Below are 144,179 nucleotides of genomic sequence, written 5' to 3' on the forward strand. Positions count from 1 at the left end.
CACTTAAACTAAGTGAACACCTAGCAGTGTGGAATGCTGAGCCTTATAGTTCCACATGCCCCCATCTCTCAGCAGCCCCCACCCTTCCCAGGCTCAGAAGTAGTCCTTTGTTCTCCCAGGTTCTTGTGTAAATGCAAATTAGCACAGCTACAAGACCCAAACCTCAGATAACACTCTTGGCTTTGAATGTATTTTATTGCAGGAAGCCTGCTAATGCAAGGTGCTACAAACGACCCTCTTGCTGTATTCGAGCAGGGCCACCTGGAGTGAGAGCAGATGTTATGTCCAGGAAGCTTGTCTATACAAGCTAGTTGTCACATGGGCATTTGCTCTGTTTAGCTAACGTAATCCAATTTTGACATACTGTAAAGCCATTTCTGAAATATATCCTTTAGGGGAATTATAATAATATACACTTTATCCAGAGCACCCAAACTACGTAAAGTCATGAAATGGGCTTTTGGTGAATCGCCGTAACTTATGGCGATGGTCACAAATGCAATCGCATGATGCTAATATTAATATCGCCACATGTACTAAAGTGTGAGTTTATCTAAAATGGCGCTTAGGCGGCCATTCACAAAATGGCATCTTGCGATCTCATTTCCAAGATGGCGCCTTGCGGCCAGTTGCAAGATGGTGTCGCTGCGATTCAATTTTAAACTGATCTTGTCTCAGCCAATAATCCAGCTTCGACAGTGTGTATGGAAATAAATGAATATATTTGTCCATGTGCAGATTAGTGCGCTTATTACAGTGCGCCCGTCCCCTACCTTTGTCCCCTCATCGTCATCATCAGTGCAGACTGGTGCCAGCCTATACTTGGTGCAAATGATGCGCCAGGAATCAGGCAAATCTAACTTTACTGCCAACTCTGCATTGCGCACAATTGTGCCAAAAATGATTCTCTCACTGAATTCCACCTAGGTGGGAGCCATCCATACCTCCCAATCACTCCTACTTAGTCACAATCAGAGATAAGACTCAACATAGCCCATACTAACAAGTGCTCAGTTCCGTATTATGCGAAGTGCGACAACACGCAATATAGGCTACACAAACAGGTGTACGTGCAGCTCAGCAACATTCTCGTACTGTACAAGCACTCTTTCTTATTGGGGGCTGGCCGCAAATAATCGTCCCTGCGATGTGTAAAAATAAATGGATCACATTAGCAATCACTTTACTTTTAGTTTCCGGGGGCCGCTGCTCTACTGCGCATGTGCTGCCTGCTGACTGTGCACGTGTGAGCGGTGAGTACTTTATGTGGAGTGTAGGCTATAGGCCGGTGGCTCCTAAACATTCTTGAATCACGGCGCCTTAGAGTATCAGCATTTTTCCCCACTGCACCCCTAGGCCAAGAGTTTCAGCAACATTATTAAATGAGGTAGATTGTGCTTACCCGTCATCCTTACTGTAAGTTCCGTTATGTGGTGATGGGCAGAGCGGCACTTCTGTTTGCCCACGTATTTTATGATCTGCATGTACCAGCACTGGTTTTGTATGGAGTTATATATTTTCAGATATATCTGCTGTGGGCCCTCCATGTTCATTCGGAAAATTTGCCAAGCTCTGTAAACCGTACCTTTAGGGAATTCGGCCCCGATAGGTAAAGCCATCAGTAAATGGTGTTTGCCATTGTGGCCTCTGGGCTACATTTTGCAGTAGCTGTGTTTGTTAGAGGGGTGCCCTGCGCTGTCTCTATTCCTGGCGCCAGAGCTGATGGGCACTAGGACCCGGCACAGGTCTCTCCGGCGGTCTGATCTCCGACATGCGCTACTGCACAAGCTCGGCTTTACTGTGCGCCTTTCTCCAGTGGCATCCTGCATGTACCCTGAGACTCCCCGGCATTACAGAGCCATACAAGGCCCCCACAGTTCCCTGTTACACTGTGCCCTCAATGCTTACATAGAGGAGCATACCGCTACCTAGCTGAAGGATGTATGTGTCATTACCACCTGGCGCACTACAATGCCCAGTATACCCAATCGCACCAGGTTCCATCTAGCATCCAGTTAACCTGTAGCTGTTTAACCCTGTGTCTGTAGCCACATGTATCTCTACCCAGTTAATAAACCAACACCCTGGTGAAGGCACGTACTCAGCACGTTAGCCAAACTCTGCTAATAGTGCCAGGGTTCCAACCGTACTTGACAAACTTGAGGCTATCTGGGGTAGCTAGGTCAGCACTGTGGGGGGAGAGTGGTGTGGCAGAGGTGGGCGGGTCTGGGGCAAAAAGACGCATTCGCAGAACCACGATGACGCGATTCAACATCAATTGCTTCATCGGCCAACTGTACCGCCCACTTCAATCTGGAACTGGGCGGGAGACTTTACCAACTTTCTGGGTGGCAGGGAGTGGCACCTGATTTCTGGGAGCCTCCCTGCCAACCCAGAAATAAAATGATCACATAAGCAATCACTGTACTTCACTTATCAGAGACCGTGGACCTCATTCAGAGCCGGTCGCACAGAGCGTACGGTCGGTCTGAATGAGGGGAGGACGTCTTGAATTTTCAAGTCCTCCTTTGCGGTAGTAAGGCTATGGCATCGGGGCTTACGACGAGACCCTAGGGTAGGGTCTCCCTTGTCGTAAGCCCCAGAGAGCTTTCGGCTCTGTCTGAGCCGGAAGCTCTCCACTGACATCACTAGTGATGTTAGTGGGGCCGCCCCCAAATGGTAGGCGTCCAAATGGTGGGCTGCCACACCCCCCCGGCCCGCCTTCCAAACGGGGTGAGCTGTCAATCAACATCAACAGCTCGCCCCCTTTGGATCGAGACCCGCTATGACCGGCGCTGTCGATCGAGACCTTCCGTCGTACGCATGCGCATTCTCACAACATCGACCCGCTTGCGAGCGAACTTTGCTCGCGAGCGGGTCTGAATGACCCCCTTAGCGTCAGGCACCCCCCCGGGAGGGTTAGGGTTAGGCTAGGGGGAGGGAGGGTAAAGGTGCCCACACACATACCGACTTGCTCCCAATCAGCCAATGTACACGATTTCCCCTGAACTCTCCCTGAACTCTCCCCAGGCAGTCGTGGTCACGATTTGGAGTTAAAAATGTCCAATCTGACTTAAGATCTATCGTGCAGCCAGTGCATTGTATCCCAGATTGGCTAATCTGCCCTACAGCACGGCAGATCTGAAGATGCGATGTACGACGAGCGGGGACGCGCATCGGCATCATGATCAAGTGTAAAAACTCACGATTTGGCCAGTTTTTACATGATCTGTCGTCACGATTCGTCGAAATCGGCCAAATTGGATGAAAAGTCGGTATGTGTGTGGGCACCTTTAGGGTTAGGCAGCCCCGGGGGGGACTTAGGGTTAGGCACCCCCGGGGGGACTTAGGTTTAGGCAGCGGGGAAGGGGGTGGTTAGGGTTAGGCACTTAGAGGGGGGATTAGGGTTAGGCACTTGGGGGGGAAGTTAGGGTTAGGCACCCCTAAGGAGGGTTAGGGTTAGGGGGGTTAGTTTAGGTTAGTAGATACTCACCTATCCACGATTGGGATTTCCAGCGCTGTCGGACTTCCGCTGCTCGGAACTCTGCTGATGTCGGGCTGCCGTTGACGGGAATCGAACCACCCATGCGGCCGGCGGTATTCGGGAACGCCTCCGTTTGTGCAGCCACCCACCCTCCCCGCCTACAAAACGGGACAAACTGTTGATCAACATCGGCAGCCACCCCATCGTGTAGCGAGCCCCGGAGCAAGTGATTTCTCACTCGCTCCGGGGCTCGCGTACGCCGCGCATGCGCAATGGCCCACCATTGACCCGCTTGCGAGTGCTGTGCGCTCGCGAGTGGGTCTGAATCAGGCCCTTTGACCCTTAGGGCAAAATTTACTAAGCGGCGGTTTGACAGCGGTTTCTATTCTATTCAAAACCCCGGCGGTTTGGTGGAGGGTTCTATTCTGTTCTAAACCCCGGGGGTTTGGTGGCGGTTTTGCAGCGGTTTCTAAATGACAGCCCTGTTCTATTCTATTCTAAAATGTGTTTTGATGGCAGATTTGCAGTGGTTTTGGCCTTAATAAATCTGCAGATAGCAAAACCGCCACCAAACCACAGTCAAAACACATTTTAGAATAGAATAGAACAGGGCTGTCAGTGGCAAACGCAGGATTTTGAAAGGGGGGTTTCCACACATACTCACACCCCAGCACTCATCTAAAAAACACACATGCAGAGCCCAAAGGCGGTCCTCTGGCATCATTATTATTAAATATTATCCCCCTCCCCCATTCACAAATAGAGCAGTCCTGTGGCATAATTTATTAAATATTATCCTCCCCCCTCACAAATACAGCAGTCCTCTGTCATGCCCCCCCCCCCCCGCCATCCCCCCGCAAGTACGTACAGCATTGATCTGTCTACATTTATTCATTTGTTAAACATTATCCTCCCTCCCCACCACAAATACAGAAGTCCTCTGGCATCCACTCCCCCCCCCCTGCACCCCCAGCTACGTGATGAGGCTCCAGGACTCGTCAGCGCTGGCAGTACTGGACACGGTGTCCCGGCGGCAAGCGCTCTCATCCACTCACATTGCCGGTCATGGTGCTGCTATGGGAACTGACTGTGAGGAGCTTGCGTGCTGCTGCTCCCCCTACAGCCAGCCCAAGCAGTGTCGTCTTCTTTACAAAAAAAAATGTTTTCTGTTCCGCTGCTCGCCAGGCCGGCGGTGATGGAGCAACGGGCAGGTGGGGTTTCTAGGTACTCGGAAATCCCCCCTGCGTGCGCGGGTGGCTGTCATTTAGAAACTGCTGCAAAACTGCCAACACACCCCTGGAGTTTAGAACAGAATAGAACCCGCCACCAAACCGCCTGGATTTTAGAATAGAATCCGCCGTCAAACCGCCGCTTAGTAAATTTTGCCCTTAATCTTTAAAAGTCAGAACAATGGGCCTGATTCAGAGCCGGATGCAATTAGCGCTCGCTCGTCCAGAAAATAGGGGTGGCTATTCAAATGAACCGTTCGCTCTTTGCGGTCTGTTCACACCTCAAGGTCTGAACGAGCGAACAAAACTTGCGGTCATTTTTTGGATAAATACGCCCCTTGGCCGCTCGCATCCTACGTCATGTCCGCTATTTATTAGATTAATCGAGTACATCGACCAGGGTATGAGCTGCTCGCTATTCTTGTGGTTGGTTTTTGCTACCACAATCTTGCGAGCAGTTTCGGCTATAAAATAACCCAGTGACGTGGTCAATGACGCTGCTGTTTTAATTATGCACACCCATAAAACGCCCGTTTTGACCTTTAAGCACGCCTGCGTTCGGATCTCCACTCCCCGTTTTCAAGCACCTTCCCCTGTTACCACCCACATACGCCTCATTCTCTCACTCAAATTATCAGGCATTCGCTATTTTGCGAGCACATGAATTTCGACCGCACTGACTGGTTCGTGCATGCGTATAACGATCCGTACGCATGCGCAGTTGGGCAAACATCGCTCGGAGCGACCGAGCGGCCGCTTACGAGCGGCTCTGAATCAGGCCCAATGTCCAATTGTCTGGCATTTAGGATTATAGAGAAAGGAGTGTCACAGACATCATTTTAAAATTAGCTAATAATTCAAATAAACATACTAAAATTTACCTAATGCCTTACAAGTGTGGGACAGAATAGTAACTGACATCTGACAACCTACTGTAGCTAAAATGTTCCTTTACCCTGAAACTGTACTAAAATCAAATATCTATAACTGGTCCCAAATGATGATTAAGTAATATGACGATTAGTAATGCATGAATCTATATATATGTAAATGATCCCAGTGGGTTACCTTCCTGTAGACCCAGATGTGACATACAGTTTAATGCATTCTCTTAGAAATGTAATCAAATATAAAATATAAAATAGGAACGTATCTACTAAACGCCAGTGCTGCCTGGCTTGACACAAAATGTGCCGCTTCTAAACGTAGGCTTTGCAGTTGCGTTGGTGCTATTTGATCTAATCTGCACTAGATAGGGCCTCATTTACATTTAGCAGTCAGACTAATGGTGCATATACACTGGGCGATAAAGTGGGCGACTGAACGATAACGATATCGTTATCGTTCAGTCGTCCACTTTATCGTCCATTTTTAAGCCCAAAAAGATGAACGATGACGACGATGTGCGTTCCCGCGGGTCGTTCGTCATCATCGTTCATCGGGCTGACATGCAGGCCAACCTGATGATCTCGTCAGGTTGCTGCATGTCAGGGAATGGGGGAGAGAGCCCGGCGCTGAACGATATCGTTAATGATATCGTTCAGCGGCTGTGCTCAATGTCATGAACGACATTGAGCACAGCCTGCCGGGGACAACACTACACAATATCGCTCAGGGAGCATATCGTGTAGTGTGTACCCACCATTAGAGTTGGGGCGGAGCTGCATGTTAGCTCAGCTCTAAACAGCAGTGCTAAAAAAAAAAAAAAAAAGTTAAGGTACCCAGTATCTAAGATCTGCATGCAAGAGGAGGCAGCCATTACCCTACTTGCATTTATTATTTATTTATTGTATTTATTAACAGTTTCTTATATAGCGCAGCATATTCCGTTGAGCTTTACAATTGGAAACATTGATAGAACAAAACAGGGTAATAACAGACAGACATAGAGGTAAGAGGGCCCTGCTTGCAAGCTTACAATCTATAGGGAAATAGGCATTGATACACAAGGATAGGTGCTATATATTGCAATTTGGTCTGGCCAGAATGCAGAGTTTCTTGGTGGCTGCATGATCCAGTCACACAGGAATGTCGGTCAAATGTCAGGAGTATGTGAGAGAAATACAATATGTGAGGTTATGTGTGGACTGTGAAAGGGGATGTGATAAGACATGGAAGCTATGAAGGTTATGTGGTCGGTTCTGGAATCTGATAAGCTTGTCTGAAGAGGTGAGTTTTCAGGGAACGCTTGAAGGATTGAAGACTAGAGGTAAGTCTTATTGTGCGTGGTAAGGCATTCCATAGAGTGGGTGCAGCCCGAAGAAAGTCCTGTAAACGTGAATAGGAGCAAGTAATGCGTGGAGATGAGAGACGCAGATCTTGTGCTGATCGGAGAGGTCGGGTTGGGAGATATTTTGAGATGAGTGAAGAGATGTTTGTTGGTGTGGTTTGGTTAATGGCCTTATGTGTAAGTAACAGTATTTTGTATTGAATACGGTAGAAAACCGGCAACCAATGGAGGGACTGACAGAGCGGGGCAACAGACAATCAACGTTTGGCAAGGAAGATAAGCCTCGCAGCTGCATTCATAATGGATTGTAATGGCGATAGCCTGTTTTTGGGAAGACCAGTAAGAAGACTATTGCAATAGTCAATGCGGGAAATAATGAGTGCATGGATTAGAGTTTTTGCAGTATCTTGTGTGAGATATGGTAACATTTTGGATATGTTTTTTAGATGTGTGTAACATGAATTTTAGACAGATTGAATGTGGGGTACAAAGGACAGTTCAGAGTCAAAGATGACACCAAGGCAGTGAGCTTATGGGGTGGGGTGGATTGTCGAGTCATCAACAGTGATAAAGAGATCAGGTTGGTAACTGTTATTGGCCGGTGGAAATATAATTAATTCTTTTTTAGAAATATTACGTTTCAGGTGGCGAGATGACATCCAAGATGAAATGGCAGAGAGACATTCAGTGACACGGACCAGTACAGGTGGTGACATATCTGGGGAGGATAGGTAGATTTGAGTATTGTCTGCATACAGATGGTACTGAAATCCAAAAGAGCTGATTAGTTTGCCAAGTGAGGTGGTATATATTGAGAATAGCAGAGGACCCAAAAGAGAGCCTTGCGGTACTCCAACTGATAGAGGGAGCGAAGAGGAGACAGAATCCTAAAAACTAACAGAAAAAGAGCTATCAGATAGGTAGGAAGAGAACCAAGAAAGAGCTGTGTCCTTAAGACCTAGGGATTGTAATGTTTGTATGAGAAGAAAGTGGTCAACAGTGCCAAAAGCAGCAGCGAGATCTAGAAGAATTAGGAGTGAGTAACGGCCTTTAGCCTTGGCAGTGACCAGATCCTTTACTACCTTAGTCAGTGCTGTCTCTGTGGAGTGCTGGGAACGAAAGCCAGACTGAAGTGGGTCCAATAAGTTGTGGGTGTTAAGAAAGTGTGTGAGGCGAGTGTAGACAAGTCTCTCCAGGAGCTTTGAGGGGCATGGGAGCTGGGAGATAGGACGGTAATTTGAGAGAGTGTTAGGGTCAGAATTTTATTTTTCAGAATGGGAGTAATCACTGCATGCTTGAAAAGTGATGGAAAGTTGTCAGTAGAGAGAGAGATTATAGATTTTAGTTAGGGTTGGGATGAGCCCAGGAGACAGAGCTTTACTGATTTGTGAGGGTATAGGATCTAGAGGAGAGGTAATAGAGTAAGAAGATGAGAAGAGTGTAGATACTTCATCTTCGTTTGTGAGGTCAAATGAAGAGAATGTGTCAGAGGGTTCAGGTTGGGAATTGAGCAGGTCACTAGCTGAGGAAGAACATACCATTTCATTTCGGATATTATCAATCTTGTCCTTAAAATAGGAAGCAAGATCATGTGCACAGATAGTAGCAGGTGGGTTGGGTGAGGAAGGGGTAAGAAGCAGTTTAAATGTATTAAAAAGTCACTTGGGGTTAGAGGCTTGAGCAGAGATAAGAGATTGGAAATATGTTTGTTTGGCAGTGTCCATAGCAGTACGATAAGAGTTGTAGATATTATAATTATTATATGTGAGGAAGTCACATGGAGTACGAGACTTTCACCACTGACGTTCTACTTTACATGAGAGTTTTTGTAGATGCCTTGTTAAGTTAGAATGCCACGGTTGATGTCTGTCTACGTGGTGTGTGATGAGTAGCTGGAGCAACTTCATCGAGGGCTTGTTCTAGAATCTGATTTAGGTGTGATGCAGCAGTCTCAGGAGAAGTGAATGTAGAAATTGGTGAGAGTCGCTGTTGTAGAAAGATAGATAGTTGTTGAAAGTTAATAGCATTAATTTTTCTGCAGGTTTTAGGAGGTTTGGATGATTTCACTGACATTGAGGTTGATGTAATGGAGGAGAGTGTGCAGGTGATAAGGGTGTGATCTGAGAAAGGGAAAGGAGCATTAGTGAAATCAGAAACTGAGCATAGTCTGGTAAATATAAGATCAAGGCAGTGGCCCTCCTGATGAGTAGAGGAGTTAGTCCATTGGGAGAGGCCAAGAGAGGCGGTTAAAGAGAGTAGTTTGGAGGCATGAGGAGATTGTGGACTGTCAATGGGGATATTGAAATCACCCATAATGATGGTGGAGATGTCTGAGGATAGGAAGTGAGGGAGCCAGGCTGGAAAATGTTCCAGAAATTGTTGAGGTGGCCCAGGTGGGCGATAGATAGCAGCAAATCGCAGAGAGAAAGGGGTGAAAGTCCTGATAGAATGTACTTCAAATGATGTAAATGTGAGTGAAGGTACCTGTGGGAGAACTGTGTATGTGAAAGATTGGGAGAGTAATATTCCTACCCCACCTCCTTTACAATTACCAGGCCTGGAGGTGTGTGAGAAGTGTAGGTGACCATGTGAGAGTGCAGCAGGGGAGACAGTGTCTGATTGTGTGAGTCATGTTTCTGGTATTGCCACTTGCATAACATCCAATAAGCATCTGTCTGTCTGTCTGTCTTTTATGCACGGTCAGAGAATTATTAACTAGCTCATCCTCCACATTATTAATGAGCCCCTCCTCCTGATCATTGCCTCATTCAGAATCATCATAAAAACCCCTTCAACATCACCAATCTCTTTATAAGTATAGACTCTCTCATCCCCATCAGCAATTAACCCCCACATATTAAATTAATTTGATATGCTTTTATTACTGATTACCTCCCACAGTTTCATGCAAAAAACCCCTTAAATGTAAGCAATTGTCCTCACGCTGGGCTGTTGTGTGTCCTGGTGGGTTGGATGCTGGTGGGGGTGAGGGGGGGCATCTTGTGTATTACTTTTCTTAACTGTATCTAGGGGAATGGTGATTGCATAGTGAGGGTGTGGCCATGACATAATGAGGGTGTGGCCATGACATAGTGTGGTGTGGCCATGGCATAGCGGGGCATGGCTATGCCTCCCTGCAATCCTGGGTCACTATAGAGAACCTGAACCAGGTAATGACTAGCCGCCCGCTCTCTGTGCCCCTGCCCTCATAATTAACTTCTGGTCATTCTACATAATCCTCTCAAACTCCAAATTAATTTATATGAATTCTTCCCTCCACCCATAGGCATATTTATAATGAGTGCACAGTTGATATGGTCCCCTGGGTCCAGAGGGCACCCCACAACTCACCCTGCACCTATAGTATATTTGTCTGGAGCCAACAAGTGGATCCCTCCTCCCCAGCAACGCCATCTTCCCAGTGACATCTTCGGGAAAATGGAGCCACGTAATGAAAACAAAGACTGTGGCACTGTACAAGTATGTTTGCTCTCTTGTGTGCATGCGCCATCTTCCCGAATATCACTGGGAACATAGCACCACGGAGGAGGGATCCGCTTGCCAGCAGTAGATAAAATGCCTGGTTTGGGAAGGGGGGGGCACTGCTCAGATGAGGGAGAGGGGCGCTGCACATTGACCCCTCAGCGTTAGGAATCCCCTGCATCCACCCCCACTCACCTGTTGCATTTGTTATTACAATGAAAGGAACTGATCACCTCTCATGTCCTTTCTGTGCACTAAGCGCGGCTGTAGTGCAGACGAAGGGGAGGACTCACCGCAGTGTGTGACAGGTAACGCCCATTTTTATTCTTTGGGCTTTCTAACTTTATTGAAGACAAGCATTACCATGCAAATGAGTTCCACCATAGTTTAGTAAATATACAATTATGGGGATTGTAGTCGTCAGATACCTACTTACATTAGACTGAAGTTACATTCGTAGACTTGTAATTGATTAGACCCAAAGTTTTACTGGAATTTGTTTGTAGAAAGTTGGGAGCTCTGTGACTGTCACCCTGACGTAACTGGATCACCACCAGTCTTGTCTCTTAGTAGCAACACCAAAATAATGTGGAAGGAAATCGGATTCTTTTCCTCGCTTGTTGTCTCATTTTTTTTCCGAGTGAGCATTTAGGAGTTCGGCAGCCTTTCATGTATAGAGGCATTTAGCGGAATCTGCTCAATAGTCTTATTATATATCTTTAGGGACTTGCTAATTAATTTCTTTGCCTCATTTCATTTCAGCATTAGATTAAGCAGATCATACTCATTGAAAAATATATGTCTGCAGCTAGAAGAGACCGGTATGGGGAGAGTGTTACCGGAACACAGAATAACATTTATATTTATGTACTGTATGAATGCATTCACTATATATAGTAGCAAATGATTTGTGCTCACTACAATGCGTGCAAAGGGATGCACTGTGGCACAGCAATAGGCACTGCTGTCTCATAGCGATTGTGGTCATGAATCCAATCAGGGCCCTATGTGTGTGGAGTTTGCATGTTCTCCTCCTGTTAGTGTGTGGGATTCTGGTGATCAAGTTTCCTCTTGCACTCTAAAAATACACTGGTAGGCTTTGCATGCTAGATGACCTTTTGGCTGGCTCCTCTGGGGGGGGGCAGCCAGGTCGGCACCGCGGGGGGTGGGGGGGGACTTGGCTGAGAAGGGAGGTTCTGGAGGTGTGATGACATAACAATGGAGAGGACAGGGGCAAAGAGCCGATCACAGAGTAGAGAGGGGAGGGAAATAAAGAGGTGAGAAGTGAATGTAATCAATCTGACAGGAAAGGGGAGGTGACAGAAGATGATCACAGAGGGGGGGTAATCTGGGCAGCTTGAGGGAGCATGAAATGTAGAAACGATCTCAGATCTGTAACTTATTTAGGATATAGAGCAAACAAACCGAGATAAAACAAACAGGTGACCGTCATACTGTGCAGCACCCCATGTATTCCGCGACCCCCAAATGAACAGACCTGCTTCATGCTTTCATTTTTAGCATGAGCAGATTTTTAGCATGAGCAGATTTTTAGCATGAGCAGATTTTTAGCATGATTGACACAGATGCATGCATACATCAGTGGGATGCATGCATGTATCTTAGTGTAAAATTCTTGTTTAGTGTTAATTATATAAAAAAATGATGTGGGGTCCCCCCCTAAATCACAACCAGCCCCAGACTTTGCATAGTCTGTCCCAGTTGTGTAAACACAGGGGAAAAATTGCTTAGGTTTCCCTTGTACTTAGTGCAACCAGCACCAGGCTCTGAACCGATCCTGGTTCTGGAATTACAGGGGGAAAAAAGTGTAGGGTTCCCCTGTAATCTCCATAACCAGCACTGGACCCTTTCTCGCAGGGGTTGTAGAGCCACAGCCAGGGAAACCCTATCACCAGGTTCCTTGGCCAAAACATTACCCCTGACCACTAGTCAGCCCAGGGCGGGGATCCCTGGGGAGTTGGGGAGCCCCCCAATAAAAGGGTCCCCCTCTCCAGGGCACCCAAAGCCTAGGCTGATAGCCCGGGGCTTTCTCTGCCACCCATGGGCAGTGGGTGCTGGGTTGATAGTGTAAAATGTGCCAAAAATAGTAGTGTCAACATTGTCTATAACAGTAGAAATGCAGGTCCCAGCAAGCCTCCCCCACATGCTGGTACTTGGAGAACCACAAGTACCAGCATGTGGGGCATTAAGTCCCTGCTGGTACCCGTAGTTCACCTGTAAAGAAATGGTCAAAGACAAGACACACACACCGTGACAGTATACATTTAATACACACATCCACACTCACGCATACTCACCTACAATACCTGGACCGGGCCTCTTCTCCATGTAGACATCCTCGGTCTTCAGAAAATAAAAAAATGAAAAATACCGACCCACGTACTCAGTACCACCCTCGAAGGATGTGAATGATGATGATGAAGAATGATAGGCTCAGATTTGGCATTTCCCTTTGAAGTGCCAAGGCTGAGCATTCATTGACTGAGAGAGGTCAGCCTCCGCCTCTCTCAGCCAATGAACGATTCCCACCATTGAAGTCAATGATGAGAGCTGTAGGGTTACAAAAGGTACCGCATGCTGGTACATGTGGTTCTTACACTATCAACCCGGCACCCATTGCCCGTGAGTGCAGGGGATAGCCGCGGGCTATTAGCCTAGGCCTGGGATGCCCTGGAGAGGGGGACCCCTTTATTAGTGGGGTCCCCAACTCCCCAGAGATCCCTGGCCTGGGCTGACTAGCGGTCAGGGATAATGTATCGGCCAGGGAACCCGATGATAGGGTTTCCCTGGCTGCGGCATTACCTTCCCCCCCTCTAGAAAGGGTCCGCTGCTGGTTATGAAAATTACAGGGGAACCCTATGCTTTTCTTCCCCTGTAATTCCAGAACAAGGACTGGCTGAGAGCCTGGTGCTCGTTGTGCTAAGTACAGGGGAACCATATGCAATTTTTCCCCTGTATTTACACAACCAGGACTGGCTATGAAAAGTCTGGGGCTGGTTGTGCTTTTAGGGGGGGTCCCCACGTCATTTAAAAAAATAAATAAAATTAACATTTATCAAGCTTTTTACACGTAATTGCATGCATGCATCTCACTGATGTATGCATGCATCTGGGTCAAATAGAACTGCTCATGCTAAAATCAAAAGCATAAAGCTCTTCTATTCATTTGGGGATTTGCAGTTCGATTTTGAGTTAGTTTTACTTTCGGTTTCAAAATCGAATGTTAGTAAATGAAGGGATCCTGTATTTTTCTATGGGAAAAACATTGATGTTTTTCAGAAATTCGATTTTTAATTAAATACATTTTTCTGTTCGATTTGACAATTGATTTGGGCTATAGTAAATCCCTTCTAAGAAAATCGAACCAAAATCGAATGGTAAATCAACCAGAAAACAAAATCGAACCTTTGGAAATATATCCCCTGGACTATAGAAAGTAGCAGAGTTCCGAGAACTGCAGCCATGCTATCCTGAGCGGTGCGTATTGAGAAGGGAGCCCGTACCTGACGGATGTCTTGCACCAAGCATGGGGATGGTACAAGTGCTGATTTTAATGATAACGGTTATGGCGGTCAGTGCAAAATCCGTGATCAGCGCGAGTTTCTGCTTACACACACACGAATCCCCACATTATTTGAATCAGTTCTGGCATTAGCATATGTTAGTAAACCTGGCTTCCGTGGCTGCCTGCTATTACAGCCACTTTGTGTGCAACACAGAATCGTTTCTGCTTGTCCACTCAGTGAAGAATAGCATGATATAGGCGTACTTGCCGACCTTTTGGCTGCCTCCTCTGGGAAAAGGCAGCCAGGTCAGCAGGCGGGGCTCGGCGGGTGTGGGGCGGAGGAGGGCTGGGCTTTGCTAAGGAGGGTGTGATGACCAGGGGCGCCAAGAGGGGGGGGAGCGAATACAAATTATCTGGGCTTCCTGAGGGGCCCGGGTCCTACGCCGCCCCCCACCCCTCCCTAAAAGCAGCTCAGCACACAGCGTCTCCTATGCCTGTGGGGGGAGCGATCACACTGATCGCGCCCCCCCTGGCTTTGTGCCTGGCTGAGGAGGCTCAGAGCGCCCCCTCGCCAGCGTGCAGTGCCGCTTAGCGGCACTGGAAAGCTTTTTTTTTTACACCTCCCGAGATTAGGCCATGCCCCCTGTTACCCGGGCCCCCCGCGGCTCTTGGCGGGCCTGGTGATGACGTGATCATGACATCATAGCCCCGCTCTCACTATGCAATTTTGAGATTATTGGAATTGTAGAGGGGGGGGGGGTGTGAAGCCACGATGACGGGATTTACTGAAAATTGTGTCATTGCCACCTGATTTCCGGCCATTCTGGGAGGACAGGGAAGTATGTATATATGGTATATCTGAATTCTGCCTTAGCATAATCTAAAAACTACACGAACTTTCATCCCTCTAGTCATCATAACTAGTGTTCAGCTGTCAATATCTATTTTTTTTGTATCAAGTGAAATCTATGATCTTGATTGAGTAAAGCAAATGTAATTTACAGAATTGACCCTGGTCAATAACTAGAATTTGGAGAAGGACATTCTTAGAAGTATGGCATTGAATAGCAGAAAACAACTGGCAGGCCTCCGTAATCATCTCTGAGCCGCAGAGGATTTGATACACGGTGCTTTATTAGAGGACTGCAGAGCTCTTCCAATCAGCACCTGGCGCTTTTCATGTCTAGCCCATTCATTATCACTCGGATGTTATTACAGAGGCTGGCCAGCAGAGGTCCCCACTAATAACAAAAACTTTGCTGAGCAGATAAAAGGATTTGGGGCAGAGGAAGGTTGCCTTTTGAAGCAAATAGTGTAAGCTGGTCGGGATTTAAGGATATATACAGTACTTAGGAGTTAAAACCTGTAAAAAAAAAAGTTAATATTAAAGTACACTGTATTTATATTTTATTATATTATAATATTATATATTAATGTAAATATTGGATGTTACATTATTTGGAAGTATGGGTTATTCTAGCAAGACAGCCATGAAATAAGTTTCACTGTAGATGACACATTTTACAGCTGCAGCTATCCGGAGTGTCTGGTTTAGATCCAGCAGCCTAGTACAGTGGAGGCAGTTCTAGTGATCAGCTAGCTGAAGTCCCAGTGGTGTAGTACAGACGCCCGACCCACCGCTGTCAGTGATACACAGCACAATGGAGGCCTTATCAGCAGCTGCCTGGTCCTCCATGGCTTTCAAATTGATTGTTTTAAGTTGACACTCCTGTACAATGGAGTTGCGTTGGGATACATCTCTCTCAGAGAGATTGTGAATACACCCTGTCATCACAGCACACAATGCCCCCAAATCAATGCGGAGGCCTCTTTGAAATAGAGTTATACCCATCACAAAGGAAGTGGAAGTGTCAATGGTTGTTTCCATTTTGTGTATGAATCCATATGGGTGGAAATGAGGGAGAGACAAAGAGCAGAACGTTCGTCGGGCTGGAGTGACACTTGGATGGATTTGCTGGGTGTGAGTCCGACCCTCTCTCTGTCTCTGTTGCTTGATGAAATCAGAAGGAAAAAAAAAAATATTTAAAGGGATAATCCTTACTGGATGGCTGAGTAGATTTTACCTGATAACAGTTACGTCTATTTTGCTGTGTTTGCCAGCCGCTCTGGTACTCTACACTTTTCAGGCAGCCAGTAAAGGGTCACACTTTAATTCTACGTATTACCTGCCTAAGGTGCTACAAAACTTTGTTACTTGGTGAAGTACATTTATTGACGATGGAAAATAAACAGTAATTACTATTATTAATAAAAGTAGTAAATCAAATTAATATAAAGAATATATGCAAAATATGTGTGTCAAATATTGTTGGTAATATTGTGGTCTATTGGGCAGCCTTGGTGTAATTTTTTTCGTATAAGACATGAGCACAAAAAAATAAATAAATAAAGATGTGACATAGAGGAGATGTACAGTAACAAGCCTTGGAGAGAGATAAAATGGAGAAGTTGCCCAATGCAACCAATCAGCTTCTAAAGCCGGGTACACACTAGACGACATATCATCCACATCGGGCAGTGATTACCCACTACACACGTCGTCAGCAGCATCGCAGGTCCGACAGGCGATATCGTCAGCGGGGGCTATGCTGCCGAATGTTGCGCCGTCGCCGTCACTCCCGGCATCGGTAAGTGTGTATGCACTTTTCGATGCCGTTACCCGCCGTACAATAGATCGGCTGGGTGCACATTGTTAAATGTGTACCCAGCAGAACTGTCATTTATCTGACAAAGTTTATGAAATGACATCTAGCAGCTGATTTGATGCTTTGGGTAACTTCTCCATTTCATCTTTCTTCAAGGCTTTTCTTCTCTCTCTCCGAGGCTCTTCTTCTCTCTCTCTCCGAGGCTCTTCTTCTCTCTCTCCGAGGCATTTCTTATCTCTCTCCAAGGCTTTTCTTCTCTCTCTCCGAGGCTCTTCTTCTCTCTCTCCAATGCTCTTCTCTCTCTCTGAGGCTCTTCTCTCTCTCCAATGCCCTTTTTCTCTCTCTCTCCGAGGATCTTCTTCTCTCTCTCCGAGGCTCTTCTTCTCCTTCTCCGAGACTCTTTTTCTCTCTCTCTGAAGGTCTTCTTCTCTCTCTCTAAGGCACTTCTTCTCTCTCTCCAATGCCCTTCTTCTCTCTCTCCGAGGCTTTTCTTCTCTCTCTACGAGGCTCTTCTCTCTCTCCAATGCCCTTCTTCTCTATCTCCAAGGCTCTTCTCTCTCTCCGAGGCTCTTCTTCTCTCTCTCTGAAGCTCGATACATCTCTCCTATAGTCACAAAATGTGTAGTCAGAGGGGGGAATTCATTCGATATCCATAAAGTGCTGTAATGTTGGTTGGAACACCAGCACCATGTGGCCAATAACATGACCAATATTCAGGTGACACATTGCCATCCCCCTAGAGCAGAGATTCCCAAACTCCGACATTACAGTCCAGGTTTAAGGATATCCATGGTTGAGTCCAGGTGACTTAATTAATGCCTTAGTCAGTTTAATTTAACCATCTGGGCTCAAGCATGGATTTCCTTAAGACCTGGACTGTAATGGTGGAGTTTGGGAGTTTTCAGTCTCCAATGGAAAAAAAAATATTCAAATATCATTAAAATACAAAACTTGCAGCACTAATAACTGTTCAAGAAGGTCAGCATCTAAACAGTTAGGTCAGTTGATATAATATGTTATATTATAATATTACATAATTGAATCTCATTTTATTGTAATCAAATATAATAATATATTATATAATATAAATAACTATCAATTAAATGAAAAGAACTCTGGTAAAAACTTTACAAGCTGTGAACCATTTAGATCCAGCATAAGTATAGTTGAGTTGTTACACTTCAATATAGGAAATCACGGTATATAAAACATAGTGAATATTTCAGTGTAATACTAATAATTAAATAACATTAGTGTGTAATTGTTAGGATCTGGTGCTTGCCGTTAAAGCCTCATTGGATGTGTCAATATAACATAACATGCTTCAGCCAGCAACAGACTTGATCTGAGAAATAGCATAATAGGGCTCCTAAGGGCCCATAACTACTGTAGATGATGAATAAGGAATGATATTCTCCTTTATCCATCCATGATCAAGAGCAGAAATTTATTCTTTGCAAAAGACCAGACGCAAAGGGCACAACTGCAGTTAAAACTTTTTGTAAAGAGCCATCCCCCAATGGTTTGGAATAATTATGCAGCCATAATGAAATAACATAGAGATCTGTTAAAAAAAAATAAGAGAAAAAAAAATTAGTATTTTCTATTATCAGCAACATATAGATAGATAGATAGAAAGATATGAGATAGATAGATAGATAAATAGATAGATAGTTAGATATGAGATAGATATATATGAGATAGATAGATAGATAGATAGATAGATAGATAGATAGATAGATAGATAGATAGATAGATAGATAGATACTGTAGATAGATAGATAGACAGACAGACAGACAGACAGACAGACAGACAGACAGACAGACAGATAGATAGATAGATAGATAGATAGATAGGTATGACATAGATAGATAGATAGATAGATAGATAGATATGAGATAGATAGATAGATAGATAGATAGATAGATAGATAGATAGATACTGTAGATAGACAGACAGACAGATGATAGATAGATAGATAGATAGATAGATAGATAGATAGATAGATAGATAGATAGATAGATAGATACTGTAGATAGATAGATAGACAGACAGACAGACAGACAGACAGACAGACAGACAGACAGACAGACAGATAGATAGATAGATAGATAGATAGATAGATAGATAGGTATGACATAGATAGATAGATAGATAGATAGATATGAGATAGATAGATAGATAGATAGATAGATAGATAGATAGATAGATAGATAGATAGATAGATAGATACTGTAGATAGACAGACAGACAGATGATAGATAGATAGATAGATAGATAGATAGATAGATAGATAGATAGATAGATAGATAGATATGTAATGTCCCATTTTTATCAGGGACCAGGTTCCAATTCGATCAGAGGGGCAAGCAATGTGTTTCCCTATTAACAGACACAATGACAGACATATAAGGGTACAACACAATTTTATTGTATCTAAACAACATTTGGCAGGATACAACAATTCATCATATGGTAAGCAGTTTTCTAAATTGTACCAGTAGAAGCAATAAAGTATCTGCACATGCACGTCACTGCGAGGAGCAATTGAACAGTTTATGATGCACCAGCTGGAGTCACTACCAGTCTTTGGTTGGGATTGGTATGTATGACCGCCAGCACGCGAGAAGTCCGGCAGGGGTGAAGCTCCCGACAGGGGTTTTTGGTAAGTACTACTATCCTTGCCCCCCCCTAACCCTCCCTTAGGGGTGCCTAACCCTAACCTCCACCCCCTTTGTACCTAACCCTAACCCCCCTCTAAGTGCCTAAACCTAATCCCCCTGTCCCAGCAGCCTAACCCTAACCTCCCCCCAGGGGTGCCTAACCCTAACCCTTCCTTCTCTAGCCTAATCCTAATCCTCCCAGTGGTCGGCATTTTGACCGTCGGCTTCCTGACTGCATCCCCTTCAGTTAGCATGCATGTAGCACAAGCAATGAAGTATCTGCACATGCATGTCACTGTGAGGAGCAATTGAACAGTTTATAGATGCACCAGTTGGAGTCACTACCAGTCTTTGGTTAGCATGCGGTATAATGCAGTATATCATGAGTGTGAACAGTAAATGTGATACATATAGAGAAATCATCATTTAAACATCTACCAGCTAATGAACCAGCATCTTCATGCAACACAGTAAATGTTCAGAATAACTTGGCATAATGGATTAGACAAATTTAAACAAACATGAAGAGGCTTCCCCATGAATTACAGCATCAAGACCCAAATACAGGGGGTCACACTTCCCTTAACACACAAGAGACCAACCCCAGAACTCTAGATATACTACAGGGTGGCCACTCAAACATAGGACGGGGCACTAGTTACTCCCTAAAAGCTGCGCTGGGGTAGCACTGAATTATAGAGCGAGGGGACCCCACTAAACAGGCATTTTAAGGGTGGGGATGGCCTCACCACATGCAGCGGCTCTTCTGCCATTCCATGATCTCCAGCTCTGCCTGGGATGCTATGCACCGCACCAGGCTATGCTAAGTGGGACTAGGGTCCAGATACTCCACTGCTGCTCCCTCCTCCAGGGCAGCCATCGCCAGGCACACCTATATTATCCCTGGATCGGGCACTCTGTCTCTTCCAGTGCCCTGCTTGCCTCCAGGGGTCCTCGCAGGCTCTCTTCAGGGGCTATCCCTTCTTTAGCCTGCTACTGTCAGATGCTCTCTCCTGGGCTCCTTGGCGGGTCTTCCTCCTGCAGGTGTCTCCCAGGTCAGCAGCAGTGATGGGCACCCTCGCGGCGTGGGCCTCCTCCCTCCGGTCCTGCAGCAGGCCCCTCAATACAGGTCTGCTGGTGCACAGGCACTCCCTCGGGCAGCCGGCTTTCGATGGGGTCTTCCTCCGGGTCCTTCAGCATTCCCAAGGATTCCTGTAGCTGTCTCTTTCTACAGCCGGGCAGCACAGCAGCTCTCCCCGGGACAGGTATACAGTGATTTCTCTCTGGCATCGGTAAGTAGACAATCTCTGGGGTCCTCTCAGCTTCTATCCTCCAGCAGTGAGGTGATCAATGTGGTCAGATCTTCTGACCGGTAACTGGCAGGGGTAGGCACCTCTCCACACATACAGCAGCAGCCCATAATAACCAAGGTCCAGGCACTTTCTCCAGCTGGCGATCAGCAGTAACATCCAGGAAGTCAGGGTCCTGCAGGGGGGGTCTTGCGTTGGCATACCGCAGTAGGGATTCCCTTCGCTGAGGCATCTCTCTGTGTCCTCAGCCGCTTCCCCTTCTGCAGGATTTGAAACTCTATACAAGCTTCGTGGCAGCTACTGCTGCCCAGCTCCTTCCCATCAGGGCTCTCATCACCCTCCGGGGAACCATTTTTATAATCTCCCTACTAGAGATGAGCGGTTCAGATTCTGTGGAATCCGAACCACTACGAAGATAGGGGATCCGAGCCACCCGAACCCATGTTCGTGTGTTCCCCGCCTGACTCGGATCCGAACAGCGGCCTCCTGATGTCAGATTCTCGTGATAGAATCCGATGTCAGGGCTCCTCTAGTGTAGGGCAGACCACTGTGATAGCAGTCTGCCCTACACAGAAACAAACACACAGCCGCCAGAAGCAGGTGTGTGTTTGTAATAGCAGCCAATGAGAGTCAGGCAGACTCTCATTGGCTGCTGCGTCCCCGGAGGGAGCCGGCTGGAGCTGACTCCCCCCGCTGCTGGTGATGGGAGAGGTGTCACGAGTGACGAGAGAGGAGGGGACGGCTGTGGTCACAAGCAGGAGCGGGGATTCAGGTAAGTTTTTATTTTTTTTTCTGTGTAAGGCGGCGCTACTGGGGGCACAACTACAAGGGGCACAACTACTGGGGGCATAATCCAAGGGGCACAACTACTGGGGACATAATCCAAGGGGCACAACTACTGGGGGCAAAATACAAGGGGCACAACTACTGGGGGCATAATACAAGGGGCACAACTACTGGGGGTATACCTCAAGGGGCACTACCAATGGGGGTAAACTACTAAGGGCACTGCATAGGGAGCACTACTACTGAGGGCATTGTGTAAGGGACACTATTGCTATGGGCATTGTACAAGGGACACTTCTGCTGTGGGCATTGTATAAGGGCCATTACTACTGTGGGCTTTCGGTATAAGGGTCACTAATGTGGGCATTGTGTAAAAGGGTCATTACTGTGGGCATTGTGTAAAAGGGCACTACTGTGTGTGGTAACATAAATAAGAGACACTACTTTATGGTGTATTGTGAATCAGGGGCACCAAGGGCCTGATTCAGAGCCGCTCGTAAGCGGCCGCTCGTTCGTTCCGAGCGATGTTTGCACAACTGCGCATGCGTACGGATCGTAATACGCATGCGCGAACCAGTCAGTGCGGCCGAAAATCGTTTGTTCGCTAAATAGCGAATGCCTGCTATTTTGAGTGACTGGAGGAGGCGTATGTGGGTGGTAACAGCAGGGGAAGGTGCTTGAAAACGGGGAGTGGAGATCAGAACGCAGGCGTGCTTAAAGGTCAAAACGGGCGTTTTAAGAGTGTGCATAATTAATACCGCAGCGTCATTGACCACGTCACTGGGTTATTTTATAGTCAGAACTGCTCGCATGATTGTGGTAGGAAATACCAACCACAAGAATAGCGAGCAGTTCATACGCTGGTTGATGTACTCGATTAATGTAAAATATAGCGGACAGGACGTCGGATGCAAGCGGCCAGGGGCGTAGTTTCCCAAAAAACGACCCGCAAGTTTTGTTCGCTCGTTCAGACATAGAGGCGTGAACAGACCGGAAAGAGCGAACGGTTCATTTGAATAGCCACCCCTTTTTTCTGAACGAGCAAGCGGAAATAGCGTCCGGCTCTGAATCAGGCCCTATGTGCGGTGTAATGTGAATAAGATTGTGCACTGTGACTCCTTGGGCCGTAGCCCACAAGTACTGTGACTCTGCTGGCCGTACCCCACTGGGTGGGTGCACTACTTTTCATTTCTGCCACTGCTGTGTGGCAATGTGTCATAGATGTGCTTTATACTGTGGTGTCTGTGCCGCTGCTTTGTCGCTTAGTAACCAGTCAGCTCACTGCAACCTTTGGCCAATAATGGTGAAAACTATAATTTAAACTGTAAGGTGGTCTAAATTGACTGTAAATGACTGGAAATTAATGTTATTGAGGTTAATAATACTCTAGGAAGAAAAAAAAGCCCAATTTATGTGATTTTCCAAATCCAAATCCAAAGCCAGTCACCGCAGTTTGGCAAATCCAAATCCAAACACGAATTAGAACCAAATCCAAATCCGGCAAAAATGGTCCGGCGCACATCCCTACTCAGAGTCCCTACACTACTCTGCCTGCCTTCCTAGGTCTGTCCCGACTCCTCTGAGTGAACAGGGGGCCCCGGAAGCATACTGCCCCTGGGCTCCTCTTCCCCTGGGTTGCACATGCCCAGAAGGGACCAAGGAGAGTGGGGTCAGCCAAAGTTCAGTACCCTGTCATTCCTATCCAGGAGGCTATCTAATGCTGGCCACACACATAGCGATATTTTACCCGATCTGGCCGATTCCGACACATTGGAACGACAGATCGTGTAAAATATGGCCAAATCCTGAGTAAATCGTAAGTCCCCACTCACGATGCGATGCGATGCGATGCGCGTCCGCATGCAGTGGGGCAGATCTGACAATCTAGGAGGCGATACACTGTGACAGTCTGACTGAAGGAGAGATCGTGTGAAGATTGGACACCAAATTGTGTGCAGATTGTGTGCAAAGCTGCCGGGGAGAGTTTCAAGGGAAATCGTACATAAATCGTACACATCGGCTGATTGTGGGCAGATCGGTATGTGTGTGGCCAACTTAACACTGCTTTAAAAAAACAAAAAAACAATTGGTGCTAAGGGGCAAAGGAGTTCCTAATAATAAATGGGAGACCCCAAACTTTGGGGTATCACAGATAGATAGATAGATAGATAGATAGATAGATAGATAGATAGATAGATAGATAGATAGATATGAAATAGATAAATATAAATGAGATGATAGATAGATAGATAGATAGATAGATAGATAGATAGATAGATAGATAGATAGATAGATAGATAGATATGAAATAGATAAATATAAATGAGATGATAGATAGATAGATAGATAGATAGATAGATAGATAGATAGATAGATAGATAGATAGATAGATAGATATGAGATAGATAGATAGATAGATAGATATGAGATAGATAGATAGATAGATAGATATGAAATAGATAAATATAAATGAGATAGATAGAGAGATAGAGAGATAGATAGATATGAGATCGATAGATAGATAGATAGATAGATAGATAGATAGATAGATAGATAGATAGATAGATATGAGATCGATAGATAGATAAATATGGGATAAATATGCATATAGATAGATAGATAGATAGATAGATAGATAGATAGATAGTTAGATAGATAGATATGAGATAGATAGATAGATAGATAGATAGATATGAAATAGATAAACATAAATGAGATAGAGAGATAGATAGATAGATAGATAGATAGAGATGAGATCGATAGATATATAGATAGATAGATAGATAGATAGATAGATAGATATGAGATCGATAGATAGATAGATAAATATGGGATAACTATACATATAGATAGATAAATATGAGATAGATAGATAGATAGATAGATAGATAGATAGATAGATAGATATGGGATATATAGATAGATAGATATGGGTTAGATAGATGAGATAGATAGATTATTATTAGTATCCTTTATTTAGATGACACCACAAGGCTTCTGCAGTGCCAATTAAAGTACATAAAAAATGAGCAAACAAGAGAAACAATTATTAACAGCACAAACAATGCAGGACAAGGACATGGTTTATAAACATTGCAGCATAACACTTAATTAAGCTGCTGGGTGTCAGCAAGACAGCAACCTGGGCCGGTTCTATAATTACGCATGGTACGCAGCCTATTAGGGCGCCCTGGCTACGACCATGCAAATTTATCATTTAATGCAACAAGTAAGCCAGCAGCTGAGGGGTGCCGCGGGCAGACTGTGTCACTGTGACACAGCTGCACCGCACTTGTAACGGGCCCCTTTGCTTGTAAGGAGCGACGTGATATCATGCCGTCAGGTCGCAGCGCATATACAGTGCTGGGTCCTGGACGCTGTGGTGGGGGAGATGCCCGGGACAGGAGCCACAGCCCACACATGGGGAAGGATCAATGGCGCCAGGGCCATCTTCATGTTGCCAGTGCTGTGGGCTGAAGCGGCAGCCAGCACAACCACCCACCTGGACTACCCATCGCTGTTGGTAACCAAGTCCCTCCTGGCCCTGGGCTGGCCTGCCTGCTGGTAAGTTGTTAACACACACAGTCAGTCTGTCAGTGACAGACAGACTGACAGTGTGTTGCAGTAACAGGAGCTGGGATTATAATGCTGATGGTATTGTATTATATTTAATATTGTGGCTCCTACTGTTTGAATCTCTTACTCTCGCACAGACCAGGAGCCTTCTCTATAGAGAAAACATACTGAAGACTTGCTTGTTATTAACGCGTTTCATGAACGCACCTCTTCTTTCATAACATTCAATGGTTATATTTTCTGCATTCTGTTACTTTGTGTCATATATTCTCATTTTGTAAATGTAAATTGCTTTGAACAATAGTAAGGGCTAAAAGGTCATTTCTGTAAACTCATCATCGACCTCCTACTTATCACACATCATTCTACTTTTGCAAATCCTATGCTCCACTCCTACTCTCTGCTTAAATCTGTGTTGAAGAGTCTTACAAGACTCCATTAACACTGTTCCCTATACTGGTTCCCGATTTCCCTCAAAACCCAATTCAATTTTGTCTCCCTCAACTGAAGAGCTCACAACATCACCAAACCTTTTTACTGTGCAACTCAAACCTCATCTTGAAATAGACTACCTAACCTACTGTAATGCCTACCTCTGGCCTTCTCCTCATCTTCTCTCTGATAACCATCTTTACTCCCATCTACAAGATCCTCCATTGCTACGCCTCTAGGGATGTAACTACTGGTTGGCCATGATGGCACTTGCCAGAGGTGTTACTTGAGGAGGGGCACTGCCTGGCTCAGCCATCCACAAATTTTAAACCCATGGGTTCAGCAGGGGAAAACATTCTTCAAATTACCCTAGCCTTGCCTTTTTGCTCAGAGCTCCTGACCCTGGGCTCTGTCATAGAACCTTCATGATGCTGTAGACCTGAAGTTTAGCATGTGCATTGTTATGACATATTCTCAACACAGCAGCTTAGAGGTTTTAGTTAGAGTAGCAGGGGCAAAAATAGGGTATCTAGAAGGGGTTTTTCCAAATTGTTGGATTTAAAGTGAGTGTTGTCATCCCCAAGAGGGCATAATGAGATGTAGTTATGAGACTCACGACTTCTATATCCCGATGGGGGAAGCCTGATAAGGGACTTAAAATAGTCCGACTATCTTAATTCTGACGCCAGAATACAGAAAGACACCTGCCTGAACGAGGTAAGTCAGATGCACCCTTAGCGATAGCCGTGCGGGGAGGGCTAGGTCACATAGCAGAGTTAGTGTTAGGTTTTGGGGGCGGAGGTTAGGGTTAGGCACCCCTAGGGGAGAGGGCTGGGGTTAGGCACCACTGGGGGTGGGTTAGGGTTAGGAACTAAGGGGGGGGTTGGGTTTAGGCACCACTGGGGGGGGTTAGGGTTAGGAACTAAGGGGGGAGGGTTAGGTTTAGGCACGAAGGGGGAAGACAGGTTTAGTCACTAATGGGGAGAGTTAGGGTGCGGGATGGGGAGGGTTAGGCTACAAGAAGGGAGGGTTAGGGGGAGAAGGGTAAGTATACTTACCCAACCCAGGTTGGGATACCAACCATCAGGATGCCGCTGTGTGACAGAAGGCATCCCGACAGCCGGGATTACATACCGATTCCGGGCATAATTGGCACTAAACAAGCTATAGTCTGATACAAAGGGCCGGAAAAGCAATGCCTCAGGCATATGCAGGGCCACCGATCATGGCAACCTCTTAGATATGGCGGAATGGACTATTCATCTGAGCTTAATGGGTTTTTTTATGGTTCCCTTTTCACAATCCAAGCTCCTTGCTCTGCAGAGTATTGAACTTGGTAGCCTGGCGGAGCTGCAGGAGAACCTAGCACCAGTCCTGAACATATTTGTACATAGTGGTCTCCTTATACATCGGATGGATAGTGTATGAAATACAGTATTAATCATTTAAAATATAAATGGTTTATACTACAGTATTCTCTAAACCGGGCATGTGTGGCAGCGCCACATGTCGTGGCTAAAGTTCTAGCAAAATCATATTTTAAACTAACGTTTTTGTGGACATGGTTCCAGCTGTTGGCCGAGGAGGGGTTTCCGGGCAACTGGGAACTCCCCCCTGCATTTGCCTAAGATTAATCAAATAGACAAAAAGGAGTAGAACAGAAAGAATAATGGACTGAACAGCCGTACCTGGATTTAAACTGCGTGGACTAAACACTGGCCTGTTTTAGCAATAAACTATTAATACGTAAAATGTAAGGGCAATAAACTATTAATACGTAAAATGTAAGGGCAATAAACTATTAATACGTAAAATGTAAGGGCTACAAGGGGCAGTTGGGAATTATCCGCCAAAACTTTTGTTCAACTATGTTTATAATAATATCTGCATTACATAAAAATATGACTTTAACTGAATAAAACAGCAATTTGACCTTCTACAATATAAATATACATAGCAGCTGATAAACAAAATGAAATGTTTAAATGTTTTATATCATAACTTTGTTTCTCATTTTGAAACAATATAGTTGATAAATTTCATTAGATTTAGTAAATAAATCTGTCCAGCCGAGAGAGCTAATATTGAAGGTGCGTATTTAAAATCGATAGTAAAATCCCGGTTGTTTATGGGGTCATGGGTAGGTTGTGACTACAAATATGCAAGCAAATAATATATTAAAATGACATTATTATCATAAACGCGCCGCACTGAATATGATTGCACTGTATTGAAATGTGGAATGTATGTTAGATGTATTTTGTTTACCGCCTAAGACAGAACCTGCAGACAGCGGGATCAGCAATCCAATTCCGCGTCCTATGGCGGCTTTTATGATGGGTGCATAAAGCTGATGTGTTTGTATTGTATTTTCGTCATGTACAAATGACCTTTCCGCCGTTGTTAAATTATGATAATGGTCTATGGCTTCTGAATGCTATTGTTTCGTCTCTTTGTAGCTCTCCGTATTTTAACTGTTCCTTAACTCAAAACCGGCTGCTCGCTCACGTGTAACACTATCACTTATGCGTTTGTTGCCGATAATGGTCAATAGCAAAATGGTTCCTATTAGCTTAATTTGTTGTCTAAACGAAATTCTCAGAAGGTGAACGGTTGTTTATACAGCTGGAGCAGTCTTTGGTGAAACATATCATTGACCTCGCTCAACAGTTAGACCAGATAACTGTCATATTGCCATCAATTTTGCCCCCGTTGCCCCAGCTGCAGACCTGTAAATTGGCCAGGATTGAATCCCATGATTGAAAGCTTCCAATCCTTCGGGATTGGCCATAAATGGGAATTCGGGATTGGCCCTAAATGCTTTTTTTAAAATGCCTGGTGCTGATGCGCTGTGTCTCTGTCCCGGCCGGCTCCACTGAGCATGCGCGGGATCTCGCAAGTATCGCGAGATCCCCGCGTGCAACCTGGAGCTGGCAGCAGCCGCAGCAGGGACTGCTGTGGGTATAGGCTAGCGCCCGGCTGTAGCTCTCTTTTACCGCCCAGACCCCCGATCATACATCAGGGAGAAGCGGTATCAGCGCACATAACGTGCGCTGATACCGCTACTGGGCTTCATACATTTCAATCAATGCCCTTTAGCTCGGTAAGTATCACCTCCAGAGAGATCTTTTTTTAATAATTTGTATCAAATATCAGCATTAGGAATCAAATTGCTGCTGGACAAAGCAGCGTTAGAACTCAGAATGGTCATGCCCAATATGTCTCCATAACATCTGGGTCCTTAGCCGAGCTCAACACATACGGTACATGCATACATACAGACATATACACACACACACACATGCTACATACAGTGGCAGAACTACTGCAGGTGGTACCACAGCTACAGGGCCCAGAAATTAGTGGATGCCTTTAACTGCCACTCTCTGTACAATGGAGGTAGTTCTGCCACTGCCTGTGCTCCTTGTGCCCATGTTTAGTGGGGATGTCATGAAAGTGGGAGTGGGCATATAAGCCAATTTCACCAATGTGCAGTCAGAGGTGGAACGTTGAATCTCTTAGACCAGACATGTAGTGGGCGCATGTCCAGATACCAATGGTTATGGTTGCCCTGCAGACAGGAAAGCATTGGGGCGGGGCGGCATTCCACTTTCAGACGGATGCACAGGCAGACTCTTGCACTAACATTAGCTGGCGTGGCAGTACAGAAAAGTGGTCGCGGATACATCCGATGCAGAATCAGCGTCAGAGTGTTCCGCCTTTGGTTTTAAAGGACTAATATAACAAGAGGAATATTATATAATAATTAAATAATTACGTGTGCCGACCCTCGTGTTTTTGTTTTGGATCCAGAATCATCTTAGTGTTTCGTTTTTAGACCTGCATTTAAAAAAAAAATAAAGAAAAACAGCTAAAATTATGTAATTTTGTAATTTTGACCTGTTAGCATGCAATCCAAAACCCGAGTTCAGTTTTTAAATCCAAATTCCGAACCTCCGGAAGATCCAAACCAGAGTTCGACTCTGTACCCCAAAGGGATTCCAAACTCGGACCAGGTTCAACTCGGAACCCCTAAATTTGGATCTTGTCAGTTCTCTGAGAACCGGACCCGCATATCTCTAATAATAATAATAATAATTTTTATAATATATTACTGCATTCTTGCCGACATTCTGGCTGTCCCTTACAGAAGGGAGCAGCCAGATCTGCATAGACATTGTGAAGCATGGACGGGCCAAAATGACGTGATTCAGCGTGAATCGCGTCATTGTCCCCCTCCCCCACTGCAGTTTCTCTTATAACAGCGGGGAGGCAGGGGGATGGGAGGGGGGTTCGGCGGCTGCCGGGGGGCTTCCCTGCCTTTCCAGGGGGGGCAAGGAGCGGCACCTGATTTTCGGGAGGCTCCAGCCGAATCGGGAGGGTAGACAAGTATGATTACTGTTATACTGACACATACAACGTGAACTATATAAAATCTATGGCTTAATTATCAAACAAATCATTAAAAAAAAAAACCTTTAGTAATCACCTTAGTAGATTTGCTAAATCCTTGTGGAACCTAAGGGCCTGATTCAGAGCCGCTCGTAAGCGGGCGCTCGTTCGCTCTGACCGATGTTCGCACAACTGCGCATGCATATGGGTCGTAATGCGCATGCGCAAACCAGTCATTGTGGTCAGAAATCGTGCGCTCGCAAAACAGCGAGGGGATGCTAATTTGATTGACAGAATGTACCATTTGTGGGTGGTAACAGGGGAAGGTGCTTGAAAACGGGGGAGTGGAGATCCGAACACCGGCGTGCCAAACGGTCAAAACGGGCGTTTAATGGGAGTGCATAATTAGTAAAGGAGCGTCATCGACCACGTCACTTGGTTGTCTTTTAGCCTGAACTGCTCGCAGTGATAGCGGTAAGAAAAACCAACCACAAGCACTGCGAGCAGTTCATACGCCTTTCGATGTACCCGATTAATCTAATAAATACCGGAGATGACGTGTGATGCGAACGGCAAAGGGGCGTCTTTACAAAATAGCGAGCGCATTTTTCGTTCGCTCGCTCAGATATAGAGGCGTCAACAAACCGCAAAGAGCGAGCGCTCAATTTAAATAGCCGGCCCCTTTTTTGGAACGACCGTCCGCAAATAGCGTCCGGCTCTGAATCAGGCCCTAGGTCCATGCAAGATGATTGGGTTGAGCGTTGGGACACTGGAGTACCCATTTTTGTGAGGGTCTCTCAGTATATTTCCTAAAATGCTACCAAAAGCTGTGTTTTGTATTGTGAATAATGTCTTCATTTGTTAAGAAAAAGACGAAAAAAAAAGAAAAAGACGAAAAAAAAAGAAAAAAAACGAAAAAAAAAAAAAAATCCCCAGGAAAAGACTAATCTGGGAAACTGCGCTGAAATCTCCCCATTCTCATTCACAATTATTGAGCTCCCTGTCAGGTATAACATAGATGTCTCCAGCTTGCAGCACGCCGAACAATGCTCGGCCAATTAAATGATTCTATCTTGTGTTTTTTGCGAAGCTCGTTGAAGCACACAATGCTAGCGAGTACATTATGCTCTACATTTTTATTTGCGGTGCCCATTTATGGAGCCGCCTGCGTTTAACGGCTCAGCCCCATCGATGGTTAACGTTATTAAAAAGATGATGCATTATGTTAATGCTCTAATAAGCTGCCTCTCTCCTGGCTCATTGTGTCCCAGTTAAAGGGAAAACGTACACGGTAATCATTTTCTCTACTGTTATAGGGTTATTGAGGGCAAGAGAAATATCTATATTTGTGTATGGAACGCCGACCATTATGGGTTTCAGATATAATGAAGAGTTCTCACGTTGCACGATCTGCACAATGTAGAATTTTTTTTTTAAAATGGAGAGATTGGAAATGTTCCTGGAATAATCTAGACACAATGAGGGTGAAACTTTGTGAGTGACAAGCACACAATCAGATCTAGGGGGGGGGGGAGAAAAATGAAAATCCGCCATAAAAGGATTTCAGAGCTGCAACCACACAGCCAGAGGAACTGTGATAGTCTGGATAGTACTGATGTATTGGTTGATATGTTGGGAGTAAATTTAGTTTACTAAAGTGAGAGTTTTTAGAAGTGAGTTTTAGAAGAGATGTTGCCCATAGCAACCAATCAGATCCTACTTAACATTTAACTAGCACCTTCTAGAAGATAACAGCTAGAATCTGATCGGTTGCTCTGGGCAACATCTCTTATAAAACTTAGGCCCTGATTCAGAGCCGGACGCTCTGACCAGAGCGCTCGCTCTGAATCAGGGCCCTCCTCCATAAATATGGAGCGTCCTCCTGGACACTCGTATAGCTGTGGGTCACCACCCACAGCACATACGAGCGTGCAGGATGATGGTCGCGATGGACTTGACCATCGCGACCATCGCCACTGCGAGCAGAAGCCTGCGGTTGAGTTTCTCAACCGCAAGGCCAGGAGTGATTTTGGCTACACCTGGGTGGTAAGGCTACTTTATGTTGCTTTTCCATGGTAAGACTACTTTCTGCTGCTCCTGGTTGGTTAGACCACTTTCTGCTGCTCCTGGTTGGTTAGACCATTTTCTGCTGCTCTTTGTTGATAAGACTACTTTCTACTGCCCCTTGGTTTCTAAAACCAGTTTCTGCTCCTCATTGGTGGTAAGAATTCTTTCTATTGCTTCTTAGTGATAAAAGCATTTTTGTGCTGCCCCTGGGTGGTAAGACTGCTTTCTGCTGCCCCTGGGTGGTTAGACTGCTTTCTGCTGCCCCTGGGTGGTTACACTGCTTTTTTCTGCCCCTGGGTGGTAAGACTGCTTCCTGCTGCCCCTGGGTGGTAAGACTGCTTTCTGCTGCTCTTGGGTGGTTAGACTGCTTTCTGCTGCCCCTGGGTGGTAAGACTGCTTTCTGCTGTCCCTGGGTGGTAAGACTGCTTTCTGCTGCTCCTGGGTGGTAAGACTGCTTTCTGCTGCCCCTTGGTGGTAAGACTGCTTTCTGCTGCTCCTGGGTGGTAAGACTGCTTTCTGCTGCTCCTGGGTGGTAAGACTGCTTTCTGCTGCCCCTTGGTGGTAAGTGCTTTCTGCTGCCCCTGGGTGGTAAGACTGCTTTCTGCTGCCCCTGGGTGGTAAGTGCTTTCTGCTGCCCCTGGGTGGTAAGACTGCTTTCTGTTGCCCCTGGGTGGTAAGACTGCTTTCTGTTGCTCCTGGGTGGTAAGACTGCTTTCTGCTGCCCCTGGGTGGTAAGACTGCTTTCTGTTGCTCCTGGGTGGTAAGACTGCTTTCTGCTGCCCCTGGGTGGTAAGACTGCTTTCTGCTGCTCCTGGGTGGTTAGACTGCTTTCTGCTGCCCCTGGGTGGTAAGACTGCTTTCTGCTGCTCCTGGGTGGTAAGACTGCTTTCTGCTGCTCCTGGGTGGTAAGACTGCTTTCTGTTGCTCCTGGGTGGTAAGACTTCTTTTTGCTGCCTCTGGGTGGTAAGACTGCTTTCTGCTCCTGGGTGGTAAGACTGCTTTCTGCTGCTCCTGGGTGGTAAGACTGCTTTCTGCTGCCCCTTGGTGGTAAGTGCTTTCTGCTGCCCCTGGGTGGTAAGACTGCTTTCTGCTGCCCCTGGGTGGTAAGTGCTTTCTGCTGCTCCAGGGTGGTAAGACTGCTTTCTGCTGCTCCTGGGTGGTAAGACTGCTTTCTGCTGCCCCTGGGTGGTAAGACTGCTTTCTGCTGCTCCTGGGTGGTAAGACTGCTTTCTGTTGCTCCTGGGTGGTAAGACTGCTTTTTGCTGCCTCTGGGTGGTAAGACTGCTTTCTGCTGCTCCTGGGTGGTAAGACTGCTTTCTGCTGCCCCTTGGTGGTAAGTGCTTTCTGCTGCCCCTGGGTGGTAAGACTGCTTTCTGCTGCCCCTGGGTGGTAAGTGCTTTCTGTTGCTCCTGGGTGGTAAGACTGCTTTCTGCTGCCCCTGGGTGGTAAGACTGCTTTCTGTTGCTCCTGGGTGGTAAGACTGCTTTCTGCTGCTCCTGCGTGGTAAGACTGCTTTCTGCTGCCCCTGGGTGGTAAGACTGCTTTCTGCTGCTCCTGGGTGGTAAGACTGCTTTCTGCTGCTCCTGGGTGGTAAGACTGCTTTCTGTTGCTCCTGGGTGGTAAGACTGCTTTTTGCTGCCTCTGGGTGGTAAGACTGCTTTCTGCTCCTGGGTGGTAAGACTGCTTTCTGCTGCTCCTGGGTGGTAAGACTGCTTTCTGCTGCCCCTTGGTGGTAAGTGCTTTCTGCTGCCCCTGGGTGGTAAGACTGCTTTCTGCTGCCCCTGGGTGGTAAGTGCTTTCTGCTGCCCCTGGGTGGTAAGACTGCTTTCTGCTGCCCCTGGGTGGTAAGACTGCTTTCTGTTGCTCCTGGGTGGTAAGACTGCTTTCTGCTGCCCCTGGGTGGTAAGACTGCTTTCTGTTGCTCCTGGGTGGTAAGACTGCTTTCTGCTGCCCCTGGGTGGTAAGACTGCTTTCTGCTGCTCCTGGGTGGTAAGACTGCTTTCTGCTGCCCCTGGGTGGTAAGACTGCTTTCTGCTGCTCCTGGGTGGTAAGACTGCTTTCTGCTGCTCCTGGGTGGTAAGACTGCTTTCTGTTGCTCCTGGGTGGTAAGACTGCTTTTTGCTGCCTCTGGGTGGTAAGACTGCTTTCTGCTCCTGGGTGGTAAGACTGCTTTCTGCTGCTCCTGGGTGGTAAGACTGCTTTCTGCTGCCCCTTAGTGGTAAGTGCTTTCTGCTGCCCCTGGGTGGTAAGACTGCTTTCTGCTGCCCCTGGGTGGTAAGTGCTTTCTGCTGCTCCTGGGTGGTAAGACTGCTTTCTGCTGCTCCTGGGTGGTAAGACTGCTTTCTGCTGCCCCTGGGTGGTAAGACTGCTTTCTGCTGCTCCTGGGTGGTAAGACTGCTTTCTGCTGCTCCTGGGTGGTAAGACTGCTTTCTGTTGCTCCTGGGTGGTAAGACTGCTTTTTGCTGCCTCTGGGTGGTAAGACTGCTTTCTGCTCCTGGGTGGTAAGACTGCTTTCTGCTGCTCCTGGGTGGTAAGACTGCTTTCTGCTGCCCCTTGGTGGTAAGTGCTTTCTGCTGCCCCTGGGTGGTAAGACTGCTTTCTGCTGCCCCTGGGTGGTAAGTGCTTTCTGCTGCCCCTGGGTGGTAAGACTGCTTTCTGCTGCCCCTGGGTGGTAAGACTGCTTTCTGCTGCCCCTGGGTGGTAAGTGCTTTCTGCTGCTCCTGGGTGGTAAGACTGCTTTCTGCTGCCCCTTAGTGGTAAGTGCTTTCTGCTGCCCCTGGGTGGTAAGACTGCTTTCTGCTGCCCCTGGGTGGTAAGTGCTTTCTGCTGCTCCTGGGTGGTAAGACTGCTTTCTGCTGCTCCTGGGTGGTAAGACTGCTTTCTGCTGCCCCTGGGTGGTAAGACTGCTTTCTGCTGCTCCTGGGTGGTAAGACTGCTTTCTGCTGCTCCTGGGTGGTAAGACTGCTTTCTGTTGCTCCTGGGTGGTAAGACTGCTTTTTGCTGCCTCTGGGTGGTAAGACTGCTTTCTGCTCCTGGGTGGTAAGACTGCTTTCTGCTGCTCCTGGGTGGTAAGACTGCTTTCTGCTGCCCCTTGGTGGTAAGTGCTTTCTGCTGCCCCTGGGTGGTAAGACTGCTTTCTGCTGCCCCTGGGTGGTAAGTGCTTTCTGCTGCCCCTGGGTGGTAAGACTGCTTTCTGCTGCCCCTGGGTGGTAAGACTGCTTTCTGTTGCTCCTGGGTGGTAAGACTGCTTTCTGCTGCCCCTGGGTGGTAAGACTGCTTTCTGTTGCTCCTGGGTGGTAAGACTGCTTTCTGCTGCCCCTGGGTGGTAAGACTGCTTTCTGCTGCTCCTGGGTGGTAAGACTGCTTTCTGCTGCCCCTGGGTGGTAAGACTGCTTTCTGCTGCTCCTGGGTGGTAAGACTGCTTTCTGCTGCTCCTGGGTGGTAAGACTGCTTTCTGTTGCTCCTGGGTGGTAAGACTGCTTTTTGCTGCCTCTGGGTGGTAAGACTGCTTTCTGCTCCTGGGTGGTAAGACTGCTTTCTGCTGCTCCTGGGTGGTAAGACTGCTTTCTGCTGCCCCTTAGTGGTAAGTGCTTTCTGCTGCCCCTGGGTGGTAAGACTGCTTTCTGCTGCCCCTGGGTGGTAAGTGCTTTCTGCTGCTCCTGGGTGGTAAGACTGCTTTCTGCTGCTCCTGGGTGGTAAGACTGCTTTCTGCTGCCCCTGGGTGGTAAGACTGCTTTCTGCTGCTCCTGGGTGGTAAGACTGCTTTCTGCTGCCCCTGGGTGGTAAGACTGCTTTCTGCTGCTCCTGGGTGGTAAGACTGCTTTCTGCTGCCCCTGGGTGGTAAGACTGCTTTCTGCTGCTCCTGGGTGGTAAGACTGCTTTCTGCTGCTCCTGGGTGGTAAGACTGCTTTCTGTTGCTCCTGGGTGGTAAGACTGCTTTTTGCTGCCTCTGGGTGGTAAGACTGCTTTCTGCTCCTGGGTGGTAAGACTGCTTTCTGCTGCTCCTGGGTGGTAAGACTGCTTTCTGCTGCCCCTTGGTGGTAAGTGCTTTCTGCTGCCCCTGGGTGGTAAGACTGCTTTCTGCTGCCCCTGGGTGGTAAGTGCTTTCTGCTGCTCCTGGGTGGTAAGACTGCTTTCTGCTGCTTCTGGGTGGTAAGACTGCTTTCTGCTGCCCCTGGGTGGTAAGACTGCTTTCTGCTGCTCCTGGGTGGTAAGACTGCTTTCTGCTGCTCCTGGGTGGTAAGACTGCTTTCTGTTGCTCCTGGGTGGTAAGACTGCTTTTTGCTGCCTCTGGGTGGTAAGACTGCTTTCTGCTCCTGGGTGGTAAGACTGCTTTCTGCTGCTCCTGGGTGGTAAGACTGCTTTCTGCTGCCCCTTGGTGGTAAGTGCTTTCTGCTGCCCCTGGGTGGTAAGACTGCTTTCTGCTGCCCCTGGGTGGTAAGTGCTTTCTGCTGCCCCTGGGTGGTAAGACTGCTCTCTGCTGCCCCTGGGTGGTAAGACTGCTCTCTGCTGCCCCTGGGTGATAAGACTGCTCTCTGCTGCCCCTGGGTGGTAAGACTGCTCTCTGCTGCCCCTGGGTGGTAAGACTGCTTTCTGCTGCTTCTTGCTCATATATTCTGACCCACTCACAGTTGAATCCATCTATTCTTTCACAATATAGCACAAATTCCCAACTCAATTCTGAGCAATGGTGCACATTCTCTGTAATAAACTCTACTCCAACTGTATACAAATCCCAAGAAATATTTATTCCATGTACTGTATGAGCGCCAAAAACATTCACAGTGTGCCGAGATTGGAGAGTGCTGTGAGTAAAGTGAGTCTTGAAATTCCATTTGCATAGACATTTGTTTGAGAATGTGAAATAATAATGTGAGTTTCATAAGTGAATCTACATTACTTAGACACTGGCCTACAGAGAAATGTTAGAGAGGAAATAAGTGACTTACAATAAGGCTTATATTCCTGTATAAGGATTTTATTAATCCACTACATCAATGTTTGCTGCAGGGATTTCTAAATCATATTATCAAGTCAAATCGACCATGTTTTCCAGATCATCTTATAAATTCCCATCTCTATCACTTTACAGAATGTGGAGATTCACGTCATATTTTATTGGCATAGTGAACTTTTTTTTAATTGATTATTATTATTCATTTATTTATTAACAGTTACTTATGTAGTGCCAGCACATTCCATTGCACTTTACAATTGCAGGGCCGAAACTAGGATTTTTGTCACCCGGGGCAAGGCCATAATTTGCCCCCTCACCCCTCCCCCCCAAAAAATTACAACATAGAAGACGAAAAGGGTGTGTGGTTTTGTGACACAGTAATGCCCCTTATAACAAATTATGCGACAGTAATGCCCCTTACAACACATTATGCCACACAGTAATGCCCCTTACAACACATTATTCAACAGTAATGTCCCTTATAACACAATATGCCACACATTAATGACCCTCATAACACATTATGCCGCAGTAATGCCCCTTACAACACATTATGCCACACAGTAATGTCCATTAGAACACATTATGCCACAGTAATGTCCCTATACATTAAGCCACAGTAATGCCCCTTATACATTTATGCCACAGTAATGTCACATATACATTTATGCCACAGTAATGTCACATATACATTTATGCCACAGTAAGGCCCCCTTTACATTATGCCACAGTAAGGCCCCTCCCACATTATGCCACAGTAAGGCCCCTCCCACATTATGCCACAGTAAGGCCTCTTTTACATTATGCCACAGTAAGGCCTCTTTTACATTATGCCACAGTAAGGCCTCTTTTACATTATGGATAAATAAATATACATACTGCGCTCAGCTTAACCTTAATCTAGGCTAGGAAGATGGTCTCGTGTGGACTGATATATAAACCGTGAGAATCAGTATGATTATGAAACAACGAGGGGTTTTAATGCAAAAAACGGGGGGGCATATACAATTCATATGTATACATCACAAAATGTACAAAAACAAATAAATTAATAGGGAAGGTGATAATATATATCACTATTTATAACAAAGACAAATAGATGGGTAGATAAGTGATAAACATTAATCAAATACAATGATCAATAAAGATGGGCATGCATAGGAGATCATGAATGAGATATACTGCTGTTTGTACAGATGGTTCAATGTCAGAGCTCAGAATGTGTCCAAAGTCATGTAGTTGGACAGATCGGTCTTTAGGAATGGGGTTGTAGCGGCGTCCCGCTTGTAATATGGTATAGTCTAATGTAGCGCTAGATGAGGTGCCCGGGTGAAACTTCCTGAGGAAGGGAGTACGGAGAGATCGGCAGCCAGGGGGTTAACTCTGACCAACTGCCGCTGACTCCCGTGCAGGTGCCGGCGGTGCACCTGTTCCCAGGCGTCCGCCGGAGCCGCAGTCCGGAACAGCTGCTGCCGTGGTGTGAGAGATGCTATAGTCAGACTCTGTGCAGCCAGTGACCATACGTCCCTCTCACATCAGAGACTTACCTCCCTTGGTACCACCGCTGACCGCTCCTTCCTCTTGCCGGCTGTGTTGGTCTGCAGTGCTTGTCTGCCCTTCGTTCTGCCTGGTCTCCTGGTCTGGTCATGTATCGGGCCCTTCTCCTCTGTGTGTTTCTCCTCCGCTTCTGGGTATGGTCACGTGGGGGTTATCTGAGCTGCGGCCACAGAAGTAGCAGTATTTCTCATGAAGATCTCTGAATGTAGAATCATTGTAATGATCTTATGGTGGATTAGTTGGGATTAGTGGGAAGGACAACTAATCCACCATAAGATAATTACAATTATTCTACAATCAGAGATCTTCATGAGAAATACTGCTACTTCTGTGGCCGCAGCTCAGATAACCCCCACGTGACCATACCCAGAAGCGGAGGAGAAACACACAGAGGAGAAGGGCCCGATACATGACCAGACCAGGAGACCAGGCAGAACGAAGGGCAGACAAGCACTGCAGACCAACACAGCCGGCAAGAGGAAGGAGCGGTCAGCGGCGGTACTAAGGGAGGTAAGTCTCTGATGTGAGAGGGACGTATGGTCACTGGCCACACAGAGTCTGACTATAGCATCTCCCACACCACGGCAAAAGCTGTTCTGGACTGCGGCTCCGGCGGACGCCTGGGAACAGGTGCACCACCGGCACCTGCACGGGAGTCAGCGGTAGTCGGTCAGAGTTAACCCCCTGGCTGCCGATCTCTCCGTACTCCCTTCCTCAGGAAGTTTCACCCGGGCACCTCATCTAGCGCTACATTAGACTATACCATATTACAAGCGGGACGCCGCTACAACCCCATTCCTAAAGACCGATCTGTCCAACTACATGACTTTGGACACATTCTGAGCTCTGACATTGAACCATCTGTACAAACAGCAGTATATCTCATTCATGATCTCCTATGCATGCCCATCTTTATTGATCATTGTATTTGATTAATGTTTATCACTTATCTACCCATCTATTTGTCTTTGTTATAAATAGTGATATATATTATCACCTTCCCTATTAATTTATTTGTTTTTGTACATTTTGTGATGTATACATATGAATTGTATATGCCCCCCCGTTTTTTGCATTAAAACCCCTCGTTGTTTCATAATCATACTGATTCTCACGGTTTATATATCAGTCCACACGAGACCATCTTCCTAGCCTAGATTAAGGTTAAGCTGAGCGCAGTACGTATATTTATTTATCCATTTGCCTATTTACAGTGTCAGCTGTACCACTTACTGCAGCTCGCCAACCATACCCATTCTCAGTGCGCAGATATCCTACCTCCTCCTCTTTTACATTATGCCACAGTAATGCTCCTTACACATTATGTCACAGTAAGGCCCCTTACACATTATGTCACAGTAATGCTCCTTACACATTATGTCACAGTAAGGCCCCTTACACATTATGTCACAGTAAGGCCCCTTACACATTATGTCACAGTAATGCTCCTTACACATTATGCCACAGTAATGCCCCTTACACATTATATCACAGTAATGCCCCTTACACATTATGCCACAGTAATGTTCCTTACACAATATGACACAGTAATGCCCCTTACACATTATGTCACAGTAAGGCCCCTTACACATTATGTCACAGTAATGCCCCTTATACATTATGTCACAGTAATGCCCCTTACACATTATGCCACAGTAAGGCCTCCTTTACATTAAGCCACAGTAAGGCCCCATCTCCCTTCTCGTACCTGTCAGGGCTGTGCAGTGGGTGAGCTTGGGGTGGCGCAGGACGGGGCTTCCACATGCTGGGGAACTGTCATTACATTACAAGTACTGCCGTCATTGTAATGTGGCGCCGCTCGCGAACCAATTGGAGCTCACGGACCAGCAGCCTCTGCTGATTGGCTGCTGGTCTGCAAGCACTGACTGGCTTGTGACTGGCACCACATTAGACTGACAGTGTCTCTGTGCCTCTCAAGGCCAGGGTGCGGCTCCAAACCCTCCCGGCAGCCTATCCCCGGCACCCCCTCAAGGTCACATGCCCTCTTAGCCCCCCTAGTTGCGGCCCTGACAATTGGGAACAAAACAATAATAAAACAAGACTGGGTAATAACAGACAGAGCTCAGAGGGCCCTGCTCGCAAGCTTACACTCTATAGGGAAATAGGCATTGATACACAAAGATAAGTGCCACCTATTGCATATTGGTCCAGCCAGATTGCAGAGGATCTTGGTGGACTGTATGATCCAGTCACACAGCCTGGGGTCAGTGGGATGTGTGAGTGTGGAAAGACTAAATAGGTATAGTTAACTGCGGACTGTTTAGAAGGGATGTAATTGTGTAGAATAGCTTATGGAGGTTACATGAGGTCCTGGAAGTTTGGTGACTAGAGGAAAGTTTTATTGTGTGATATTGTGCCAATATTGGTTCAATCCATGTGACTTAGGTGATGACGCTATTTTAAATGTATTCATTTTGTTCACTATTTATAAATTGATGAATATTATTGTCAGTGAATGAGCACCCACATTTGTGTAACATAAAAATAGGGTACACCAATCACAGTGTCTCCAACCATTTTAAAGAACATCACAACTCTGACCCCACCACCCTAGAATTTATGGCACTTGAACAACCCAAGGTTAACTGGAGAGGGGGGATCACATTCATGTACTAGATAGAGCGGAAATTAAATGGATCTTTTTGCTCAAAACCATGACACCATCTGGTCTGAACATAGATTTCAATCAGGGTGCTTTAACATAATTTACTCGAATACTTGTAAATAAGGTACCCAGGGCCTGATTCAGAGCCGCTCGTAAGCGGCCGCTCGTTCGATCCGAGCGATGTTCGCACATCTGCGCATGCGTATGGGTTTTAGTACGCATGCGCGAACCAGTCAGTGCGGCTGAAAATCGTGTGCTCGCAAAATAGCGAATGCCTGTTAATTTGAGTGACAGGATGAGGCGTTTGTGGGTGGTAACAGGGGAAGGTGCTTGAAAACGGGGAATGGAGATCCGAACGCAGGCGTGCCAAAAGGTCAAAACGGGCGTTTTAAGGGTGGTGCATAATTAACAAAGCAGCGTCATCAACCACGTCACTTGGTTGTCTTTTAGCCAGAACTGCTCGCATGATTGCGGAAGGAAAATGCAACCACATGAATAGCAAGCAGTTCGTTCGCCTTTCGATGTACTCGATTAATCTAATAAATAGCGGAGATGACGTATGATGCGAGCGGCCAGGGGGCGTTTTTTACAAAAAAACGTCCGCATGTTTTGTTCGCTCGTTCAGACATAGAGGCGTCAACAGACCGCAAAGAGCGAACGGTCAATTTAAATAGCCAGCCCCTTTTTCTGGACGAGCGAGCGCAAATAGCGTCCGGCTCTGAATCAGGCCCCCAGTTCTGTATGCTCATTACCACTCCATGGAATAATACGTTAGGTGACTTACCTTCTTATGCACACATCCATTTTACATAATGCCACCTAGTGGATTATGACCTCTATAGGTGTACCAGAGTTTGCATATTCTCATTATATCCAATCAGGAAAACTACCAGGTGACACACCCACCCGTTTGATTGGTCCATTTCCACATAAAACACCAGAACCTCTAGTATCACCACATCCTTGAAAAAGGCCTCATAGCAGGCTGAAACGCGTTGGAAAGATCTGACACATCCACCGATTACTTTCCCAGTATACTCCACTACCAACCTCCAGCAGTCTCCTCTGCAAATTGACCAAGTGGAGCCGCTGCACACTCAGCTGAGCCTGGGGACCGCGGGATCTCGCAAGGTCACAGGGCCTGGAAGTCTTGCGGTAGAGCAGTGAGGACCGGCATCCCAGCAACGCACGGACGGTGCGTTGTACTACACAGGGATGCAGGACACCAGGAGTGAGGATGACCAGGCGACAGACGGGGTTCACCACGAGGTGAATGGAAAGGATGCAGAGGGTGAGTCCAGTGCACCTGGGGGTTACGGGACGCCTCCCCACCAGACATGAACCACACACCTCACGTAGCAGTACGTATCACTGACTGAGCATTACAGAAACTATTGACCACCCAACTGCTCATCCATCTCTTTACCCCACGTGTACACAGACTATTTGTTGCCTCAACTTTTTTAGTGTGCCTCAGAGCACAAGAGAAAGGGGCATTGTGACTCCGTCATGTAAAGTAAAATAAAGTGCATGCTATTTACCGTATCCATTCCGCCCATTTATTCCACAACCGATATAGGGCATATCATATCAGGTGCCTAAGCAATTTATTTTTCAAAGCCACATCTATCAAGGGTGTGCCCTTCACTCATTTACGCGTATATCCACACAAGGGAGGTTGCGCCGATGGTCCTGCACACACATATATATATTATATATCAACACGTGAGCATTGGACCACTCACACCATTAGGCTGCCCCAATCCCCCCCTATTTTTCCGCATAACATTGCTTAGAGTGCTTGCCTGACTATCATAGCCCACATTTATAATATTATGTAATATATGACATTGACATAATTAATAGAGATGTGCGCGGACCACCATGTTTTGGTTTTGGCTCTAATTCATCATTAATTGTTTTGGTTCGGTTTTGGTCGGGTTTTGGATTCCTTAAAAATTGATAAAAAAAAGTAGAAACAGCTAAAACAATGTTATTTGGACCTGTTTACATGCAATGCAAAACCCAAGTTTGGTTTCAAATTCTGAGTTCCGAACTGACACCAGACCTGAGCCGGACTGGGACTCGGAATTACTATTAAGTTCTGGTGTGTTCGTATTTCTAGGAAAACCGGCAACACATCTATAATTATTAAAACATAGAAGTTGATGTACCACGCCATGGGCCTAATATATCAACGAGTTTTATGACTCAAAATGAGTGATGAAAAATGACAGTTGGCAGCTGATTGGCTGGGGCACCATTTATCATACACAGCGAGTATTATAACTCGTTTTGTGTAATAAAACTTGTTGATAAATGAGGCCCCATGACACCAATGGCTTGTGTTGTATGACTCTTTATTATGCCAGATTTACATTGACCTAGATTCCCCATCATTTATACAGTATATACATTTCCTCAATAAAGAAACATTTTGCCAGTTAAATCGCATTGCTTAGTTTAAACACTATTTTTTGTCTCAAATTTTAAAATTATAGTAACGTCAAACCGGATTCTATGTAACCTTGTTTACCCTTTCCCAAAAATGACAAAAACAACAATAAAAACAAATTCTTAAAAATATTTAAAAATATTATCTCAAAACATATATCAATATATAAAATGTTTGTAGCTCTTAATAGAATGGGTGGTAGGATAAGTGGATAGATGGTTATTGGCAGTGTACTCAAATTAATCTGTCCATGCCTTACCCTATGTTGCTAACCTTTCTCCTCCTGGATGCGGTCCAGCTACTGCTCGGCTGGTCTATCTGTGTTCTCCGTTCTCTAGCTTTTTGCTGGAACGGTGACAGGGTACCAATGTGCTGCCGGAGTTGCTGGTAAGTTCAGTGGATCCTGCCGCATTAGCGTGTCCCTTCGCGGCAGCGCGTCCCACCACATCAGTTGTATATGACATCACCGGCCAGCCAATGTACAGAGGAGAAGTGGTGTAGCTACACCTCCATCCTTTGCCCGCTGTTGACCAACGCATTTCACACTACAAGTGCTTTTTCAAGGATGGGGCTCTGGTGTCAATGGTCTTTATTTATAATACAAAAACTTTATTGTCCATTTTGAATTAAAAACTTTATTCTTATTTTTTCACAGGAAGTTGTCTTCAAATGAGCAGCTAGCTCATGGTAAAAAAATAAATAACGGAAAATGTGAAAATGTTCCTTGTTTTTTTTTTTTTTTCTTTTGGGATTGCTATTCTATGTATTATTATTATAGAGTAATGCATTTTCATGGTAATAAGATATATAAATATATAAATACATGTGAAAGATATATAAACTATTTCTATATATAACATATATAAAGGTATATATAAAAAAGATAAAAGCCGTAGAATAAAAATTTCAAAGACATATTCGTAAAAGGGATATCGATTCTTTAAAAAGGAAGTCAGTTCGATATCAATGTTTAATGCATGTGGCTTTAGGGTTTTTTATGAGGTATATCCACTTTGTTTCTTTTTGTTTTAATATGGTTGTTAGGTCTCCTCCGCTCCATGGATTTTTTTACATATTGAATACCTGTGAATTTGAGTCCAGTTGGGTCTTTTTGGTGATATTTATGAAAGTCAGCAGACACACTATGGGTTTCTAATCGCTTTTGTATATTATAAATGTGTTCTGCTATACATGCTTTAATCTTTCTTTTGGTTTGCCCTATATATTGTGTTCCATATGGGCATTCTAGTAAGTATATTGCTCCTTCAGTTTCACAGCTAATATTTTCTCTAATTTTGTACTCTTTTTTTTGTTTGGTTTGACTGGAAGCTCTCTGTTGGTTTTGTACTGTATTTTTGATTTTTGCATCCTTTACAGTTTTGGAAAAAGCCTTTCTTATTTTGTTCTTTTTCTTGCTCTTTTAGGTAACTTTTGGTCAGCTCTTGTTTGAGATTTTTTGCTCTTTGATATATTATTCTCGGTTTTAAAGGTATAATTGGTTTGATTTCGTTGTCTAGGTGAAGTATGTGCTATTGTTTGGCCATAATTTTTTTGATTTCTTTATACTGTAATTACTGGTATATTGTGTAAAAAATGTGATTTGTGGTTCTTCTTTTTCTTTTGGTAGTTAATAAGGTGTTTTCTTTCTATTGCTGTGACTTTTTAAATTTGTAGCTTTAATAATGGTTCCTTATATCCTTTTCTTTCAAACTGTTTATTCATTGCTCCACATTGTTCTTGAAATATAGTTGGTTCTGTACAGTTTCTTTTTATACTTCAGAATTGACATCCTGGTATGTTCCTAATCCAATTAGCATGGTGATTACTATTTACAGGTAACATGTTGTTTCCACTCACGTGCTTGATATGTGTTCTGGTGTTGAATTTTTCTTCTTTGATGTCAATTTCCAGGTCTAAAAAGAACACAGTTTCTTTACTATATGTGGTGGTGAACTCTAGGTTAACGGATTTATTATTGAGGTGCTGAATAAATTATTTTAATTGATCTTCTGGACCATCCCATATAAAGAACACATTGTCGATGTATCTTTTCCAATTTACAAGGTGTTTTTGTAATTATTATGATTCCAGATTTGTAAATCCTCCCACCATGCCACAAATATAATGGCATAACTGTGTGCAAAATATGTACCCATCGCGGTACCCTTTTTCTTTAGAAAGAAGTTATTGTCATACCAAAAATAATTATGTCGTAATATGAATTCCCCCCCTTCCTTAAAGCACAACCAGCCCCAGGCTTGTCAGAGCTGGTCCTGGTTTTGGATATACAGGGAACAAAAAGTGTAGGAGTCCCCTGTATTATCCATAACCAGCACCAAGCTCATTCTAGCAGGGGAGTAATGCCACAACCAGGGGAACCCTTTCACTGGGTCCACTGGCCAAAGCACTGTGGAGCTACTGTACAGTTCAGTACAGTATGTACAGTAGTGCCCTCAATATTGTCTACTGCAGTATATATATATATATATATATATACCTTTATGTATATGTATAAATTACAGAACTCACACATCACCAAGTGATTTTTTTGTAGTGAAGATTTTTTTTAAAAAATGTCCCTTACCAGGTCTCAAACCTGGGATGCCCACTCTTGCAAGGAACTTACCCAAATCTCTAGCCCATACATGCCAGCCATGTCAAAAGCTGCACCTGTTGCATACAGCCTAGTGGGTTGCACTGTGTCACTCCCGACCGGCTCCACTTGGCATGCGCGGTACTATGACACTCCATATGCCACAGCAGAGTGCGACTCGCAGGGCGCTATGTGGCGTACTGTATGGAGCACCACACACCTCTTTCTTGAGCACACAGTGCATCAGCAGTACAGTGGTATAAAGTAGCATAGAAATGCCAGGTGGTGGGAAACTGTGGACAATGTATTGAACTTCAATTGTTCGGTCTATATGCAGGGAGTGCGTCTTTTTGGTCAACAAAGATACCTGTATAAATTATAGAACTCACACACCACCAAGTGATTTATTTTTAATCCTGTAGTGATGATGAAAAAAAAATGTCCTTTACTAGGTCTCAAACCTGAGATGCCCACTCTGGGTAAGTCGCTCACTCAAACATTTAGCCTACAGACGCCAGCTGTGTTGAAAGCCACACCTGTCATGCACAGCTGATGCACTGTGTGTGACTCCTGACTGGCTCCACTGGGCATGCGCAGTACTATGAGACTCCATACGCCACAGCATAGCGCGACTGGCAGGGCGCTACATGGCATATGGAGTGGCTCCACTGGGCATGCGCTGGAGATCCCATGTGCAACTCCCAGAGCTGGCAGCCACCACAACGCCAACGTGCCAATAGTGCTGCAAGTGTGCAGCTTAAAACCCACAGTCAGTTTGTAATACAGAGACCTCTCTTTCACTTAGACCCCACTACTAGTTTCTAAGTCATGAAATCACTATAGTATTAACGATACTGGATTTCAACCTCTATACGCTTCTGCCTATACCTTCTAAATCCTGCCTATACCTTCTAAATCCTGCCTATACCTTCTAGAATTGTCGCTATTTGCGTACGCAGTCATACAGTAAATAAATGCCTTCAGACCTTGAAATGTGTTTCCAACGCACAAAGGTTATTATTCAACATAAAAACAGTAGGTTACACGCTGTGATCTAAAGACAATTTAGCACAAAGAAATCATACAGACCCAAGATACAGTTATTACATACGCACGCGCTCTGGGACCAGTTACCATCATCAACAAGAAACCTCCGTCAACAGCATCAGCAAGAAGACTCCAGATTGGGGTCTGAACGCACATATATACCCTTACAGGGATAAGCAATACAATAGGCAAGTTTGGCATGATTCCATTGGTTCTCCGTCTCTGTGCTTCTGTTACAGAACATTTAACAGGTCGATTCAAATGGACACAGGTCAGCCTCCAACAGCCTTTTGTCTCCTTTTTCCCGCCACATGCAAATCTAAGCTGCTAATATTACATAGTACATTTTAGTGTTTTAACTCTCTACAGTCCATAAGTTGAGAATGCATGTTGCGATCTTCTCACCGATGATACTGGAAATCTGTTGAGACAGAGTAGATCAGTACAACACCAAACACGGTTTGCTTATTATGTACTAAACCTTAGATATCAAATAGTCTTTATTTCACAACATTAGTAATAAATGAATAAACCTTGAATATTACACTTTGAAGCTGTGGAACCTTTTATGTGAGTGTGCAGTGTGTAAGTATTAGCGGTTTGGGAAAAGACGCTAGTTAGACGTAGGGAAGATGCATATGCATGAAGCTATTAAACAGCGTCCATACGCGGGGTATTATGCATTCACTAATGTGCATATTTTTAATGTGTGTATGGGCTATGGTGAAATATGCGATCGCATGATGCTAATAATAGCATCGCCGTATGTACTTAAGTGTGAGTTTCTCTAAAATGGCGCTGGGCGGCCAGTCGAAAATGGCGTTGTGCAGATCTCATTTTCTAAGATGGTGTCTTGTGGCCATTCACAAGATGGCATCGTTCCAATCTAATTTTAAACTGATTCTGTCTCAGCCAATTATCCAGCTCCGACAGTATCTAGTCTGGGACAGCGCCGACATTGCCAACAGTGACGCAATTGTGCGGCTTAAAATGCACAGTCAGTTTGTAATACAAATACCCCTCTTTCAAACAGAGCCCACTACCAGTTTCTAAGTCATGAAATCACTATAGTATATAAGTCTGGGATGCACTGTGTGTGACTCCCGACCGGCTCTACTGGGCATGCGCAGTAATACAGTATGAGACTCCATACGCCAATCATCGGGCAGTGATAAAGAAAATGCATTGGCAATCTGATGCATGCACTGTGTAGTTTAGGAAAAGTGACACCTGGTGGACAAAAAGTTGTATTACACGTTATGACTTTTTTCCAGTGCTACGCTACGTTCCCTTACGAAACATTCTGTGTGGCACTACTCAAGTCGTACTGTGTGCTGTGAGATGCATGTTGCACTACATGGCGTATGGAGCAACAAACTAGCTGGGCACATCTGTATCTAAGACTAGGTCCACAACAGCATTGAAATCTCCCAGGCATACCACAGGTGTATCAGGTGTTTTCACAATAAAGCCAGCAGGCCGTCTTAAAACATCAAATGGAAAAGGAGGAGGAATATAAACAGCCAAAATAGCAATAGAAAAAAATATTACAGTCAAGAAAAACATAATGACTGTAAGTGTAAATTTGTAATAACTGTAACACAAATGGAACCTTTTTATTAATCAAAATGGAGACCCCTCTGGATGATGAAGTGTACATAGAGTGGTAAGCCCAGCCTACCCAGGGGCATTTAAGCATCAAAGATATACTCCCCACTAAATGTGTTTCCGTTAAACAAAAATATCAGAATTATATTGTTTAAGTAGCTTAGAAACCAATGACCTATTTAGGTGATCATTTACACCTCTAACATTCCATGTTAGAATTATTTACGTTAAAAATAACAAAAACTAATATTACAGAGAAAAAGGAGAGACCAGTGCAGCACACAAAAAAAAGAGAAGAAAACATCAAAAAACAGACACAATATCTACAATTCAATCCCAACCATCCTCGTCCACCCTGTACAACCCCCTTCCTGAGGTATGCTTATCCCCTTAACTAACACACACGAAAAAACCCAACACAAAATAAAAGGAAATTTAGAAAAAACAGCCACCAATGCAAGGGGGCTCTCCATATATCCTTAATGCCCATAGATCTAACACTATATAAGCTGAAATATTGTTTGAAATTAGATGCCTGAAGCAACTCCCTCCACAAGAACCTTGTATCTAATCTTAAATTAATGAGAGGCATCAGAAACTAGCTGTCTACTGCCAGATTTCCGAAGATCCAACCATGCCACAGCCTCCTTCCGTGTCGTAAAAATTTTTTGTTTCACCATCCGCTATTACATGTAATTTACAAGGGAACAGCTTGGCATTATGAAGATTCGAGTCACGGAATCGGCGTTTGATAGGAAGAAATTTAGCTCTGTCCTTTTGTACATCTGCAGCAAAATCCAGAAATACTGAAATAGTGATTCCATTTCGTACCAGGGGAACTTTAACTCGAGCCATTCTCAATATTGCATCTTGATCCTTATAATGGAGAAGCTTTGCAATAAATGTGCGAGGAGCTGCACCAGAATGAAGTGGTCTGGTGGGTCTTCGGAGGGCTAACTCCACTGCAAAAGTAGTAGTAATAGAGTCGCGACCAGTGGTGGCTCCAGAGGTGGGGCTGCAGCAGGAGTGAAGTTAAGAGCCATGTGGGGAAGGCATTGTCCAGACTCAATCCACACTGATAGATGTGCCGGAGACTCACGATTAACAGAGGAAGTGAGCTCACGGCCTGAGCAGGAGGAAACACGTTCAGCGGGAACATGGATTAACAGCCCGAACATATTCTGGACTATAGTCAAACTTGTACTGTATACAGAGGACAGGGTTTGCATAGTCATGTTCTTAATTGGTAATAATTAGTAATAATAGGGTAATGATTGGGGTATGTATTGTATGTTTGTGTGGACTGTCCTATACACCTTGAAAAAGATCTAAAGGACGACATCGAAACACGTTGGTGATGGGATATATATGGACTTTCTTACTGCTATGTATTGAAACTACTGTACCTATGGATGGTGGGAATCCGGGCTCCATTTTATCACAGAACAGGTCGTTTATTTCTCTATAGAGTGATGCTGCCTCTTGAGAAAGTGTCTATACCGAAACAGCTGTCGAGGCTTGGCACAACATGTATAAAATTCCAGACTCTTAGTTTTGAATGTCTGAAGATAAGTATGCTGATCTGTTATCCTGACGCGGTATATTCAATATACCGATGGACGAGAAGCCATCTATTGGAATCCCACCGTCTAAATCCCGACACTGACTAAAGACAGACGTCTAAATCCAGACGTCTATCTTTATCCTGATGAGGGAATCCCAACAGGACGGCTTCCCGAATGAAGGGAAGCAGGCCGAGGGGGGGAGGGTTAGGTTTAGGCATCCCCGGGAGAACAGGGTTAGGCACCCTCCGAGGAGGGTTAGACTAGGGGAAGGGGGGATAGGTTTAGGCACCACTGGGGGGAGGGTAGGGTTAGACCCCCCCGGGAGGGTTAGGTTTAGGGTGCGGTGGGGGAGGGTTAGGTTTAGACATACCCGGGATGACTTCGTCAGGGGGGGCAAAGTCATCCAGTGATGAAACGCATTGGCCGTGGCCTGTGACATGGATGTTGTTGACGTCATCCGGTATCTTCAGAGCCGACGGTGGTCTGTGAGACTGTTGTCTACAGTGTGGCAGTTTTACATTACTAGAAGCCGGAGGTCCGTCCTTGGTGAAGATTGCTGTTTTAAACTTAAATGTATGTGAGCATTGAATCAAGTAAAGTTACTGTTTACTATTTTAATCACGAGTGTGCTCTCCTTTTGTTTACCTATACTATATATATTTATATATATATATATATATATATATATACACATGTATATGGAATACATACAATTGACCGGCGGTCGGAATGCCAGCAGTCAGAAGACCGACATTGGCATCCCGATGCTCAGGATCCCAAAAGGGGCCAGTAAGTAGCCCAACCCTCCCACTCTGCCCCCCTAGCCCTCCCCCAATGGTGCCTAACCCAAACTTCCCTCTGGTGGTGCCTAACCCTAACCTCCCTCTGGTGGTGCCTAGCCCTAACCTCCCTCTGGTGGTGCCTAACCCTAACCTCTCACTGGTGGTGCCTAACCCTAACCTCCCACTGGTGGTGCCTAACCCTAACCTCCCTCTGGTGGTGCCTAACCCTAACCTCCTGCTGGTGGTGCCTAACCCTAGACTCCCTCTGGTGGTGCCTAACCCTAACCTCCCGTTGGTGGTGCCTAACCCTAACCTCCCTCTGGTGGTCCTAACCCTAACCTCCCGCTGGTGGTGCCTAACCCTAACCTCCCTCTGGTGGTGCCTAACCCTAACCTCCCGCTGGTGGTGCCTAACCCTAACCTTCCTCTGGTGGTCCTAACCCTAACCTCCCGCTGGTGGTGCCTAAACCTAACCCCCCCTTTCCACTCCCTAAACCTAACCCACCTCGGTCAGTGCCTAACCACCAGCATCCTGACTACCCCCAATATATATATATATATATATATATATATATAAATATATTAGAATAGACACATACAGTAATAACAGTACTTGGAAGATATTTATCAGGATGTGACAACCGCCTTCTTAATTAATCTGGGAGGCTGGATGACAATAATTCACTGACAAATATCTTAATATGTGTCTAGAATCAACACCGCAGCATCTGCTTGTACACGGCTTATCGTCATACAGGAACATCTCGTATTCTATCTGATATTGTGCTCTAGCAGCAGGACATATGTTAGAGAGACTGTCATAGCTGCATTTGATATGTAGTATCGTCCATTCTCTAGTTTCACTGTGCAACTCCTGAGCCCCGGGCGTGAGATAAGGGGATGCTGTGAGCGACAGGTCCTTGAACAATCTAGTGTGCATCCAGGCATATCATACAGGAGGGAGATGAAAGACAGCATTGTGTGTGTGTGTTTATAGACCTGCAGGCAGCACTACGCCATGCATACACACAAGTACATCGTTACTCAGTCTCCAAGTTATACAGCAGGAGGCAAATTGAGCCTAGGAATTGGAAGATGCATACAGGTGACAACTCAGAATGAAAATAACTGTCATAGCAAGTTAAAAGGTAAATACCGACTCATGCACATCATTGAGTCCTCGGCGTACCTGGTGCCCGCTGCTGAAAACAAAGTGCGATTTAAAAACGGGCAGAAAGATGCAATGCGCTGTAATGTATGTGCAAATCAATTTTCCGTTCCTTTCACGGTGGATTTAATGGTTTACGTGGAATACATCCAACAAAACAAAATGTAACTAAGAGAGCTTCTAATTGAATTTCCAAACCGCCAATCCAATGGTAATCAGTATAGTAAAGATTAGGCAAGGCAAAATTATTTCACCATTCCGTTCGAGGAGGCGCGAGGTTTGTAGAATCAGAGAGGAGTCAGCCTAGCTTATTAGTTAATGAACAAAGTTGCTTACTGTTTGGATCAATGGACCATATAAAACCCAAGTTATCAGTGGAAAACCGCAAAGTTTATGACAGGCTTGTGGAATGAGAGACGCACGCCCCAAACTATCGTGTTCGGCAGTGAGCACATTCCGCGAGGAACACAGGCTGCACTGACAACCAGAGAAATGAAAGAAGATTAAATCATCTATTACATATAAGCAATAAAGTCAATGGAACTTTAATTTACTACACGTCTGATCAGTATGTCTTCTCTCGTTGCTTGTGTGTTATTTATGCCAAGCTTGACAGAGTCACGAATGTCACACAATTATATACCAGGCTTGCCAACATTCTGGCTGCCCCCTCCGGGAGATTTTCGGCATTGTAAAGCAGGGGACGGGGCCACGATGAAGCGTCACTGCCCCCCCTACTGCGGGGGTTTTATTGTAACTGCAGGGGGGGTACTGGACAGGTAGGCTTGCCTGCCTTTCCGGGGAGCAGGGAGCAGCGCACTATTTTCGGGAGGCAGTGGCGTAACTAGGGTATTTGGAGCCCAGGGCAAATTTGAAAAGGGAGCACGCCTTCGGCGCGCGTGGCAAAAATGGGCATGGTCACTTAAAAATGGGGCGTGTCAACATGACACACCCCTTTATTTTCAAACTGAACATTCCTATCCATATGCACCTTAACCCCAGTAGTACCCCTTATACAGTACCCCCAGTATGCAGTTGTGGTCCCTCTCATGCAGGCCCATAGTAGTGCCCCTTATACAGTATCCCCAGTAGTGGTCCCTCTTACACAGCCCCCAATTAGTTCCCCTTACTCAGTACCCCCAGTTGTGGCCCCCCAAATGCAGTGCCCCACGTAGTGTTCCCCCTTATGCAGTGCCCCCAGTAGCAGTCCCCACAATGCAGTGCGCCCAGTAGTGGTATCCCCTTATGCAGTGCCCTTTTATATAGTGCCCCCAGCAGTAGTCCCCCCCATGCAGTTTTCCCAGTAGTGGTCCCCTTATGCAGGCACCCTGTAGTGATCCCCCCTATCTAGTGCCCCCTGTAGTGGTCCCCGCAGTGCCCCTAGCAGTAAGCCCCTTATATAGTGCCCCCAGCAGTAGTGTCCCCCCCTCCCATGCAGTGCCCCCAGTAGTGGTCCCCCTGATGCAGGCACCCTGTAGTGATCCCCCCTATCTAGTGCCCCCTGTAGTGGTCCCCGCAGTGCCCCTAGCAGTAAGCCCCTTATATAGTGCCCCCAGCAGTAGTGTCCCCCCCTCCCATGCAGTGCCCCCAGTAGTGGTCCCCCTGATGCAGGCACCCTGTAGAGATCCCCCCTATCTAGTGCCCCCTGTAGTGGTCCCCGCAGTGCCCCTAGCAGTAAGCCCCTTATATAGTGCCCCCAGCAGTAGTGTCCCCCTCTCCCATGCAGTGCCCCAGTAGTGGTCCCCCTGATGCAGGCTCCCAGTAGTGACCCCCCCCTATCCAGTGGTCCCTGTAGTGGCCCTTCCTATTATTGTCCCCAATAGTGGTCCCCCGAGTGCAGTGCCTCTAGTAATAGGCCCCTTTTAGAATGCCCCCAGTGGTAGTCCCCCCCCAAGTAGTAGTCCCCAGTAGAGTAGCCCCCCCAGTAGAGGTCCTCCCAATGGCACCCCCAGTAGTAGCCACACCTCCCCCAGTAGAGGTGCCCCCAGAAGTAGCCAACCCCTCCCCCGTTTATTAAAAATAAATAAATATATATATAAATATACTTACCTGATTCCACGCTGCTCCTGCTCCTGTCCGCGATGCCGCTCCCGCCCTCCAGTCCGCCCGGGCTGGCGCGCTCAGAATTATGGGATTGACGTCATGACGTCAGTCCCATTACCCACTGCAGGAGCCGGACGGAAGTCCGGCTCTTGCAGTGGGTGCTGCAGCATTCAATGAGAGTCTATCTGACTCTCATTGGCTGCTGTTTAACACACGCATCGCCGCCAGCGCTGGCGGCGATGCGTGTGTTATGCACAGCCTGAGCCCGCCTCCTGGCGCTATTGGGCAAGCGCTCAGGGGGAGGGAACGGGCTCAGGCGTGCAGCACAGGACCGGCGCTGGAAGCCTAGCGCCGGTCCTGTACAAATGTGTAGCGCTGACCGACGGCGCCCAGGGCACGAACCCCGCTCGCCCTGCCCTAGTTACGCCACTGTCGGGAGGCTCCCGGGTGAATAGGTAGGGTGGGTAAGTATGTTACAGACATCATCGCCATATGACCCAGTTCCTCATGTCATGTACAGCAAAACAAAGAATATATGATCAACATACAGTATGCCTTTAAGCAAAAGGGTGACAGGGGCAGCCAGAGTGTATTAAAGTAAGGTCAGTGGGCGGGTCAGTGGCGTAACTAGGGCAGGGCCGCTGGGGCTCGTGCCCTGGCATCATGGGGGCACCGACGGCCACGGTACAGGCCTGCCCTAGTCAGCCAGTGTAGTGCAGACTGCAGTGAGTGCGGTCCACACTACACAGTTACACACACATCGCCGCCGGTGCTGCGGCGATGTGTGTGTTTCAGCAGCCAATGAGAGTCAGACAGACTCTCATTGGCTGCTGCGCCCACTGCCAGAGCTGGGCTGGAGCTTACTCCTGAGCTCTGCATTTCAGCTCCAGCAGTGGGTGATGGGAGAGACGTCATGACGTCTCTCCCATAGTACTGAGCAGGAGGATGGAGGAGCAGACAGCGGCGAGCACGGCAGGATCGGGGATTCAGGTAAGTCAGTGTTTTCTGTTTTGTGTGTGTATGTCTGTGTGTGTTATGTAATGGGCACTACTGACACTGTATCACTTCTGGGGGCACTGATTAGGGGGGGCCACTATAGGGGGCAGTGCATAGGGGGATCACTACTGGTGGCCTGCATAAGGGGGATCACTGCTGGGGGCACTGTATAAGGGACACTAATGGGAACTTGCATAAGGGTTCCCATTGGGGTACTGTATAGGGGGCACTACTGGGGGCACTGCACAGGGGCACTGTATAAGCGACACTGCATTAAGGTGAATATGGAAAGGAATGTTCCCAGAGTGGCGAGAAAGGGGTGTGTCATGTCAACACGCCCCATTTTTCAGTGACCACACCCCTTGTGGCAAGTGACCACGTCCATTTTTAAGCACGCGCACATAGAGGGTGGGGGCTCCATTTTTCAACTTGCCCTGAGCACCAAATACCTTAGTTACGCCACTGGGGCAGGTTTGGGCCCAGGAGACAGTCCATTAAAAACAGAATCAGACTGGGTGGCAGTGCGCCGATCAAAACTCAAGGGGCTGTAGGGCCTTATAATGTGTTTCCAACATGCTTTGGAAGAACGGTTGATGTGATGTTTTCCATTTGAAATTTGTTCCAAACATACCTGAGCCCATCTGGATACTGGTTGCTGATCAGTGGCGGCTTCAGAGAGGGGGGGCTGCAGCCCAGTCCAAGATTCAAACAGGGGAGTCACACCAACTGCCAGTGAGTCCCAGCCAGTGATGTTGGCAGCGTGTGAAATGACAGTTGGTGTGACTCCCCTGTTTGAATCTTGGACTGGGCTGCAACCTCGCCTCTGGAGCCGCCACTGGAGCTGTTGGCACTCTTTAAATCCACCACTACCCGGCAGATGGCTGCAGCGATAATGTGACATGCCAATTAAATCTGGTGCCGCATTGCCATCAGGAATCAGAGGGGAAGCAGAAGAGATTTCAAAGAAAGAGGTACATCCGCATAACGTGATGCGAATATTAATTGCTGACTCGGTACAAGAAGATTTACGGCAGACCAGATCCGCCCTGCTTGGGGTGTTGGATAAAAATATACCTCTTTTGCAGTGTATAGTGCTGAATAGGTTGAAACGATATAATACAGTACCCTAAAAGAAAACTATATTGTATTTAGCAAATCTATACCCACACAATACAACCTTCCCAATGCCCAACATATATAGCCACATGCACTCCATACTAGGGGTGAGCGGGTTCGGATTTCTGAAATCAGAACCCCCCCGAGCCCCCCCGATCCGAGGCCGATCCGAGTCAGGCTCGACTTTTCCCGCCTGACTCGGATCTGAAATCGAGGCAAAACGTCATCATCCCGCCTTCCGGGTCTCGCGGGTTTTGGATCCTATATAAGGTACCCGCGCCGGCGCCATTTTCTCACTCGGCTGTGGACAGTGAAGAGGGAGGGTGGGAATTAGGGCTGGCTGGGCTGTGTAGTGTAGTGTAGTGTAGTGCAGAGTAGTGTTGTGCTGTGCTGTGCTGCGCTGTGCTGCTGTTGTCCACTACTTCAAAGTCCATAGGGGCTGGCTGTGTTGTGCTGTGCTGCTGTTGTTAATAGGGGCTGTGTCCACTACTTCAAAGTCCATAGGGGCTGGCTGGACTGTGTTGTGCAGTCAGTTCTCCATAGGGGCTGTGTCCACTCCAAAGTCCTGTGCAGTGTCCCAGTCCTAAAGGGGTGCTGTAGTGTTGTCCAGGGGGTGCTCTGTCTATCAGGGGTGCTCCCCCCAAGTGCTAAAAAAATAATATTTTTTGTGTGTTTGTGAATTGTGTGCGCAGTAGCCGCATGTGCATCAACAAAGTAGTGCCAAGCGTGCGCCTGTGTCATAAGTAAAGGCCAGGCTGGCTTGACCGTCAAAGGGTGCTGTAACCCCCAAAGTACACTCCAGTCCAAACCAAAAAAAAAATTATTTTCTGTGTTTGTGAATTGTGTGCGCAGTAGCCGCACGTGCATCAACAAAGTAGTGCCAAGCGTGCGCCTGTGTCATAAGTAAAGGGCCGGCAGGCTTGACCGTTAAAGGGTGCTGTAACCCCCAAAGTACACTCCAGTCCAAACCAAAAAAATATATATTTTCTGTGTTTGTGAATTGTGTGCGCAGTAGCCGCACGTGCATCAACAAAGTAGTGCCAAGCGTGCGCCTGTGTCATAAGTAAAGGGCCGGCTGGCTTGACCGTTAAAGGGTGCTGTAACCCCCAAAGTACACTCCAGTCCAAACCAAAAAAATATATATTTTCTGTGTTTGTGAATTGTGTGCGCAGTAGCCGTACGTGCATCAACAAAGTAGTGCCAAACGTGCGCCTGTGTCATAAGTAAAGGGCCGGCTGGCTTGACCATTAAAGGGTGCTGTAACCCCCAAAGTACACTCCAGTCCAAACCAAAAAAAAAATTATTTTCTGTGTTTGTGAATTGTGTGCGCAGTAGCCGCACGTGTATCAACAAAGTAGTGCCAAGCGTGCGCCTGTGTCATAAGTAAAGGGCCGGCTGGCTTGACCATTAAAGGGTGCTGTAACCCCCAAAGTACACTCCAGTCCAAACCAAAAAAAATTTTTTTTCTGTGTTTGTGAATTGTGTGCGCAGTAGCCGCACGTGCATCAACAAAGTAGTGCCAAGCGTGCGCCTGTGTCATAAGTAAAGGGCCGGCTGGCTTGACCGCTAAAGGGTGCTGTAACCCCCAAAGTACACTCCAAACCAAAAAAATATATATTTTCTGTGTTTGTGAATTGTGTGCGCTGTAGCCGCACGTGCATCAACAAAGTAGTGCCAAGCGTGCGCCTGTGTCATAAGTAAAGGGCCGGCTGGCTTGACCATTAAAGGGTGCTGTAGCCCCCAAAGTACACTCCAGTCCAAACCAAAAAATTTTTTTTTCTGTGTTTATGAATTGTGTGCGCAGTAGCCGCACGTGCATCAACAAAGTAGTGCCAAGCGTGCGCCTGTGTCATAAGTAAAGGGCTGGCTGGCTTGACCATTAAAGGGTGCTGTTACCCCCAAAGTACACTCCAGTCCAAACCAAAAAAAAAAATTATTTTCTGTGTTTGTGACTTGTGTGCACTGTGGCTGCACGTGCATCAACAAAGGAGCAGCGCCAAGCGTGCGCCTGTGTCCCATAAGTAAAGAGCCAGCTGGCTCATTTCTTAAAGGGTGGTGTAACCCACAAAGTGCATTACTCTCCAGCAAAAATAAAAAAATATTTTCTGTGTTTGTGTGCGCTTTAGCCGCACGTATATATCAATATAACATAAATGGAGGACCAAACTTTCTCCGATAAAAATAAAATAGGGAAAGATCAAGAACCACTTCCTCCTAGTGCTGTTGCTGCTGCTGGGAGTTGTTCATCATCCCAGAGAGGAAGTAGGAACATCACTACTTTTACTAAACAATTGACCCTCCAACAGTCCCTAGCGATGAGGATGAAGTACGACAGCAGTCATCCTGAAGCAAAACGTATAACTGAGGCCTTGACTGCTATGTTGGTGTTAGACGTGCGTCCGGTATCCGCCATTAGTGCAGTGGGATTTAGACAATTGATGGAGGTAGTGTGTCCCCGGTTCCAAATCCCATCTAGATTCCACCTGCATCCTTAAAGCAGCAGCGACAAGCGTGCGTCTGTCTGTTAAAGGGTGGTGACACCCTCAAAGTGTGCTACACAAACAATAAAAATATTGTTCTTTTTTCTGTCTTTGTGAATTGTGTGGGCTGTAGCCGCACTTGCATCCTCAAAGCAGCAGCGACAAGCGTGCGTCTGTCTGTTAAAGGGTGGTGTAACTCTCAAAGTGCTCCAAAAAATAAAAAACTATTTTTTTAATGTGTTTGTGACTTGTGTGCGATGTAGCCGCACCTGCATCCTCAAAGCAGCAGCGACAAGCGTGCGTCTGTCTGTTAAAGGGTGGTGACACCCTCAAAGTGTGCTACACAAACAATAAAAATATTCTTCTTTTTTCTGTCTTTGTGAATTGTGTGGGCTGTAGCCGCACTTGCATCCTCAAAGCAGCAGCGACAAGCGTGCGTCTGTCTGTTAAAGGGTGGTGACACCCTCAAAGTGTGCTACACAAACAATAAAAATATTCCTCTTTTTTCTGTCTTTGTGAATTGTGTGGGCTGTAGCCGCACTTGCATCCTCAAAGCAGCAGCGACAAGCGTGCGTCTGTCTGTTAAAGGGTGGTGTAACCCTCAAAGTGCTCCAAAAAATAAAAAACTATTTTTTTAATGTGTTTGTGACTTGTGTGCGATGTAGCCGCACGTGCATCAACATAGTAGCAGCGACAAGCGTGCACCTGTGTCATAAGTCAAGGGCTGGTTTGGACATCTGGTCCAGACTGAAGGACGTGCCAACAATTTCTGACAAGTCTACTGTCACTGCATATGATACTGTCCTCAATGCAGCAGTGACAAGCATGCGTCTGTCTGTTAAAGGGTGGTGACACCCTCAAAGTGTGCTACACAAACAATAAAAATATTCTTCTTCTTTTTTCTGTCTTTGTGAATTGTGTGGGCTGTAGCCGCACTTGCATCCTCAAAGCAGCAGCGACAAGCGTGCGTCTGTCTGTTAAAGGGTGGTGACACCCTCAAAGTGTGCTACACAAACAATAAAAATATTCTTCTTTTTTCTATCTTTGTGAATTGTGTGGGCTGTAGCCGCACTTGCATCCTCAAAGCAGCAGCGACAAGCGTGCATCTGTCTGTTAAAGGGTGGTGACACCCTCAAAGTGTGCTACACAAACAATAAAAATATTCTTCTTTTTTCTATCTTTGTGAATTGTGTGGGCTGTAGCCGCACTTGCATCCTCAAAGCAGCAGCGACAAGCGGGCGTCTGTCTGTTAAAGGATTACATCGGTGACAGCATCCAAGTAGGCATGTCAGACAGTCCGTACCTTTACTGGCAGGAAAAAGAAGCAATTTGGAGGACCCTGTACAAACTGGCTCTATTTTACCTGAGTTGCCCCCCCTCCAGTGTGTACTCCGAAAGAGTGTTTAGTGCAGCCGGGAACCTTGTCAGCGAAAGGCGTAGGAGGTTGCTTCCACAAAATGTGGAGAAGATGATGTTCATAAAATGAATTATCAACTCTTCCAGGGAGACCAGCCTCCAGAACGTACAGAGGGACCTGTGGTTGTGGATTCCAGCGGGGACGAATTAATACTCTGTGAGGATGAGGATGTACACAACACTGAAGAGGGTGAGGAATCGGTGGATGAGGAGGATGAGGACGACATCTTGCCTCCGTAGAGCCAGTTTGTGCAGGGACAGATTAATTGCCAGCTTGTTTTGTGGGGGCCCAAACGAACCAATCATTTCAGCCACAGTCGTGTGGCAGACCCTGGCGCTGAAATGTTTGGTTTGTTAAAGTGTGCATGTCCTGTTTATACAACATAAAGGTGGGTGGGAGGGCCCAAGGACAATTCCATCTTGCACCTCTTTTTTTTCTTTGAATTATGTATAGTTTGGGGCCTAGTTTTTCAAACTGCCATCCTGTCTGCCACTGCAGTGCCACTCCTAGATGGACCACGTGTTTGTGCCGCCCATTCGTATCTCTTAGCATAGTCATCCAGCTACCTCGGTGCAATCTTTTGGACATAAAAACACTATTGTGAGGTGTGAGGTGTTCAGAATAGACTGGAAATGAGTGGAAATTAAGGTTATTGAGGTTAATAATAGCATAGGAGCAGAAAAACCCACAAATTCTGTGATTTTAGCTGTTTTTATGCTTTTTTTCAAAAAAATACAGATCCAAAACACAAAACCCAGAACCCAAAACACGGAAGGGTGGTTTTGGCAAAACCAATCCAGATCCAAAACACGAAGAAAGATCCAGATCCAAAACCAAAACACAAAACACGAAAAGTGGCCGGTGCACACCCCTACTCCATACACAGTTCTGGGCCCCACATACTCCACCATCTACACCACCTCCATCTACAGCCAAATGCCCAATGTAACTTATAGCCAATCACATGTATTCTCATGCCAACCACATCTAACCATGTGTCCTGTATAGCAGTCTAATTGCTGCCACGGTTCATTGCACACAATTTGCAGCCCCATGACCAGCATAAAAGCCTAATGCCAACCACATACAGGCTCGTGCACAACTAGCAATCTTAGGCCGTCAGTCAAAGCCCTGTATTCATCTCAGTAGCCTCAGGTCCACAAGTCTCGTGCCAGCAATAGTTCTGTGCCCACTATTACAGTCCTGGGCCCTGCGTGCCAGCCTCATGCCAAGAGTTTCAATGCCTCCTCAAATAGCCATGAGCGCTGTTTAACTGCTCTGTCTAATTGCCCATCACAGGCACTTTTGTACCCAGATATACAGCCTCACATCATATGCCAACCATGCACAGCCTCAGTACCCCCAAACATTTGAGCCCTGTGACAGAATCTGCCACCCCGTTACATTTCCCAGCTAGCGACTTTCTGTTCCTCTGGTGTTTTTTTCACTGTATGACCATGGAAAGACCACAAAGTAATACTAAGGTGTTTCTCTACGATGAAGTCACATGGCGTTTAAGCAATTATTAATTTGTCATTACTCTCAAATTTGCTGAGAGATCGGGAGAAGGGGGTGTGGTATAAAAGTTCGATAATGTAAAGGTCGACAGTCAGTAGGTCAACAGCAGATGGTCGACAGTAACAAAAGGTCAACAGGTACTAAAGGTCGACAGTGCAGAAGCTCAACGGGGCTAAAATATCGACATTCAAATGGTCGACACACAAAAATTTGGTCGACACCTTTTTTTTGTCAAAGATGCATCTACTAACATATCGTAGAATCTTCCTTTTTCGACATCTTTCTTCTCCGTTATGATTCTACACATAGGGCCCCGTTTAAGAACGTACCTTGATACCAGCGGCATATTCTGTTTAGTATCGCAGTGATATTAATGAATATGCCACTGGTATTCAACATTACTTACCTCTCTGGCACAGTCCATCATTGTTCCCCTCCTGGGGGTTGCTGTGACACTTTACATACGGCGGGACCCGGAAGGCTGCTGCAATGGGGACAGCCTTGCTCTCTGCAACTATAGTCAGTGTGGGTGGGATGTGCTGAGCATCGCATCCGCTATGCCTCTTATCGGGTACATACCGCAGTCGATTACCGCGGTATGTACCTAAAAATGTGAATAAGGTTGCAAAGGGCGGCTCTCCCGATAAGAGGTGGTGCTTTTTCCGATGCCCTCGGATAGAGAGACTTCCGGGTTTAGCACACAGAAGTCCCTCTAGAGTCTTTTTGCGCAGGCACAGAAGGACACCCGCATCACGGGGGAGATGGGAGGGATCTGATCAGATCCCTCTCAGGAGACATCCCGATAAGAAGCTCATAGGCTTCTATTGGGTAACACCTCCTGAAGAATACATCACATTCTATGATCTTAGGGCCTGATTCAGAGCCGGACGTTTGCGATTTGCGCTCGCTCGTTCAGAAAAAGGGGCCGGATATTTAAATAGAGCGCTCGCTCTTTGCAGTCTGTTGACGCCTCTGTGTCTGAACGAGCGTATGAAACATGTGCTCGCTATTTTTTTAAAAACGCCCCCTGGCCGCTCGCATCCTACGTCATCTCCCCTATTTATTTGATTAATTGAGTACATCGAAAGGCGTATGAACTGCTCGCAGTGCTTGTGGTTGCATTTTCCTACCGCAATCATGCGAGCAGTTCAGGCTAAAAGACAACCAAGTGACGTGGCCGATGACGCTGCTTTGTTAATTATGCACACCCTTAAAACGCCCGTTTTGACCATTTGGCACGCCTGCGTTCGGATCACCACTCCCCGTTTTCAAGCACCTTCCCCTGTTACCACCCACAAATGCCTCATCCTGTCACTCAAATTAGCAGGCACTCGCTATTTTGCGAGCGCACAATTTCCGACCGCAATGACTGGTTCGCGCATGCGTATTACAACCCATACGCATGCGCAGTTGTGCGAACATCGCTCGGAGCGAACGAGCGGCTCTGAATCAGGCCCTTAGTACATATGGGGAATGTGGTAAAACACCCAAAAACTGTGTTTTCTGGGGTTGTACCGCATTTTTCACTTTAGTACATCCTGCCCACAGTGACAAACAGCAGTAATCTTAGATTACTGCTGTTTATTAAATACTGACAGGAGAACATAACCCCTTTAGCGAGCGTCTCGCTGGTAAATGGGGCCTTCAATCTTTATTTCATTACTTCACTCACATTCCCCATTTGCTTTACTATGTACAGGAGAATAACCAGCATATAGCACTGACCTAGAGTTAACATTTTTCACTATTGCATTCAAGTTACTGTATCCTTTTGGGGATCCGGTCTCTAGATAGACAACAGATGTTAGACAGTCAATAGATCGACAGGGACAAAAGGTAGACAGGGACAAAAGGTAGACATTTAAGAAGGTCGACATGTACAAATGGTCGACAGGGTCAAAAGGTTGACGTGAAAAAGGTAGACACAAAAATGGTCGACACATTTTTTTAGATTTTTTTTCTTAGGGTTAGGTTTAGGGTTAGGCACATACCAGGGGGTTAGAGTTAGACACTTACCCCAACGGTTAGGGTTAGGCACATACCCTGATGGTCAGGGTTAGGCACCAGGAGGGAGGGTTAGGGTTAGGCACTAGAAGGGAGGGTTAGGGTTAGGCACCAAGGGGAGGGTTAGGGTTAGGGTGAAGATTAGGGTTAGAAAAAAACAACATGTGTCGACCATTTTTATGTCTACCTGTTTCATGTCGATCTTTTGACCCTGTTGACCATTTGTACATTTCGACCTTCTTACATGTCGACATTTAGCGTGTTGACATTTTGTCCCTGTCGACCTTTTGTCCCTGTCAACCTATTGTCCCTGTCATCCTATTGCCTAACATTTGGTGTCTATCTAGACATTGTCTACCTTTTTACTGCAGATCTTTCAATCCACACCTATCCTTTTGACTGTTTTCCCCTCCATAACTATGTTATCTCTCAAACACATCTCGGTCATTTGCTACTCTAAAGATAACCTCTTAAAAATACTCTATTCCGCCATAACCAAGCATAGTACGCTGCTGATTTGACAAATTCCAATTATCTTATAACGCCAATTATCCGAGCATGATCCAAGGGAACCAAAAATATTAATTTGCTGATATATAAGCACACAAAAAAATTAAACTGTATAAAAAAATGACAGAAAAAAACCCCAACATACACATAGTTTAATACAGGTCCATTTATCTTCATAAAAATTGATTATCTGAACTACAGTACTGTAATCTCGGTCCCAATTAGTTTGGATAATCAGTGTTCTACTGTAAGTATAGTTACAGTACTTATTTCATCTGCTACACTAATGCCTATCAATCCATTAGCTTTACAACTGTTAATATTTATTTAACTCTTTCATTATTTTATTGTATCCATTTTCATTATGTGGTGTTTTTTAATTTTTGTATGTATCTCTCCTTTTATTATGATTCTTTTTTTTTTTTTTAAATGTTTCATTTACAATATTTGTTTTTACGATCATATAATTCTCATTTCATTTACTTATATACCAATCTCACCTTAACTATTGAATCGAATTTTAAGCCAATATTTAATTGAGCTACTTAATCACAAACTCCAATTTTTAACCTCCACAACCACTGGCCCCTGAAGTCTAAACTCTCCTTGCCCTGTAGGTTGTGATCACGGGCGTCCAGCGCTCCACAGCGGCTAATTAAACATGACCATCTCATTGGACAGAGCCAACAACTCTACACGGCCCGAGATTAGTACTACTGTATAATGCATATTATCTGCACTACATCTACGTGAGGATCAAGTGAGTACATTAGCAGATTTAATGTAACGTTTCATTGCACAGTACATTTAACGTAACTATCAATTCTCTCACCTAATTACATTACACTGTTCTTAGCATGATGTCTTTACTGTCTGTTTAGCTAATTGGCTGAATTATTATGCTAGAAAACAGCCATAAATAAAATATGACAGAGACACAGTAGTCTACAAAAGATGAATGCACATAAAACACTTCTGAATATTGTCATTAATAAGCTCTTCTCAATACAACGAGTTGCTAATATTCTGTTATTTAATGCAAAACGGTGACGCAATCTACAAAACAGGTTATACCACATAATGCAATATATTTCATTTTTCAAAAAGATGCAATTTTACTAACGTAGAACAGCACATAATGCGGATTTCTTAGCTTGTATTAGGTAGAGACATTACAACAAGTGGAACGTTTAGGAGTCCTGTCTATACTTTATGTAAGCCAAGAAAATATGTAAGTGCTTTATATGACATGACTCATCTCAAACGGAGTCATTGATCTCATACTGGTCAGTGCTGAGTTATTTACATCATAATGGTCAGTGATTAGTCATTTATCTCATACTGGTCAGTGCCGATTCATTTATCTCATACTGGTCAGTACTGAGTCATTTATCTCATGCTGGTCAGTACTGAGTTATTTACATCATAATGGTCAGTGCGGAGTCTTTGATCTCATACTGGTCAGTGCTGAGTTATTTACATCATACTGGTCGGTGCTGAGTCATTTATCTCATACTGGTCAGTGCTGAGTCATTGATCTCATACTGGTCAGTGCTGAGTCATTGATCTCATACTGGTCAGTGCGGAGTCTTTGATCTCATACTGGTCAGTAATGAGTCATTTATCTCATACTGGTCAGTGCTGAGTTATTTACATCATAATGGTCAGTGCGGAGTCATTTATCTCATACTGGTCAGTGCTGAGTCATTTATCTCATGCTGGTCAGTACTGAGTCATTTATCTCATGCTGGTCAGTGCTAAGTCATTTTTTCATACTGGTCAGTGCTGAGTCATTTTTCTTATACTGGTCAGTGCTGAGTCATTTATCTCATATTGGTCAGTGATTAGTCATTTATCTCATACTGGTCAGTGATTAGTCATTTATCTCATACTGGTCAGTGCCGATTCATTTATCTCATACTGGTCAGTACTGAGTCATTTATCTCATGCTGGTCAGTGCCGATTCATTTATCTCATACTGGTCAGTGCCGATTCATTTATCTCATGCTGGTCAGTACTGAGTCATTTATCTCATGCTGGTCAGTACTGAGTCATTTATCTCATGCTGGTCAGTACTGAGTCATTTATCTCATGCTGGTCAGTGCTAAGTCATTTTTTCATACTGGTCAGTGCTGAGTCATTTTTCTTATACTGGTCAGTGCTGATTAATTTTTCTTATACTGGTCAGTGCGGAGTCATTTTTTCATACTGGTCAGTGCTGAGTCATTTATCTCATACTGGTCAGTGCGGAGTCATTGATCTCATACTGGTCAGTGCTGAGTCATTTATCTCATACTGGTTGATGCTGAGTCATTGATCTCATAAAGGTCAGTACTGAGTCATTTTTCTCATACTGGTCAGTACTTTGTCATTTATATCATACTGGTCAGTTCTGAGTCGTTTATCTCATACTGGTCAGTGCTGAGTCATTTATCTCATACTGGTCAGTGCTGAGTCATTTATCTCATACTGGTCAGTGCGGAGTCATTTATCTCATACTGGTCAGTGCTGAGTCGTTTATCTCATACTGGTCGGTGCTGAGTCGTTTATCTCATACTGGTCAGTGCTGAGTCATTTATCTCATATTGGTCAGTGCTGCGTCATTTATCTCATATTGGTCAGTGCTGAGTCATTGATCTCATACTGGTCAGTGCTGAGTCATTTATCTCATACTGGTCAGTGCTGAGTCATTGATCTCATACTGGTCAGTGCTGAGTCATTCATCTCATACTGGTTGGTGCTGAGTCTTTTATCTCATACTGGTCGGTGCTGAGTCATTGATCTCATACTGGTCAGTGCTGAGTCATTCATCTCATACTGGTCGGTGCTGAGTCATTTATCTCATACTGGTCGGTGCTGAGTCGTTTATCTCATACTGGTCAGTGCTGCGTCATTTATCTCATATTGTCAGTGCTGAGTCATTTATCTCATACTGGTCAGTGCTGAGTCTTTGATCTCATACTGGTCAGTGCTGAGTCATTTATCTCATACTGGTTGGTGCTGAGTCGTTTATCTCATACTGGTCGGTGCTGAGTCATTTATCTCATACTGGTCGGTGCTGAGTCGTTTATCTCATACTGGTCGGTGCTGAGTCATTTATCTCATACTGGTCAGTGCGGAGTCATTGATCTCATACTGGTCAGTGCTGAGTCATTTATCTCATACTGGTTGATGCTGAGTCATTGATCTCATAAAGGTCAGTACTGAGTCATTTTTCTCATACTGGTCAGTACTTTGTCATTTATATCATACTGGTCAGTTCTGAGTCGTTTATCTCATACTGGTCAGTGCTGAGTCATTTATCTCATACTGGTCAGTGCTGAGTCATTTATCTCATACTGGTCAGTGCGGAGTCATTTATCTCATACTGGTCAGTGCTGAGTCGTTTATCTCATACTGGTCGGTGCTGAGTCGTTTATCTCATACTGGTCAGTGCTGAGTCATTTATCTCATATTGGTCAGTGCTGCGTCATTTATCTCATATTGGTCAGTGCTGAGTCATTGATCTCATACTGGTCAGTGCTGAGTCATTTATCTCATACTGGTCAGTGCTGAGTCATTGATCTCATACTGGTCAGTGCTGAGTCATTCATCTCATACTGGTTGGTGCTGAGTCTTTTATCTCATACTGGTCGGTGCTGAGTCATTGATCTCATACTGGTCAGTGCTGAGTCATTCATCTCATACTGGTCGGTGCTGAGTCATTTATCTCATACTGGTCGGTGCTGAGTCGTTTATCTCATACTGGTCAGTGCTGCGTCATTTATCTCATATTGTCAGTGCTGAGTCATTTATCTCATACTGGTCAGTGCTGAGTCTTTGATCTCATACTGGTCAGTGCTGAGTCATTTATCTCATACTGGTTGGTGCTGAGTCGTTTATCTCATACTGGTCGGTGCTGAGTCATTTATCTCATACTGGTCGGTGCTGAGTCGTTTATCTCATACTGGTCAGTGCTGAGTCATTTATCTCATACTGGTCAGTGCTGAGTCGTTTATCTCATACTGGTCAGTGCTGAGTCATTTATCTCATACTGGTCAGTGCTGAGTCGTTTATCTCATATTGGTCAGTGCTGAATCGTTTATCTCATATTGGTCAGTGCTGAGTCGTTTATCTCATACTGGTCGGTGCTGAGTAATTTATCTCATATTGGTCGGTGCTGAGTCGTCTATCTCATATTGGTCAGTGCTGAGTCGTCTATCTCATATTGGTCAGTGCTGAGTCGTTTATCTCATACTGGTTGGTGCTGAGTCGTTTATCTCATACTGGTTGGTGCTGAGTCGTTTATCTCATACTGGTCGGTGCTGAGACTTTTATCTCATACTGGTCGGTGCTGAGTCATTTATCTCATATTGGTCGGTGCTAAGTCGTTTATCTCATACTGGTTGGTGCTGCGTCATTTATCTCATACTGGTCAGTGTTGAGTCACTTATATCATACTGGTCAGTACTGAGTCGTCACTTATATCATACTGGTCAGTACTGAGTCATTGATCTCATACTAATCAGTGCCGAGTAATTTTTCTCATATTGGTCAGTGCTGCGTCATTTATCTCATACTGGTCAGTGCAGAGTCCTTTATTTCATACTGGTCAGTGCTGAGTCATTTATATCATATCTCAAATGACTGGCCTTTACCTGCCAGGGACCCAGGTATTGGGGGTTTCTATAAATATTGTTGTACTGGGCTCCATAGTTTCTGTTCCCGACCCTGCAGGGATAAGCAACTTAAGTGGCATATCATCAATAGGTGGTGCACATGGGGGACCCGGGCTGCACTTAGAACAGGTCCCTCTGTGTGCCGAGCAGCGGGCTACTCCCCTATAGTTGTTGTCAGCTTCCAAATTGAATGCACAAATACAGGTGGGTAACGTAGGAAACTGACGGCTCCCTTGATAATCTGCACTAACAATGAAACCAAATGACAGTAATATTCCTCTGACAATGCAAAACTTTGCAAATAATTTAAAAAGCCTGATAGATAATTCACTGGCACCACATGAGGTAAAACTCATGGCACCTTGTCTATAGTGGTATCTCGGATTCCCTTATGAATGTCTTACCTAAAGCTGTGCCTGGCATGTAGGTCATAATACCCAGCTCAAGCATTAAAGAAATGTCTTTGCATTCATTTTCCCTTTAGGGCTTGTTCCATACTTGCCTACTCTCCCTCAGAACCTGTGGGAGGCTCCCTGATTTTTCGGGTAACCCCCCCGCATCCCCGTAAGAGTAGGAACTTTTCCCGCATTCCGTATACTTCCTAGTGAAGTGGGCAGAATATTCCCGGGGATCAGCGATCCACTAGCAGGGGACAGTGGGCCTGATTCAGACCCGCTTGCGAGCGCTGAGTGCTCGCAAGCGGGTCGATGGTGCCCTAGTGCGCATGCGCACAACGGAGGGAGCTCCGTCTTGCGCATGCGCGAGACCCGCATAGCGACGGCCAGCCGTCACTATGGGTCTCGCACCAAAGGGGGCGTGCTGTCGATGGTGAGTGACGGCACGCCCACCAAATTGCTGCACAGATGGAGGCGTTCCCATGGGAACACCTACCATCTGGGGCCGGCCCCACTGACATCACTAGTGATGTCAGTGGGAGTGCTTTTGGCTCTGATAGAGCCAAAAGCACTCCTGGGCTTGCGGCAGCGAGACCCTACCACAGGGTCTCGTCGCAAGCCCGATGGTCACGATGGTCTTGACCATCGCGACCATCTTTTTGGCCGCTTGCATAAGCTGTGGGTGGTAACCCACAGCTATGCGAGTGGCCAGGTGGCCGCTCCAATTTTAGGTAGGAGGGCCCTGATTCAGAGCGAGCGCTCTTGTCAGAGCGTCCGGCTCTGAATCAGGCCCAGAGCTTAATGTCACAATTGTTTAAGCGGCAAATCATTTGGCCCCACCACCTATTTAAATTTGCAATTTTGCGGCAATTTACAGTGAGGGGATGAAGTTTAATAATGTGGAAAGTCTGGCCCTGCCCCCTTCACCGTCCACCTGCTTCTCCTCCCTGTAGGTAAGTATGGCTTGTTCACTATAAAGTAAAAAATTTGAAAACTTCGGAGGGAATATATAAGCTCCACTCCTGATCCAGCCAGGGTATGCCCAAAATCCGCCTAACCATAACCCCATTTTGCTGAAGCTATTTCTCCAGTGACGCAGAGCACAACCCTTTTGGGTGCAAGAAAATCAGGACTAGCTTACCAAAAACAGGACTATTGGAATGTATGTGAAAGCAATATTATTAAAGCTTAATATGTATCGAGCATGCACATGAATGACATACAGCCCACTGTCCCCCACTTGACTGAGCTATTTAAAGGGTTGTACACCTTTGCACAACAGCTATTTACCTAATGTGTACCATTAGTGGGATGGGGTCCCCCTTGGAGATCCCCAACATTAGCAGACCATACCACCACTAGTGTATAGATTAGGTGGGAGTGTCCTGATCCTAGAGGACTATGCTGCTCTCCTGGCATCGAGATGTTTGTCCCAACTTCTGGGAATGTTGGGTGGTACGTTCCATTCACCACCAGAATATCTAGTGGTGTCTCCAGGTAAAGGGTGGTTGGGGCAGCCTTGTACTTCTGAAACATTAAACATGATCCTGGATGCGTGATCATGCCCATCATAATGTGGGCACGCTTCTTATACTGTGGTCATTCCTCTTTTTCGGAGGGGTCTAGGGGTGTCCCTATTAGGCTGTGAGGTTTGTCAGACTGCAGTCACTCACTGTCAACTCTGACATCTGGAACCGAAGACATCTGGGTAGGAGATTCATCCTGACTGCATTTCCTGATGGGACTGGAGAAGTTGGTGTTCCAGGATTTGCATTCACCACACACTCCTTAGAGAGGGGGATGTACTAAGCCTTGGCGAGAGATAAAGTGGATTGAGATATAAACTCCCACACATGATATAGCTCTCTACGCTTCACACTCTCACATTTGAAAGACCTAGATCTGTCAGCCCAATAGTAGGTGACATGAGGGGCACCACCACAAAAAGGGCAGATGGGCGGCATTGTTCCTTTGGTCTCCATTTAAGAATAATACCAAATACTGGTGTACTTACAACTATGCCTCTAGTATTTAACATAGCTTAACTGCCAGACACGGTCCCTTGGTGTCCCCCTCCTTGGTGATGTCCTTAAAAAGCTGCTGGCAGTTTATCAGACTGTGCATGTGCATTATGCTACGACCTGGCGGGGAACCAGCAAAGCCTGGAAGGATTCACTGAAGATGAAAAGGGTTTTCCAGGTCCCCATTTTGCCCAGTATCTATAGATGGCCTAAGCGGCACAGTCATAGCCAGCAGTACGTTATACTTACCGCTGTTTGCTGAATACAGGGCCTGATTCAGCTTGGATCGCAGTTGCTAAAACGCACACAATCGACCTATTGTTTCGAACTGCGCATGCAGACCCATCGCAGAGTGATTGACAGAAAGTGCCGTTTGTGGGTGGTTGGGCGAACACAGGCGTGCCAGTGCGTTTCAACGGCGTTGCAGGGGCATGCATAAATGAGCCACTGCGATGCCTGAGGCCTCATAGCGTGTGCTGAAGTTAGCAATTCATAAGTGAGGTGTGACCTACCTTTCCTGTGCGTATGGGTCAGATGGTACTTGATTCTACCGATATTTTCGCAGTCTTGCTAACCATTACGGATGTGCGTCTAAGGTAAAGTGGGCATATTTACGTAGTGCTGCAGCGGCATTTCGATCATAATAAATTAGCTTACAATCACTCTGAACTACGTGCGGATGTTAAATTGCGATCTGTAGTGAATCAGGCCTACAGAACGTAACAACTTCTTGCAGCTGTGGTAAGGAAGGTATGACCCTTATATTTACAATGTATGGGTTCTCCCTATTCTACCCCAAAAATGTATCTGAATCCAACCTCTGTTCATGGCTGAGAGCTGGCGAGCACTAGGACTAGGCTCTTTTCTGGAAGCCTGACTTCCAACATGTGCTACTGTGCACGCATACCTTTGCCACACGTCTTTCCCCATTGGCGGCCAAGCTTCTACGGACACGCCCCTGAGACTATCCACTCCCCAGAGCCATAGAGGTCGCTACAGTGTGCCCCAATACCCTGTGCCACCACCATGTATCATAGGGAGCATACTGCTACCCACCACCAGGGCTTACGCACTAATACTAGCCGGTGCACTACAGTGCCCAGCATACCCTATATACTCCAGGCTGTACCTGGCACCATATCTGCAACCTGTACCTGTGATAAACCCTGTATCTAATGCCACATGTTTCTACTTGGTTAATAAACCTTCCACTTGGTTTAGTTACTTGTTGTGTGGGCTAACCACCACTCGCACATCAACTGCGCATCCAGCACAGCACCCTGCAAATAGGGTCTGAGCCCCAGGTCACTGGTGCTATCACTCTGCTAATAGGGTCTTAGACCCAGATCACTGTTGCTATCCCTATAGGCTCTGAGCCCCAGGTTACTGATACGGTCTAAATCCTGCCACTACCTGCCCAACACGGGACTTAAGATAGGCATTGAAATACCATCGCCTGTCTTAATCCCGACGCCGGAAGACTGACCCCGCTATCCCGATCGGCGTGTGCCGGGTAAGTATAACACTTAGCCTGAGAATGGGGGGGTTATGTTTAGGGACCCCCGACGGGACTTAGAGTTAGGCACCCCCCTGGGGAAGGTTAGGGTTAGGCACCACCGGGGGGAGGTTAGGATTCGGCATCCCCTGGGAGGGTCAGGTTTAGGGTGCGGGGTGGGAGGTTAGGGTTAGGCACCCCTAAGGGATGGTTAGGGTTAGGGTAGGGGGGGAGGGTTAGGATACTTACCACCGGGCATCAGGATCTCCTACTGTCGGCCTTCCACTGTTGGAACTTGAACCGGCGGCTGTTGAGCCGTCTGTATTTCAATCCCATTCCACTGATATTATCAATCTGCTAATAACAAAATCAGGCACTATCATATAATTGTGTAAGTGACCCTTAGTTTTGTTCCTATAAATACATACTAGTTTTTACATACAAATGTAACTTGTTTTTCGTTTTGTGGTACATTTTCAGCATTCTCTCTTCTAAACTTTGTAGATCCAGAATGCAGAATACTGTACCGTCCCCAACGCTATTGCAAACCTGTTTACAGCTGTATTTTTTTACTATCTGTATCTTCTGCCACTGTGGCTGTGTGCAATGATATAATACAGCATATTAAAGCTTAGGCGTTTCAAAGCTGCTGCATTGAGGCTGGAATGATGTCTGAAATCCTGGCTGGAAAGAACTTTACTGAGGAACAATGCAGAGAAATTCTATACCCACCAGCAACGTGATTTTATAAGGTTCCTCTAAGTCATCGCTGCAGAGGAGGAATCTATAGAAACTGCAGTGACTTCCTGGTGAGCAGAGTATTCTATTCATCTCACCCACCCTATACAGTAACATGATCCACACATCACTTCCATACAGTATTCCCATGACGTTGTGACCCTGAGATGTGCTCTTGGTCAGCGTGCCCATACGGAAATTAGCCAGACGGCAGTGCGTTAGGGACCTATGTGATTACCTGACACTTAATGTAATTGCAGTAATACAGTCTGAGTAAAAGTTTAGCTGCAGTGCAAGGTTAGTAAGTTACTAATACACATACTGTATCATTATTCATATATATAAAAAAAGAAAAACCCATCAGCTCTAATATCACATTACTCTGTCTCTTGGATATACTGTAAATGCTTTTAGGTCTAATATACATTAGTTGATCTCCAAAGTGTTCGGATTGTCCAGACTGACGTAAGACGGGGGAAGTGTGATTTCTGCTCAGATCGTCGTTAGTAAATGAATTTGCGTTTCCAAGAGTTAAATAACCAATTTTTCCAATTTTTTTTTTTTCAAAGTAACACAAAGAAAAAAATAAAGTTATTTTTCAAATGAAAAATATTATTTAAGAGGTGTTGGAAAAGGTAGACACTTTCAATAGATTAATATTTAAAGTTCTATATTTTATAACGTTATTATAAGTTTTCCTATTTTAAAAAAAAAAAATCCCAAAAAAGTTTATTGCATTTGGAAACCGTTATTAAAAAAATGGTCTTACAAGTTAACCGTATAGAAAAGGAGACGTTCCCAATAGTAATCAATCAAGTGCTGTCAATGATAGTTAGGAAATGATTGGTTGATAGTTTATGATTGATTATCACTCTACAATTTATCACCCATTTCCCTTCATTGGCTATAAGGCACGTGGTGTAGATTTTAGACAGACTAAGGGCATGATTCAGAGCCGGACGCTCTTTGAGAGGGCGTCCCTGTTTTTTTAAAGACGGCCTCCTGGCCGCTCGCTAAGCTGTGGGTGACCTAGGCCAGGTGATGGTCGCAATGGTCACGACCATCGGGGCTTGCGACGAGACCCTTGTGGTAGGGTCTCGTTCCCGCAAGCCCCAGTGGGCTTTCTGCTCTAATAGAGCCGGAAGCTCACCCACTGACATCACTCGTGAGTGGGGCCGCCCCCAAACGGCAAGAATTCCTTTGGGAACGCCTCAGTTTGGCCAGCCACACCCCCTGCCCGCCTCCAAAATGGGGCAATCTGTCAATCGCAATCGACAGCTGCCCCGCTTTGGTGCGAGACCTGTAGTGATGGAGCGCCCATCGCTGGCCGGGTCTCGCGCATGCGCATGCCGGCATGCGCATACGCAGTGGGGGACCATTGACCCGTTTGCGAGCGCTGTGTGCTCATGAGGGGGTCTGAATCAGGCCCTAAATCCCAAAGGCTAAAGTTAGCCATGGGGGGGTGGTGGTTTAGATTTAGGCACCCCCGGGGAAACTTAGGGTTAGGCACCCCCCAGGGAGGATTAGGCTAGGGTACGGGAGGATTACGGTTAGGCACCACTACGGGGAGGTTAGGGTTAGGCATCCCCCCAAGAGGTTTAGGATGTGGGAAGGGGGGGTTAGGTTTCAGCACTCCCAGGGGGACTTAGCGTTAGGCACCACCCCGGGGGTTTTAGGATTAAACACCACCAAGGGAGGGTTAGGATACTTACCAACCCCAGTCCGGCTTCCACAGTTGGGATTTGAACAGCCGCCAGTATTTCAATCTCATTCCATAAGGCCGAGGCGGGCTGGGCCGGGGGACAGGGTGACAGATGCCCCCCGGGCCGGTCCCATTTTCAGCACTTTGGGCCGGCCGGCCGCGCCAGCGACATGCATAATAAAGTTGCATTGGGAAGACTGTGTCAGTCAGTATGACACAGCTGCCCGTGCAGCACTGCGGCGTCCAGCCCCGCCCCTTACAAGTAAAGGGAACGGCCCCCTGTCAGCCCAGACCCTACTGCCTGGCTCCCGAGTCCCGCATTCCGAGCCGAATCAACCAATAACCCCTACCTTCCCCTCCGCTATGGCTCCGCCCCCAATCTCTCTGCCTGAGGACAGCGCGGCCATAGCTTAAAGCCTGTTACAGAATAGCCAGACAGGTGCCTGCTGTGAGTACCGCAGCGCATCCAGTAGTCCCCGGGTTTCTGCCTCTAATCCCCACCTCAAAGACATTAGTAAATGTCTTTGAAAGACATGGCATTTCAGGAGTCTCTGAAGGTGAGTTCTTGTCCTTTTTTTCCCTCTCCATTCCTAATACCCAGTGTCACCCAGCTCCTTCTGCAGCCCCTACCTATTCCTCTTGTTCCCAGCTCCCCTCCACCTCCTCCTGTATGTGGCTCCCCACCTCCTTTAATACCTGGTGGCACCCAGACCCTTCTCCTGTCTCTGCCTACTCCTCTTGTCCCCAGCTACTCTCCACCTCCTCAGCATGTGGCTCCTCGCTCCCTCTAATACCGAGTGGCACCCAGCCCCTTCTCCTGTCCCTACCTACTTCTTTTATCCCCAGCTCACCTATACCATCTCCTTTATGGGGCTCCCCTTCCCCTCTCATACCCAGTGGCACCCAGCCCCTTCTCCTGTCCCTACCTACTTCTTTTATCCCCATCTCACCTATACCATCTCCTTTATGGGGCTCCCCTTCCCCTCTAATACCCAGTGGCACCCTGCCCCTTCTCCTGTCCCTACCCACTTCTTTTATCCCCAGCTCACCTCTACCATCTCCTTTATGGGGCTCCCCTTCCCATCTAATACTCAGTGGCACCCAGCCCCTTCTCCTGTCCCTACCTACTTCTTTTATCCCCAGCTCACCTCTACCATCTCCTTTATGGGGCTCCCCTTCCCCTCTAATACCCAGTGGCACCCAGCCCCTTCTCCTGTCCCTACCCACTTCTTTTATCCCCAGCTCACCTCTATCATCTCCTTTATGGGGCTCCCCTTCCCCTCTAATACCCAGTGGCACCCAGCCCCATCTCCTGTCCCTACCTACTTCTTTTATCCCCAGCTCACCTCTACCATCTTCTTTATGGGGCTCCCCTTCCCCTCTAATACCCAGTGGCACCCAGCCCCTTCTCCTGTCCCTACCTACTTCTTTTATCCCTAGCTCACCCATATCATCTCCTTTATGGGGCTCTCCTTCCCCTCTAATACCCAGTGGCACCCAGCCCCTTCTCCTGTCCCTACCTACTTCTTTTATCCCCAGCTCACCTCTACCATCTCCTTTATGGGGCTCCCCTTCCCCTCTAATACCCAGTGGCACCCTGCCCCTTCTCCTGTCCCTACCTACTTCTTTTATCCCCAGCTCACCGATACCATCTCCTTTATGGGGCTCCCCTTCCCCTCTAATACCCAGTGGCATCCAGCCCCTTCTCCTGTCCCTACCTACTTCTTTTATCCCCAGCTCACCTCTACCATCTCCTTTATGGGGCTCCCCTTCCCCTCTAATACCCAGTGGCACCCAGCCCTTTCTCCTGTCCCTACCCACTTCTTTTATCCCCAGCTCACCTCTACCATCTCTTTTATGGTGCTTCCCTTCCCATCTAATACCCAGTGGCACCCAGCCTCTTCTCCTGTCCCTACCTACTTCTTTTATCCCCAGCTCACCTAAACCATCTCCTTTATGGGGCTCCCCTTCCCCTCTAATACCCAGTGGCACTCAGCCCCTTCTCCTGTCCCTACCTACTTCTTTTATCCCCAGCTCACCTCTACCATCTCCTTTATGGGGCTCCTCTTCCCCTCTAATACCCAGTGGCACCCTGCCCCTTCTCCTGTCCCTACCTACTTCTTTTATCCCCAGCTCACCTATACCATCTCCTTTATGGGGCTCCCCTTCCCCTCTAATGCCCAGTGGTACCCAGCCCCTTCTCCTGTCCCTACCCACTTCTTTTATCCCCAGCTCACCTCTACCATCTCCTTTATGGGGCTCCCATTCCCCTCTAATACCCAGTGGCACCCAGCCCCTTCTCCTGTCCCTACCTTCTTCTTTTATCCCCAGCTCACCTATACCATCTCCTTTATGGGGCTCTCCTTCCCCTCTAATACTCAGTGGCACCCAGCCCCTTCTCCTGTCCCTACCCACTTCTTTTATCCCCAGCTCACCTCTACCATCTCCTTTATGGGGCTCCCCTTCCCATCTAATACTCAGTGGCACCCAGCCTCTTCTCCTGTGCCTACCTACTTCTTTTATCCCCAGCTCACCTAAACCATCTCCTTTATGGGGCTCCCCTTCCCCTCTAATACCCAGTGGCACCCTGCCCCTTCTCCTGTCCCTACCTACTTCTTTTATCCCCAGCTCACCTATACCATCTCCTTTATGGGGCTCTCCTTCCCCTCTAATACCCAGTGGCACCCAGCCCCTTCTCCTGTCCCTACCTACTTCTTTTATCCCCAGCTCACCTCTACCATCTCCTTTATGGGGCTCCCCTTCCCCTCTAATACCCAGTGGCACCCTGCCCCTTCTCCTGTCCCTACCTACTTCTTTTATCCCCAGCTCACCGATACCATCTCCTTTATGGGGCTCCCCTTCCCCTCTAATACCCAGTGGCATCCAGCCCCTTCTCCTGTCCCTACCTACTTCTTTTATCCCCAGCTCACCTCTACCATCTCCTTTATGGGGCTCCCCTTCCCCTCTAATACCCAGTGGCACCCAGCCCTTTCTCCTGTCCCTACCCACTTCTTTTATCCCCAGCTCACCTCTACCATCTCTTTTATGGTGCTTCCCTTCCCATCTAATACCCAGTGGCACCCAGCCTCTTCTCCTGTCCCTACCTACTTCTTTTATCCCCAGCTCACCTAAACCATCTCCTTTATGGGGCTCCCCTTCCCCTCTAATACCCAGTGGCACTCAGCCCCTTCTCCTGTCCCTACCTACTTCTTTTATCCCCAGCTCACCTCTACCATCTCCTTTATGGGGCTCCTCTTCCCCTCTAATACCCAGTGGCACCCTGCCCCTTCTCCTGTCCCTACCTACTTCTTTTATCCCCAGCTCACCTATACCATCTCCTTTATGGGGCTCCCCTTCCCCTCTAATGCCCAGTGGTACCCAGCCCCTTCTCCTGTCCCTACCCACTTCTTTTATCCCCAGCTCACCTCTACCATCTCCTTTATGGGGCTCCCATTCCCCTCTAATACCCAGTGGCACCCAGCCCCTTCTCCTGTCCCTACCTTCTTCTTTTATCCCCAGCTCACCTATACCATCTCCTTTATGGGGCTCCCCTTCCCCTCTAATACCCAGTGGCACCCTGCCCCTTCTCCTGTCCCTACCTACTTCTTTTATCCCCAGCTCACCGATACCATCTCCTTTATGGGGCTCCCCTTCCCCTCTAATACCCAGTGGCATCCAGCCCCTTCTCCTGTCCCTACCTACTTCTTTTATCCCCAGCTCACCTCTACCATCTCCTTTATGGGGCTCCCCTTCCCCTCTAATACCCAGTGGCACCCAGCCCTTTCTCCTGTCCCTACCCACTTCTTTTATCCCCAGCTCACCTCTACCATCTCTTTTATGGTGCTTCCCTTCCCATCTAATACCCAGTGGCACCCAGCCTCTTCTCCTGTCCCTACCTACTTCTTTTATCCCCAGCTCACCTAAACCATCTCCTTTATGGGGCTCCCCTTCCCCTCTAATACCCAGTGGCACTCAGCCCCTTCTCCTGTCCCTACCTACTTCTTTTATCCCCAGCTCACCTCTACCATCTCCTTTATGGGGCTCCTCTTCCCCTCTAATACCCAGTGGCACCCTGCCCCTTCTCCTGTCCCTACCTACTTCTTTTATCCCCAGCTCACCTATACCATCTCCTTTATGGGGCTCCCCTTCCCCTCTAATGCCCAGTGGTACCCAGCCCCTTCTCCTGTCCCTACCCACTTCTTTTATCCCCAGCTCACCTCTACCATCTCCTTTATGGGGCTCCCATTCCCCTCTAATACCCAGTGGCACCCAGCCCCTTCTCCTGTCCCTACCTTCTTCTTTTATCCCCAGCTCACCTATACCATCTCCTTTATGGGGCTCTCCTTCCCCTCTAATACTCAGTGGCACCCAGCCCCTTCTCCTGTCCCTACCCACTTCTTTTATCCCCAGCTCACCTCTACCATCTCCTTTATGGGGCTCCCCTTCCCATCTAATACTCAGTGGCACCCAGCCTCTTCTCCTGTGCCTACCTACTTCTTTTATCCCCAGCTCACCTAAACCATCTCCTTTATGGGGCTCCCCTTCCCCTCTAATACCCAGTGGCACCCTGCCCCTTCTCCTGTCCCTACCTACTTCTTTTATCCCCAGCTCACCTATACCATCTCCTTTATGGGGCTCTCCTTCCCCTCTAATACCCAGTGGCACCCAGCCCCTTCTCCTGTCCCTACCTACTTCTTTTATCCCCAGCTCACCTCTACCATCTCCTTTATGGGGCTCCCCTTCCCCTCTAATACCCAGTGGCACCCTGCCCCTTCTCCTGTCCCTACCTACTTCTTTTATCCCCAGCTCACCGATACCATCTCCTTTATGGGGCTCCCCTTCCCCTCTAATACCCAGTGGCATCCAGCCCCTTCTCCTGTCCCTACCTACTTCTTTTATCCCCAGCTCACCTCTACCATCTCCTTTATGGGGCTCCCCTTCCCCTCTAATACCCAGTGGCACCCAGCCCTTTCTCCTGTCCCTACCCACTTCTTTTATCCCCAGCTCACCTCTACCATCTCTTTTATGGTGCTTCCCTTCCCATCTAATACCCAGTGGCACCCAGCCTCTTCTCCTGTCCCTACCTACTTCTTTTATCCCCAGCTCACCTAAACCATCTCCTTTATGGGGCTCCCCTTCCCCTCTAATACCCAGTGGCACTCAGCCCCTTCTCCTGTCCCTACCTACTTCTTTTATCCCCAGCTCACCTCTACCATCTCCTTTATGGGGCTCCTCTTCCCCTCTAATACCCAGTGGCACCCTGCCCCTTCTCCTGTCCCTACCTACTTCTTTTATCCCCAGCTCACCTATACCATCTCCTTTATGGGGCTCCCCTTCCCCTCTAATGCCCAGTGGTACCCAGCCCCTTCTCCTGTCCCTACCCACTTCTTTTATCCCCAGCTCACCTCTACCATCTCCTTTATGGGGCTCCCATTCCCCTCTAATACCCAGTGGCACCCAGCCCCTTCTCCTGTCCCTACCTTCTTCTTTTATCCCCAGCTCACCTATACCATCTCCTTTATGGGGCTCTCCTTCCCCTCTAATACTCAGTGGCACCCAGCCCCTTCTCCTGTCCCTACCCACTTCTTTTATCCCCAGCTCACCTCTACCATCTCCTTTATGGGGCTCCCCTTCCCATCTAATACTCAGTGGCACCCAGCCTCTTCTCCTGTGCCTACCTACTTCTTTTATCCCCAGCTCACCTAAACCATCTCCTTTATGGGGCTCCCCTTCCCCTCTAATACCCAGTGGCACCCTGCCCCTTCTCCTGTCCCTACCTACTTCTTTTATCCCCAGCTCACCTATACCATCTCCTTTATGGGGCTCCCCTTCCCCTCTAATACCCAGTGGCACCCAGCCCCTTCTCCTGTCCCTACCCACTTCTTTTATCCCCAGCTCACCTATACCATCTCCTTTATGGGGCTCCCCTTCCCCTCTAATACCCAGTGGCACCCAGCCCCTTTTCCTGTCCCTGCCTATCCTTCCTGCTCCCATCTCCCTTCCCTGATTCCTCCTGTCACCGGCTCCGCCCACCTACTACACATGTTCCCGGCTCACCACCATCTGCTCTGGTCCCTGACTTCCCACCTGCTACATTTGTCACTGGCTCCCCACCTACTACTCCTGTGCCCGGCATCCTACCTCCTACACCTGTCCCCTCATCCAGCTCCCACAGAATAAAAGGACAGAAGAATGCACACCTAGACGCAGAGAATTCCTTGAGCATATTTTTGGTATATTTTTAAATTGTATTTATTGGATTGTCGTTTTTCATAACATTATGCATCACCACTATGTCAGAACAGTCTAATGCAGAAGATTTCACAGAAATCTCCTGCAGAATGCTAACTACCGCAGCAGACTGCAGTCACCATTATTGTCAATGGGTACTGCAGTCTGACCTCTAGGTATAAAACTGATGCTATTGGGTAGAGCTTATTTCCCCTTCACGCTAGGGACCTGGAAGTGATGTGAGTGAGGGCGGAAGTGCAGTTCCATTCCCATAAAGGCCGCCTGAAGAAGAAACTTGTCCCCTCGCGGGTTCGCTACGCTCGCCGTGATTTGGGCTCGCCACAAGGTTATATTCCCCCTCTATGCCCACTTGGATGGTAGGGAATGACGTTGGACAGTAGCTGATGACGTCAGGGTCCTCTCTGTGAAGGGAAAGTAGACACTACCATGCTATTGAGGGTATCAGTTGGGCATTCTAGGGGTATGTGGGGATGTGTGGTGGCATATGGGGAGGTCTGAGGATTATATTGGGAGCGCTAAAACATAAATTATGATGGGACCAAGAAATGGTCAGGTAGGACCCTCTTTTATTTTTTTAAGTGGAGGGTCCCTGGAAGCCACATATTTTGTCGCTCAGCGCGATCACTGGGCCAGTGATTTTTTTTTTGCGTGTGTGAAACAAAGCATCAATAACAGAAAAAAACTCATATATAAGCCCTGTCTTCACCCATAATGAGCATTCCCCCTTGTCACGTCACCCCCTAGCATGTGAGCCAATGCAGGGTAGGACTGTGGCCCTCATTCAGAGCCGCTCGTTAGCGGCAGTACGCTCGTTCCGAGCGATGTTTGCACATCTGCGCATGCGTACGCTTTTTAGTACGCATGCGCGAACCAGTCAGTGCGGCCGAAAATCCTTTGTACGCTATATAGCGAGTGCCTGCTATTTTGAGTGACAGAATGAGGCGTATGTGGGTGGTAACAGGGGAAGGTGTTTGAAAATGGGGAGTGGAGATCCGAACGCAGGCGTGCTTAAAGGTCAAAACGGGCGTTTTATGGGTGTGTATATTTAAAACAGCAGCGTCATTGACCACGTCACTGGGTTATTTTATAGCCAGAACTGCACGCAAATTTGTGGTAGCAAACACCAACCACAAGAATAGCGAGCAGTTCATACGCTGGTCGATGTACTCGATTAATCTAATAAATAGCGGACATGACGTAGGATGCGAGCGGCCAGGGGGCGTTTTTAAGAAATAAACGAGCGTATGTTTTGCTCGCTCGTTCAGACTTAGAGGTGTGAACAGACTGCAATGTGCGTACGGATCATTTGAATAGCCACCCCTTGTTTTTAAACGAACGACCGCAAATAGCGAACGGCTCTGAATGAGGGCCTGTGATTTCACTATTATACGTAAAGCAGAAAACCTCTCTGACCTGTAATAGGTTCAAAAAGAAACATTTGGCCGGAGGGGCACCGCATAACTGCTTTAGAGGGTCGGATGGCAGGGTGTTATCTATACTTGCCAGGGCCGCTAGCATGCATTTGCCCCCCAGGCTAAAAGTTGCCAGCCAGCCGCTGCCATAAGGCACAATGAACCCTATGGCTACATGCATTTTCATATTGTAAAACACAACACATGAGCAAGCCCTGAAAAGTATCAGTGTGTTTTCATCAACAAGTAGATCTTACTAACTGCATTGGGGCTCATTTACATTTGGATGTAAGTCAGTTAGCCTCTCAGATGTAGCAGTACACGTCCAATTTACTGCATACCTGCTGACTTTCAGCTCCCTCCTTCTGGGAGGGAGCTGTCAGGCTTCCACGATGGGGATGGGCATGTCATGGCAGAAAGGAGGCGTGATGCAGTGAGGATGCAGCATTGGGGGCGGAGCATGGGACAATCCCGGCGTCGTGGCTCCGGCTCCTCTTTACAATGCTGAGGTTAACGGCATTGTGAAACAGCGGGAATTACGCTGCGGTGATTTCTAGTGTAACCGTGGGGAGGAAGGGCTTGCCTGCCTTTCTGGGGGGCCGGGAGCGGGACCCGATTATCGGGAGGCAAGTATGCTTTACCGCCGCGCTCATAGGTGTTGCTTCCACAATCTCCCTGAAATGCTTTTTTCAAAAGTAGGCTGATTTGCTTTGCAGAGCTTAGTACATCTGCCCTTTGGGTGTACAGTATTTATATCATAGTCTGCACTGCATTTTCTAATTAAAAGATAATAATAATAGTTATAATAAATGCACAGTGCAATCCAAAGTACCACTGAGTGGTGTGTCAGGTGTTGCCAGCCTGGCACACAGCAAGGTGAACTACCAGTCTTCTGTCTCGGAAGTTGCCTAACACCAGCGCCCCCCTATCACATGACATCATAATGTCACACACAGGGGGTGGGACCAACAGCACTGGAAAGTACAGCTCTGCCTACAGCGTCCTGAGGACGCCTTGAGCGGCTGTACGGTCTTGCAGGGTGCCAGTATGGAGCATCAAAAGGATGACAGTGATCCCGGTATCAGGGTGATTTTAGAGTTAGGCAGTGATTAGGGTTAGATTTAGGGTCAGGCAAACTTACCTCCATAACGGAAACCTGCATGGTCGACATACCGACTGTTGACATCCACATGTTAACATTACATCACTGACGACATTGTGAATGTCACCATTTTGCACGTCGAACTCCCATCCATGTCGACAATCTGAACGTGTCAACATACTGAACGTCAACAAATTTGACCACACTTGACTGAACATGGGGCAAATGATGATTTTAATCAACATGGAACACTATAGTAATTACTGTGAGGGAACACAATATATAAATTATTAAAGTAATAAATATATTAATTTAAGGGGGAAATTTATTTAATTATTAATTTTTATTTTTATACATTAGTTTAATTTATTACAGTATGGGAATCAGAGATTTTTTTCACAGGTGAAAAAGGCAAGGCAAGATGGCTGACATTGGCAGCGGCTTAGGCCATCTTGCCTGTCACAGCCACCTCAAAGTAATGGAAACTCTGCATTATGGAGAAACTGACTTTTAGTAAGTTCAGCCCCAAATCTGATTTAAAACTAAAAAGACAAAATACAGTACATTTAAAAAGTGTTTTGTTCACTAAGGGGCACCATTGATTATTTATTGGGTTTTAGCTGGGCCGTAACTAGGGTAGTGCCACCTGTGCCATGGCACAGGGCACTGCAGGGCAGGGGGCGCTGTTTGGGCCTGTCACTTTTCCTGTTGATTATCATTCTCACTTGTAGCTTCCTCTTCTTTTATCCCCAGCATCTCCTGGCCTCCGTTATCTCTTCCCTGGCATTTACCCATGAGGCCAGGAAGAGGCCTCATGGGAAATGAGGCCATGGCCCCTTTTCGGGTGTACTATCTTATGTCCCTATTTGAAAAATGGGGAAGGGGGGGACGCCAATGCTCTTTCTGGCAGAGGGCATCAAAAAGTCCAGTTACGGCTCTGGGTTTTAGACACGATAATCAGAATCTATCACCGACGCTATCCGCTGCTATTGAAATGTATTAAAAATCACATCCAGGGACAGAAGCTCCAACAGGAGCCGTCCCCTGTGATGTGCAAAGTAATCGCATAGCGAGACCTTGTGTGGCCTAATGCACATGCCCGGTCATGACAGAGCGCATGCGCAAATGGCTATTACCGAGGAGGGATCCACGAAAATCCCTCTACTGGTAAATGATGTAAGTAGACCATTGGCTCACAATGTAGTAGCATCCAGAGTGACCTTTGGGGTCTGCTATTGCCATTGGAAATAGGGGAACCGCAGCAGAAATCTATTTCCAAAACACCACAATGCTAATCTTAATAAAAATGTTAAAAAAAAAATTCAGAATCTTTTTTTTACCCAGCAGTAACATTTTTGGACATTTGTAATGTTACCCCAAAATGCTGAGTTAGGCTAATGTAAAATGTGCTGGTCCTACAGCTTCTTCCCTCGCTCATGGGGCCCTGCTGTGAATCTATCATTTAAATATCAAATCTCTTTTTGGGCATCCAGTTCCTCATAAAAGAATATACATCGTGTTCTTGATTTTTTTATTCAGAATTATAAGATGTCGTCACTATACTGCATCTGGGCTTTTCACTATTTAATGTGAATTTGATTAGAAACATAGTTGCTCCCTCTGGGGGATGCAAGATGGGGGGGGGTTCCGGGTGGAAGGTGCGGGGAAAGGGGTGCAGTTAATTGCAAATTCGCAGCCTCCCCACCCACTGTACAATGTTGAGACTTTTGGCATTGTTCAGCGAATAGTGGGTCCACCATGCACCAAAGCGGTGCAATCCCACTTTTTGGGGACTGTCCCACCCGCAGTCCACAGTGTCCCATGGGGTGGGGATGAGGGAGTTGGGGGGGAGCACTCTCAGCATTTTCACAGTGCGGAGAGAGCCTGGGGGCAGCCCAAAATCCCCTGGGAGTTCTGGGCTCGCCCCCAGAGTGATGGAAATAGGGGCGTGCCAAGATGCCGCGCACCTTGAGGAAGTGGGTGGGATTTGGGTGATTGGTCTACTCCGTTAAGAATGAGGGGAACTCCTCACCAAAATTCATATGTCTCACGGACACTCAGGGAGACCAGGCAAGTATGGCTAGGCCAAGGCCAGAGCACCTTTTACAGCTATTGTATTTTACCAGCTGCTCAACATTGTTTACACCATCTTAGAAGTGGGCAGAGATACTGTAGAATAAACATGGATCCAATCAGTTCATAGGAATACTCACAGCTGCACAAAGTATTTAGGGGCAGCGAGATGCGGCGCTGAAAACTTCAATTCAAAATTGCTTTGTCGTGGGGACAGATTAGCCGAAAAGCAGCTGTCCCCGCAATCCCCAACACAGCTACTAAAGTAGCAATGTTACTTACCCCTGCCGATCCTGCCCAGTGCGCATGCCTGACCTGAATTCACGCTTGCTCAGGGCCACAAGTCTGGAAGTGCAGAGGCAGCAGAGGTATCCGCTCGGATCCCTCCTCACAACCCCGGACCTCAGGGGCGGCTTAAGAGAGGAGGGGGCCCATGTGCACTCCTTGTGCGGGGCCCCCTCCTCTCTCCCCGGAGGCCGGCAGCTGACTGACTTGGCTGGCCACTCACCGGAGCATTAGTAGACTTTGGGCACTAGAGTGTGCCCTGCTGCGCATGCGCAGAAAGCCGGGAAAATGGCTGTGGCGGCCATTTTCCGGCGTTCTGTGAATGCACAGTAAACTCTGGGCACTAGAGTGTGCCCGGAGTCTATTACGCATGCGCAGAACACGGGAAAAATGGCCGCGGTGGCCATTTTCCGGTGTTCTGAGCAGCGCTGACACCCGCCGCGGGACCATGGACAGGTACGTTTAAAATAATATGGGTGCAGGGTGTGCGGTGCGGGGCCCCCCTGGACTCATTATAGATACGCCACTGCCTGACCTCCTTCCTAGGAATGAGCAAGGCTCCAGAAGTCAATGTGAAGATGGATTTGCTTCCCATAGTTTGCTGAATAGTAGGTTTCCCCATTGGGCCCATAATAATGAAGAAGCCTGGTACTTAAACCATGCGGATGATGAATAGGTCCCTTAATGAAATGTATGTGCACAACCTTTTCACTTGTGCAATGCTGGGAGGACGGGGCTGCATGTGACAGGGGCAGTGAAAAAGATGTGAGGAGGGGAATGGAGGCAGCAGGAAGCCACAGACTGAGAGTTATATAGTGGGAGGAGCAAGGTCCCCCAGCAGCACAGAGTATATCAGGAGATGAGTGATGTGTCAGTGAGGACAGGGCTGCATGTTACAAGGGCAGTATAGTGATATGGGGTGGGATACATCAAACGTCCCATTTGGTGTTTAGTAATGCCATATGCATGATCATTTAAGCCACAGGTTCTCAAACTCGGTCCTCAGGACCCCAAACAGTGCATGTTTTCCAGGTCTGCTCACAGAGTCACAAGTGAAATAATTATCTCCACCTGTGGAACATTTAAAATGTGTCAGTGAGTAATTCATATACCTGTGCTCCTGCTGGGTGACCTGGAAAACGTGACCTGTGTCGGGTCCTGTGGACAGAGTTTGAGAACCTCTGATTTAAGCACAGGACAACTCTTCCAGTAAGAGCTTTCCTTTGCGGTGCCGGGACTTCTGGATTTACGACCCGGGAGTCCCTCTGCGCATACGCAGTCATCGGCCAGCACATGCGCGAGCTGCGGGGAACCCTGGGAGGGATCCTATTGGATCACTCTCGGGGAAGTTTCCCGATAAGAAGCCCATAGGCTTCTATTAGGCAATTGGGACTCCATTTCCTTGGGCTTGGTGTACATGGAAAATGCGGTCAAAACCCAATAACAGCATTTAAAGCGTAACTGCTATTTGTGACATTGAGCGGAATGTACTGAAGGGGAAAATGCGGTAACACCCCCAAAAATGCAGTTTTACCACATTGTCCATATGGAAATAACGCCATATTTAGGTAGCATTACCCAATAGAAGCCTATGGGCTTCTTTTCAACACGCTCCACCCTGAGAAGGAACCAATCGGATTCCTCCCATCACCCCCCGCGGCCCTTTGCTTTGGCAATGTTGACATCTGTAACCGCGGTGGATGGTCTCCCAGAACACTCTTGGTCAGTCACTCGCGTATTGCCCTCTTTGAAGTGCTTCCACCACCGAAACACTGCAGCACGGCAAATTGTTTCTCCACCGTATGCTTGCCGTAACATTTCATCAGTTTCATTTCCTCTTTTTTCAAGTTTAACAAGAAATTCAATCACACGTCTCTGACGTCATCTGACAGACACGTCTTCCTCATCCGCCATGATGAAACGTACGAAGATCTTCCACTAAGGAAGTCCAACCGCAGGTCCAGACACATCGATGTATGAGCTTCACAATAACCAGCATAGCGCTGCCATGTCTCCCTATGGGGCAGAACAACAGGGACAGTCTCATTACTTTTCAATCAACCCATGTACTAAGTACCAGAATGCTTTGTCCCGATTGGTAACGCCATCTTCACGTGGCGTTAGCCAATAGAATCCTAGGGGCTTCTTTTTGGGACACCTCTCCTGAGAGGGATTAAATCAGATCCCTCCCATCACTCCCCGGCGGTCCGCGTCATTCTGCACAGAACTTCTGGGTGTTTCCATCATCCAATAGGACAGTTAAGGCTGATCAGGGGCATGTAGAAAAAAAACACATAAAGGCTCTCCTTGAGCACAGGTGATATCACATGAAGACTCATGGGTGCTTTTACTTTTGTACCCTCGTGGGATAGAGAAATTATTTGTTTGTGGTACAAAGTTATTTCAGCAAGATAAATGGAGACGCTGACGCAGGATGATTATGATCAGAGACGGACATTATCCTATACTTCACAGTTGCAAATTGCAGGAAAATACATTTCCAGCCAACATAATAGAAACATTTCAACTCACAATAGTGACAAATGTAATGAAGACAATTCTGCTGTCTCCTCATTCATTTGAGACATAAATGAGAATAAGCCAGGCAGTGTTTAAGAAGAAAAATGGAAATGTTTAAATGAAGGGATTGGTCCTACAGCGGGAGTGGGTTGGAGTATGACGTGACGTTTTTACGCTTTCCGCCAGGTATATCTTCAGGTGGATCCACAAACTCATAAAACATGGAGCAGACTGATTTTCAGGGAGCAGTTTCAGTTAATCCTTCAAATGTGGTCGGTGGGCAATTAGGCAAATGTGAGTAATTATGTTTGCAGCTTGTAAATTACCATTACTGAGTGTTATACAGAAGAAGAGACAGAGGGCTGAGCGCTCGCAACCGGGTCGATGGTGCCCCACAGCGCATGCGCACGACGGAGCCGGCTCCGTCGTGCGCATGCACGAGACCCGGCTAGCGACGGGCAATCTGTCGCTCCGGTTCTCGCACCAAAGGGGGCGAGCTGTCGATGTTGAGTGACAGCTCGCCCCCTTTGGTGGGCGGGCCGGGGGGTGGCCGAAAGCTCTCTGGGGCTTGCAATGAATGAGACCCTACCACAAGGGTCTCGTTGCAAGCCCGATGGTCTTGACCATCGCGACCATCATCATGGCTGCTCGCTATAGCTGTGGGTGGTCACCCACAGCTATGCGAGCGGCCAAGAGGCCACTCCAAAAAAAAAAAGCCCGGCCCTGATTCAGAGCGAGCGCTCTGTCAGAACGAGCGGCTCTAAATCAGGCCCAGAATCCCCCAACAGCACAAAAGAAGGCGCCGGAGCCAGGCTCACTGCTGCCCTGTGCCAGCCCCACCTCTCGAACACATGATGTCACATAAGGGGTGGGGCCATTGGCTGGAGAAAATAGAAATCTGCCCGGAGGCTACAGTCGGCTCTACACAGATCAGGGTGTATGCTCGATGCGTCCAGCATCGCTGCTTACTGCAAACCAGATGCAGATGTCATGGGGCAGCAACAGTGCTGCCCCCAGTGCCCTGCATCCTGGGTAATTACACCGCTCCCGCTCACCTCCCTATGGCACGGATGAGAACATCCTGTCACACTGGAGATATTAATGGTGTCAATTGCACATACGTAAAAATGTAAACACACTAAAAATACAGAAATATAAATAGAGCACGCATTTCACACTTGCCTACCCTCCCAGAATGTCTTGGGCACGCTTCAATTTGGGGCCCCCTTCTGGATTTCTAACAGAATAGACCAACCAACCAAATCCACTGAGGAAATGGGTGGTCTGGGGGCTCAAAGATGCAAATCATGGTGAAACGCGTCATTGTGGCCCTGCACAATGCTGCAAGTGAAGAATTAAACAGCAGGGGGGGATTGACCGCCATGACACAATTTACAACATCGCACCCCCATTTTATCAGTACCCACCAGGATGCGAAAGTATGTAAACAAGACATGACAATGCTGGAACACGTAGAGAGCACTATTAGTTCATGGATTATATAGTATTTACCCACTTTACCAGCGTATAAATATGAACAAGCCTTAAGGATCTGTAATAATGCCACTGTTCTTACATCCTGGGCTTTCTGCTCCTCTGATTTAAAGAAAAAAAAAACAGAACAAGTATTACCCGAAACTGACCCCTTAGTACTTGAACATTTACTGTGCTTCAGGGAATTCAGGTTCTGCAAATAAATTGATGCAGAAACAGGCTTTCAATATGAATGAATGCATATGCTCCCTAACCCGCCACAAAATCTGTGTCTCCAAAAAGACAAATTTAGCCCAAGAACACGTGAGGGCCTTGTCTTCAGTGGTGAGCCAAATGTCAGCTCCTTCCATAAATCCTCAATGCTTTGACTGATATGTGTCACTCTCCTTAGCCCTGGGGGAAGCTTGAGGTTCATTTAAATTTTGCAAGGGACCTGCCAAGGCTCAATCAGCTGTCGCAGGTTTTACTCAAACCTCTGACTCATTTCACAGTATTTTATATGGACCTGGAGATTTAAATAAGAACACGGCACTAATTAAGTTCAGCGATAATGTGGTGGGTTTGTGAGGCAGTTTGAGTTATGTGACATCCCGTTTTTTTTTTCTCTTGTGAACACATCGTGCACGGACTCCCTCCTTCCGGGCATGAGGAATGCTCGCCGTGGACAGAGAGAGAGACTGACGCATCAGCAAAAAGGGACATAATGAGAGGAGAATTAAACCATAACTGCCGAATGAAAGAATATTTTATATTTCTCCCACAAGTGATGAGATTTTAGAGAAACTTTAGAAAGAATAAAAAAAAAAACATCTGTAAACTTTTTTGGTTAAATGAGTTAATTAAGATAACATTTTCTTTTGCAAGCAGATATTGTGATTTAGGGAAGCTCTAAGGCTAAAAAACAATTACTAGTATTTTTTTGTTGCGGTATAATCCAGGCTACATTAACGAGTCAGAGGGCTGATCTGCAGTTCCAGGAGTTCTAGTAAAATATGCTCACTACGTTGTGTGTTCTTAGCCTATAAAACAAGCGGTGTAGTGTATTTATGGGCGATTGTAGTATTTCTGTTGTTGTACCTTTTACTATTATTGGTATATAAAATGGAGCAATTATACAATGCAGAACAAATACTGGTGCTTAGTATGCTGTATACAGCCGATTTCAGCTGCAAATATAAAATGCATACTATCACAGCAAGCTTAGTAACAGTAATAAGCACAGCAGCATTAACCCACAGTAATATACATACGTGTCCTCCTCATACACCTAGAGTCAATACGCGATTGAGCCTCATCGAGAGGTGCAGCTTACTGCATTTTCCTTTCAATTTTGTGTCATAGGGCAGGATGTACTAAGCATCAAATCCGTGATCCGGTACATCCCGCCTCTCATTGGGTACATACCGCGGTTGATTACCGTGGTATGTACCAAGAATATCACAAAGGACAGCTCTCCCGATTAGAGCATGTGATGAGAGGTATCCAATCAGGTTCCGGTGCTTTCTACATTTGGGGAATGTGGTAAAACCCCTGAAAATTGAATTTTTTGGGGGGTTCTACTGCATTTTCCCCTTTAGTACATCCCGCCCTTAATCACACCGCAGAAGCAGCGAATCACCAATCAAAGTCTACTAGAGATGCTGGGCTGCGACTTTAAATGCAAGAAATTAGTTTTAAAGATGCAGAAAGTAGCAAATGAAGCGCAGCGGAACTTGGCATTCGCACACAGGTGTACAAATGTCGCACATCAAATTGAGCAGTGCAATCTCACTGCTCAATTTGTTGCTTCCACCCATTTTATTTCTGCAAATAAGAGGCACATTTTGAGCTAAAAAGACGCTTGTCACGGCTGAGTCCCCCAGAGCCTGGTGCCCAGAGAAGGGCTGTTTGATGCGAATGAAGCCACTGTGTATGAGGACACATCTGTACTCAACATTAGGAACAGCTGTCATAACTCCTATTAATAATACTAGGGAAAGGAAAATGAAGAAAGCAATATGTCAATAATAGTAGTTATAAGTAGGGGTGTGCACCGGCCACTTTTCGTGTTTTGTGTTTTGGTTTTGGATCTGGATCTTTCTTCGTGTTTTGGATCTGGATTGGTTTTGCCAAAACCACCCTTCCGTGTTTTGGGTTCTGGGTTTTGTGTTTTGGATCTGTATTTTTTTGAAAAAAAGCATAAAAACAGCTAAAATCACAGAATTTGTAGGTTTTTCTGCTCCTATGCTATTATTAACCTCAATAACCTTAATTTCCACTCATTTCCAGTCTATTCTGAATACCTCACACCTCACAATAGTGTTTTTATGTCCAAAAGGTTGCACCGAGGTAGCTGGATGACTATGCTAAGCGACACGAGTGGGCGGCACAAACACGTGACCCATCTAGGCGTGAAACTGCAGTGGCAGACAGGATGGCATTGAAAAACTAGGCCCCAAACTGTACATAATGCAAAGAAAAAAAAGAGGTGCAAGATGGAATTGTCCTTGGGCCCTCCCACCCACCCTTATGTTGTATAAACAGGACATGCACACTTTAACAAACCAATCATTTCAGCGCCAGGGTCTGCCACACAACTGTGGCTGAAATGATTGGTTCGTTTGGGCCCCCACAAAACAAGCTGGCAATTAATCTGTCCCTGCACAAACTGGCTCTACGGAGGCAAGAAGTCGTCCTCATCCTCCTCATCCACAGATTCCTCACCCTCTTCAGTGTTATGTACATCCTCATCCTCACAGAGTATTAATTCGTCCCTGCTGGAACCACAGGTCCCTCTGTACGTTCTGGAGGCTGGTCTCCCTGGAAGAGTTGATCATTCATTTTATGAACATCATCTTCTCCACATTTTGTGGAAGCAACCTCCTACGCCTTTCGCTAACAAGGTTCCCGGCTGCACTAAACACTCTTTCGGAGTACACACTGGAGGGGGGGCAACTCAGGTAAAATAGAGCCAGTTTGTACAGGGACCTCCAAATTGCTTCTTTTTCCTGCCAGTACAGGTACGGACTGTCTGACATGCCTACTTGGATGCTGTCACCGATGTAATCCTTTAACAGACAGACGCACGCTTGTCGCTGCTGCTTTGAGGATTCAAGTGCGGCTACAGCCCACACAATTCACAAAGACAGAAAAAAAAAGAATATTTTTATTGTTTGTGGAGCACACTTTGAGGGTTACACCACCCTCTAACAGACAGACGCACGCTTGTCGCTGCTGCTTTGAGGATGCAAGTGCGGCTACAGCCCACACAATTCACAAAGACAGAAAAAAGAAGAATATTTTTATTGTTTGTGTAGCACACTTTGAGGGTGTCACCACCCTTTAACAGACAGACGCACGCTTGTCGCTGCTGCTTTGAGGATGCAAGTGCGGCTACATCGCACACAAGTCACAAACACAAAAAAAAAAGTTTTTTATTTTTTGGAGCACTTTGAGAGTTACACCACCCTTTAACAGACAGACGCACGCTTGTCGCTGCTGCTTTAAGGATGCAGGTGCGGCTACAGCCCACACATTTCACAAAGACCGAAAAAAAAGAACAATATTTTAATTGTTTGTGTAGAACACTTTGAGGGTGTCACCACCCTTTAACAGACAGACGCACGCTTGTCGCTGCTGCTTTAAGGATGCAGGTGCGGCTACAGCCCACACAATTCACAAAGACAGAAAAAAGAAGAATATTTTTATTGTTTGTGTAGCACACTTTGAGGGTGTCACCACCCTTTAACAGACAGACGCACGCTTGTCGCTGCTGCTTTGAGGATGCAAGTGCGGCTACATCGCACACAAGTCACAAACACATTAAAAAAATAGTTTTTTATTTTTTGGAGCACTTCGTGAGTTACACCACCCTTTAACAGACAGACGCACGCTTGTCGCTGCTGCTTTGAGGATGCAAGTGCGGCTACAGCCCACACAATTCACAAAGACAGAAAAAAAAGAACAATATTTTAATTGTTTGTGTAGCACACTTTGAGGGTGTCACCACCCTTTAACAGACAGACGCACGCTTGTCGCTGCTGCTTTAAGGATGCAGGTGCGGCTACATCCCACACATTTCACAAAGACAGAAAAAAAAAGAACAATATTTTAATTGTTTGTGTAGCACACTTTGAGGGTGTCACCACCCTTTAACAGACAGACGCACGCTTGTCGCTGCTGCTTTGAGGATGCAGGTGGAATCTAGACGGGATTTGGAACCGAGGACACACTACCTCCATCAATTGTCTAAATCCCACTGCACTAATGTCAGATACTGGATGCATGTCTAACACCAACATAGCAGTCAAGGCCTCAGTTATACGTTTTGCTTCAGGATGACTGCTGTCGTACTTCATCCTCATCGCTAGGGACTGTTGGAGGGTCAATTGTTTAGTAAAAGTAGTGATGTTCCTACTTCCTCTCTGGGATGATGAACAACTCCCAGCAGCAGCAACAGCACTAGTAGGAAGTGGTTCTTGATCTTTCCCTATTTTATTTTTATCAGAGAAAGTTTGGTCCTCCATTTATGTTATATTGATATATATACGTGCGGCTAAAGCGCACACAAACACAGAAAATATTTTTTTATTTTTGCTGGAGAGTAGTGCACTTTGTGGGTTACACCACCCTTTAAGAAATGAGCCAGCCGGCTCTTTACTTATGGGACACAGGCGCACGCTTGGCGCTGCTCCTTTGTTGATGCACGTGCAGCCACAGTGCACACAAGTCACAAACACAGAAAATATATATTTTTTTGGTTTGGAGTGTACTTTGGGGGTTACAGAACCCTTTAACGGTCAAGCCAGCCGGCCCTTTACTTATGACACAGGCGCACGCTTGGCACTACTTTGTTGATGCACGTGCGGCTACTGCGCACACAATTCACAAACACAGAAAATAAATTTTTTTTTGGTTTGGACTGGAGTGTACTTTGGGGGTTACAGCACCCTTTAACGGTCAAGCCAGCTGGCCCTTTACTTATGACACAGGCGCACGCTTGGCACTACTTTGTTGATGCACGTGCGGCTACTGCGCACACAATTCACAAACACAGAAAATAATTTTTTTTTTGGTTTGGACTGGAGTGTACTTTGGGGGTTACAGCACCCTTTAACGGTCAAGCCAGCCGGCCCTTTACTTATGACACAGGCGCACGCTTGGCACTACTTTGTTGATGCACGTGCGGCTACTGCGCACACAATTCACAAACACAGAAAATAATTTTTTTTTTGGTTTGGACTGGAGTGTACTTTCGGGGGTTACAGCACCCTTAACGGTCAAGCCAGCCGGCCCTTTACTTATGACACAGGCGCACGCTTGGCACTACTTTGTTGATGCACGTGCGGCTACTGCGCACACAATTCACAAACACAGAAAATAATTTTATTTTTGGTTTGGACTGGAGTGTACTTTGGGGGTTAGAGCACCCTTTAACGGTCAAGCCAGCCGGCCCTTTACTTATGACACAGGCGCACGCTTGGCACTACTTTGTTGATGCACGTGCGGCTACTGCGCACACAATTCACAAACACAGAAAATAATTTTTTTTTGGGTTTGGACTGGAGTGTACTTTCGGGGGTTACAGCACCCTTAACGGTCAAGCCAGCCGGCCCTTTACTTATGACACAGGCGCACGCTTGGCACTACTTTGTTGATGCACGTGCGGCTACTGCGCACACAATTCACAAACACAGAAAATAATTTTTTTTTTGGTTTGGACTGGAGTGTACTTTCGGGGGTTACAGCACCCTTAACGGTCAAGCCAGCCGGCCCTTTACTTATGACACAGGCGCACGCTTGGCACTACTTTGTTGATGCACGTGCGGCTACTGCGCACACAATTCACAAACACAGAAAATAATTTTTTTTTGGTTTGGACTGGAGTGTACTTTCGGGGGTTACAGCACCCTTTAACGGTCAAGCCAGCCGGCCCTTTACTTATGACACAGGCGCACGCTTGGCACTACTTTGTTGATGCACGTGCGGCTACTGCGCACACAATTCACAAACACAGAAAATATATTATTTTTTTAGCACTTGGGGGGAGCACCCCTGATGGACAGAGCACCCCCTGGACAACACTACAGCACCTCTTTAGGACTGGGCCACTGCACAGGACTTTGGAGTGGACACAGCCCCTATGGAGAACTGACTGCACAACACAGTCCAGCCAGCCCCTATGGACTTTGAAGTAGTGGACACAGCCCCTATTAACAACAGCAGCACAGCACAACACAGCCAGCCCCTATGGACTTTGAAGTAGTGGACAACAGCAGCACTACACTACACTACACTACACAGCCCTAACTCCCACCCTCCCTCTTCACTGTCCACAGCCGAGTGAGAAAATGGCGCCGACGTGGGTACCTTATATAGGATCCAAAACCCGCGAGACTCGGAAGGCGGGAAGATGACGTTTTGCCTCGATTTCAGAATCCGAGTCAGGCGGGAAAAGTCGAGCCTGACTCGGATCGGACTCGGATCGGGGGGGCTCGGGGGGGTTCGGATTTCAGAAATCCGAACCCGCTCACCCCTAGTTATAAGCACAGTAAAGTGTTCAGTATAAGCAGTGTCGGACCTGAAGGGCCCATCAGTGGTATGCTGTGGTAGGGGCCCCTGCTTAAAGGGTGTGGTCTGCCAAAAGTCTGGAACCTGACCCCTAGAGGAGGGGGTGGGGCTCTTAGGTAATGGAGCCCACCAAGGATTACCTCTGTACCTCTCTGGGCCAGTCCGACCCTGAGTATAAGTAATGTCCAAAATCAGGGGCTCTAAGCACAGAAGCAAGTACAAAGTATCCAGACACGGGCCTCTTTTGGGTCCCAGGAAAGCAGGGGAGGCATCGCCACACCCCCACTGTGATATCATGAGCAATGCCCCCCTATACTTCATATGAACTTACACAGTGATGAGGCATCGCCACACCCCATCACTGGCCATACCAAGGCCCAGCCAATGTTTCTGCAGTAGGGTTGTTCATTGAATGGTTCACCATTGAGGTCAGCGTAAAACCATTCGTTTTTTCAACTATTGGTGGACATCACAAGTGGGTATGCGTGACAATGTCAGGCCAATCTGAGAAGAAAGATGGGACTAAGGGACAAATGAGAGTGCAATGCTTAGGGATGGGGTAAAATAAAACTGCCACATCACCATCGCAAAACATTGACCATCGGTAGCAAACCATTGATGTTTGGTAATCATTGATAGTTAATGTCTAGCCCTAGTTTGTGGTCCTGCCCAGTCTTGGTAGTTACTCACTGTCTATCCAGGCTCCTCCGTCCTCACATGTACCGGTTCCGCATTCCCCACTGCTGGCCCTGCCCCTGCAGTACATAGTTACTTGGTTGACTATAACATAAAGGTGGAGATTTACACTGATATACAGGGTGAACGTATTTCTGAGAGTCCAACACGGACAACCTGATATTTGTTTTTAGTACCCCAACACTTAAAATAAATAGAATGTAAAACAATTAAAAAAATTAATAAGATTGTTTTAATATTACAATTACAAACCACTAAAAACATCAAACTCATGTCACCCTTGCCATCAAACTCAAACATGTTACCTCCACGGCAGCAGTGCTGTCACAGCCCACAGAGGTAGGAGACAGATCACATGTATGTTGCGGTCTCCTAGGACTCACCGTGTAAGACCTCTAGAATCACTCAGATGAGGTCTTCGCCAATAACAGCCACCTACTGTTCCCATAGAGCTGGACAGGTTCACCGGTACTTAGGTGGCCACCTGGACTTAACTCAAGATAGTAGAGGCTTACATGGTTTAAACTAGGGCCACTAGATATTATGCGACTGATGGGGATATGGCTTTGAGAGCCGAGGTGATACACACTGAGGTGCGGCCTTGTGGGCTGAGGTGCAGTTAGATAGCCGGGATGCGACTTTGAGAGCCGAGGTGGTGATAGGCTGAAATGTGGCCTTGTGAGCCGAGATGCAGCAGACAGCCAGGATGTGGCTTTTAGAGCCAAGGTGGTAACAGGCTGAGATGCGGCCTTGTGGGCCGAGGTGTGGCTAAACAGCCAAGATGTGTCTTTGAGAGCCAAGATGGTAACAGGCTAAGGTGCAGCCTTGTGGGCCGAGGTGTGGCTAGACAGTCGGGATGTGGCTTTGAGAGCCAAGATGGTAGCAGGCTGAGGTGCGGCCAGACAGCCGGGTTGTGCCTTTAAGAGCCTAGATGGTAACAGGCTAAGATGGTTATAGATGATTACAATGAGCAGTGAAACCACTGGCACAGCACAACCCAGGAGCACCGTAGGCAGCACAAAATGAAGACTCTAGATGACGGAGTGAGAGCGTTGGATTAGAGTTCTTTAACTCAGTAGAACAAGCATAGACGAGCAGGACCACAACTGGCAGGAACCAAAATGACACATACAAACACGCTATAGCCGGCAAGCTGGCGATGAACCAACAGGCTTAAGAAAGGTACTGAACGAATGGATGTGAGGTAGGTGATTAATGGAATCTACAGGAGAGAAGGTAACGTCATCTAGTATCATGAGCTGTAGACCGGCGTTCCAATCTCCTAGCAAATGGACATGCCGTTCCATTCAATACCAACCAGGCAACAGCCTACAGCATAATGTCCATCAGCATTTAGACAACTTTAACCTGGAAACCAGGAAGACAAGTTCCTGAGTGCACCACCTCTACAGTAAGCACTGGACCTTATTACTGACTTCAGTATATATTTAGGTAAAAGGGAAATTGGGTTAGAAATATATTTAAAGTGTTATTTATACTGTGGTTCTCTGATATATCATTGCTTTATTTTCATTTTTGATAATTTGATGTGTTAAACTATATTTAAATGTACCCTGACATCATCAGTCATTGTCCAACGTTATTTGTTACTATCCATATGGACATAGAGGGAGAATATAAACCTGTGGTGAGTGAAGCGAGCCACCATGCCCAAAGCCTATCCCTCACACAGCTCTCCCCCCTGACACCATCTCCCTCACACAGCTATCCCCCTGACACCATATCCCTCACACAGCTCTACCCCTGACATTATCTCCCTCACACAGCTCTCCCCATGACACCATCTCCCTCACACAGCTCTCCACCTGACACCATCTCCCTCACACAGCTCTTCCCCTGACATTATCTCCCTCACACATCTCTCCCCCTGCCAATATCTCCTTCACACAGCTGTTTCGACACACCATCTACCCCTGACATATCATCTCCCCCTGACACACCATCTCCTCCTGACACACCATCTCCTCCTCACACACTCTTCCTCACACAGCTGTCTCCCTGACACACCTTCTCCCTCACACAGCTATACCCCTGACACACCATCTCCCCCTGATACACCATCTCCCTCACATAGCTCTCTCCCTGACACACCATCTCCCTCAAACAGCTCTCCCCCTGACATTATATCCCTCACACAGCTCTCCCCGACACCATCTCTCTCACACAGCTCTACCCAACATTATATCTCTCCCTCAGCTCTCCCCGACACCATCTTCTTCACACAGATCTCCCCCTGACACCATCTCCCTCACACAGCTCTATCGCTGACACACCATCTCCCTCACACAGCTCTCTCGCTGACACACCATCTCGCTCTGACACATCATCTCCCTCTAAAACATCATCTACTCCTGACACACCATCTCCCTCTGAAACACCATCTCCCTCTGACACACCATATCCCTATGACACACCATATCTCCCTGGCACACCATCTCCCCCTGACCCACCATCTCCCTCTGACACAACATATCCCTCTGATACACCATATCCCCCTGACACTCCATATGCCCCTGACAAACCATCTCACAAACAGAGCTGTCTCCCTGACACACCATCTCCCACAGACACACCACCTCCCTCTGATACACAATCTCCCTGACACACCATCTCCTCCTGACACACCATCTCCTCTTGGCACACCATCTCCCATTGACACACCATCTCCCCGTGAAACACCATCTCCTCCTGACACACCATCTCCCCATGACACACCATCTCCTCTTGGCACACCATATCCCCCTGACACACCATCTACCTTGACACACCATCTCCCACTGACACACCATCTCCTCTTGGAACACTATCTCCCTGACACACCATCTCCCCGTGACACACCATCTCCCACTGACACACCATCTTCCCCTGACACACCATCTCCCTCACACAGCTCTCCCCTGACTCACCATCTCCTCTTGGCACACCATCTCCCCCTGACACACCATATCCCCCTGACACACCATCTCCTCCTGACACAACATCTCCCCCTGACACACCATCTCCCCCTGACACACCATCTTCCCCTGACACACAATCTCCCCCTGACACACCATATTCCCCTGACACACCATCTCCCCCTGACACACCATCTTCCCCTGACACACCATATCCCCCTGACACACCATATCCCCCTGACACACCATATCTCTCTGACACACCATCTCCCCAGAGCTGTCTCCCTACACACCATCTCCCCCTGACACACCATCAATACACCATCTCCCACTGACACACCATCTCCCTCTGACACACCATATCCCCCTGACACACCATATCCCCCTGACACACCATCTCACAAACAGAGCTGTCTCCCTACACACCATCTCCCCCTGACACACCATAAATACACCATCTCCCACTGACACACCATCTCCCTCTGACACTCCATCTCCCCGACACAGTTCTCCCTGACACACCATCTCCCCCAGACACACCATCTCTACCTGACACACCATGTCCCTCACACAGCTCTCTCCCTGACACACCATCTCCCCCTGTCACACCATCTCCCCCGACACACCATCTCCCCCTGACACACCATGTCCCTCACACAGCTCTCCTCCTGACACACCATCTCCCCCTGACACAACATCTCCCCCCGACACACCATCTCCCTCACACAGCTCTCCCCCTGACACACCATCTCTCCCTGGCACACCATCTCCCCCTGACCCACCATCTCCCTCTGACACAACATATCCCTCTGACACACCATATCCCCCTGACACTCCATATCCCCCTGACAAACCATCTCACAAACAGAGCTGTCTCCCTGACACACCATCTCCCACTGACACACCATCTCCCTCTGATACACCATCTCCCTGACACACCATCTCCTCCTGAAACACCATCTCCTCTTGGCACACCATCTCCACCTGACACACCATCTCCCCTTGAAACACCATCTCCTCCTGACACACCATCTCCCCCTGACACACCATCTCCTCTTGGCACACCATATCCCCCTGACACACCATCTACCTTGATACACCATCTCCCCCTGACACACCATCTCCTCTTGGCACACTATCTCCCTGACACACCATCTCCCCCTGACACACCATCTCCCCCTGACACACCATCTTCCCCTGACACAACATCTCCCTCACACAGCTCTCCTCTGACACACCATCTCCTCTTGGCACACCATCTCCCCCTGACACACCATCTCCCCCTGACACACCATCTTCCCCTGACACACCATCTCCCCCTGACACACCATATTCCCCTGAAACACCATCTCCCCCTGACACACCATCTTCCCCTGACACACCATATCCCCCTGACACACCATCTCCCCCTAACACACCATATCCCTCTGACACACCATCTCCCTAGAGCTGTCTCCCTACACACCATCTCCCCCTGACACACCATCAATACACCATCTTCCACTGACACACCATCTCCCTCTGACACACCATATCCCCCTGACACACCATATACCCCTGACACACCATCTCACAAACAGAGTTGTCTCCCTACACACCATCTCCCCCTGGCAAACCATCAATACACCATCTCCCACTGACACTCCATCTCCCCGACACAGTTCTCCCTGACACACCATCTCCCCCAGACACACCATCTCTACCTGAAACACCATGTCCCTCACACAGCTCTTTCCCTGACACACCATCTCCCTCTGACACACCATCTCCCCCGACACACTATCTCCCCCTGACACACCCTGTCCCTCACACAGCTCTTCTCCTGACACACCATCTCCCCCTGACACATCTCCCCCTGACACACCATCTCCCTCACACAGCTCTCCCCCTGACACACCATGTCCCTCACACAGCTATCCCCCTGACACATCATCTCCTCCTGACAAACCATCTCCTCTTGGCACACCATCTCCCCCTGACACACCATCTCCCCCTGAAACACCATCTCCTCTTGGCACACCATATCCCCCTGACACACCATCTACCTTGATACACCATCTCCCCCTGACACACCATCTCCTCTTGGCACACTATCTCTCTGACACACCATCTCCCCCTGACACACCATCTCCCCCTGACACACCATCTTCCCCTGACACAACATCTCCCTCACACAGCTTTCCTCTGACACACCATCTCCTCTTGGCACACCATCTCCCCCTGACACACCATTTCCACCTGACACACCATCTCCCACTGACACACCATCTCCTCTTGGAACACTATCTCCCTGACACACCATCTCCCCGTGACACACCATCTCCCCCTGACACACCATCTTCCCCTGACACACCATCTCCCTCACACAGCTCTCCCCTGACTCACCATCTCCTCTTGGCACACCATCTCCCCCTGACACACCATATCCCCCTGACACACCATCTCCTCCTGACACAACATCTCCCCCTGACACACCATCTCCCCCTGACACACCATCTTCCCCTGACACACAATCTCCCCCTGACACACAATATTCCCCTGACACACCATCTCCCCCTGACACACCATCTTCCCCTGACACACCATATCCCCCTGACACACCATCTCCCCCTGACACACCATATCCCTCTGACACACCATCTCCCCAGAGCTGTCTCCCTACACACCATCTCCCCCTGACACACCATCAATACACCATCTCCCACTGACACACCATCTCCCTCTGACACACCATATCCCCCTGACACACCATATCCCCCTGACACACCATCTCACAAACAGAGCTGTCTCCCTACACACCATCTCCCCCTGACACACCATAAATACACCATCTCCCACTGACACACCATCTCCCTCTGACACTCCATCTCCCCGACACAGTTCTCCCTGACACACCATCTCCCCCAGACACACCATCTCTACCTGACACACCATGTCCCTCACACAGCTCTCTCCCTGACACACCATCTCCCCCTGACACACCATCTCCCCCGACACACCATCTCCCCCTGACACACCATGTCCCTCACACAGCTCTCCTCCTGACACACCATCTCCCCCTGACACAACATCTCCCCCCGACACACCATCTCCCTCACACAGCTCTCCCCCTGACACACCATCTCTCCCTGGCACACCATCTCCCCCTGACCCACCATCTCCCTCTGACACAACATATCCCTCTGACACACCATATCCCCCTGACACTCCATATCCCCCTGACAAACCATCTCACAAACAGAGCTGTCTCCCTGACACACCATCTCCCACTGACACACCATCTCCCTCTGATACACCATCTCCCTGACACACCATCTCCTCCTGAAACACCATCTCCTCTTGGCACACCATCTCCACCTGACACACCATCTCCCCTTGAAACACCATCTCCTCCTGACACACCATCTCCCCCTGACACACCATCTCCTCTTGGCACACCATCTCCCCCTGACACACCATCTCCCCCTGACACACCATCTTCCCCTGACACACCATCTCCCCCTGACACACCATATTCCCCTGAAACACCATCTCCCCCTGACACACCATCTTCCCCTGACACACCATATCCCCCTGACACACCATCTCCCCCTAACACACCATATCCCTCTGACACACCATCTCCCCAGAGCTGTCTCCCTACACACCATCTCCCCCTGACACACCATCAATACACCATCTTCCACTGACACACCATCTCCATCTGACACACCATATCCCCCTGACACACCATATACCCCTGACACACCATCTCACAAACAGAGTTGTCTCCCTACACACCATCTCCCCCTGGCAAACCATCAATACACCATCTCCCACTGACACTCCATCTCCCCGACACAGTTCTCCCTGACACACCATCTCCCCCAGACACACCATCTCTACCTGAAACACCATGTCCCTCACACAGCTCTCTCCCTGACACACCATCTACCTCTGACACACCATCTCCCCCGACACACTATCTCCCCCTGACACACCCTGTCCCTCACACAGCTCTTCTCCTGACACACCACCTCCCCCTGACACAACATCTCCCCCTGACACACCATCTCCCTCACACAGCTCTCCCCCTGACACACCATGTCCCTCACACAGCTATCCCCCTGACACATCATCTCCTCCTGACAAACCATCTCCTCTTGGCACACCATCTCCCCCTGACACACCATCTCCCCCTGAAACACCATCTCCTCCTGACACACCATCTCCCCCTGACACACCATCTCCTCTTGGCACACCATATCCCCCTGAGACACCATCTACCTTGATACACCATCTCCCCCTGACACACCATCTCCTCTTGGCACACTATCTCTCTGACACACCATCTCCCCCTGACACACCATCTCCCCCTGACACACCATCTTCCCCTGACACAACATCTCCCTCACACAGCTTTCCTCTGACACACCATCTCCTCTTGGCACAGCATCTCCCCCTGACACACCATTTCCACCTGACACACCATCTCCTCCTGACACAACATCTCCCCCTGACACACCATCTCCCCCTGACACACCATCTTCCCCTGACACACCATATCCCCCTGACACACCATCTCCCCCTAACACACCATATCCCTCTGACACACCATCTCCCCAGAGCTGTCTCCCTACACACCATCTCCCCCTGACACACCATCAATACACCATCTTCCACTGACACACCATCTCCCTCTGACACACCATATCCCCCTGACACACCATATACCCCTGACACACCATCTCACAAACAGAGCTGTCTCCCTACACACCATCTCCCCCTGGCACACCATCAATACACCATCTCCCACTGACAGTCCATCTCCCCGACACAGTTCTCCCTGACACACCATCTCCTCCAGACACACCATCTCTACCTGAAACACCATGTCCCTCACACAGCTCTCTCCCTGACACACCATCTCCCTCTGACACACCATCTCCCCCGACACACTATCTCCCCCTGACACACCCTGTCCCTCACACAGCTCTTCTCCTGACACACCATCTCCCCCTGACACAACATCTCCCCCTGACACACCATCTCCCTCACACAGCTCTCCCCCTGACACACCATGTCCCTCACACAGCTATCCCCCTGACACATCATCTCCTCCTGACAAACCATCTCCTCTTGGCACACCATCTCCCCCTGACACACCATCTCCCCCTGAAACACCATCTCCTCCTGACACACCATCTCCCCCTGACACACCATCTCCTCTTGGCACACCATATCCCCCTGACACACCATCTACCTTGATACACCATCTCCCCCTGACACACCATCTCCTCTTGGCACACTATCTCTCTGACACACCATCTCCCCCTGACACACCATCTCCCCTGACACACCATCTTCCCCTGACACAACATCTCCTTCACACAGCTTTCCTCTGACACACCATCTCCTCTTGGCACACCATCTCCCCCTGACACACCATTTCCACCTGACACACCATCTCCTCCTGACACAACATCTCCCCCTGACACACCATCTCCCCCTGACACACCATCTCCCCCTGACACACCATACTCCCCTGACACACCATCTCTACCTGACACACCATGTCCCTCACACAGCTCTCTCCGTGACACACCATCTCCCCCTGACACACCATCTCCCCCGACACACCATCTCCCCCTGACACACCATGTCCCTCTCACAGCTCTCCTCCTGACACACCATCTCCCCCTGACACAACATCTCCCCCTGATACACCATCTCCCTCACACAGCTCTCCCCCTGACACACCATGTCCCTCACACAGCTATCCCCCTGACACACCATCTCCTCCTGACACACCATCTCCTCTTGGCACACCATCTCCCCATGACACACCATCTCCCCCTGAAACACCATCTCCTCCTGACACACCATCTCCCCCTGACACACCATCTCCTCTTGGCACACCATATCCCCCTGACACACCATTTACCTTGATACACCATCTCCCCCTGACACACCATCTCCTCTTGGCACACTATCTCCCTGACATACCATCTCCCCCTGACACACCATCTCCCCCTGACACACCATCTTCCCCTGACACACCGTCTCTCTCACACAGCTCTCCTCTGACACACCATCTCCTCTTGGCACACCATCTTTCCCTGATACACCATCTCCCCCTGACACACCATCTCCTCCTGACACAACATCTCCCCCTGACACACCATCTCCCCCTGACACAACATCTTCCCCTGACACACCATCTCCCCCTGACACACCATATTCCCCTGACACACCATCTCCCCCTGACACACCATCTTCCCCTGACACACCATATCTGCCTGACACACCATCTCCCCCTGACACACCATATCCCTCTGACACACCATCTCCCCAGAGCTGTCTCCCTACACACCATCTCCCCCTGACACACCATCAATACACCATCTTCCACTGACACACCATCTCCCTCTGACACACCATATCCCCCTAACACACCATCTCACAAACAGAGCTGTCTCCCTACACACCATCTCCCCCTGACACACCATCAATACACCATCTCCCACTGACACACCATCTCCCTCTGACACTCCATCTCCCCGACACAGTTCTCCCTGACACACCATCTCCCCCAGACACACCATCTCTACCTGACACACCATGTCCCTCACACAGCTCTCTCCCTGACACACCATCTCCCCCTGACACACCATCTTCCCCTGACACACCGTCTCTCTCACACAGCTCTCCTCTGACACACCATCTCCTCTTGGCACAACATCTTTCCCTGACACACCATCTCCCCCTGACACACCATCTCCTCCTGACACAACATCTCCCCCTGACACACCATCTCCCCCTGACACACCATCTTCCCCTGACACACCATCTCCCCCTGACACACCATATTCCCCTGACACACCATCTCCCCCTGACACACCATCTTCCCCTGACACACCATATCCGCCTGACACACCATCTCCCCCTGACACACCATATCCCTCTGACACACCATCTCCCCAGAGCTGTCTCCCTACACACCATCTCCCCCTGACACACCATCAATACACCATCTTCCACTGACACACCATCTCCCTCTGACACACCATATCCCCCTGACACACCATATCCCCCTGACACACCATCTCACAAACAGAGCTGTCTCCCTACACAACATCTCCCCCTGACACACCATCAATACACCATCTCCCACTGACACACCATCTCCCTCTGACACTCCATCTCCCCGACACAGTTCTCCCTGACACACCATCTCCCCCAGACACACCATCTCTACCTGACACACCATGTCCCTCACACAGCTCTCTCCCTGACACACCATCTCCCCCTGACACACCATCTCCCCCGACACACCATCTCCCCCTGACACACCATGTCCCTCACACAGCTCTCCTCCTGACACACCATCTCCCCCTGACACAACATCTCCACCTGACACACCATCTCCCTCACACAGCTCTCCCCCTGACACACCATGTCCCTCACACAGCTATCCCCCTGACACACCATGTCCCTCACACAGCTCTCCCCCGACACACCATCTCCCCTGACACAACATCTCGCCCTGACACAACATCTCCCCCTGACACACCATCTCCCTCACACAGCTCTCCCCCTGACACACCATGTCCCTAACACAGCTATCCCCCTGACACACCTTCTCCATCACACACCATCTCCCCCTGACACACCATCTCCCTCACGCAGCTCTTCCCCTGACACATCATCTCCCCCTTACACACCATCTCCCTCACACACCATCTCCCTCACACACCATCTCCCCCTGACACACCATGTCCTTCACATAGCTCTCCCTCTGACACACCATCTCCCCCTGACACAGTGTATTTGTCCTCTGCAGTTTATCTCCTCTCATGTGGCTTCCCCCCGCATGCAGCTCAACTTACCGCTCCTCATGCGGTCTTCAGAACTCTTCCGTCACCACTCCCTGCTGCCTGTCACTGATACCGGCTTCCGCGTGGGTCTGTTCTCTAATTCCTCTCATGGTGGCTCCTTTCCTCTGTCCTCTTCGCGCATCAGGAGAGACAGACGCGCAATGACATCACCGCGTCGTCTCATTCCTCCGTGCACAATGAGGGGGAGACTGGCTGAGTCACTGCCTAGCACCGCCTGCCAGCCAAACCTATTCTTTTGATATTGGAGGAACGGCGGCAGGTGGCTTGTTACACAGGAACAGTGGGGCAGGAAGTCTCTGGACCTGATTCAGACCTGCTTGCTAAGCTGCGGCTGCTTGCACTGACCGATAGTCGTCCGTCTGCGCATGCGTAAAATTTGCAATGCGCATGCGCAAGCCAGTCTCTGCAATGGGGATTCGTGCACTTGTAGCACACAGACTTGCCGCTACCTTGAATGACAGATTTTGCCGTTTGTGGGTGGTAACTGGGGAAGGGCTTGTGAATGGGGGAGTGGTGTTTGCGAACGCAGGCGTGTCTGGCTGTCATAATGGAGTTTTGTGGGTGTGCATAATTATCACAAGTGAGTCACTGTACACGTCACTTGGTTGTATTTTACACTGAACTGCTCGCAGTGCTTGCGGGAGGGTAGAGTCTAACACAAGTGCTGCGATCACTTCCGCTGGTCCACGATGTACCAATGTTAACACACACTTCCTGGAGATGACGTGCACTAGTGGGCGTCTCAAGACATGCTAATGGGCGATTACATACACAAAGTGCTCGCTCGCCAAGACATAGTGGGCATGCTTATGCCTTGCTGTGCGATCGCCTGCCATGACATCACTTAGCCGAATTTGCATACGCTGGGAGCGAGCGTCCGCATCTAGCGAGCGGCTCTGAATCAGGCCCTCTAACCGTCAGGCAGCCACAGCACTGCATGTACAGAGTGCTGTGGTCGGGAATACTGATGCAGCCCAAGCACCTGATTGGCGGCACTGGCCGGACCGGCACATCTGGCCATCGGCCCTTCTGGCATTTGCTAGAACTGCCATATGGGCAGTCCGGCCCTGGCCCCGGCAGTACATAGGGCCAGATTGAGATATGTACGCAATGCAGATATTTACTCAGTTGAGCAATTATGAGCCTACTGCACAAGCTTTCTGGCTCCATGGTAATTCATCACTTATTCCTTCTACTAACCAACCTCTGACAGGTGAGTAGGTCCCTGCACGTCCAGCCGCCATCACTACATCAACAACAAGCAACAATTAATAACTAGCAACAACAACTGTATAAAACTTTGGAACATTTTTTTTGTTTGTTTGTTCTTTTTTTGTTTGCAAGTGATTATAGAACGAACTGTAATTAAAATACAAACAATCAGACTGTAACTCTCTTTTCTCCTTTTCATGCTGATATAATTGAGGTCACTTGCCTGACGGACTGTAGAATATATCTGCCGTGTAACAAGGGAATATATTTGATCATTATATTTTTCTACGGTCTAGACATTTTTTTTTTTTTTGTTCAAATCCAATTCCAGTTTTTGTCATTTTTGTAAAGCCTGATTTTAAAGGAAAACTTTTCAAAAGTTCAACTAAAATATATTTAATTGCAAAATCTTCTTTTTAGTCCTACTCCCAGAAGGGGTGCCCAGAGCGGGGAGATGACCGCTTGACACAACGTTTGAGATGATCGGAAACAATAGGTGTTAATGAAGTTATGGGAAGAATATAGAAATCTGCAGCTATATCTGGTCTAACGCGGCTGTGATATCTGCTGCTCGTCCCGTCCTGAAACTACTCCTAAGCCCTAAATCATTCTTAAAAATATTCCAGAATTATTAATATGGAAAACACACAAATGCAATTTACAAAATTATCCCATGGATAACAATCTATCAGCAATAAAGCTGGTCACATATAGGACCTCATTCAGAGGCGGTTGTAAGTGGCCACTCGGTCGTACGCCTAACGACCGAGAAACTGAAAAAGGAAACAATCGCATGGCCGGTCGGTCGCAACCAAAGTGACGCCCATACGTGAACAATGCACCTCCTCTAGCTAGCGAGTGATAGCAGCTAGCGATCGAGTCAATCGTTGTCAGTCGTTGTCAGTCGCTGTATGTTCATTTTCTTCTGATGGTTGCGGCCGCTTCTATTGTATTGTTCAAATGTCATTTAGTTCATGCTGATGTTTTACTGGTAGTGCGTTTGTAAATTATAAAGATTTTAAACCCGGATTTTGGAATAATAATGTTGTGTTGTTGTTAAATGCAAACTTAAAATGAACAAAAAAACGCATAGAATAAGCCATTCCCATGAAATGTATTTATTCTTATTATTCTCTAATGCTAACGCAGCAGAATCAATTACAAGCCAATTAGCAGTGTTATTAGCTTCAACAATCGATTATTAGCTGCTTGCATTGTGTGGCTCAAAATAGAAACATCAATACTAACATCAGTTACATTCGATAATATCGATTGTACTGTGTGGCTTGCGGGTGCTCCTACCCTACCTTAAGTTGTACGATCAGCCGGGCCTCTAACCTGCTCGCAGTGACGTTTTACTACTTCCGGCCTTCTATGTCGGTCGTAGCAGGTAATTTACGTACGCCCCTAAAACGACCTCAAAACGGTGAGGAACGCCTGCGTTTTCAGACCACCACCCCCGTCAACACCCACAAACGGCCTTTCATGTCAATCAACTCTCGGAAGCCACTTCTTGCTCGTAAGCCGTACGACCTACAGCATTTTGGATCGCAAAGCCTCGTATGCACATGCGCACAACTAACCATGCGCATGCGTGGTTTGGAAACATCGGATGCGTACGACCGAGCGGCCGCTTACGATCGCCTCTGAATGAGGTCCATAGTCCAATCCTGCAATTCGGCGCTGGTGTCGGGCAGCAGGAATCTGTATCATATGCCGGCTGTTGGGATGCCTCCTGTCAGAATACCGACAGCGTCATCCCGATGGTTGGTATTCCAACAGGGGTTGGGTAAGTATACTTACCCTCCCCCCCTTAACCCTCCCTTCTGGTAGCCTAACCGTAACCCTCCCCGTTAGTTCCTGAACCTAAGTCCCCCTCCTCGATGCCTAAATCTAACCCTCCCCCCTTAGTGCCTAAAACTCCCCAGTGGTGCCTGACCCTAACCCTCCTCCCTAGGGGTGCCTAGCTCTAACCTCCCACCCAAAACCTAACACTAACCCTGCTAACTGTCCTAACCCTCCCCCCTCCCAGCGGTGCCCCGGACTTACCTCGTTCAGGCATCCTTTCCGTCTGTGTTCCGGCATCAGGATTAAGATAGGCGTCGGTAATTCGACGCCTATCTTAACTCCCTTGTCGAGATTTCAGCGTCGGCATTTACACCGGCAGCCGCTGACTACATCCTGTCCGACATGATAGTCACATAGATAAGGCGCGCATCACTCTATGCAGATCATCTTGTAATTGATTGTGTTATAAACTATTTTTCTAAGCAAAAATGTAGTAGCTGTGACTTAGGGCCTGATTCAGCAAGGATCGCTATTCTGCTTATACGCACGCAACGCAGTTCCTATTTAAATGTTTGCATTCACATTGCGATCGCATCCTGACATAAGGACGCCCCCTTCCCCTTACTCACATCCGTATACTAGGGTACATTGCGAAATCATCTGTAACATCGAGTAACATCGGACCCATATGCACTTGCACAAGCCCTGATCTAACGCAGAAATTGCTACCAGCCACGCACGCTATCAGTGCTATGGCTGCTTATAGCCAAACAGTGAATAATTTATGCACGCCCCTGCAACGGCGTTGAAACCCACCGGCACGCCTGCGTTCGTCCGACCACCCCTCTCTTCACCACCCACAAACTGCACTTCCTGTCAATCACTCTGCCCTGGGTCTGCGTAGCCTCTGCAATCGCAAATCTGAATGCAATTGCTAGTTCGCGCACGCACACTGCGATGCATTCACATGCGCAGTACGCAACAATCAACCAATTGCGTGCGTATTAGCAACTACGGGCCTGATTCAGAGCCGTTCGCTATTTGTGGTCGTTCGTTCAAAAACAAGGGGTGGCTATTCAAATGATCCGTTCGCAAATTGCAGTCTGTTCACACCTCTAAGTCTGAACAAGCGAGCAAAACATACGCTCGTTTATTTGATAAAAACGCCCCCTGGCCGCACGCACCATACGTCATGTCCGCTATTTATTAGATTAATCGAGTACATCGTACAGCGTATGAACTGCTCGCTATTCTTGTGGTTGGTGTTTTCAACCGCTATTTTGCGAGCAGTTCTGAGTTAAAAAAAACCAAGTGACGTGGTCAATGACGCTGCTGTATTAAATATGCACTCCCTTAAAACGCCCGTTTTGACCTTTAAGCACGCCTGCGTTCGGATCTCCACTCCCCGTTTTCAAGCACCTTCCCCTGTTACCACCCACATACGCCTCATTCTGTCACTCAAAATAGCAGGCCCTCGCTATATTGCGTACCAACGATTTTCGGCCGCACTGACTGGTTCGCGCATGCGTACTAAAAACCATACGCATGCGCAGATGTGCGAACATCGCTCGGAACGAGCGTACTGCCGCTAGCGAGTGGCTCTGAATGAGGGCCTACGTTCCTTGCTGAATCAGGCCCTTTGATAATTCAGGTATAATTTATACCAATACAGTCATTTGTAAATTGTCTCTCTTGTATTAAAATAAAAATTCACAGTAACTTATGTTCACATTATTGGAATGTTCTTTATATCACCTGTAAACATTAAATATAAAGTATAAATTATCCATTGGTTTTATTAATCCACCTTGTTAATTTAACTTAAACTATAAAAAAAAAAAAAAAAGCAGCTTTTACCTCAGCCACAGCCCAGTAATAAATCTTTAAATAATGGGGTTGGATCTCCGCAGCAGTGCAAACCAGATTGGGAAATAATATGTACCCTTAATTGGACTAGCAATGGCCCCTCTTTTAGGTGGAGACTAGGTCCTCCCCTTTGGAAGTGACCATCTCACCGCTCTCAAACGGTAAATGCCACCCAACCACTCTTGCGCAATAAATGGTCGTCGAGGAGCACCACTGCTTTCTGCCACAGCTAAGTTTGAAGAACCCCAAAGAGTAGAGATGTGGGGCTCGGTTTTCGTGAAAACAGAACACTCCCAAACTTTGGTGTTCCAAGTCAAAACAAGTCCTAACTTGGATCACTTTTGGGGTTCCGAGTATTACCGAGTCCCAGCTAGGGTCAGCTGTAAGTTCGGAACTCTGATTTGGAACTTTAATTTTGCAAGTGTTGGCAAATGTCCGACCTCCGACCCAATGTGCCGACTGTGCATTCTTCTTCCATCCTCAGGACAGGAAGGACATGCTCTTGAGTGTCTCTGCAGAGAGACCGTGACCTAGGCATACACTGGTGCCACATTTAACAGCAGCGGTGCCACTATACACCATCATGCCACTGCACCTGACCACACTACAATTCCCACTGCCACCACCGCATGTATCAGCAGGTGCGCACAACAAACAACGCACGCCACCAACATTCACCCGCTGCAGGCTGGATTTGTCTCCCAATGCCTGTTCCTGCCTTGTGCTGCATTAACCGTGTGCTGTCTCAGATCCTGCTGTACTACTTGCTTAATCAGTGTTCTCCCCAGGCTGTTTTCTGCGGGCGCATCGCCCGGCAGAAATAGCCCACCGCCTGGCACTTACCCCCGCCGCATTCCCGGTCACCCTCCGCCTACTGGTGTGGAACGCTGCCCTCAGAAGCGACCGGAGGCTAAAGAAGCCTCGGGTCACTTCAGAGGCCAGCGTTCCCAGTGATGCACTGCGCGGGTGATGTCATGACATCACCCGCGACGTGAAGAGCTTACTCTGCGCGCCTGCTAGATCCAGTCACAGCGAGACAGCGGGAGTGGGAGCGCTGCCGCCGATCATGTTCAGGTAAGTTCTGGGCTGGGGTTGAGTCCAGTCTGGGGGCACTGCATATAGGGAAAGTCTGGGGGCACTGCATATGGGGAAAGTCTGGGGGCACTGCATATGGGGAAAGTCTGGGGGCACTGCATTTTGGGCCAGTCTGGGGGCACTGCATAAGGGGCCAGTCTGGGGGCACTGCATAAGGGGCCAGTCTGGGGGCACAGCATAAGGGGCCAGTCTGGGGACACTGCACAAGGGGCAAGTCGGGGGCACTGCATAAGGGTCCAGTCTGGGGTCACTGCATAAGGGTCTAGTCTGGGGGCACTGCATATGGGGCTAGTCTGGGGGCACTGCATAAGGGGCTAGTCTGGGGGCACTGCATATGGGGCCAGTCTGGGACACTGCATAAGGGGCCAGTCTGGGGACACTGCATAAGGGGCAAGTCTGGGGGCACTGCATAAGGGTCCAGTCTGGGGTCACTGCATAAGGGTCCAGTCTGGGGGCACTTCATATGGGGATAGTCTGGGGGCACTGCATAAGGGGCCAGTCTAGGGGCACTGCATATGGGGCCAGTCGGGGACACTGCATAAGGGGCCAGTCTGGGGACACTGCATAAGGGGCAAGTCTGGGGGCACTGCATAAGGGTCCAGTCTGGGGTCACTGCATAAGGGTCCAGTCTGGGGGCACTTCATATGGGGATAGTCTGGGGGCACTGCATAAGGGGCCAGTCTAGGGGCACTGCATATGGGGCCAGTCTAGGGGCACTGCATAAAGGGCCAGTCTGGGGACACTGTTTAATTAATTATAGCAGGGTTTACAAAATGTTATTATTGCGAAGGCCCCACCTGGCTACTTCTTGATACTACCCGGCTGGAAAATTTTTCTGGGGAGAACACTGTTAATAAACCAATCTATTGTTAATCTATTCATCTGGATCTCCATTACACACCGCTGGCACCTATCAACAAAGGTTCTGCCAGTATTAGGTTGGACCTAACTACTTAATAGAAAGGATCTATAAAAGGTATTTCTCTTGGCCTAAAGGTGCCGTGAAAAAATTGCTGCAGCGCTAGGGGCGATGCAAGTCGAGAGAATGGGAACCATTGGCGTATATATCATCATGGAGAAATCGGAACAAGGCTATTAAAAACATTATATATTATTTCTTCATGTAAAATGCGATCTTCAAAATAGAACTTGCAGGTTTATAGAATGACCTGCTCACAAATCATTCTGTGCTGCCGGAAAGCTCTCAGACAGCCTACCTGTGCTGACCTCAGCATTACTGCTTGGCTCCTGACTCAATGGGTGGGATTTGGTGTGCAGACACAAAGAGAAAAGGATAAACCCATCCAGGCAGGAGGAGGAGGAGGCACTGGTAGGCTAATACCTCGTTCAGCCTGCCGGGTTACAGATGGTCAGAGAAAGAAGGGATCAAACTAGGTTTAGAGGAGTTTGTTTCTTTTTCAACATCCATTTGCTGAATATTTAAAAGGCAACCTCTGGAGTCGTGTGACTGAGCCCCGTCCAGCTCTGTTCTGCTTTCATATCATTTTGTTGTTTAATCGTGTCATCACTTTCTTTCATCTGTTTCCCTGTGTCCTCTCTGCTTTTGTGCTGCTGCGGATTTTCATTTGACCCTTTCAACCAGACGGGACATTTTACCTACTACGTGCTTTTCAAATCTCAGCCATACTTTTAAAAAAGGGGCTTAAGCTGGATGCTGCAGGATATCAGGGAATAAACTGTGACTGCTGGAGGTTTTTATCATTAGTTTTGTATATCGCTTTAAGCCTACAGGCTTATCCTAAACTAAAATTACAGCACGCCTGATTGTAGGATGTGTACGACGAGCAGTGCAAAAGCTGATTATTTTCGGTGATGGGCTTACTGTTATGAAAATTCCCCCGGCCCCCCATCTTTACAAGCACGCATGGAGTTTGGGGTAAAGCAAAGGCGTGCGCCGGGAGTGTCCAGTGTGTGCGCTCGCACATCCCTTGTACAGCACCAAGTCGAATAATCAGTGAATGCACAAATCCTTGCCATGTACCAGGAGGTGCGGCCGTTATGTTGGCAGATGCTCTAATCCAGCGCTACCACATTATCAGCCATCCCCTAGGAAGAGGTGAATGGGCCGAGTTGGGGCGTGGCTGTCCGGAGACATGACTGTCTGGGGGCATGGGTAGGAATCGGTGTGATTTACCGCCGGACGCCTGTCCGGCAGTTGGAATCCCGACACCAGCATCCCGGCAGCAGTGGAAATCCCGATCGTCTTCAGGTAAGTATTAGCTAACCTAATTCTACCCCCTAACCCAAACCCTCCCTTAGGGGTGCCTAACCCTAACCTCCCGTCCAGTACCTAACCCTAATCCCCCTTCTTAGTGCCTAAACCTAACCCCCCCTTCTCCGCAGCCTAAACCTAAATTCCCCCGGGGGGTGCCTAACCCTAAACTCCCCCCGGGGGTGCCTAACCCTGACCTCCCCTTCCTCTAGCCTAACCCTAACCTCCCGAGGGGGTGCCTAACCCTAAGTCCCCCACAGGAGCCCTAAACCTAACCCTCTCCCCCACGTGGCTATACGCGCTCGGTGTAACATCGATCGGGATGCCGGGCGTCGGTCTCCCAGCATATGTCTAATGACAGATGTCGGCATATCGACGCCTGGCTTTAGACCCTTGCCGGGATATGACAGTCGGGAAGCCGGCTGTCGGGATTAGGTCCGCCGGTTTCCCGACTGGATACCCATGGGTACGCCATGTACACCCCTAAAGAGGACCCTGCGAATGCCTATGACTTTTGTCACACGCAGGGAGTACTCAAGCTGTGTATGCCGTTGCAATGGCTAATTTATGCACTCCCATGTAACGGCATTCAAATGGGCAGGCACGCCTGCTTTTCTCCAACTGTTTCTCCCGTCACCACCCCCAAACGCTGACGTCCCGTCACTCACTCTGCGATGGCTTTCTTTCACCGCGTGCGTAATCGCAGTGCGATCGCCATGCTATCACACACGCGTGCACTGCGATGCATACGCGTGCGCTGTACGCACCATCGACCGATCTGCGTAAGTGGTTGCAACTGAGATCCGTGCTGAATCAGGCCCGGTGTCTCTGATGTTTGAGTATATAAACTGCACTTTTACAGTACATCGTTGTATACCCCTTGCCGTTATTTGATGACAGATTAGTTCAGGAACTCATTACCTATTTAAATATATGTAAATTTCATGCCAGCATCACATGATATTTTATTATGCGCAAATTAGTTTCTGCTGATTAAAACATTCTGTGATATTGCATCCGTAGCTCAACTGAGTTATTTGCTGGGCTTTGGGTCCTGTTATATTATTTTCCTCCATTTTGAAATGCTTGTTTAATGAATTCCCATAAGGACCTTCTGATGCTGGTTGTCTAGGTGAATAGTCCAAGGTATTTAGAAGCATTAACGCTGCCACGGCAATCACAACCAGTCAAAATCTATTACATAATTAAAACCACATCCGCATTATCTTTAATTACATCACAGTTATCCCTAAACAACCTTTGGGCCTACCTCCCATCTCTCCCATGTCCAGGGGACTGATTAAATAACAAGTGATCACTTAGATCCTGGAGAGAGTCTACAAATCAATCTGAACCTGGGCTTGGCAGTAGAGGGGTGGGAGTAGCCCAGGACAGCAATTTACGTTGCATTATTGCACTCCAACATCTGTGGCTTGATGATGCACCTTCCTGCAATGGGATGGACATTAGGATGCAAGTTGTGACTGTTGACTCTTACCAACTTCACAGAACTCTTTTTCATGTATCTCGCTGGAGAACTCTTAAAAGTCAGCTACTTTGAAAAATATTTAGTGCTCATATAGAAAAGCAGCAAGACTGGAATAGTTTTGGTCAGAAGAACAGACAGCTTGTAAGACTTTCTTACTTGGGTGGGAAGATATGATTAGGTCTAAGAGTCTCAGTTCCTTCGTTCATTTTTAGAAGTTTGTTTCAGGTTGCTGCTTTTAGTGTTATTCAGTACACAGAGAAATGATCAACTAGTGTCTGTTCATGCAGCCAGAGCGACAAGGGGTGATAATCAATTTCATTAGAAGAGAATGCCATTTACACAGACAGCCTCCTCCTACAGCCAATGGGGCTAAATAAGAGTTGGACACATTTGTGCAGCAAACATGCTGTATGTAGGAGAAGATGCTCATAGATAAAAGCGTACTTACTCCGGTATTTTGACTTGGATGTATCGCAAGATACAGTATGTGCAGCTCAAGAACAATAGAAGAAGTGAGCAAGGTCATCATGAGGGCCAAACCTGTCCAGGAGCCTTATAGGGACCACAGACCTGCCGTTAAGCAAAACTATACACCAAGGAATATGTAGCCTTGCTTGCCCCTTCAGCTGCAAAACTTTTGTAGATGGGCCCGGCATACACAATTAGGTCCTTGCCCAACAACCCCCCTTTGGATCGATGCCCAGCAGATATCTTGCCAGCTTTAGAGGTGAATCTTAGAAGTAAATATGAACAGGATATCGAAGTCAAATAATTGGATGAAGTCGTTTCCAATTAATATCCATCAATACTGTTGTCTTTGTCTGAAAATATGCGAATAGCACGCTACAGCGTGGAAGGGCGTATTTAACCACAACACATGTGAACACTTCTACACAGATGTACACTTACACATTCACTTATAAAATAGTTCACCTTAAAATAGTTCCAACACACAGTCATTTATAACCAAGGCTTAGTTAAATATAATAATGTTAAATATACTTTAGGGAGATCTAAGGTTCAGGATAGAGAGAACAGATCATGTTTGGTATCATTCTAATCCCCTATTTATCCTCAGAGATACGTTCCAATCGGCCAAGAGATTGCACCTTGTGTATGCGAGTTATGGATGATGGGGAATTAATGATCAGAATGGTATTGTGCGTGTGTAATGTAAATAGACCAGTGTGAACTAGCTTTTCGGTGGGAAGATACGTATGCAGCTGTTGGAGAGCTGACCCCCACCCTTGGAGGGCATCGTTTGAACTGACCTATGTCTTGAATTATACCAGACTGACCTGAAGCCTGAACCCATAGAAATATGCCCAATCGTCTCTACTGTTTTGAATGTGACATCAACTGTTTATAAACTGAGCTCTGGGACTAGCATAGGGTCTTCTTTTTCACAGACTTCAGGATTGAATGACTGTATGCTGGATCCAGAGCGCCTGCGTATGTAATCGGCTGTACTTATTTTATTAATTGTTACTCTGCTACCTTTTGCTATTAAAATCATTTTGTGAGTTGGAGCCACACTATTGGAATTGGACAGCAGTCATTGAATAGCGAAAAAACGGACATAATATGCCCAGCAGATCTCTTGGCAGCTTTAGAGGTGAATCTAAATTTGGACAGGATTAGATGGGTTTGCTTGACCTGTGGGGTACATTTACTAAAAGTCGGTTTTGAGTTTTTGGTCAATTTTGCACTGCCGGCTGCTGGGAATGAGAGGAGGGGGCCCCATACGGAGGCTATACATGGGTCCCCTCCACTCTCAATACGCCCCTGATAGGTATCTGCAGATTTACTAAAGTTCGGTTTTAAAACTGGCCAAAAACCGACAGCAAAATGACAGGTAGCCAGCCCAAACAATAGACCTGTCTGTGGCAGGGAGAAGCACTGCACAAATTACTGACCTGTGCAGACTTTTTAGGTGTTAAAGGATAGAAATAGTTACATTTAAAAAAACAATGTGTAGGGTCCCTACCTAAATCCATAACCAGCCCCAGACCTATCTGCTTTGTCTGGTGCTGGAATATTAGGATAAAAACTGACAGCATTTATAGCTGCAAAAACCGACTGACATTGACGTCGGGTTTTATTAAAACTGAAACCCAACAGATGATAAATAGCTGTTTTTTGGACGAAAATACCATTGAAAACTGACGGTTTCAGTCGGTTTAGAAAACAACCACTAACCAACCTTTAGTACATTTTAGGGATGTGCACCGACCCTCGTGTTTTGGTTTTAGATCTGCATCTCCTTCAAGGTTTTGGTTTTACAAAACTACCTTTGCATGTTTTGGTTTTTAAAAACAGCTGAAAGGGACCGCCTATTGTGTAAACAGGACATGCACAGTTTAACAAAACCAATCACTTCAGCGACAGGGACCGCCAATTGTTCCAACATGGCACAGAGTGGTATTTAAGTGTCAGACAGGATGGCAGTTTAATAAACTATAAAATGAAAAATGTCAGGCAGCAATGCCCCAAACAGCACATAATGCAAGGTGCAAGATGGAATTGTCCTTCGGCCCTTCTACCCACCCTTATGTTGTATATAGTAAACAGGACATGCACAGTTTAACAAACCAATCACTTCAGCGACAGGGACCACCATTGTGGCTGAAGTGATTGGTTTGTTTGGGCCCCCAATTCCCCCTCCTCTTCCTATATCATAGTTCGTTGTGTAGCTTTGGATGGCTTTTTTCTATTCCTCCATCTGCTGAAGCATATAAAAGGTGGAGTTCCACCCCATAACTACCTCTTGCTTCAGCTGATGATAGAGCAAATTTAACATTTCTTGCAGTTGCTGCAATCTACTATATGCACCTGCTGAATGGCGAAAATGTCCAGAATGTTTGCGGGCCACAGAGACCTTCTCCTGCACGGCCCTGTTATTTTTTAAAAACTTTTGCACCACCAAGTTGATTGAGTGAGCAGAACATGGGACGTGTTGGAATTCACCCAGCTGTAATGCTCTCACAATAGTGGTGGCGTTGTCAGAAAGCACAAATCCTGAGGAGAGTCCAAGCGGGGTAAGCCATTTTGCAATGACTTCCCTGAGTCATTCTGAGAGGTTATCAGCAGTATGCCTCTTAGTTAAACCGGTGACAGAGTAGCCTGACTCTACGAGCTACTTTTTCTTAGATGCTGCTGCTGCTGTTGGTGCCGCTGAAGGCAATACACCCACCCAGTGGGCTGTTACAGTCATGTAATCTTGTGTTTGCCCTGTTCTACTTGTCCACATATCTGTGGTTAAGTGGACACTGCTAACAACAGCATTTTGGAGGACACTAATTAAGTTTTTCTTAACATCCCTGTACAGGCTGGGAATTGCTTTTCTAGTGAAGTGGAACCTAGATGGTATTTGGTAGCAGGGACACAGGACCTCAATTAAAAACCCACTGCACTAATGGCGGATATAGGACGCATATCTAATACCAGCATAAATGTTATGGCGTCAGTGATCCGTTGTGCAACTGGGTGACTGCTATCATACTTGCTCCCCCCTTGCAAAAGATTGTTTAACAGTCAATTGTTTTTTTTGAACTATTACTAGTAGTCTGCGTAGCGCTCAAGGATTCTTCTGAGGAATCCAGGATAGGGAAGGACTGAGTTAGCCTTATCAAATTGGATGCAGGACTAGTTACGATCTTGATTGAGGATATTGTTGATGAAGGTGTTGGTGGTGAAGATGCCAGGTGCCTGGATCTAGCAGAGAGAAGGGTGCTAGCTGATGCTGGACTGCTTGTTGGTACTTTTTTAGCCAAAGTTTCTGAATTTTTGATGGGTGTGCTGTAGATGACGTAACAGGGACGAGGTTCCTAGATGTTTAAGGTCCCTACCTCTACTTACTCTGGCATGGCAATGGGTACAGATGGCTTGACAATTGTTGTCCAGATTTGGGTAGAAATGATTCCACACATAAGAAGTGGATTTTTTGTTTTATGCCCTGGCATGACAATGAGCTTTTCCTTATCATGGGCAACAACTGTTTCAACTGGGGCCTGATTTACACAAACAACATTCTCATCATCAGCATCCTCGTCATCAACAGCCTTATTAGCTTCAGCTACACAAATATACTCCTCATCCTGGTGCACTTCCCCAAAAGCATCCTCGATTTCTATGTCGAATGTTGACTTGTGCTGCTCATCCCCACATTTGCAGAGGACGTACAAGTGGTGGAAGAAGGCTCCTCTTCGAGTACAGTTTTGGAAAGGTCAGGCTCACACATGGCACCTGCCGACACATTTCGACTCTCCTCAGGGATTTGTGACATTTCTGAGCACACAGTAGGTTCCTGTGCCTTAACTATTTTAATTTTTTTGAAATATCTACAGGGAGAAAGGCTTACATCATCAAAAGAGGCAGAACTACCAGTCATAAATAAGGACCAAGGCCTTAGCCTTTCCTTGCCACTTCGTGTGGTGAAAGGCATATTGCCACATTTATGTCTTTCTGCAGCTAACTTTCCCTTTGATGTTTTTTTCTTTACCACTGTAAAAGGTTGCTTCTTTGATTTTAGATGCCCTGACTTAAGCCCTGTATGCCCTTGGGCACCAGCTTTAGTTGATGACATAGACGGACTAGTATTGTCATGACTTGTGGCACTGGCAGCAGCTCCAGCACTAATATGTGGTTCCTGCTCTCTTCTCAACTGATCGTTCTCCATATCTACAAACAAGAACAAAATGGGCTACAGCACAAATGTAAATTTGTACCAATGTAAAATTTTATACTGCGGTATCAATGACCTACAGTGTCACAATATTTTTTATGAATAATACACTGCACTACCACTTACAGCGTCATAATATTTTTTATGAATAATACACTGCGCTACCACTTACAATGTCACAATATTTTTTATAAATATTTCACTGTGCTACCACTTACAGTGTCCCAATATTTTTTATGAATATACTGTGCTACCACGTACAGTGTCACAATATGTGTTGAATATTACACTGCGTTTCCTCTTAAAGTGTCACAATAATTTTTTTGAATACACTGCACTATCCCTTACAGTGTCACAATACGTGTTGAATATTACACTTCGTTTCCAATTAGTGTCACAATATATTTTATGAACGAAACACTGCGCTCCCACTTACAATGTCACAATATGTTTTATGAATACACTGCGCTACCACTTACAGTGTCACAATACATGTTGAAAATAACACTGCATTTCCACTTAGTGTCACAATCTGTGTATATTACACTGCGGTTACACTTACAGTGTCACAATACATGTATGAATATTACACTGCGGTCTGACCGACAGCGACACAGTAAAAAAAAAAAAAAAAAATATATATATATATATAGATAGTTCACTGGGGTACAGCACAATTTAAAAAAAATATATATATATTATTAGCTTTTATGTTTTTTTACACTGGGCCTACTTGGACAGACAGAGCACCCCTGGATGGACACAGCAGTCCCTGTCCCTGGATGGACACAGCAACCCCTGGATAGACAAAGCAGCTCCTGCCCTGGATGGGCACAGCAGCCACTTCCCCTGGATGGGCACAGCAGCCACTTCCCCTGGATGGACACATCAGCCCCTGGATAGGCACAGCAGACACTGCCTCTGGATGGACACAGAAACCCCTGATGGACACAGCAGCACCTGCCCTGGATAGACATAATATGTCTGTTCACTTCACTCTCCACAGCCGGAGTGAAATGGCACCGATGACCAGGTACCTTTATAGTATCCAAAACCCGTGAGAATCCTACAGTGGGATGATGAAGTATTGCCTCGTTTTGGGAACTGATTCAGGTGGGAGCTCCCGAGCCGGACTCGGATCCCGGCCCGGATCGCGAAGTTCGGGTGGGTCCAGTTCTCAGGGAACCGGACCCACTCATCTCTAGTAAATTTACCCCTAGTTCTTTTGTAGCACTACCAAAGTCTTTATTGGGTGGCCTTAGAAGATATACAGTAGCAGTTATACTGATCATTGTAAATCTAACTGCTGCTTTATAAATGTATTATGTAATTAAAAGTACAATGAATGCAGTTTACTGAGCACATGATAAAATTCTGGCAAGTGAGTCTCATATTCAGCTTCCTACCTATCTCTTCGTCATGGTAACAGAGTTACACACCTTTTAGCAACGCAAGATAATAGATCAGCACAATATGATTATCCTCTGTAAATGAAATTAGAAGATGCAAATCAAGTGTAAATAAGAATTTATATGCTGGACGGAATCCAGTAGGAAGTTCTACTCCGGCAGAACTTCACCTCTGGAGATATTTGATTGAAAATAATTTTGCATTTATTATATTCGAGACTCGCGCAAGTCCCATCTCTGGTTTCATAATACGCTAAAATAATGTTGCTGTGATTTTAATTGTCCTTTGAGATGGTTGGTGGAGTGATCTGACTTTCAAAAGTTGCTGTTAATTTATATTGTTAGTTTAATAAAGTTAAAGACGTTGCGAAAGGAGACAGAATTAATGAACCGACTTTATACATTTCTTTTAAAATTATTTTATTTTCAGTACTGTGTTAAAGAAGAACTCTGGACTAAATAAATAAATAATAGGTGTGTAAAATAGGGATGGGTGCTGACCCCCCGTGTTTTGGTTTTGGATCTGGATTTATCTTCGCGTTTTGGTTTTGGATCTGGATTTTAAAGAAAAAAAAATAGAATTAAAAAAAAAAAAAAAAAAAAAATGCTAAAATCAAGTATTTTTTACAATCCAAACCCAGAAATTGAGATTTAAAATTTGAATTCAGTACTATGGAAAGATCAGAAGCATGACTTGGATCTGTCCGGATTCACAACATTTTAGGGAATTCAGATTTCTGGAGTACCGAACTGCAGATCTCTAGTTTAAAAGTATCCCACTTGCATTGCAAGTACTGAAGTGTTGATGCATCAGGTCTCATGTTAGTCGGTTGGGGAAACCGGCTGAATTACTTGTATTCAATTTTTTTAATTTAAGCATTTTTTTCAAATCCTTGTTGCTCCATTTACCGCAGAGGAATAATAATTCATGTTATTTCCTTCTAGATAACTGGTTTATGTTTAAGGATAACTGTCTCTCCAAAACAAGTAGCTTGCATTCAATTTATTAGGCCTAGACCAGGGATGTAGAGAGGGAGGGATACAAATGACCCTTGCCTGGGGGCCTGGAATTGCATAGGAGGTGTAACCACCAGCCCCCACCCACAATGCAGTGACCACACCCTCCGTTGCGACACCCAGAGCTGTAACTAGACTTTTTTGTGCCCTTTGCCAGAAAGTGCATTGGTGCCCGCCCCATTTTTCCAATAGGGATGCAAAATGCGTGCGCGAAAAAGGGGTGTGGCCTCGTAGGGAAGGGCCATGACAAATCTGATTTGTCCTGTACGATTATAAAGGGGTACCGATTCCATTGTGCCCCTGTTATTTAGGTGTGAATCCAATGGCTGCAAACTTGGCAGATCCGAGGAGATCCGAGCTGCTACTGAGATCTCCGCACCAGTTTGGGATCTGAAAATTAGGCGCAACGTCATCTTCCTGGCGTGTTTTGAATCCAATATAGGTCCCTCCTGCGGTGATTCAGCGCCATTTGTCACAGGACCGCGGGAGGGGAAGGAGGGTGAGGTAGGCTAGGTTGAGTTAGTTAGTTATCTTAGTTTAGTGACAGTCTAATAGACAGTGATAGTGACAGTCAGGTTTAGGGATGGGCAGTGACCTACCTACAGTGTCACGGGCATTCCCGGTCGAGCTAGTTTTGTGGATAGGCACTTAGCAAATCATTGTTTGTTTGTTTTTATAGTGCAGGAACATAATTTAATATAATAATAATTAATATTGTTGTATGTGTGGCTTAATTTTTATTTTTTTGTATTTGGTGCTGTGACTTCAGGCGTAATACCACATATCAGTCAGTAACGGTCAGTAGGTAAAGGGCCATTGCACAGTGTGTCGCAGTTGACGGGCACTTTCTTTTATATAAAAAAATATATATTTTGTTTGTGATACAATTCAGGCCGTGATACTGTCTGTGTGAGATATAACAGTCAGTAACGCTCAGTAGACCAAGGGCTACCACACAGTGTGTCGCAGTCGGTGGGCACAGGTTTCTTTGTGAATTTTTTTTTTTTTTTTGTGAAAAAAAATTCAAGCGTCCATATGGAACAGGACAATCAAAAGAACAGCAGGAGCAGCAACCAAGCATCCAGGAGATGCCGGGGTTAAAAGAAGAGGAAGCTAGGAAGTGAGAATGATTATTAGCAGAAAATTGACTGGCCCGAACAGCGGTCATGCCCCAATCGGTACCCGGGTCAGCTTGATGTTCTCAGTAGCCATGGCCCAGACATATAGTACTGTACATATTTGCCAAGACAGCATTGTACCCATGAGTTTAGTGTAGAAGATACATCACTGTCTGGCCTTCAGTGATAAACTCCTACTTGTTATGGCCTCTCTAGGGGCTCTATTTACTACAATATGCATTTTGAATGCAGATTGTAGTGTGATATTACCGACTGAATCCGCATTGCGAATTCAGCCAATAACACAGGGATTTACTACAAATCCCTTGCAGGGACAGAGCTTGCGATAAAGCACTGTCCCTGCGAATCCCCTCCGCACACTTATCACAGTATTTTCACAAAAAATACCGTGACAAGTGACCGCACATTCGCCGACCGGCCGCCGTTAAGCCCCGCCCCCCACGATCATGACACCCCCCTTGCGACCCGCACTCATTTAATTGCACTTACCTGTAGTGATCGGGGCTCCGGTGATGTCCTCCATGGCTCCAGTCAGCTGACATTCCACCCTGCACTGGGACCCGGTCACCTGATGACCGAGCCCCACTGCAGGATGGGAGACCAGCTGACCGGAGGGAGGACATCACCGGAGCATCGATGTCAGAGATCAGCTTGCGGTCTGTTTAGACCACACAGCTGATCCCTGGGACGGCTCCGATCTCTGCTCTGCCCGTTAGAGCGGAGCAGGAGTCTGGTAACCGGGGGAGACCCTGGATAACGCCACCTCCAGGTGGTCGTTATTATCACAGGGCTTCCCCCAGTATTTTTTTCACTAATTATTTTTAGTAACTACCAGGCGGATCACATTTCCCATTAGAATTATGGGAAATGCGATCGGATTACTAAAAATAAGTGATAATTAGGGGTTGGAGTAGAATTTTACAAATTTTACTCCAATTGCCCTTTAGTAGCTTTAGATGAAACTAAAATAATGTGAAATGGGTGTGAAAACACAAAACAGCCCTTTTCACTTTATTTTAGTAAAAATAATGATAATAAATAGAGCCCTAGGTCACAGACACTACTTTGTAGCCTTAAGATACTCTGGTCTGCCTCAGACAACTCCTTTTTTACACAGATTGTTCAGAAATACGGTGCTTTAATGCTTGTGGCTCATAAAACACTGTCTAAAGACTATCTTGTATAGTTTGTTGCAAGACTTTATTATCTGCTTCCCAGTGTAAACTATTGATTTGCTGCAGCTGCTGATCTGCTTTCTCCAACCTGCCGCCAATCAAGGTTAATTAGCTGTACGCACTTCACTGGTTTTACTGAGCGCTGTGATTGATCCGGCAACGGAGCTTATGCTGCTAGCGCCTTGCCTCTGATTTCCACTAATATGATTGATAGACAACCTGGCATCAAACCTTCTGTCTCTAACTTATGAGCTCCACAATAACCCATTTTTAGGTTCTATCCGTCTCCTGTTTTATTTCAACACTGCCAGTCATGTCCTGTATTAATCGTAGGTCTCACAGAAAAGTGCAATATTGCAGCATTAAAGTGAGATTACAGCATATCCTGCCATAGAAAAGTAATATTAGATTTGAAAATAAAAATCACTATCATATTGAACAAGTTAAGATATGTGTAATAATATAATGTCCTGTGCAATCCATTCTCTGTGGAAAGATGCTTACATACAGTACTACAGATGTAGCACTTATCAAGTCTCCTAATGCAGGGTAATATTTTTTTGGGAGTTGTTTCACTTCAAGGAAACGCGGCGTCACGTGACGTCAAATATGTTTCCCAAAGTGTAATATTACATTAACATGCAATATATTTTTATGCCACTAGGTAGCACTCTCACAGTCTAGCACAACACATGTTATATAACTAAAAATACACAGTGCATGCCTACTGTCCTTTTTGAGTCAAATTACAATTTAAAACCACCTGTGGTTTGAGTGGAGGTAACTGTCAGTCACTGATAGAAAAAAAACACACATAGCTGTCATGTGTTTCAAAAAAAGGGTTAAGAATTCTATCCCACATTCTACAGTATCAGAAAAAGCAGGATCATGAGGACCTCCTGCTACAGTATTGTGAAAACCAGTCACAGACCAGTCAGCGGTTACCATACCTGTACTCAGAAGTCTTTAACAAGATAGTACACTTCATCCATGATGCTTGTCTGCTAGGTCCTAGTGTCAATGAAACGCGTCGTAGCACTTGAAGTTCTGCTGCCCTGGAATTCCTGATACTCGTTTAATCGATCCAGGAGAAAATACCCCTTTTTTACACATTACCTTTAGGGCTCTCTTGGGAAGCTGCATGTAAAGATTACCCCATTAAATTAATTTACACATTTTTTTCCCATCTGGCACCAGTTAAATACTTTTTCCTATAAGGTACAGGGTAGCACCATCTCTCCATGAATTGCATTAAGCCTCTATTCACATACAGATCTATGGAGATGGAGGTGAAGCTGCATTATATAGGTGAGCACCAGAGAAATCTCCGATTTAAATCTCCGGTAACTTTTTGATAAGCAGAAGTTGAGAAAACTCTTTCTCCAGTGGAAACTCCCCGGAGAAAATGCTTTTCTCATTTTTGTAAATAGACCCAGTAGGTGGCTGCCAATGTGGGCTGCTCTCATGCATCACTAGCCAACAGCAGCAGAACAGTCATAGAACAAGAGCCCTGATGTGATTCTCCTTCTGCTAATGTTGTCGCCTGGCTGCATAGAGCTAAGCGATATTATAGAGCAGGGGTTGGCAACACACCCTAGCATTACCTGCCACAGTTTTGCTGTTAGGGCATGCTAAAAATGTGGCAGGGCATGTGTAGTTCTACAGCAGCTGGATTTAAACACATTTCCTACCTATGCAGTAGAGAAAGAACTATATCATAATCTACTACGGCACACTGGGACATATTTATCAATATTATTTTTGCTAAACTAATGTGAAAACAGGTGTTTATTTTAGCATCACCTAAATGTAAGAAAGGGTTTCTGGAGGAGAATTTGCTAAATTAATAAGTAGATCGCATTTCCCATACTTGTAATGGGAAATGTGATCTGCCCAAATTTACTATAATTAAATTGTAAAAAAAAATAGCGGAAAGAGCCCTGTGATAATAACGCCATCTTCAGATGGCATTATTATGGCTTCCGTCCCATTTGCCCTACTCCAGCTGGCAGCCAGAACAGAGCTCAGAGCTGGCATCACAGGCTGATTACTGAAGAAAATAAAAAGTTAAAAAAGAAAATAATATAGATGTGTGGGTTCAGATTCCTCGTAACCCGAACGTAGGTGAGGCGAACCGAGCTCCAACTCGCCAACTTTGGACAGAGGCACTGAGAGGTGGGAGGAGCGAGTACTAATTACCCGGGCCTGAGCTTGCAGGAGGGGCCCGATGGGGGCCCAGGTCCGACGCCGCCCCCCCCTCTTACATCACAGCAGCACAGCACACGCTGGGCTGCACTGGGAGACTGCTCGCAGCTGCTAAGAAGCAGCCACAGCAGTCTCCTATGCCTGTGGGGGGAGCGATCAAGCTGATCGTGCCCCCCACTGATTGTGCACCGGGCTGAGGGGGCTCAGAGCGCCCTCCTCGCCAGCGCTCAAAGAGTGTGACCACGCCTCCCGTGATTAGGCCACACCCCTTTTACCTGGGCCTGCCGCGGCTCTTGGCAGGCCTGACTGGATCCCAAAAATTAGTCTAAACGTCATCTTCTTGGTGCCGAATCTCGCATGTTTTGGACTGCAGAGGGAGCAGGTCTGGACTATGAGCTGTGAGGCACTTTTTAGTGTTTAGCACCAGGCACTGTGTAAAAAAAATCCATTAGGAAGACTGTGTTAAAGGGGCACTGTGTCATTAAAAAAAAACAACAACAACACAATAGGGGTACTGTAGACTGTGGGCTGCAGCACTGTGTTCTGTGTTACATGCTCAGGGCTATGCACTGCACACTTGCCTATCCTCCTGATTCGGTCGAGAGCCTCCCGAAAATTGAGTGATGCTCCTGCCACCCTGGAAAGGCAGGTAAGCCTCCCGGTGGTCGCCGCGTCCCACCAACCCCCCAGCAATTACCTGTTAAACCCCCGCAGCGGGCAGGGGACGGTGACGCGTGTCATTTTGGCCCCGCCCCCTGCTTCACAATGCCTGTAATATTGGTAGCCCCACCCCACCCACAAATTGTCATCATTTGTCCGGCCATGCCCCTCTGCCCTACCGATATGGCTGCTCCCTCCCGGAAGGGGCAGCCAGAAAATCAGCACCATGATGCACTGTGTTAAACATAAATACATAAATAAAATACTTTGTTAGCGTATTGTGAGCTGAGACTGTGATAAAAGATGTAAATCAAACTTTTGTGTGTTTGGGCACGGTGTTAAAAATAACGTCATTAAAATGCCATTACCAAGAGCACTGTGAGTCATTGTGTTGTGTGTTCAGGCACTTTATTACCAAATATTAAAATATAACTGTTTTGTTCAGACACTGTATTAAAAAATATTTGTCATGATCCTGAATTATTTCCTTCATATTTTACTAGTTTGTTCTGTGACTCACCTCCCCCGCTCTGTGCGCTCTGCAGGTTAGGGTATCCAGGTTTGCCTGGGAGATCTGTTCAGCTGCTGAATTCCCCTTCTGGACTGATTATGCACCCGAGTCTCTCTGCCTGTGTAAGCTGCAAACTCCTGATTACAAGCAGAGTTTTACAATCCAGCTAATATGATGGACCTGAACTGCAGAGATCATGTGGATGTATTGTTCCCAGTCCTTTAGCGCTTACCATTCTCTATGCATGTCCTCAGTGGGCTCCATACCTCAATTCCCTCCAAAATCAGAGATGGGTGCAGCCATATTGTTTCCAATCAGGTGACTAGCTCACAGCCAATTGAATCCTAATCAACCATCACCTGACTCCATGATCCAATCCCTGAACAGCCAGAGGTATAAAGGAAGCTTCCTGAGCACTCACTAATTGCCAATATTTGTTGTCCACAGACCTGCTATGGTCCCTCCTGGAAATCATCACAGCAAGAGTTCTGTTCAGTGCAGTACCCATCTCCAGCACTCCCTGGCTCATCCCAGGGTTCCTGCAATAGCTGGTACTGCTCATCCCAGCATTCCTGCAATAGATGGTACTGCTCATCCCAGCATTCCTGCAATAGCTGGTACTGCTCATCCCAGCGTTCCTGCAATAGCTGGTACTGCTCATCCCAGCATTTCTGCAATAGCTGGTACTGCTCTATATCCCAGCATTCCTGCAATAGCTGGTACTGCTCTGTATCCCACCATTTCTGCAATAGCTGGTACTGCTCTGCATCCCAGCAATCCTGTAATAGCTGGTTCTGCTCTGCATCCCAGCAATCCTGTAATAGCTGGTTCTGCTCTGCATCCCAGCAATCCTGTAATAGCTGGTTCTGCTCCACATCCCAGCTCTACAACTTTATCCTAGTGTCTTCCTGAATGAAGAAAAATTATATCAAGTCTCCTAGTTTTCAACCCAGCCTCTCTAGTCCCACTCCCGTGGCAACTCCTAGGGGTAAATTTACTAAAGTGAGAGTTTTTAGCAGTGGCGATGTTGCCCATAGCAACCAATCAGATTCTACTTAACATTTAAATAGCACCTTCTAGAAGATAATAGCTAGTACCTGATTGGTTGGTATGGGCAACATCTCCACTTCTGAAAGTGTTGTGTGTACATGCACTGTTATAAAAAATAATAAAACGTGTGTTAAAAAATGTCATTAGGTTGCCACCATTACTAGCAGTGCTATGAGGCACTGTTATAAAAAATTTAAATAAAACTTGTTTTTTTAAAAAAAAATATGTCAGTAGGGTGCAACCATTGAGTGCTGTGAGGTAGTGTGCTCTGGGTTCAGGCACTGTTATAAAAAAATGTAATTAAACTTGGTTAAAAAATATAACATCATTAGGTGCCACCATTACTAGGAGCGCTGTGAGTCTATATGATCAGTCGATAGAAAAGCAGGAGCAGCAACCCAGTACTAATGCTGTGGTTGCTGCCAGCAGTCATGATAGTACTTCAACACCTACTAAAGGTAATCCAGGCAAAATAAAGTTCAAGAAAGGGCACCTAAAATCTAAACAATATTTCACAACGTTAAAGAAAACATTACCTCTAAAGGAAAAACTTTACTGCCGAAAAACTTAAAATTTGTCATTTCCGATAAAAACCAGCAACAAGCCCTCCAAATCTACACAACAATCCATGTCATAGGGAGAGGAGGAGGAATGTACTTTAGTCCAGTACACTGTTTTATGCAAGCTACTGATACCATTTGAAGTAGTAGCTAATGACGTGAGAACAGACACTGCTAGCTTGAGTCAGACAATTCCCTTTATGAAACTACTGGAAAAGCAGCTATAGAAACTGAATGAGGAGATTAAATGATGTGATTATGTTAAGTACATTGGACTTGTAGATTAAGGGTTTTATTCAACAGTGCACGCATGATTCTCGGGAATCTGCACGTGCGCAGGACACATTCTGCCAGAGTGCAGAATGGTTCCTGCTCAATCGCACACAAGCCCTTGAATGCCTCTGCCTGATTGACAGACAGAAGCATTTAAAGGGCGGGGGCAGCCTGCGTTCTCGGAAATGGGGGCATGTGTGCCCCATTTTCTGGGAGTGCCCCATATTCTGGGAGTGCCCAACCCAGAGACTAAATGGATGTATGCAGTCTTCTGGGCTCGCAAGCCGGCCAGCCTGAGTAAGCTGAGGCTTACTCAGCTGTATGGCCACCTGGTGCCATCCACCATCGTGACCATTGATCACCAATGGTAGCGATGGTGATCCCAGGCTGTGACTTCCGTTGCATTGCTGGGATCGCAAATGCAGCAGGGGGTGTCATACACCTCCTGCTGCATTCGCATTATTGCAAGGATCGCAATTGCAAAGCTGCCTGTGTGCAGCTTTGCATTTGTGATCCATTCTGAATCAGGCCCTAAGTTCTTTGCTCGCTTTGCCAGGCCAAAGGGTTGTCAAGATCTTGCACTTACATGGAGTACCAGAATACTGTCTCTCACCTCTTCACGGTGACTCTTCTTTGCTCCAGCTATGGCGTGGGTATGGCATCCATGACCAGCAGGGCCCCCAAATACTCGGATGCTTAGCACAAAGTACCTGATGGAGGGAACACATGTGGACAACAGGTGCAGTGCAATAAAGAAATGTTGGGCGCCAGACCATCTCATGAAGCAATAACAGGAAAATTTTACTTACACTCCTCCATATCCTCCAGCACACAGTAAGCGTAATGGTTACAAGCTCTACTTCGCCCACTTCCTCCAGCACAATACTTGCAGCAGATGGTAAATGCTGTATTATAAGCTTCATGGTTACAGAAGATTAGTTACGTTCCACACCAAACGAACACCTCCAGCGCAGACTTAAACATATGACACAGCAGTGAAATAGTAGCACATACCCGGTGTTGCTGGGCTCAGTAGTTCTACGCATGTCAGCCCAACAAAACTTCATACAGCATACAGGGGACTCCAGATTTGAAGTTCATCGCACTCATCTCTATCTTCATGAGAGACTGTTAACGTGCAGCACTTCCCATTACACAGGGACCCTCTCTCCTTCCATCACCCCGCATACACCTTCAGGCATACTGACGTTCTGTATATCCCAGGACTCTGCCTCTAGTACAAGTCCCACTATCCAGGGACCTTTCATCTGACATGCTGGCAACTTAATGCAGACCATTAACCCTTTCACTGCTGGGCTTCTCTACTTCAGCACATGGTTACACAGGATTCTTCTATAGGACTCCCCTCTAGCCACACTGCCATTTTACACTGAGCCCTCCCTCACTATGGGGCACTTCTCCAGGGGCTATCAACCAGGGATTCAGCATTACACATCACAGACACTCACCCTCTCACACATGGGCTGTCTCTTCACAGGAGATTTCTCATCTTCCACTGTGGCACCAGGCAGCACTTCCCCTGAGATCCTCTGCAGTGACTTCCTCACTGAACAGGCACTCTGCTTCCAGCTGCTACCTCTGCAGCACTCCCCAATCCTCTTCTAATAAGGGAGTCTCATTATCAATAGTGCTGCTCCTCATATAGCAGCTCCCTTACAGGACTATGGGGAGTGGTGACTCCCCCCCCCTTGTCTGTATCCAGGGGCCTCAAGACCCCTTATAACCTAGGGGCTTCTCGCAGGGGGCCCCTGACTGCATTACAGGGGCATTCCCCTGTACATACAAGATGTGGTTTGTGGCAGCAGCAATACTAACTCCTCTGAATGTCAGGGAACCGCGGGACCTCCCTCCTCCCGTCCCGCGACCCCAGCCTAAGATGGCCGCACTCCTTCTCTCCCCGGACGCTTTCGCGCCTGCCGCGAGGCCACGCCCCTTTTGGTCCCGCGAGGCCATTCCCCCTTTGCAGCCTGCTTCCTCCTGTCCTCCCGGTGATTGACAGATGATGTCACCGGGAGGCGGGGCTTAATCGCGGCAGCGCTGGGGGGCGAGGCTCTATTATGGGGAGGAGCTTAAGCCCGGCTCTGCCGGGTATTACAACTACATTATGGCAACCATGCTTGATCCTAAGTTTAAATCATACGTAATGTCTTTCTTTCCAATTGTCACAGATCTTACAGTAAGTGATGCAAAAAGCTCCTTACCAGCAAGCCGTCATCTCAAATGGCACAAGACATGATGATGTCTCCTGCTTGAGTTTCTCCTGCAAATGCTACTGCCAGGAAAAAACTGACCTTTTCCAAGAGACCCACTGGGGGGTGAGAATGATGAGTCAATTCAGCGCTCCAAAGTGAAACACCATTTTGAAATCTGGTCAGGATAAAAGAATTGCCCACAATTATTGACACTTCTACTGTGATTCAGTCTGATGGTGGAGGATTACTTAATGACAATCGACAAATTCATTAGCCAAAACCAAAACACGGGGGTTGGTGCACATCTCTAGTTATAATAATACTAGTAAATCAATTAATAAATCAATCAATAATGCTTTGGAATCAGTATGATTTACCGCTGGCCGCATGGCTGGCGGTTCAAATCCTGACAGCGGAAGCCCGGCAGGGCCGAAGATCCCGAACGTCCAAAGGTAAGTATAAACTAACCTAATTTTACACCCTAACCCTCCTTTAGGGGTGCCTAACCCTAACCTCCTCCCAAGTGCCTAACCCTAACCCCCCTCTAAGTGTCTAAACCTAACCCCCCCTTCCCCCCAGCCTAATCCTAAGTCTCCCGGGAGGGTGCCTAACTCTAACTTTCCCCCTGTGGTGCCTAACCCTAACCTCCCTCCAGTGTTGCATAACCCTAACCCCCCTTTCCCTAGTCTAACCCTAAACTCCCGGGGGGATGCCTAACCCTAAGTCCCCCACCGGGAGCCGCTAACCTAACCATCCCCCCCCCCGTGGCTGTCCGTGCCTGGCTTACCTTCGATCAGTAAGCTGGGTGTTGGGCTCCCGGCATAGGTCTAATGACAGGCGTCTGGATTTCGACGCCTGTCATTTGACACTTGCCGGGATTAGACAGTCGGGAAGCCGGCGGTCAGGATTATGTCCGTCGGCTTCCCGACTGCTTCCCAATGCTTTACCTGGTTTCCACTAGATACTCCACCTCTATTTACAGTACCTGTGCTGGAGTCGGGCCTCTGATCCAGTTCTTGATTTATGACAACATTCTAAAGCATTGTATAGATTAGATTAAACTGCCCACCTGTCTGCCACTGCAGTGCCACTCTGTTTCCTAGATGTGCTATATTCTTTTTTAATTTGCCAGGTGTTTTTGATGCTGGTCTGTCGCTTAGTTTAGCCAGTCAGCTCGCTGCTGCCTTTGGCCAATATGGGTGAAAACATGTTTTTGAGCTGTGAGGTAGTCAAAATTGTCTGGAAATGACTGGAAATTAATGTTATTGAAGTTAATAATACTGTAAGAATAAAAATAGCCAAAACACGTCAATGAATTAGAAGAACCAAAACCAAAACATGGGGATCTGCTCACATCTCTAGAAAATAATAAGCTAACACCTGCACACTGCTGCAGCCGGGGATCCTGTGTCCGGCTCCTGTGACCCCAGCTAGATGCTGCTGTGAAACGCCCACTGCACTGATCAGTTGACTGGGGTCACAAAGAGAAAGAGCCAGACACCCATTCCTGAATGCAGAAGCCTGCAGGAAAGTGTTAGCTTAGCAGGGGAAAGGAGGGAGGATTGCGGGGGAAATCGCGGAGGGATCACGCGGGGGATGGGGTAGCAGGCTGCGCATACGTTATCACACTCCCAGGAAATTTTATTGCGCAAAAATACCCAAAGAAGTGCGGGGGAGAAGATTCACGTTCCTTGCAATGTATTCAAATATCGCACTGTGAATTTAGGCAAATTTATCAGAACCCATCGCATTTGGATGCAGATTGTAATAAATATGCCCCTCTGTGACTTTTGGGGAACAAATTGGGACCTTGTTGCCACCCTGTCTCAGAACGGATAGACTGCAAGAACATGAATATTGGTTGTTTAAGATTTCTGCTTTGTGTCCAGGGCCGGCTGCATAGAGCGCAGAGCTCTGTGGGAGGTTATGTCGCCACCCCACAGCCCGCTTCTGGCTGCAGGGTTCCTGGAACGTCACCCTGCAGCCAGCATCGTTGCGGCAGTGCTGCCTGTAGCGATTATTGGACGCTATAGGCAGGTACCCTGCCATAATTACAGCTGCCCGGAGCGTCTCTGCTTCATGTGCCGGTGGCCACATGCCCTTATGCGCGACACCATGATGTCACGTCACGCGCAAAGGGGGCGGGGATGGCACAGGGCGCATAGTTACGGCTCCGTGTGTGTGTGACAACTAAATGAATGAATAAAAAAAGAGACTTTTATTTATTATCTGTCAATAAAATGTTCCAATAAAGGGAAACCGGGGAAATAATATGATGAGACTATTGATGAAACCTCTGCTCTCTGGGCCTGATTCAGAGCCGCTCGTAAGCGGCCGCTCGTTCGCTCCGAACGATGTTTGCCCAACTGCGCATGCGTACGGATCGTTATACGCATGCGCGAGCCAGTCAGTGCGGTCGAAATTCATGTGCTTGCAAAATAGCGAATGCCTGATAATTTGAGTGACAGGAGGAGGCGTATGTGGGTGGTAACGGGGGAAGGTGCTTGAAAACGGGGAGTGGAGATCCGAACGCAGGCGTGCTTAAAGGTCAAAACGGGCGTTTTATGGGTGTGCAAAATTAAAACAGCAGCGTCATTGACCACGTCACTGGGTTATTTTATAGCCAGAACTGCTCGCAAAATTGTGGTAGGAAAAACCAACCCCAAGAATAGCGAGCAGTTCATACGCTGTTCGATGTACTCAATTAATCTAATAAATAGCGGACATGACGTAGGATGCGAGTGGCCAGGGGGCGTATTTTTTCAAAAAACGACCGCAAATTTGGTTCGCTCGTTCAGACCTAGAGGCCTGAACAGACCGCAAAGAGCGAATGGTTGATTTGAATAGCCACGCCTATTTTCTGGACGAGCGAGCGCTAATTGCGTCCTGCTCTGAATCAGGCCCTCTGTACTGTGTCATTGTCCAGGAGTTTTTACACCCAGAAACACCAATCATTATAATTTAACAGGTAGACTCCTCATCTGCATAATTGGAGTAAAACTAAACCTAATTAGCGAGGAGAAGCAATCAGAGTCTGCGTAGGCAGGATTGCTGGGACATGTGGAAATGTGATATTTCCAAATGTGAGGAGACAAATATTATATTTGGGGAAAGTAGGTTATATGTTTTAAATATAAGCCTGAATATATCATCACCGATATAGTGCATACATTATTTATTTTATTTTCCATTAATAATATAAAAAGTGAATATTATAAAAAGTCTGATGCTACCATTTGATTATCTGAAATCCAAACACTTGATATTTATTTAAGTCACATAGTGGTATGAACTTTACAGTACCGCGCAATTTTACAGCGCTGTACATCTAGAATATTGATGTACAGCATTGATAAATTAGAGTCAAATGTATGGCTTAATTTATGAAGATGAGAAAAACGACATCTCTGGCAAACACATTGTCATGGTCTACTGCTGCGAAACCCTTCTCCGGCAGGCGCAATCTCCAGCGAAAGCTTCCTCATGCAGGATTAGAGGAGGAGGTTCGCGTTCAGTCTTTGTGCAGGCCTCCCCCCTTCATGCTATCACATTTATCAACAAGTTTTATCATATATAACATTCGTATGATAAATGGTGCTCCAGCCAATCAGCTCCCAACTGTCTTTTTTCAAACAGAAGACAGCTGGGAGCTGATTGGCTGGAGCACCGTTATCATACACAGTGACATTTATCACTTGTTGTGTATGATAAAACTCCATATCTATTGGAAAATGGCACCAGTGACATTTTTCCAGTGATTTTTTTAGGGACAGCCATAAGATAAGTATAGTTAATGGGTGCAGGGTGGGTGTGGGGCTCCCTTCATTCAAAAGAACATAACACCCTCCCCCCACACACATACACAGTGAGGCACTGTAAATCTTTCATCCTATATGGTGATGTCAATACTCCGCTCCAATACTATATGGTCACCTTTGATAAGTAAAATTTATAAGGTACTTGTCAGGGTTCAGCCTAGGATCGGCCGTCTCTTACTTCCGCGCCGGCTTCCCCTGATTTCTCGTGCGGTCAGACGTCTGGTGCGGCGGCGGGTGATGCGCTGAGCATTCTGCCTTAGGCGCCTGCAGACTTCCATGGTCGGTCTTGTGTCTTGGGAATTGTGTTTCCCGTCATGGGTGCTGCCACGACAGACCTTCTCATGTGACAGTATCTCCAACCAATGGTAGCATCGTCTCGGTCAGCTGACGCTCTTCTCCTATCAACTCCTACCCCTGGGTATATAACCGGCTCCAGGAAGTTGCCTGAACAACGTTTGTCATTCCTAGTGTATGCTAGCTGTGTCCTTGTTCCAGGTTCATCTGAGATTAATTCCGTGTCTTCTCTAGTGTGACTGACCATCTCTGCGGGAGTGCTAAACCCTGTGCTATCTTCAGTGCAACAATGCCTCATTTCATCTCAGCCTGTGTGCAACTCAGTATTACCATCTCTGCCAGTGTGCCAACTCCGTGCTACCTTCAGTGCAACAGTGCATTATAACATCTCAGCCTAAGTACAAACTTTGCGCTACCTTTAGTGCGACAGTGCGTTATACCACTCAGCCTGTGTGCCACTTAGCTTTACCTTCCGGAGCAGCCGTGCATCATACCACCTCAGCCCGTGTGCCACTTAGCTTTACCTTCCAGAGCAGCCGTGCGTCATACCACTCAGCCTGTGTGCCACTTAGCTTTACCTTCCGGAGCAGCCGTGCATCATACTACCTCAGCCCGTGTGCCACTTAGCTTTACCTTCCGGAGCAGCCGTGCATCATACTACCTCAGCCCGTGTGCAACTTAGCTTTACCTTCCGGAGCAACAGTGCATCATACCACTCTGCCTGTGTGCCACTTAGCTTTACCTTCTGGAGCAACAGTGCATCATACTACCTCAGCCCGTGTGCCACTTAGCTTTACCTTCCGGAGCAGCCGTGCATCATACTACCTCAGCCCGTGTGCAACTTAGCTTTACCTTCTGGAGCAACAGTGCATCATACTACCTCAGCCCGTGTGCCACTTAGCTTTACCTTCTGGAGCAACAGTGCATCATACTACCTCAGCCCGTGTGCCACTTAGCTTTACCTTCCGGCGCAACAGTGCGTCATACCACCTCAGCCCGTGTGCAACTTAGCTTTACCTTCCGGAGCAACAGTGCGTCATACCACCTCAGCCGTTGTGCAACTTAGCTCTACCTTCCGGAGCAGCCGTGCATCATACCACCTCAGCCATTTCCTAGTGCAGCTGTGCCTCTTGGGAGGCATATTCCCCGGCCCACCGTCTGTGTGAATCTCTATTCCCATGGGGTTTGGATACCAGATCAAAGGACCGCAACCTGCTTGCTGGGTGCAGCTAAAACCCATATCACGATTTGTAGGGGTCACTGGTGAATACCTCCCAGCAGGTTATACTCCGCACCATTGATAGGGTCTCGTTAATGTCCAAACTCTGTGGAAGAGGAGACCATACATTCAGGCCCCTCGCCTCCGATTTCTCCCTCAACCTCAGACCTCTGCTTTCAACCCCTCAGTAGCAAGCGTGACAGTACCTCAGTGTGTAAATACATTTTGATGTACAGTACTGTACAGTATGTAAACCCATGACCAATATTCAATAGAACTCTGGGTTATACAGTGTAATACTCCACTTATCTAAAGCAAAGGCTGATATATTTTTTATAAGGTCATACAGTATGTATAATTCTGTGTGTTACATCAAACGTACAACAACAGACAAATACGATATTGTAGATTATCTCAACTGGACAAATTAATTACATAATCACTGATTAGCAAAATCATTATTTTATTGGTGTCGGTCAGAATATGATAGGGAAATATCCCTCAATTTATTTAATTTATTTTTTTACATAATATTTCGCCAGAACACATAATTTATATAGAGAATTATAACAACTCCTGTGATGTCAGGGAGACTCTTGCACAATTCTCCTCTGTGTTATCCAATCCGATGCTTTTATAATTAAGGTATTTGTAACACCCACCATGATTAAAGGGTTAATTGCAGCTATTCGGCCTCTAATGGAGGATGACAGAGAATCACTGCGCTAGATGTACTAAAAATACAATTTTGAAAGAAAAGAAGTACAAAGAGTCTGCACCTTATTACATGGAACCCTGAGACTCACACGTGCACATAGATACAATGTATATAAAACACAAATGCCATATCATAAAAGTAACCATAAAAACATTTATAGCAACATACCTGCTCAATCATTCAATTGTTAGACATGTATAAGTCTGTATAAAGACATGGAAGAAAACACATACGTACAGTTGTTGAAATCAATCTAGATGGTGAACTGAAGGTGAAGAAGGACCTTTGATAGAAATTAAGGGTCTCACCTCCCCCAATATAAATACTGTATGTTTAGTCCACAGTCTTTATATAATGCACTCGATTACAGTTGTAGATAGTGTTAGGGAGACATAACTCCAGGTGACCCCAATCACCCATAGTATATGTCTTTATAGGTTATGTTGGATTAATCAGTTACTCTTTCCAAACTCTCTTGTCTCCCTAAATTGACACCTCTTTGGAACCAAGCAGTCCCAGGTATACAATTAACCTGACCCTCAGCCATTTGGTCCAGCACCTTAGCCTGACTCACGTTCCCCTCCTTAAAGACCAGTAAGGAGATGTAAAAAGATTTAAGCCACTGACTCCAAGCTTTGTAAGATCTTGAATTAAGGGGCCTATCCATTAGGCAACCTGAAAGTCTGAACGTCTAGCGTTCAGACCTTCAGGTTGCCGAGGTGCGGTGCCCGCACTAAACGGCGTTCACTGAACGTCATTCAGTGCAGGAGCCCAACCTCCTATCTCTGAACATGAACCTGACAAGCATCGTCAGGTTGACGGGCATGTTCAGTAGACAGTCTGGGTCGGCAAGGACCCAGCGTGCACGAGCATCACTGGTCCTTGCCGGCTATCCATTACCCGAGTTTGTGAACAGTGCGACCAAAACCTCCTGGTTTTGGTCAGATTGTTCACAAAGTCGGGTAATGGATAGGCTTCTTTAGTTTCAGCACAATTCACCCTTTGTAAACTGCGCAGTATCAGGGCAACAATTGCCCTTGGCCATCCCTAACTCTGGCACATGTGATGTCACGATGAAGGGGACCAGGAAAGCGAGGGCTGTGTGCATCCTGTGGATCTCTAGGCTGCAGGGTGATTTTCCAGGCACCTTGCAAGCCAAATGCAAGTTCTAAGAGGACAGTGGCGGTGCTGCCCCCTAAAGGTGCCCACACACATAGCGACATTTTACACGATTTGGCCGATTTCGACGAATCGTGATGATGAATCGGGTAAAAAAAGTACAAATCGTGAGTTTATACTCACGAGCACGATGCCGATGCGCGTCCCTGCTAGTCGTATATCGCATCTTCTGATCTGCCGTGCTGTAGGGCAGATTAGCCAACCATGAACACGATGGACGCCGATCGTGAGGGTTTTTTTTCCTCACGATGAATCGTACGATTCATCACACAATGCAGAATTTGACTGACAGAAGTCTGGACACACCCCATCGCCATCTTGTGCAGCATCGTGTATGGAGCACGTCAGTCGCACTTTGGGAGCCTGCACACTGAAGTCTTGTTTTGTTGGATATTTGGTGAGTATTTGTACAGTTTAAATGCAACCACACTGACCACCAATATGTGCTCCCCACTGCCCACCAATGTATGCCCCCAGGCAATAAATGCATGACCCAGCCACCGCCCGCCGTATTGAGGTGGGCGGTGGCTGGGTCATGCATTAAGCTCCCACTGCCCACCAATGTGTACCCCCAGGTAATAAATGCATGACCCAGCCACCACCCGCCATATTGAGGCGGGCGGTGGCTGGGTCATGCATTAAGCTCCCACTGCCCACCAATGTGTGCCCCCAGGTAATAAATGCATGACCCAGCCACATGTAGATTGATGGTGGTGTGGAAAATGCGGAAGCGGTTGCTCATTATTCCAAACGCATTTTCCACAATGCGCCGTGCCCGGGATAGACGGTAGTTGTATATCCTTTTCTCTCTGGTCAGGTCCCTGTGTGCAAATGGCTTCATCACATGTTCATGTAATGCAAAAGCCTCGTCTGCAACGAAAACGTAATTTAGGCCGTGCTTTGTCTGGTCCAGTGAGGGCAGGTTGAGGGTTTTGTTGGCGAGTCTCTGGTAGAAAGCCGTCTTTTTGAAGGACCCACCATCCGAAGCACGCCCATTCTTGCCGACATCCACAAACAGAAATTCGTAGTTGGCATTCACTACTGCCATGAGAACGATGCTGAAGAATCCTTTGTAGTTGTAGTATGATCCGGTGTTGGCAGGTGGGTTGATGTGGATGTGTTTCCCATCGATGGCTCCTCCGCAGTTAGGGAAATTCCAACGTTGTTCAAAATCTTCCGCGATGCTGGTCCACTCCTCCACGGTGTTAGGAAACTGTAAAAATAGGAAAAAAGATGTTAAAACATGACTATAATATTTTTTAGATCTTTTTTCCCTATATAGACTCCCAACCAAGACCCTGATTTAACATCAACACCGGACCTCAGTCTGCTCGGTGGCGACAGTGATCCGGAGAATAGCACACAAGTGGAAAGTCAAGTTCCACCTGGACCCTCATCTTCGCAACAACCCCAAAAAAAGAAAAAAAAAGGCAGAAAGGAGAATTTTACAGAACGTGAGGACCATTTTTTACAAAACGCAGAACGGCTGCTGCAGAAACTCCCAGATGCAATTGATGATTTCACAGCTCATGTGAACAGCACATTGAGAAATCTGGATGCAGATATCCAACGAAATTTTTTAAGGTTAAACTACGACCTCTTGAGTCGCTGTATGAGCAAAAATATCTCAAATTCGACATACATTGCAGATCCTATGCTATTTTCCCCTGCCCCAAATAGGTATGTCCGCCCCCCCCCCTGCCCAGTTAGATATTACTCCCCCACCAAGCACCAGCACCACCTTGTATAATGCTCTGCTGGATGCAGCAGATGAGTCGCCCCAATATACACAGATGTAAATTTTTTCTATATTGTAATATCACCAAATTTTATGAATTCCAATAGGTGCTTGCTGCATGGGATAGGGTGGTGATGACGCCATTTGGACAAGGTCACTATACA

The sequence above is a fragment of the Taudactylus pleione genome, unplaced genomic scaffold (assembly GCF_031769625.1).
Source record: "Taudactylus pleione unplaced genomic scaffold, aTauple2 ptg000449l, whole genome shotgun sequence".
NCBI classification, from domain to species: domain Eukaryota; kingdom Metazoa; phylum Chordata; class Amphibia; order Anura; family Myobatrachidae; genus Taudactylus; species Taudactylus pleione.